General features: G+C 34.8%; 1 long non-coding RNA gene across 1 annotated transcript; it reads right to left on the bottom strand.

The window, feature by feature from the left end:
* Positions 1-8,347: 8,347 nt before the first annotated feature.
* On the bottom strand, positions 8,348-117,576 carry LOC128313013 (uncharacterized). The gene is made up of 5 exons (XR_008293110.1): positions 117,315-117,576; positions 46,324-46,377; positions 12,044-12,265; positions 9,591-9,669; positions 8,348-8,756 (listed from the first exon to the last, which is right to left on the bottom strand). It is a non-coding gene; the product is annotated as an uncharacterized LOC128313013 (long non-coding RNA).
* Positions 117,577-144,179: the final 26,603 nt, after the last annotated feature.

Consider the following 144,179-nt stretch of genomic DNA (forward strand, 5'->3'; position numbering starts at 1 on the left):
TATTTTTGTTTAAACCAAATTTGGAAATATTTTATAAGTTTCCACACTTCCTTCCATCACCAATGTTAACAGAAAGATTATATATACAGACAACCCACAAATTTATCCTTTCAGCCCAAATCCCTTTATTCTCATTAATCAACTGTCTAACATTTCCCAAAAGTTATCCTGCACAATCAGAAAATCCCCATGAATAACAGTAATTCATCTCATTTCCTAACACAACTTTAGCTTGTCCTATGATCCACAGAGGAAATGGCAAATGCTAAAGCTGGATACTTGAGAGCCACTGGCCTTCCTTTCATTCAGCCTCCATATTTAAAAGGTTATTTTTTTAGCCTGCTTAAACTGTCATAACAAAATACCATAAACTAGATGACTTAAACAACAGAAATTTTGTTTTTTCATGTTGTTGAATTTGGGAAGTCAAGAATCAAGGTATAGACTAGTTTGGTTTCTGAGAGCTTTCTTCCTGGCTTGTAGATGGCTGCCTTCTCCCTATATCCTCCAATGGTGGAGTGAGAGAGCTAGGATATCTCTTCCTCTTCTCATAAGAGCACCAGATGTATTGGATTAAGGTTCCACCTCAATTAACCTTTATAATTTCCTCACAGGCCCTATTTATAAATACAGTCACATTGAAGGTTAGGACTTTAGCATATGAATTTTGGGAGGACACCAACATTCAGTCCATAATAGTTAAGTAGTTTTCTAAATTTTACAAATATATTATCTCTTACAGTGGTCATTCCTCATTTCAAGACCTTATTATTTCTCATCTGCATTATAACAACCTATTAACTGTCTATCTCTGACATCTGGTATCATTATATTAATTTGCCCTTCATGAATACATGTTTTATACTGCCCCCAAAGTAACATTTCTAATATGTTGTTTCTCTACTTTTGAAGCATTTGAGGGGATTAATCCTGTGGAATCTCCAGAATAAGAGCTTCTGATCTTGGCTCTACCACTTATTAGTTCTGTGGCTTTGACCAATTAATTACTTAATGTCTCCAAGTCCTCTTTCACTTCTTTAAAAAGGTGAGAATAATCAAAGCATCTACCTCATAAGGTTTACTGTAAGCATTAAATGTGACAACGCATGAAAGACACATAGCTCAGTGTTGTTCATACAGTAAGTTTTCAATAAAGGCTGACTGTTATTATTTTACCCAATTAATGTCTCATCTGGCTCTCTTCAGCCTTTAAGATAAACCACAGTGTGCTTTCGATAATATATGATTAATGCTCTTGGATTAAACCCTCAACTTATTTACTTTTATTTTTCCAAGGATTCCCTACTTCTTCCCTGGGTTAATCATACTGATGCATCTATAGCTCTTTATACTCCCCTACCTGACCTCTAGGCCTCAAGACATAACCTCTCTCTGCATTTAGCACTCTTCCTGCCCTTCTCCGGTAGGTGGCACCTGCCTAATCATCATTCAAGACTCAACTCAGGAGTTTTCCAACTAAACTTCCATGAGCCCCCCTTAGAATCTAAGGTATGTTCTCCTCTCCCCTCCCAGGACTCTGGCAGCAGTCATGCTTATCTCTTTCAGACCATGAATTATAGTATATGGTAATTTCCTCTTTATCACTCTCCTCTTCTAAAGTCTACCTTTCATCAAGATAATGCTCACACATGTGGTTCTTATTATTTGTTTCTATTTTCTTTTCTTAGTTTTGAATTTAAACATAGGGACTTAGAAAAATAAGAGGTATTAAATAAATATCCCAAATGGATAAATATGCCATACCCCTTTTAAAATATCCAGATTCTTATCTGCATAAACAAATAGACACCATGGTCTTTTTAGCCTTCTATTAAATTCAAACCTAAACTAATATTTCTGTACCCTGATCTGGATGCCATAACTGATGGCATTGTGTACATAATTTTATTGTTTTTTTTCTTTTTCAATGCAAATCTAGAAGATGGAATTTTTTAGACTCTTTTAATGAGCTGAAGTGGATATTCAAAATAATTCTGTTAAAGCAGAGAAGACTATTTCAGCACTTCGAAATATTTTAATTCTTTTCTGCCCCTCCAACCTATATTACACTCATTTTATAGTAAAGCACTAACCTTAGTTGGGTTTCCTATTATTTTAGTACAAAGAATGCAAGATTATACAGAAACAGACTTCTCTCATTTCTTTTCACTGTAAAGTAAGGATCATAATTATGTGATTTAATGCTATGCAAATATCGGAGTAGAAGTTTGTTTTTATCATCATGAACTTAAGTAGTTTGTATTTTCCCGCATACTCATGTTTTTGCTTTCCTTGGGTTGCTGATTGGGCTGCAGTTGTATTTTGTTATTCACTGGTAGGTGTTAGATGAAGTTATAGGTAAAACTGCAAGTCCCTATAGATAGCTGGTATACACTTAGTCAGCTAAAAATAACTGAACATTCTTAGGGTGTTCAATACAGGATCAAAGCGTAGAGTGCAGAGAAGTGACCTCAAATCGAACACATCTTTCACTGCTGTTTGTCAACAGTAAATTACATCTGATTTTAAACAAGAAAAGGAAAAACTACTGGCGACCTGTGAGTGCGCTTCATATAAGGATCAATACAAAGGAGAATAGCCTTTTTAGCTTTTTCCAAGTTCTCTGACTTCCTGGAGCAAATTGGCAGTACTTTTTGATCATTCTCAATTAATAGCACTCTCTCCCTAAGCCAGAGAGTCTATAGTCCTGGGGGCCACAGAAGGGCTGGGGGCTTCACAAGGAACATAATGGGAGTGTTACAGGCCAAAGACTGCTTTGCTTTAAAAAAAAAAAAAAAGAAAGAAAGAAAAGAAAAAGAAATTGATTTTCAACTTCTGTAAATAGAATTAGGAACTCAGAACTATGTGCTGGGAAATGGAGCCAGGGAGAATTTTGTGTTTTTGCAAGCCTTATTTTGAAGTGTACAAATTAGTGATTTCTGGAGCAATTTCAAATCAAAACAGCACTAAACTCAAACCTTTTTAACCAAACCTTTGAAGATACTCATACAGATTTTTTTTTCTTTTTATGATGGTGAAAACAAACCACAATCTTACTCTTTACCTGAATGCAAATGTTTTGTTCTTATATATTTTTCAGCAATTCTTTGGAGTTACAAAGAAACACTGACACATAAACACCTTGAGTATGTCTCAATATTTGATTTGGACAATGACTTGTAATTAATTTTCAGTGAATTTTAAAACCCTTGGCAAAACAAATAAACATAAATGGATGATACGTTCCAAATCACTTTCATTATTACCATTCCTGTGGCTAAAGTGAACCAGTTTATTACACTCAGGGGGAAAAAAAAGTAAGAGAAGAGGGGAGAGAAAAATCATAATAAAATGAAAAGTAGAGCTGAAGAGAAAAGCAAAAAGAAAAAGGAAGAAATGCATGTATTAAAAAGTAATAGTAAAATGTGCTGGTTAGGAAGGTGGGCTTTGGAATAAGATAGGTCTATATTTGGTTCCAAATTATGACAACATTTAATTACTTTTGGTGTTATATTTTGAGAATAACAATAAAGGACATAGTAAACACTCAACAAATATTAGCTTTTAATTATAAAATATTCAGAATTGTAAGTTCACTATGAATTCCACAGGTTCCTAAGTTTTTTTTTTTTTTTTTTTTTTTTTTTTTTTAGGTAATGGCATTTACATGTAGATTTTGAATTTGCATGGTGACTACTCATAAAATTGGGTGCTACTCGGTTTGCAGAATTGTTTGCTGCAAATCAGTTGCCGAGGAATTGGACATACTGAATCTTCCTTATGAAATTTAGCTGCATCTTGACGTTTTAATAATGCTTCCTTAATGAATTGAATGGAATTAATCAAATAAGATTAATCAATCAAATAAGATTGAACAAATGCAGAGAAATAAATGCATCAAAGTGGTAGATTTGAATATTTTCAACTCTAGACTAGAAGAATAAAGTAAAATTAAATAATTTCATAAAGTTTGTGTTTAGATTAGTGGATAGATTATTGAAGAAAATCTTAAAATCCTAATAGAAATTCAAATATGTATGTTTTTTTTAAATGCTATTAAATGCTCCTCTCTGCCAGGTTTTGCATGTGTCCCCATGTATAAACAGGTCTATAAAATAGACACCGTTCCTATTCTTACGGAACTTATTACTTAGTGGGGGCTACAGTTCAACAATCAAGTAAATAAGCAAATACAGAATTCCAAAATGAATTTATTCTATGTTTATAGAATACACAAGAGAGAATAGTGGGAAGTGAGAAGTACTTCCAGGGGGGTTTCAGGGAATAATATCTGAATTAGTAAAATTTAAGCCAAAAATTTAGGGACAACAAAGAACCAGTTATTAATAGAAATGGGGAGCAGAATCATCTGTAGGGGATACTACGTCTAACCACTGAACAGCATGCGAGAAGGTACCTACCTGATTGAGGAATTGAGATGAGTGTGGCTAGAACGTGTGACGGTAACCGTGATATATACATTTAAAATGAATGATACTTGGGTTAGACTTCTCTTAAAAAAAAAAAAAAGACTCCTCTAACAGATGCCCATCTGTTTGCCTTAAGAGGTAGGGGATAAGAGTGGAAACTGGCTGTGTCCGTGGCTATTCACAGTGTGGTACATAAATCAGCAGGGTCAACATTACCTGGGAGCTGGTTAAAAATGCAGAGTCCCAGGACCCACCCCAGGCTCCGGGGAAAAGAATGCACTTTCACAAGATCTCAAAGTGATTTACATGTATAGTTTGGGATCCCTGGTGTAGGAAAGTACGAAGGATGACCTGAAGTTGTTGGAGAGATGGTCTGGATAGAAAGAACTGGATTGATTCAAGGTATATTTTGTACATAGTGTAATGAGGTAATTTAATAAGGTGGGCATTTTTTTTAACTCTTCCATCAACATATTTCTGAATAACTGTGAGAAATAAACATGCCCTGTGTTGCCAGGTTTGCCTGAGTTTTTCATCCAAACTGTAAAATGTATTTAGTTTCCTGGTTTATTTAAACAAACAAGCAAAAACAACAATAACAAGAAAAAACCCACAAAAAAACAAACACCCTATATAACACTTCAATTTTACTCCATAGCAGACTGGATTTCATTATAAAATTAGACTGTTAATTAAAACTATGATTAAAAGTTTGATATATTTACTGTGTTACTTTATATAACCTTATGGACCTTGAACAAACCAAGCACACAGATCTAACAAATTACAAAATCACAGAATGTACTTAATGTAATGACAAAGATTAAAACTTTGAAGGCATTGGGATTTGGACATCTATTAAAAATAAATACGCCAATATCCCTTCAGTCAACATGAAACAAACATTACTCTGTGCTGATTACATGCCATACTACGTCCTATGTAGTTAGATATGTGAATAAGAGACTGGCATCTAAATGAAAAAAATATTTGCACCAGCATTGAGCAATAGGAGAAAAATAGGGTAAAGACATTCATGTTTTCCTAATTTGAATTGTCCACCTTTTAGGTAAATGTGCATTCACTTAATATATCCAAACGGCTCAGTAATTCAGAATGTGATTAACTCAAATGCAACACTAATCTACTTGCAAATCTAGTTCTCTGGGAAATGAGGAAAGATGGAAAGGCTGTTTGAAAATGGTAACATCTGACCTATTACAAGCCTGGGTGAAAAAAAAAAAAAAAGAAATAGTAAGACCGCTGCGACAAAACAAACCCATAAAAGCACAAAACGGGAGTGCAAGCCATTTACCTTTACAACAGCTGCACGGTGCAGATGAATCAAAGCACTGCCAGCAATAAACGGATCTGGTCAATGTCAATTTTCCCCAGGCATCTGGTATTGTCACTAGTGATTTTACTGAAGATTACCCATCAGTTAGTGCAGATTTGTTTTTTAATTGGCCCTCACTGCACCTGCCACATTTTTCTTGTTCTTGGTCCCAGAAGCTTTTGCAGAGAAGAAGAAGGTGGCTATCTGGAGAATATATTCTTAAGGCACACCATGAAGGACATTCATGAGAACAATTAAGTTTTAATACTAGAGAAAAAAAAGCACCCTTGCTTAATATAAGGAAAAGGAAAAGGCAATCATTAGTGAATTAGGAAGAAGGAGCAAATGCATCTGCATTATTATAAGTTCAGCCTTGGAAGGTGATCATTTTCACAGTATTTTTTTAAATTTCCTATAATAGTCAAGTATGACATGCTGGAAGTAAATTATGAACAGGTGGGCAGGGTGTCTAGAGGGCAACGCCACTCATCAGGTTGACAAAGCAGCAAGACAGATCACAGGATAATCAGCAGGTGGGTAGGGAAGCAGCAGGCAAAATGATTTGCTACATAGTACTTGGCATTAATTACAACTGTTGAAATGCTCGGGATGATTTTATTTTAAGGTGAAGAAAACAAAAATATGGTTTGGAATTTCATGTTACCTTACTGATCTATGTGTTTTGGAATCATTTCATATGATGATTCTATTATACTCTGATATACAAATATTACACATTGGTGTAATGTAATAAGCAAATATGGTCAATGTCAGTTTTTCCTAGTTTGAATTGTCACTTATAAATCATTTACGAGCACTTGTTTGACTTTCTCATAACCATCCACTATATGTTCCAGAAATGAATATAGAATTATAGAAATGAAGATGTGAAAAAGTATCAGGATTGTTTCTACATTATTAGTTTATATAAGCCAATAAAAACATATCACTAAAATGGAAATATTGTGTAAACATTGGAAGTTCAAACTTTGGACCAATATACAATGCTAAACAAACTTATTAAAAACAGCAACAGATTCAAAGGCCAGTTTTCTGGAGAATCTATATATTCCTACAAAGAAAAAATATCTATTACTAGTGAGATTAACCCACTTTAGGACCTAAACCCTTTGGGAGGGGGCTATTAAGCTAGGAGGAAAAAAAAAGCCTTGGTGGAAGAATTTAGCTTATTTTTTAGAGGTAAATTTCAGCAAGAAAATTATTAGACAAAAAGATTTGCCTGAAAAAAGGACTGTAAAAGGCAAGGAAGAGGAAGGTTATAGAAATAAACATTAAGAACACTGGACTCTAAATGAAAGTAGAACAGGAGTAGGTTGAGAGAAAATGCTAGAAACCTCAACATTTTGCCACACAGGAGTGTTGGCTTTGGTTTTTTATTTGATGAAATAAGGGAATGCATTTATGCATGGATACTAAATGCTATGGAATGAATGTGTCCCACCAAAGTTCGTATTTTGAAATCTCAACCCTGGTGTGATGGTATTAGGAGGTGGGGATCTTTAAGAACTACGTAGGGCATGAGGGCATAGCCCTCACAACGGGATCAGTACCCTTACAAGAAGTACCCCTCCACTCTGCACCATGTGAGGACACAGGGAGACTGCCACCTGCAAACCAAGAAGTGGGCTCTCACCAGACAGTGTATCTGCCAGTACCTTGATCTTTGACCTCCTAGTTTCCAGAACTGCTGGAAATAAACATTGTTTAAGCCACATAGTCTATGTTAACTTGTTTTAGCAGCCTGAACTTCAAGTGTTGAGAGATGAGAGAGAGATAAAGGAAATATAACAATAATTGGTTGCAAAATTTTAATATATTTCATAATGAATCAGCGACCTATGCTGAGAAGTTTGTCATGTTTTTCAAATGTTATTTAAGTCTCAATAGGAGCACTCTTCAAAAGTTCAGTCATTTCCCATTAAGCTAGAGAGTTTAGCACACTTAATTGAAAGAAGGAAAGTGGCTGGTTTTACTGGCATTAAAATGTAAACAATCATAAAAAAGCATTAGTAATCTCTTCATTAACTGATTTGCAAAAAAAAATTCTGTATTTAAGAATTGCATTTTTTATGCTTTAGGTCTTATTTAAATTAGCAAAATTGTATTTATATCTTACATTCTTGAAAATGACTCTATTCTCCATAGCCAAAGCTATGGGTGCCTAATGGAAGTGACATTGTTGATGAATAAACGAAAATAACACCATTCCATGGTACTTTTCAGTTTGTAGATGGAGCTTTATCTACCGTGGTTGAGAAGTAGATGGAAAATATCCAGAATTAAAAGTGAATTTTTGTATCTCCTGTATCTAGGGGGCAATGGGTTTAATTTAAAAGTCTGACAACAACTATGCACCAGTAGAGGGAAACTGACCTCATTCTTACATTCAAAGATAGTTTTGGAAGGAGATTTCCTCTACAGTGTGTTAGTAAATGTTAAGTACTTAGAACAGAGCCTGGTTCCTAGCCATATATACGTGCTAATTGTACTTGTTGTTATTATTGATTGATTGATTGATTGAAGTAGTAATTGTGCCTTGATGAATATCTTAAAGGTGGCTAGAAAGTCAATAGGACTTTTATTTTTGTACTAGCAAAACTTTTTAGCAGAAACTTGGATACTTGCTAAATGCCTACTGTGGCCAACAGAACAAATTAACCCCTAAAATATACACATGTCCTAATCCCTAGAACCTGTGAATGTTCCCTTATTTGCCCAAAAAGTAAAACAAAACAAAGCAAAAATATCTAGGCTTTTTGTAGTTTTGACTGCAAGAGTGATCTTGACATGGGGAGTTTATCTTGGAATAACTGGCTGAGCTCTAAATGCAATACATGTATACTTACAAGAGTGAGATTCTAATCAAAGAGGAGGTGATATGAAGATTCAACAGAGACATTTGAAGAGGCTTGTCTTGGTGATTGGAGTGATACAGGCACAAGTCAAGGGAAGTTGGCAGCCACCAAAAGCTGGAAGAGGGAAGGAACAGGTTCTCCTCTAGAGACTCCAAAGGAGTGTGGACCTGCTGACACCTTGTTTATGGCCCAGTGATACTGACTTCAGGTCTGTAGCCTCAGGAACTTTGAAAGAGCATATTTCTGTTCTTTAAAGCCACCATGTCTGTGATAATTTGTTACAGCAGTGTTGGAAGTGGATATTGAGAAGATGTGACTTTGAGCTGACCCTTGAGCTGGAGCTCAGGCTCCTCTCCCTCTCCTCTGTCTTTGGAACATATGTTCTTGTGCTATGAGACACTTCAAGATCACAGCATTGAAAGAGCAAGATGTGACGGAGACCACGTAGACTGAATACTTGACTGAACACTATTAAGGTCTCTATATATAAACTGAAGATTCTGGTGGGCAGGTGCAGAGATCTGCTTGTCTTGCAGCCTCCTGAAACAAGCCTGACATGTAAGTTCCTTTGCTTATTAAAACTGAAACCTACCCATCAGGAGTGGTCTGCCTCTTTCTTCAGCCTTTCCTTCCATGTATGGGGGGGGGGGCAGTTTTGAATTTCACCCAGAGAACTCCCAATGTTGCAAACCAATAAGCACCCACAGAAAACTACTGTTGGCCAAAACAATAAAGTGAAGTCCATCCATCTATAAGCACAGCTTAAAATGACCACCAGCTTCCTGTGTTAAATCACTAGATACAACTGTCATCAGGAAAATCCAGGTCCTTTGACACCTGTTGATTTATGCTGGAATGAGTTAATTTATGCTAAAATGCACTTATATGGCTTAGAAATACTTATATATCCAAACACAGATTCTGCTTCTTACAGGCACTGTTACTTACTGGTTTCTGCAAGATTGCTGCTACTTTTCCTTGTTTAGTGAGAGAAGAAAATTATCCGTTGCCACCTTCCTACCATATCCTAGGCCAGAGGAAAAGAAAATGTCAGGCAGTGTCTTTGACCTCCAAAGCAACTTTCCTTACTTTCCAGGTGACTAAATTAAATAAACTGCTATTAATATCACAAAAGTATATAATACCTAAGGTGAAACCACCTTTAGGAGATTATTGGTATCTCTCTCTCCATCCAGATTCCTGGGAGATGGTATGAGAGATGTTTGTTCTCTTAACTGTAGGAATTTAAAAGAATAGATTTTTCTCATAAAATAATTATCCAATATATTGATGAATACTGACAGTGACCAGAACTGTAACTGAGATAAAAATCCTAGTCTCCATAAGCAAGTAGCTGGTGTTATGAGTTAAAACCCTTTAATTCAACAAGGCTAAACTCCCCAACTAGGTGTATTTGTTTTAAAAAGTTTTATCATTTACCTAAGCTGTATGTAGAATATGCATATTTTCCAGTTACTTGTATATGATCTATGCATTTTTGAACTTCACAAAGAAGAAAAAGGTCAAAGGGAAACACTACATGGCCATAAAAGAGTGACCTGAAATGATGTGACAGTACATTTAATAAATATGTCTGAATTTTTATCAAAGGCAACAATGAAATTTCCATCTCCTGGAACAGAAGTTAATTTACTGCTAGGAAAATGCTACAGCCATAAAAAAGTAGGAATAGAGAACATTTATTTGTTGTTGCTTGTTTTTCTAATTGCACAGACTCCATTTCAAGTGGAAATAAAATGTCCTTTTGGAAGTAGGGTGGAACACATTTACTTCCCTTCTATGTCCAATCAGATATCACAGTATCAAAAACTATATGAGCCAAATGTTGACTTATTTGTTTTTCTATTGTTACCTTTTTTTCTCTTGTTTTTCTTTTTGTTACCCTAAGATGTAAAGAGTCATGATTCCAGAAATGAGACCTAGGACAGAATTAGTTTCTATGGAATAATAATTATAATGACAACAATACTTTATTAGCTTATGATGTGTTTAAATTACATTATGAATATATATATACATATATGTACATATATATATACACATACACACCCATATATCAAATTTTAAGGGTAATAAACATGGCAAGCAGTGGTATTGGTGAGAGAACATACAGTATTTGAGACTGGGTTTGGGAAACAGAATGCCTAGTGTGTAATTTATTAACTGTCACTTTGCAGATGTCTCTCAACCTCTCTGCACGCCAGAGTCCCCACCTGTAAAATGGTGAGGACAAGAGTATCCTCCCCACTGCTTTGTTGTGAGAATGGAAAGAGCTGGTACATGCAAAGCACTTGGAACAGCTCTTGTTCATGTTCTTAACAAATTATAATTAGCTTCTACCAATCTTCATCACAACCTTCCAAGGTTCATATTTTTAATCCCCATTTTCTATACCGGGAAACTGATCGCAGATGTTTCCATAAATTTACCAAATTTACAGAATTAGCAAGTGGAGATAATGAATTGTGAGCCCAAATTTCTCTCTCCAGCTTAATACACAATTACATTTCCACACTATTAGTACAGCTAATACTACTTATCAGGTGTTACATATTCCTGCTTAATTTTTCTTATTTGAAAAATAAGGAAAATTGTAGCACCTGGAAAATGATAAGTGCTCATTAAATAGTAGCTCTTATTACTGTTCTTAGGATCATTAAATTTATTTGCCCTTCATTGTCAAAGTCTTTATCTTCTTGTTCACTTTTTCACAGCATTTATTATCATAGTTAAATCACAAAGAATTTATATATAACAATTTTGTAACAGGGAGAAAATGTTATTAAACAGACTTCATAAACTTTCAGGCAGTCTGTTTACAACTTGGAAAGGTAAATATCATTTACATTTATGCACATTTCCATTCAAATATAGGCACCTTTCCTAATTGTAATAATTATCAATCATTTTTGTTTTTGTTTTTGATCCCTGTTTTGTTTTTGTTTTGAGTCCCAGATTTTAATTACCATTCTTTTTCAACCTACTCTGAATTTTACCTTAGAAACAGATTTCTGCTGGGGTCTTACTGCCTCTATACATCTCAGACAACTTGACATAAGAAGTGTGTCTGCATATCCGTGTTGTCCCCAGATTGTCTACTTCTCTCATTTCCTTGTCTGTCAGCAGAGCAACATTTAAAAATGTTCCTCTCCTAACTCTCCTCCCATTTCTTGACTTCAGGTTATCTAATGTTTCTATCCTAATGAATTAACTTTTAAATTCCTCTCAACAAGAAGAACCAACTTGCCTATACATTTCTATTATAGCTAATTCTAACTAAATAATTTCTAGCTACATCATAAATTGCTTAAGTAACACAAGGATGTAGTAAGTTAAGAAAAACTGGTCCAGAACAAGTCTATTAAAAATAGAAAGCATACCTTACACAAAATATGAGATATTTTTAACAAAAATTCTGTCTTTTTGAATCTTAGCAATCTTGGATATTCTCAGCTGAAGATCAGGAACTTGCACATTTGTAGTTAGAGAACTTGCACATTTGTAGAGATTCTACAAAGCCTGGAGATCTTATTTTCTGATCGACTAATATAAAATTTGCCAAAGTGTTGATAAAGCCAGTCACTTCAAATCTCAAGTCAGACCTAGAAAATATGAATTACATTACTGGAAAGTAGAAGTCTAACAACTGATACAAACTATTAGTTAAGAATTATAATAGCACCCATAGTAGTTAAAATTTTTAAGTACGTGTACTCCACGTTTTACTCCATATTTTATGCACAATAATTTATCTATAATAAAGAATAATCTGCCTCTGAAATAAGTATGCCCATTTTGATACATAACCTCATCTGTTCAGACATTAAATTATTTGCTGAGTTCATACAAGGTGTACGTAGCAGAGCTGAGGTTTAAACCCAGATCTGTTGTATTCTAAGATCTGTGCTTGTGAACACTTATCTAGATCCTGCGTTTCTTTGAGCTAGCACCCCATCTTCTTTCCTTCATGAGCAATGAGTTTGAAAGAACATCCCTCTACTTCATTACCTGACAATAATTCAATGAAGTGGCCCAAATTCAGCCACAACTCTCCTGGAGCAAAACCTGTTTAAATGATTTTTTTTTTCAACGTTTATTTATTTTTGGGACAGAGAGAGACAGAGCATGAACGGGGGAGGGGCAGAGAGAGAGGGAGACACAGAATCGGAAACAGGCTCCAGGCTCTGAGCCATCAGCCCAGAGCCTGACGCGGGGCTCGAACTCCCGGACCGCGAGATCGTGACCTGGCCGAAGTCGGACGCTTAACCGACTGCGCCACCCAGGCGCCCCAGCAAAACCTGTTTAAGATACGACTCTTTCTTTGTCACTTGGGAGCATTTATATAGAGAGAATATCCTATAAATTCCTGGCCCTTATGCCCTCACTCCTCCTCCATACCCACACACTTAATCTAATCTATGTCCATGGCCTTATTTCTCCTGAAAAAGCTTTCAGGGGCCTTCAACAAATGGCTAAATGAGGTTGTGGTTTGGATCTTTAAAAATACAATGCACATATGAATCTTAAACCTATAAACTTGGTCTCATTTTGTGTCATCTATTACCCAAACGTTTTCTAAAAGAAATCTCACTCCAACTATTTCATACTGTAAATATTAAAAAATGTCTAGTTCAAAAGTTCTTCTGGAAGGGTAATGGTTTGGCAATCTCTTCTCCAATATTTAAAAGTCTGCACATTCATATTCTGAGCAGAGTGCTAAATAAATCTGCAAAGCCCTTTTAATAATTTCTCCCTGCGGATTGCACACAGTGTTTGAATCAGGAGGTTTTGATTACACGAAACCACTGAGAATAGGATTGTTAATTCCTCAGACACATGAACAGAATGAAAGGGAAAATCTTCACTGAAAAGATGATTAAAGACTTAAAGGGAAATGGATTAAAAAGTGAAAATTAAAGGAAGTAAAATGCCAAGGAGCATGTGTATTTGGATATGTTTTCATTTCCCCAAATACACAACTAAAATTAATATGCACTGAATCTTGCAGTGACTCAGTGACCCTGTCCAGCCAAAGAATGAGATCATCTTGACAAACAAGGTCTCTGATTAACTGATTAAGATTTTATCTATTCATATTTTAAAAATATTTAAAATGACTTGAATTTTTAATTCCATTAACACATAACACTAATGTAAAACAGGTATTTCTGTATGATTCCAAGTTGGTGTTTAAAAAATGAATGAGCACTCAATATCCTTATGTTAAGGTTTTATCCAGGGGTGCTTGGGTAGCTGAGTCAGTTAAGCATCTGACTCTTGGTTTTGGCATAATCTCAAAGTTCGTGGGTACCAGAGCGTGGAGCCTGCTTGGGATTGTCTCTTTCCCTTTCCCTCTGCCCTTCCCTTGCTTGTGCTCTCCTTCTCTCCTTCTCTCAAAATAAATAAAGAAAGAAAAAAAAGAGTTTTATCCAAATATGTACTTTTACGCATTGTATATTAACATTCCCAACACTTGCCTTTTCTACAACTAAATGAGACTTCTGAATATCAGCTCCCAAATAAGTATGTTGTCACAAAAAATCCTTTTGATGCTCCCCAGACAACAGTTCCACAGTTTCTCATCTCCCTCTCTCCAGCCCCTGGCCACCACAATCTGTGTTTTGTCACTATGGATTCACCTATTCTGAATGTTTCATATAAATGGAATCACATAATATGTGACATTTTATTACCGGTTTCTTTGACTGTGAGATTCATCCATGTTGTAGTATGTGTCACTATCTAATTCCTCTTTAAAGCTAACTAATATTCCATTGCCTGTATATACCACAATCTATTATTTGTTTATGGGCATTTGGGATGTTTCCACCATTTGGTTATTGTGAATTGTGCTGCTATGAACATGCATGTATAAAGTGTTTGTTTCAGTACCTGTTTCAGTTCTTTTGGGCATGTATCTTAGGAGTGAATCTGCAGGGTTATATAGTAATTCTCTATTTAGCTTTTTGAGGAACTACTAAATTGTTTTCCACAGCAGCTGAAACATTTTATATTTCTGCTAGCAATGTACCAGGGTTCCAATTTCTTGATATTTCTGACAACACTTTTTTTCTTTTAAATTATAGCCAGCCCAGCAGGAGTGACCTTATACCCCTTGTAGTTTTAATTTGCATTTCCCTTTTTTTTTTAATTTGAATTTCCTTAATGACTAGTAATGTTGAACATTTTTTCATATGCTTGTTGGCTATTTGGATATATTATTTGGAGAAATATATATTCAAGTCCTTTGGCTGTAATTTAATTATTAGTTTGTCATTTGTTGCTGAATTGTGAAAGTTCTTTACCAGTGCCTGATAAATATCACCTATTTAATAAATGTATTGATTCTGAATCTGAAAGTGTTCTAGATTCCCCTTCACCTTTATTTTCCCTTAAATGACAGGTAATTCCAGAATTTTTTTATCCCCTTAGACCCATCTCTAATATTTCTGCATATGCTTCTGATTTATACATTCAGATATCATAAAATCATGATTTTTTCCAGGACTGTGTACCTCTTCCCCTTTGTAGCCTCTCTGCTCACCATCAACTCATACTTAAGGAAAGAAAATGTGCAACATTCTTATGAGTAATACAGATTCTTCCCCCAATGTAACTTAAAAGAAGCTATCCCTCAATCATAAGAATCATTTTTATTATCATTTCCAAAATCACGAGAGTTGTTGTTTTATGTTTGTTTAATGTAAGTCAAATTCATGATCTCCTACCTGCATTTTACTTTTAGAAACAAATAAAATAAAATGACTTCAAATTTCTATTATTGAAAAAATGCATATTATTTAGTAAAGACCATTAACATGATGTCTTAGAAAAAAGCTTTTCAGTTTCTCCTTTACTTTTTCCTATATGCAAATTCATCATTTGTAACTGTAAATGTTTCCTTACTAAAACTTTTCCTTAGCTATATTCTCTCTGTTCCAAAGCTTCGAGTTTTGGAACACAATTATGCCACTGACTAAGCAATGTGGGATTTTAGTTTTATTAAAAGGGATCTAACTACTTACTTTATATGTCAACAAAATCATTTTTGCATGCAAAGAGGAGTTCAATAAACTGCAAAAGCCACTTTCAAAAATATGTCCCCTAAGAATGTAAGTGAATATTCTGATATTGGTTAATTAAATGGGAAGTACTTGATTTTAGGAAGATGATTATTCCTTATTACTTTATCACAATGAAAGCATGTATGATGACCATATACAATTTAATATACTTGGCTCCTGTGGATGATTCTACATTGTTTTTGTCTCCTTGATGAATTAGTTAACTTGAGGAACTGTTAGTATTTTTCTGTTGAAGCCAAGCTTATTACCCGTGCCCATATGTCTGTAGTAAGACCAATTGGGAATATAGAAACCTTGCATCTGGAAGGAGTTAGCTTTGCTTCCTCTGTAATGGCTTCCAATCATTCTTTCTAAAAAACCCAGTCTTACAGAAAAAGACTAGACTTTCATGCAAAACTCTGTTAAATTAACAGTTCATCATTTTATAGTACACTATAATGGAACTCTATGTTCAGTCATGTGCTCTTGTTCACACTCCTGAAATCTCATTACAAAGTCAGTCTTAGACATATGGCTGAGTCTGTAGCTACTTACTTCTTAAAAGAGGACTGAAGTTAGTCTCTCCTTACCTCATTTATCAAATATGCATGCAAAATGTGATCTTATATGTCAATTTCACTTCTTTTTTCTTTTCCTTTATTTCCTTACTTCCTGCTTTCTTTTCTTTTTCTTTTGAAACATTAGATTCAGTTTATTTCAAAAATATCTAGCTTCTTTCTTGAACATTAGTTCTCATACCCAAGAAATGTAAAACTATAACGCCAGGTGAGAGGTATCATGTTGTATGTACTAAAATCAGATAGTTAGTAACAACATGCCCAACATGCAGGCTTTTGTTGAAATGTTAAATTTGCCATTTATGTATTGCTATGACTAAAGCTATATTCAGCTTTGATTTGGTGGGCAATTGTATGTTCCTTCTTGCTTGGATTGGTATACATTGGTTCTTGAGTTTCTTGTTGATTTCCAATAGTAAATAACACTGGTGTATTTCCATGAGTGTAGAATGCTCTTGTGGTTTGAAAAAAAAGAGTTGTTAATTTGGCTGTACATCAAATTAGATCCTGAAATACAGGGCACTTGCACACAGGATGCTCATAGGTGGGTCAAGTTATTTCAAAAAGAGACATTAATTGTGTTACACATTTAGCCCATTTCTTTCTCTGTGTATCATCATATTGCTGTATTGCAGTGGGGTACCACTTAGCCCATTGCTTCCATTGTAGGGGAAACTTTTCTAAAGCAGCCATTTGTATTGCTTTTATAGTTTTGGGATGGCCCCTTGTGAGGGGCCAGAGTAACTACACCAATAAATTTCTTCTCAGGTTGGCTTTGCCACAGACTTTCTCATTATTGTTTCTATTTCCAGTAAGGTGGGTTGTGTGTATATGTTTTTAAAGGATCTTCTAGAAGAGTAACAGTGGGAGGTTATTTCCCTCAAATATTTTCCATATGCTTATTAGTGGTGGTCTTGGTAGGTCTGGCAAATTTTCTTAAGTAAGTAGTTGTTATTTTGGATGGAGAATTACCATCCTGAAAGCAGTCAGGTTTCTCCATGGGATTTAATGCCTTTTACAAGAGTTATTGTTGCTGAAACACCCAGGAGCTGTGTTGCTTATGGTGCACAGCCAAGAGGGCAATCGTTCTAAGACTCAATTCCATTGAGTGTTATGTAAAACTGGCAGTTGGTATTGTGAGGTAAGGTTAGGGAATGATGCACAGCTGGTTGTTATTTTGACTTTTCATACACACCTTGGCTAAGGTGCTTATATGTTTTTACACATTGCTTGTTTTTGTTTATATTGATTAGCAGTCATTGAGGGAATCCATGGTGCACTAAGGTGAGCAGAGTGGGAGCCAATGTGGCAATTTCCCCCATCTCTTTATCCCAAATGTCTCCATTGGGCCCTGTGTTTTCTAGCCCTGATTTTCTGAGGTTCTAAATAGTTAGCTCATTGGCCTCTTAGCCAAGAGTCAGTAAGAATATGAACTTCAGGAAAACATTTGTCAAGGGCAACCTCTAGTGCTACGAATATTGCATGCAGATCAGCTCATGTGACACTTTGGTCTTTCAGTCATACAGAAATTGGAGTGTTTGAATAGAGGTGATAGGTTTCAGCTGTGCATTATCTGGCTCCTTATACTTCATGCGTATAGCATCAATGAAGAAAAGCCATTGCTTTTCTTGGTTTGAGAATGCTGACCAACCTCCATGTAGTCCCTACTGAAGGTTTTGGCGAGTTAACCTCAATGGCAGAATATGGTTATTTCTTCATTTCTTCCAGTAGAGCCAGAATTATTTCAATCATGTAGGTGTAATTTCCATTTTAACAAAAAGGCCTCTGTTGTGATCCAATTTCACAGGGAGATTTTTCCATTACTCAGAGCATAATAAGAATCTCAGTCCATAGAATAATTGGCTTTGTCCCTATAAGGGCTTCAGTTAAGATAAATGTCTAGTATGCCAGCCAGGATTGCCTCTTTAGTAGTTAACATCTTTTGGTTGAGTCTGAAAACCACTTATACCAAATGCCTGTGGGTAGGCATTTACCTGTCCATTTGGTCCAGAAACTTCTAGAAATAAACTTGGGGGTGGCTCAAACTTAAAATTGTAAGTCCCGTTTCCAAGGCTGCAGTGAGAAAGCCAAACTGACAACTTCCTTTAGTTTATCCAGTGCCTGTCATTTCTCAGGTCCCAAGTGAAAAGTAGAGGACAGGTGGTGACTTAATAATGAAGGCCAACAAATATTGGAAGTGAGTAATATGTTGGACCAGAATCCAAACATTTCTCTTCAGTATTGGGTCCAATGTAGGAGATTGGAGCACTAAGAGTTTACCTTTTAAGCTACAAATTGGGAACAGTAGCACTTCTAAGCTCTAGATGTAGCTCCCTAATTTAACACTGGGAGGTCCCTCATACTTTATGTGAGGAAATTGTTCATCCCTTTATGATGACCTGTGAGATAGTATCTTGGTCAGATCCTGTGAGGAGGATGTCATTTATATAATGGCAAAGCTGAGTTTCTGGTGGGAGTGAGAAGCAAATATCTAGGTCCAAAGGGCAAAGCCTGTATGTGATCAGGGAAAGGTATACTATTGACCCTCAAAGATGAAGATAAATTGTGGTTGAGTCTCCTGTGATATATTTACGGAACAGAACATATTAGCCAAGCCTACAATAGCAACGATTTACCCATGTCATTTTGAATGTCATCCTTTAAAATATAGATATCTGGTAGAGGTAGGTGCTTACACAGAGACAAATTTATTTAACTTTCTATAGTCAATAGTTAGTGTCCACTTATCAGCAGTTACTTTCAGTACAGGTCATAATGGGGGATTGAAAGAATGGCTGGAATCAGTACTCCTTCTTTAACTTAGCTATAACAGGTCATAATCCTTCAGTGCTATGCCCAGCCCTACCTAAATCAGTATTTTATCATATTTACCATCCACACTGGTAGGGAAAGTTGACTGTTTCTTTCCAGGTCATGCCCATCAATCAAGAGTCTAACAGCCTTAGATATGTTCCATTAAGTTACCTGCTGACTGAGGATGTCTAAACAATGGGAAAAGGGATAGTCTCCTGGAAGGGGGTGTGCCAAAGGTGACAATCAGGTAGAGCATCTTTTACCAAAAAGATGGGCCAGTTTAACAAAAACTGAGCCAGTTGTAAGATTTAAATTAATTAACTTTAATTAATCTTCCTTTCAAGCCAGTAATCTCCTGGGGCTGGTGGGTAGGGAAGAAACCCTTTAAAACATGAGTACTTTCATGGATTAGGAATATTTGAGCATCTTTGTCTAACCAATTGGAGCCAGCCAATGTTTGTCCATTCACTCATCATGCATCCTTTCATTCATGGAGCCCAGACTTCATTCATCATTCATTCATCCATCATTAATTCATTCATTCATTCATTCATTCATGGAGTCCAAACTACAGTTAATGTGGTAAAAGACTAATTGTCTACTTAAAGGGGCCAACTTTCAAGAAATACAGATCCCTATGTGGAGACAGGTTCCTGTCACCAGCTGAGATCACAGGTAGATGAAAAAGGTGAGGCTGCTTCCAAAGAAGATACCTGTCACAGATTATAATGTAAGTATAGTGAGTATTGTAATTGTTCCACTGATTTACTATATATCATGCAATTTAGAACCCTTTATCTCTTAGAGTCCAAAATAACCTCTCTTGTACATCTCAGATTAATACTTAAGCAGGGGCCTGGCTGTATGTGACTTGTTTGGCCTAGGAAGGGGTGGCCTCCCCATCGATAGTAATTTAGATTAGGCCTAGAAGTGGATTGTAGAATTAACAAGCAACACTTGGCTCAGAGTTTGTCTCCCATGAGTTTCTATTAAATCCTGGGCAGCTATGCTTTCTTTAATATTTTTGCATCAGCCATTATTGTCTGTAAAGGGGATTTATATTTGTTGGGAGCCCCCCTGAGAAACATCTGGATGGACTCAGTACTCAATTCAGCATCCTCAGGACATTCCAAGTCACCATGCTGAACTCTACTCATTGTCTGGTAAACCCAGTCTGACATGCCTAGCTGAAGATCTTTGGTCTCAGCTAATGTTTTCTATTCATAGTTGGCCTGTCCATGTGGGCCTAATGTAAGGTGGGCTGCCCTCCATGCCATGGAAATTCATATCAAGGTTTATATAGACAGGGATCCAAAGCCTCTTCTGGGGGTCATTTCCAACTTCTGCACTAATTGTGGGGTTCCTTTGGTAGGGACACCATTTTCTCATCCTTATTATGTCACCCAATTGTTTAATTTCAACCTCCAGTAGATGGAGCTCCAACCCTGCCAGATACACCATACAGGCAGGTAGCCCCTTTTTGGTTAGTTTCTGGATAGATCCTTAAAGAGACTCTGGGCCTCAGGGTGAGAGAAAAGACATGTTATCTCCTCCAAAGGACAACCAACTTGACCCTTCCCCATTTTTTTTTTCTGTCTTTATTATTTTGAGGGTGGTTACCAGCAGAGAAGAGTAAATTATCCTTGCCACTATCACAGTGGTATCATCCTACCTTATCCACTAGAGGACACCAGGCCTCTTCCCCAGGATTCTCCCCCCAGCCTTAACCTAGAGTTTAAGCCTCCTCTCCAGGTGGCAACCTGATGAGAAGCAGTGGCAAGAAACACTCAACATGCATCTGTGCTTTGAAGTACCTGTTTTTTTTTTTAATGTTCATTTATTTTTGAAAGAGAGAGAGAGAGACAGAGTGCAAGTGGGGGAGGGGCAGAAAGAGAGGGAGGCACAGAATCTGAAGCAGGCTCCAGGCTCTGAGCTGTCAGCACAGAGCCCGATGCTGGGCTGGAACCCATGTACCTTGAGATCATGACATGAGCCAAAGTCGGATGCTGAACTGACTGAGCCACCCAGGCACCCCTGAAGTACCTGTTTAGTAGGCTATCCACCACCTTCCAAGTCCCGAGAGGGGTAGGAATAGAAATCTTCTTGCCCTTAGTCACTTTAAGTAATACTTTAGCAGGTTCAGCCCAAGGGTTGGTTTGGATGTCACTCTGGGGATGGGCTAGAATGAGACCATCTGCCATAACAAATCCTAGAGTGACAGCTGCAGAGTCATGCCAACTGTTTACAAAGGTACCTCCCCCAACTGCACTCAGGAGGCTGGCTTTGGCCTGACATTTCTGACTTATTGGCTCATTTGTCTGCCATAGGAGTCTCCAGAGAGGAGGATATCCTCTTGCCTCAGAGTACCCCAAATCATCAGCTATAGGGACCTCACTCACTAGGGCCCATTCTGAGTGATGGTACAGTGGTCTGCTCTCCTCCCCTTTGTCTGTTTAGGCCCACAGGTATTATAATGTCCAGAATAGCCCAGTGGGGACCCAGGTGTGTGTGCTGACCTCTCTTCTCAGCAGCTGGCACCTCTGATACCCAAAATCAGTTCCAATGGTGTGAGTTCACTCAAATATTAATATTGCTTGGCCAATCCAATGAGGCACAGGGAGACAACAAGAAATATAGAGTGTAATACAACACAGAGCAATGCCACACCAGAGTTCAGGTGTTCCAAAGTTTGAGTGCCAATCACTTAAGGCCATCCTGGATCATTTTGCCGACTGATTGTCTTATTGATTGGGTAGGTCCCATCACTCATTTCCTGATCAACTCCAAAATTTCTCCCCTTTTTCTCATCACTACTTTTAAGTGGTTTGAGGGATTTTGAGGCTGATCAAGGAAAATATGACATAATGTAGAGTTGTAAGATATTTGAAGAGGTTATGAGCATAGATTTCAAAAACTGTAGAAAGACATCAAGGAGCCTAACACATTTAAGGAGTCTACACATACCTAAGCAAGATAAATACAGACAAACACCACACCTATACACAACACAGCTAAATCTCCTGAAAACAAATAACAAAAACATTTCTAGGAGTGGCCAGAGGAGGAAGGGTAACATACTGTCACCCTCATGGAAACAAAAATAAGGCCAATAGTTGATTGCCTGTTTTAGTTTCCTATGACTACTATAACAAATTGCCACAGACTTGGTTGCTTAAAACAAAAGAAATTATTTTCATCTTATCATTCAAGAGCCCAAAGTTCCAAAATCAAGATGTCGGCAGGACCACGCACCCCTCTGAATGCTCTATAGGAAAATCCTTCCTTACCTTTTCCAGCTCCTGGTGGCTTCTGGTATTCCTCGACTTATGTAAGCATAACTCCAATGCCTGCATCTGTCTTCTCATGACACTCTCTCTGTGACTTCATACCTCAGTCTTATAAGGACATCAGTCATACTAGAGTGGATTACAGGCCCGTATCACTCCCATATGACTCCCATATGCTAAATAATTACATCTGCAACAACCCTATTTCCAAACAGAATCATGTTCTAAGCCATTAGGGGTTAGGACATTAATACATCTTTCTTGGGGAACATAATTCAACCAATGACAAATAACGAGATATAATTTTGTACCTAATACTTAGACTGAAAACTGGAAAATGTCAAATATTTACATGTATTTGAGTCTCTTGGAAAGGAATCAGAGGTAGTCAGAGGCTCCATCTCAGAAGCAGGTAAGTAATATGGTGTGAATGAGAACATGGAACATTACAGATCACTTAGAAAGAAGAAAGTAGATGTACACATGGAAAAATGAATATGTCTTTCAAAAAATAGTATTTAGGGGAAAGGTAAAATAAAGAACAAAATGATTCTTAACATAAACACTGTTTACATACATTAAACTCCAACAAAATATAAAATAAATTTCATATGAACACAAAAAAACAGCATATCAATTGAATTAAACTAATAGTAATGTTGTGGAGACAAGAGGGAGCAGATAACCAAAGATTAATAGATAAAATAGGAGGAAGGCATTGCAGACAGTGTGCCAAACTGAATATACAGGGGCATATCAAGGAGCATGATTAAGTTACAATTTGGCTCCTAGGATGAGATAGGCAGCATTATAGAATGAACCTGAATAATCCATATATCTATATAATTTATTCCACTTCTGTGTGGGCAGGATCCATAAATATGATGAGAGATCGCTCTTTTGATTATGTTATGCTATAGGCAAAAGGAAGTCTGCAGATGCAGTTAGGTTCCTTAATCAGTTGTTTCTGAGTTAATTAAAAGACAGCTTAGATTAGCCTCACTTAATCAGACAAATCTTTGAGGTCAGAAAGATTCCTATGCTGTCCTTAAACAGGGAAGATCTCATGTTGTGAATGGCTCTAGGGAGGGAGACACATGGCGAGAACCTGGGGTCAGCCTCTAGGATGTTAAAATGATCCTCAGTTTATAGCTTCCAGGAAAACAAGTACTTTAGTCTTACATTCATAAACTAATGGATTATGCCAACATCCATGGGAGCCTGAGAGAGGATTCAGGGTTCTAGGGATCAATGAATATAGCCCAGCCACCATCACTGACTGCTACCTTCTGAGACATGAGCAGAGGACCCAGGCAGGCTATGCCAGACTCCTAACCTATGCAAACTGAGATAGTAAATGTAGTACATTGTAAGCTCTAAGTTTGAGATAATTTGTTACACATTAATAGATAACTAATATAAAGAGCAAAAGAAAAACAGCAAAAATACTTCTACCCTTGAGGTCAAAAGGGGAAAGGAAAGTGAAAGAAAGATGGAAGGAAAGTGAAGCTGCTCTGCTTTATTAATGTTATCTTTTAGCAGTCTGTTAGCAGCAGACTAACTTTTTGCCTCCTTTCATGTTAGTTCATCCTGTATTGGTTAGTTCATCTATTTGGTTAGTTCCAGTTGCTGCACTAGAAGTGTTGGATACCAAGAAAATAATGAAAAAGCACACTGGAAAAAAAAAAAAGACATGGTCACTGCCCTCAAAAAGCTTATCATAAAACAAGAAATTACAATAGATCTTTGTATGTGTGATGTAAATGCCTGATTTTACGTTTTCGATTGCTGAGGCATCGAATTCAAAAGACACTCATCTTAAATAAACATATTGCTAGCCCTATGACACTGATACTAGCAAAACAACCAAATAAGGACCCAGGCCATCCGAGTCCCCACACCCCCCATGAAGTTCCTTCTTCTGGAAAGGTCCAGGTAACCTGAATTACTAACCCTTTGAGTGACCCTGCTTCTTTCTTCCCAACCTCTAATTCCCATTCTTATGCTTAAATTAGCCAATAAAGGAGCCCGGCTCAGTTGGTTAAGTGTCTGACCTTGGCTCAGGTCATGATCTTGTGGTTCCTGGGTTTGAGCCCCGCCATCAGACTCTGTGCTGACAGCTCAGAGCCTGGAACCTGCTTTAGATTCTGTGTCTCCCTTTCTCTCTGCCCCTCCCCTGCTTGCGCTCTGTTTCTCTCTCAAAAATAAATAAACATTAAAACAATTATATTAGCCAATCAAGAGTGAACCCAGGAAACCCTAGACACCCTACCCTCAACCCTAGTAAGGACAGAGCTCTAGGTCCACAGTCAGTCTGTCTCTGTTTCTCAAATTTTCCATGCAACCTTTCTGTATGGCCTTCAGGATTTGTGAGGAATACATTTTCTTATGTTAAGTTCCTTGATGGTTTTAGCTGAAGTGCTTCCTGCAATCATCATAAGACCACAAGTGCTGGTCCAGCAACAACATTGGCCCTAGTAGGGGAAATATCTGTGGAGACTCCCTATACTAATATGGGTGATTGAGTGCCTCAGGAATTCCAGGCATGGCTACTTATAGGCTGGGACAGACACAATAGTATGTTAATATTAGGCCAAAGAGCAACAAGAATAATATGTAATAGTATCCTTTGAAACCTGTGTTTATAGTGAATTCTCACTCCCCTGATACGATTTTTAGAGATCTCATTCTCTCTTGCACTCTCTGGTTATATTAGTCTATTTTCATCTTGATAAACTGAAAATGTGTTAAAAGTTCTGGCAGATGAATTCCATTTTTAATCTTTTGGAATGCAAAGAAAACTTTTACTTAAATCCCGCCCTCTAGTAGGGAGCACAGGGTGAGTTTAAAGGACCTCATTAGGAACACAAAGCTAAACATTCCTGAAGATTGTTGAAAAAATTTCCTAGAGGATTTATTTACTCACAGAGGCTGAATCACAGCTTTATGACAGCTTCTGAAAGATCTCCTTTATACCCTCCCTGCACCCCCCTCCTTATTTATTTATTTTTTTAAACAAATCCAGGGGTAGTTTGTACTGAAGCATATTAGGAGGCCAGATTAATTAAAATTATATGTATGTATTAAATAAATAAATATAGTTATTCTGGAAATGCCAGAATAAAATACAATCATTCAATTTGTAATTAGTATTTGAACAATAATGTACATCAATTGTGTTTTCACCTTATTGATCATATTACTCATTTAATATGTGTCACGTTTAATACATAATGTAAAATACTCTCTATTAAAAGGAAATTACATTGTTTTTATGCAAACCTACTTTAGACAATGGCAAAGATTTTTATGAGAATCCATTTTATTTTCTTTCTGTGTTCTCAGGAAGAATTTTATTTCCTAGGTCAGGTTGTACGACTGATTTTTGGCCAGTGGAATATGGGTAAGAATGATATACATGACTTCCAGACATGACCATAAATCCTGTTGGGAGAACTTTCACTGTATTTATTCCCCTTTTTCAGTGACCAAGAAAGTCATTTTAAAGCTGATAACCTCAAAATATGGAAGAAGTTTGAGTATTTAAAAGAATGTATATAACAGAGCTTTCACTGACATTAGTAACACAAGCAGCAATAAAATGCTATTGCATCAGGTCATTGCTATTTTGGGGTTATTTCACAGCAACATAGCGTATCTTCCTCTAATACAATAATCAATATTGCTTTATTTGCCTTCCAAAGTAGCATTTTCAAATTTAAGTTGGGATTATGTTATGTTTGGTCAGCAGAATTGTTTCTTAATTAATTTTAGGGGCACCTGGGTGGCTCAGTCAGTTAAACGTCCAACTTCAGCTCAGGTCATGATCTTGTGGTTCGTGGGTTCAAGACCCACGTCGGTCTCTGTGCTGACATTTCAGAACCTGGAGCCTGCTTCAGGTTCTGTGTCTCCCTCTCTCTTTGCCCCTCCTCTGCTCATGTTCTGTCTCCCTCTTTCTCAAAAATAAATAAACATTAAAAAAATTAAATTAATTGTATATGCCTTTAGATGCTGAATACACTATTTAATTACTATTTCCTTGTTACTACATCCCTTCTTCATTACATTTTTTATATGACAGGCCCTGGAATCCATTTGGTTTTGCAGGCCACTGCTATATAATGAGTCTTATTTAATATCATCTAATGCTGAGCAAGCAAATGGTAGGTTTTGTATACTTTTCTATATATATGAGTTATGTGCTTCTCAAAGATACACATAACAGTAACAGTTGGATAAATTTTAAAGCCTGGTATTTTCAAAAAATACTGCACATGGATAAGAAAAAATGTGGTAATATAAGCTAAAATATGGAACTATTCCATCTAGGTAGGAAGCTAGGTTTAAAAATCAGTATTAAATATGCAATGCACCTTGCAAAAATTTATGTGACTATTAACAAAAATGATAAATAGATAACTGCAGACCATCTTGCAATATTTATAAGTATGGGATTAAAGCCTCTCAAAATCAAAACTATGTGTCCTGAGCATATAAACTAAAGTTTATGGGATTTAATTAAAGTGGGCTATGGTTCCAGGCAGGAATATGCTACGAGATTCAAACTCCTCCTGATGCTATGCAAATATTAGATTTGCCCAAGCAGTGCCAAAAGTCTATCACAAAACCTTTTTGACGTACTTATAATTTTATTTTCATAGCAAGATTTTATAAATGGGGGATGGACCAGAGGCAGGATATCATATGAAACCAGTCTTAATATATAGGTTTTAGACATCTTTTCTTAATCCTAGGCCAATATCTGATTCTTTCTTTCCCATCAGTTCCCCAGAATTGTTTTGAAGATATATTTCCCATCATTTTATTGACTAGTCCTTTTATTTTAAAGACTTTAATAGTAACTGTTGCAGTGAAATGGACAAGGAGGATCTAACATCAACACTGAAAGATCTTAGAAAGTCATTGTCACAGAACAATGGTATTAACACTTTTTCTTAAATGGGCCTAGAGAAACTCTCTTATCTACTGCTGAGAATTACCTGTTGGGATGATCCTACTGAATAAAATGTAATAAGCAAATACTGCTAAGTTTCCTAAGATTCTAATTTTCTGATGTGAGACTAAGATTGTAATTCTCTGACATGAGCCACTTCCTTAAATATGCCTCACGTGTACACTATTTGTTGGCACTTTCACCCTTGTTCTGTCAAGATGTCTCTTTCATATACAACACAAGCAATTCCTCTGTAGTGCTTATGACTTTCTTATACTATTTTTTAGGTGATTTGTTCCTCATTTCTGGAGGTCTGTCTGAATCTGTATTCTAGAAACAAAAATATAAAGATTGTATAGTTGTATTAGAATAAACACATGAACATGAGCTATCTAGCTAGCCAGCTCAACATTATTCCAGTGTGCTTTCAAACTTTCCTATAGTCCTGGCAGTAATTTGTTTTTATTCATTTATGTATATATTTTGCACATATTTATTAAGCAAGCCAGGATCCTAATCAGGAAATGACCACCAGGAGGGTGAGTCTGACCATTAGCCTGCTTTTCTCCTATGTCAGAATATGTAATGATGCAAATGTCTTGTAATATTTTAGATACAATAGGGGAAAAACAGATCATAATGATATAAATAGGTGAATAAATAATGTAAAAGTTCCATGAGGAACAGAATATTTATATAGTTTTAAAATCTTTCCCCATCAATTAATTATTAATTACAACTGAAATAAATTACAAACGCTTCCATTAACTCCCACTGCACCAAATGTCTGATACTATAAAACAAAACAACTGCTAGAGGAGTTTGCATGTAGAAGAAAGGAATGGCATTATTTCCCATTTTTGTTCCCCCCCCCCTTTTTTTTAAACCTGATTGCAGATGTAACTCTGACAATTTAGGGGGCATAAAACTTGGAGAAAAATTCTTCAGTCTTAACTGGCTTGAAGAAACAGAGATCAGAGTTTGAAGCCATCACACCTAGAAAATGAAAAGTTCCATTTAGCAGGTAATTATGTGAATAAACTCTGCTCAAGTTTCTGACTAATCTCCAAACTCACATGGTAAAGGCAGACTCAAGAAGTCTACCTAAATTTAAAAAAAACAAAACAATTTTCACATGGTATCCACCCCAGGGGAGACATAAATTAGATTGTGAGTCAGGCCAAATTAACTGAATGCTAAAGCAAACAAACAAAAATACTCTTCTGAGGAACATAACAGAATCTAGAGTCTCTACAATGTATCATCAGGATACAATACATATATTAAGACATTAAAAAACCCCCACAAAAGTGTGACCCAAACTCAAGAAAACACAACAGAGAATGTCCCAAGATAATACAGTTACTGAAATTAGCAGACAGGGATACTATAGTAGCTACTATAAGTTCTCAAGGTTATAAAATTAAATACTCATGATGAATCAACAAATAGGAAATCTCAGAAGTGAAATGGAAACAATTTTGTCTGCTGAAAGTTTATTGCATTTACCTTTATTTTTGTATAATCTTTTCCCCCAGTGGATAGAGACTTCCAAATTGACTGTTATAGTGGACTGAATACTGTTCTGCTACAAAGGCAAAATATCCTAATCCCCATAACCAGTGAATGTTACCTTTTATGTTAAAGTTTTTGTGGATGTAATATGGTAACTATCTTGAGATGATGGGATGATTCTGGAATATCTGGGTGGCTCCTAAATGCCATCAAAGTATCCAGAGGGATAATGAAAGAATAGACACACAAAAAGGAGAAGGTGGTATAAAGACACAGGCAAAGATTAGGGTGATATGTCCATAAAACAAGAAATAGCAGCACACCAGAAACTGGAAGAGGCAATAATTGAATTCTCCCTAGAGTCTCTGGTGAAGTGTGATCCTCTAACACATTGATTCCAGACTTCTTGTCTTCAGAACTGGGAGACAATAAACTTCTGTTGTTTTAAGCCACCAAATCTGTAGCAATTTATTACAGTAGCCCTGGTAATATACAGATTTTTATACTAGATGTGGAATGCTACTGTAACAAACATCTAAAACTGAGGAAGTTACTCTGGAATTGGACAGTGAGTATTTGCTGAACGAATTTAGAAGACCATGATAGAATAAATCTAAGATTGCTTTAAACCATGGATATATATACATGGATGTTACAAGTATTTCTGGTGAGAGTTCAGTAGGAAGTGAGAAGCATGGTAGATAAAATGTATTTTATCATAGAGAATATCTGTATCAGAATAAACATAATGTTGGTAGAAATATCAGCGTTAAAGATGTTTCTGATAATGCTGTGCCCTACACTTGCGTGGAAACTAGAATCTGTTGGTGATGTATATTCAGCTGAGGAGAATTCTAAAGAAAGTACTGAATATGTGATCTGACATCTCTTTGCTGACAACAGTAAAACGCAAGAGGAAAGACAAACCGAGGAAGGAACTGTTAAGAGTAAGGAACTGTTAAGTGTAAAGGAACTAGAATTTGATAATTTTTGGAGGTTCTTGACCTATCCAAGGGGCAGAGGATGCTATTATTGGGAAACTCACTGTTGGAAGGTGTGCTCTGGAAAGAAGGTAAAGAATGTTGGACAACTTTTGGCTGAAAAGATTAGGTATGTGACTCATGAGTTTGCTCAACCATATCAGCAAAAGTCAGTAACAGACATGGTATTATCTACAAAAGGTCTTGGAGTACATTCTTGTCCAACTGTATGGATCCTTGTTACATCCATGAAAGAACCCAAAGGTGTCTGAGAACTTTATATCCACAGAAACACTACCACCTTGGTCTGGTATGGACAGAGACAGGATGAAATAAAAGAAGGTTGTTGCACTCCCAAATTCTACATACAGGTAACAGACTGATAAAGTTCCTCATCTGCAAACATATGCAACCCTTTAAGAAAAAGAGAAGATGACTCCAAGAGGGCAGCCTTGGGCTCAAAGGGCAGATCTTTGGGCAAAAAAAAGGCCTATCTATGGCTTCAGAGGCCAGATCTATGGCCACAAAGAAAATACTGGTGGTCACAAAGCCTAGAACCTCATGTTACAGATTACTGTTATGTCCTGAATCTAATGGAATTTGCCCTGTTGGATTTTGAAATTTCTTCAGAATGGTGACCCCTTTCTTCTTTCCATTTCCATCTTTTGAAATGGGCTGTTTATAACTATTATCCTATGCCTGTCCCACCAATGTATTTTAGAAACAAGTAAATTGTTTTATAGATTTACAAGTCCATAGATGGAGAACAATTTTCTCAGATGAATTATATCTAGTTTCATCTATATACGGTTTAAATAATTTAGATAATGAGATCTGAGACTTTTAAACTGCTAATATTTACATGGAATGTTGGACTTGGGTTGATGCTACACTGGGTAGAATTCGCTAGTAAATCCTCTTGCTTGGGACTTTCATTTTGGAAAGTTTTTTGACCAATAACTCAATATTTCTACTTGTTACACATCTATTCAGATTTTGCCTTTCTTTTTGAGTCATTTTTGGTAGTCTGTATCTCTCTGGGAATATTTCCATTTCACCTAGCTTAATCTGATCTGTTGGTATAAAAGTGTTCATAGTATTCCATTATTCACTACAAGGTTGGTAGTAACATACACTCTATTATTTCTGCTTTTTAAAATCTGTATCTTATTTTTCTTTCTTAGAAATATAGCTAAAGTTTATCGATATTGTCAACTTTGTTTTGTTGATTTTATCTACTGTTTTTCTATACCCTATTTTGTTCATTTATTTTTTTAACGTTTTTTTATTTATTTTTGAGAGACAGAGAGAGAGCACAGGGAGGGGAGGGGCCAAGAGAGAGGGGACAGAGAATCTGAAGCAGACTCTGCGCCGTTGATAGCAATGAGGTGGATGTGGGCCTCCAACTCATGAAGTGTGAGATCATGACCTGAGCTCAAGTTGGGCACTCAACCAATTGAGCCACCCAGGTGGCCCTACCCTACGTTGTTAATTTCTGATGTAATTTTTTCTTGTGATTGTATTGGGCTTATTTTGCTTTTTTAAAATTTATTTCCTTAAAATGTAGGATTCAGTTATTGATATGATAACCTTTTTATTTTTTGTAACTTGTGTGTTTACAGCTATAAATTTCTCTTTTAGTACTATTTGCACTGCAAGTTTTGTCATATTGTGTTTTGTTTTCATTTATCTAAAAATATTTTCTAAATTTTCTTTTAATTTCTTCTTTGAGCCAATGGATATTTAGGAGTATATTTGTGTTTTTTCCCCAAATTTCTTGCTGTAAATGACTTCTAATTTTATTCCATTATGGTTGGGTAATATACTTTGTGTGATTCCAAACTTTATAATTTTATTTAGACTCGTTCTGTGCACACTTGTGAGGAATATGTATTTTCCTATTGTTGCATAGGTTGTTCTACAGATATCTGCTAGGTATGTTTGATAGTGGTATTCAAGTCTTCTATTCCTCATTGCTATTCTGTTCAGTTGTTGTATCCATTATTGAAAGTGAGATACTGGAGTCTTCCAAATATTACTGTTGAATTATATATTTCTCTCTTTATGTTAGGTGCATAAAAGTCTGTATTTTATTTTCACTGATTATTTATCATTATAAAATAACCTTCTCTGTCTCTAGTTGTAATTTATATATTAAAGTCCATTTCATCTGATATCATTAGGGCCATCCCACCACTTTTTTGGTTAAGATTTGAATGATGTATATTTCTATCCTTTGCTGTAAATCTAATTAAAGTCTACTTGGTCCAAAGTCTGGTTATCTTCAGGGCCAGTTTCAATTGATAGCATTTTATTTTTTTCTTATGGATTGGCCATAGTTTTTTAATTTTTTGCATGTCTCATTTTTGTTGTTGTTGAAAAATGGACACTTGAAATTCTAAAACGTGACAAAACTTCTAATCAGAATGACATTCTATCTCCAATGTTTGTTGTTTTTCCTGCTTGTGAGTTGCAAATGTTTGCTTATTTACTGATTTTTTTTTTTTTTTGTGAACTGATTTTGTAAAATCTGTATTCTTTTTCATGTGGCCACTTAAGTCTCTACGTGGTTAACTCAATGGTTAACTAATTATGGCGTACTTTTCTTTAAATGACCAGTATCAATCCCCCAGGTTTTGCAAAGGGGTTTGGAGACATGCCTTCAACATTCAGCCAGGAAGTTTACAACTTTGTCTTAGACTTCACTTCCTGCTTTTGCAGGGCCTCAGTGTTAGCCAGAGGTGACAGGAGAGCGTGTTCTCAGATCCTTCATCATGCATACAACTCTATGCATGTGAGTGGCCTTCTAGATTCCCAGAAAAATGTCAAAGCTCTTCAAATCCTCTATAGACAATTTACTCATTAGCTTTTAAGTTCTTGGTTAGTCTATTGTTTCTTTTTTTGAAAAGTTTATTTTGAGAGAGAAATAGAGAGAGGGAGAGATAGGGAGAGAAAGAATCTTAAACAGGCTCTGCACTGTCAGCAGGGAGCCTGATATGGGGCTCCAGCTCACGAGCCTCTTCATGTTAGGTACATAAAAGTGTGTATTTTTATATTTTCATTGATCATTTGTCATCATAAAATATCTTTCTCTTTCTCTAGTTGTAATTTATATATTAAAATCTATCTCATCTGATATCATTATGGCCACCCCAGCACTTTTTTGGTTAAGATTTGGATGGCATATTTTTCCATTCTTTACTGTCAATCTAATTAAAGTCTGTGTCTACTTGGTCCAAAGTCTGATCATCTTCAGGGCCAGTTTCAATTGATAGCTTGACCTGAGATCATGACCTGAGCGGAAATCAAGAATCAGATGTTTAACTGACTAAGCCACCCAGGCGTACCTTGGTTAGTCTATTGTTTATCCCAACTCTTATCCATTACCTCAGACAACTACGATGGTAAAATATATACCTATAAATGTCTTTTAAAACTTTCCCTAGCTAGACATTTTTAGCACAGAGTGCAGGTCAAATAAAGATAAGGGATTCCATTTGAATGGGATCTTTCAGGGAACAATCAAACAGATCAAATAGTGACAATTTATTGGCCATGACAATTTTAAAGAACTTCAGCTTCTTTCTGCGCCTTTCAATCTGATTCCAGCAATGTGGACTATTATTTTTCGAGATTACTGCTTAGTTGAGGAACAGGAAATGTGGTTAGGGCACATCAAACTGTCACAGACTCGCTGCTCTTACTAAACTTCAACTATTTTCTTAAACATTCTCCAGGTGGCTAAGGTCTTGATTAATTTCCATAGTTCTAAAAAATTCGATTCTTCCAATTTTTGCCAACTTTTTTTATTGCTTTTATGGAAGGGTGAAATTTTGGAAGTCGTTACTCTGCCAATATCACTGATATCACCAAATTATACTTTTAAATATTAGTTATATTACAATGTTTGCTTTTCTTCTTCAGGTATTCCTGTTACCCATGTGTTCAATATTTTTAAAATATCTTTCACAGCTATTCCCTTCACTCTTCTTTTTCTCTTCATTTCTGTTTTTCTTTAGGTTTATTTTTTTATCCTCTCTCTCACTTACTCATCTTTCACTTGTGTCTCTTCTTTCTTGAGACACAATGTATTCTTTCTTCTTTATTTTTGAGATGATACTGTCTTTTTCTTCAACTTCTTTCTCAAGTTCTAGAAATTCTCATTTCATATCTTCTTCCTGTTTGTCTATTACTATTCTGAATATGTGAATTTCAATTTAAGGTATTTCTTTACAATATGAAAATATTTAAGTCAGGTATTATGTTATAAATTTCCTCAAAATTTTGTCTGTAATATTTCAGCATGCTTTTGAATGGTAAAAGGTTTATATTAAATTCTGTTAGAATTTCTTTTTACTAGTGTTTTTGCTTTACATTTATCTTCTTGTTTGTTCACATTTTATTTTCCTGAACCAATATTACAAGATCAAAAGTTGTACTATGGGTGGGTACAAAGGATTTGAGGTAGCTTTTATGGTGTCTGTGTTTAAGCAACCACCCCTTCTGTATATGTCATCTCCTATTATCCCCTGACTTGCTCACCGTGTTCCAGCCTATATTTATCATGTTCTGGAAACATGCCAAATATGATCCTGTCTCAATCACTTTTTCTCCATATATGTACATTGCTTGCTTCCACATTTCTTTCATTTCCATATGTCTATGACCAAATATCACCACACGGAAAGGATCTTGTGAGCTAACAGGAAACCCTTACTATTTTCACTATATATACCACCTATAACACATGACAGAAAATGATGAAATCATACATATTTTTTTGACTCCCTAAATATAAGTTTCATTACAGCAGTGACTTTATTTTGTACATTATTATATCACCAACCGGTGAGGCACATAGTGGGGACTGAATAAAAATTTACTGATTAAATGATGAATGCATCTTTTATGTTTTATACATTTATTTTAATTAAATATTGGTTTAAAATTCAGAAATAGTCTTTTATACATTATATTTATTCTTAAACCTTTTGTCAAAAAATTACAGTGAGCTAGTAAACACATACATGATTGATATGATAGCAATTTAAAAATGTGAACTATATTACATTGACACCATGAAATCTAAAAATACATACAGTATTAAAATAGTCAATAATATGACAAATTAAATCTCTCTTACATTTTGTTTCTTTTGGTCTTATTGTTAGGATAAAATACTAACCACAAATGTAAGTCTGTGTATAAAAGTTAAGGGAAAATTCTATTCTCAAATATCGTATTAAATATTTATATCCACTTGGTCACACTGAATAGACCTTTCAGTTATAAATTTCTGACTTTGCTCACATTAAATGATCTACTTTGTATTATAATTCACAAATTTAGTTCTCAGATTCATAAAAATAGCTAACTCTTATTCAATGTATCCATTTCAAACTGGTTTGAAATGCTATGCTCAACAAGGTGTGCTTAATAAGTGTTTTTGTGTAGGTAGTAGGAAACAAAGTGCAGCATAGTGAATTTACTTCTTCAGCTAGAAAGACCATTCAGCTAGAAGATCACTCAGGCAATCTGCAGTCTAGTAACTGTGCACCAACCACCGACTTATAATGCTTTCTCTCATAGGACTGTGGCACAGGGAGTCATATTTTGCATATCATGAAATAAGTATTATCAATTATTATACCAAGCAAATGCAGTCTATTTTTATTATACATTTATGTATGCTAAAGTTAAACCACTTCCAAAACAAATATTGGCTGTGTTTAGCTGGTGTATTTAAGCTACTAAATCACTGATAATTAATACTTAAGTTCAAGGCTCAGAAAAAAGAAAAGTCTTAGAATATTTAACCAATAATAACATTCCCATTTATTTTATCTACAAAAGGAATTGTTACATTGTATGGTAGTTATTATTTTGATCTTTTTAAGAACATCTATACTGTTTTCCATAGTGACTGTACCAATTTACATTCCTACCAACTGTGTATAAGGGTTCCCTTTTCTCCACATCTTTAACAATACTTACTATAATTCATCTTTTTGATAATAGCAATTCTTACGGGTATGAGGTGATATTTCATTGTGTTTTTTTTAATTTAAATTTTAGTTAGTTAACATACAGTGCAATATTGGAGTTTCAGGAGTAGAAGTCAATAATTCGTCACTTACATACAACACCCAGCCCTCATCACCACAGTGCCCTCCTTAGTAAACATCAGCCACCTAGCCCACCTCCCACCCTTCTCTCTCCATTAGCCCATAGTTTGTTCTTTATCATTAAGAGTCTCTTGTGGTTTGTTTCCCTCTCTTCTCTCCCCCACCATTCCCATATTTTCATCTGTTTTGTTTCTTAAATTCCACATGTGAGTGAAATCATATGGTATTTGTCTGTCTCTGACTTATTTTGCTTAGCGTAATACATTCTAGCTCTATCCACGTCATTGTAAATGGCAAGATTTCATCCTTTTTGATGGTTGAGTAATATTCCATTGTGGACACACACACACACACACATATATGTGTGTGTATACACACACACACACACACACACACACACACACACACTGGATCATAAGGTAGTTTGTTCATTGTGGTTTTGGTTTGTATTTCTCTGATGATCAGTTATGCTGATTATCTTTACATGTGTCTGTTGGCCATCTGTATGTCTTCTTTGGAAATGTCTATTCAAGCCTTCTGCCCATTTTTTAATCAGGTTATTTGTTTTTTCTTTTTTTTTTAATTTTTTTTTCAATGTTTATTTATTTTTGGGACAGAGAGAGACAGAGCATGAACGGGGGAGGGGCAGAGAGAGAGGGAGACACAGAATCGGAAACAGGCTCCAGGCTCTGAGCCATCAGCCCAGAGCCTGACGCGGGGCTCGAACTCCCGGACCGCGAGATCGTGACCTGGCTGAAGTCGGACGCTTAACCGACTGCCTACCCAGGTGCCCCAGGTTATTTGTTTTTTCAATATTAAGTTGTGCACATTCTCTATATATTTTGAATATTAACTTCTTATCAAATGGATTATTTTCCAATAATCTCTCCCATTAAGTAAATTTCTTTTTGTTTTGTATGGTTTCCTTCACTGGAAAAGATGCTTTTTATTTTGCTGTAATCCCATTTGTTCATTTCAGGTTTTGTTGCCCTTGCCTGAGACTGGTCCAAAACAACAACAACAACAACAACAAAAATTGCTAAGACCAATGTCGAAGAGAGCATTGCTTATATTTCCTCTAGGAGTTTTATGGTTTTACATCTTACATTCAAGTCTTTAATCCATTTTGAATTTATTTCTGTATATAGTGTAAAAGATTGGTCCAGTTTCATTCTTTTGCATGTAACTATTTTTCCCAACACCACTTATTGAAGAGACTGTCTTTTCTGTATTGTATATCGTTGCCTCCTTTGTCATAGATTAATGATCAGATATGTGTAGGTTTATTTCTGGGCTACAACTCTACTCTATTCCATTGCCCTATGTGTCTATTTTCACACCAGTAGCATACTGTCTTGATTATTACAGCTTTTGTAGTATAGTTTGAAATCAGGGAGTGTGATGCTTCCAGCTTTGTTCTTTCTCCAGATTGCTTTGGTTATTTGGGGTCTTTTAAGGTTCCACAAAAATTTTAGGGTACTTCATTGTATTTCTGTGAAAAATGCCATTGGTATTTGGATGGGTATTGCATTGAATCCATAGATTACTTCGGGTAGTATGGACATTTTAACAATATTAATTCTTCCAATCCATGAGCGCAGACTATCTTTCCATTTATTGGTGTCATTGAATAACTTTTTAAATAATACCTATGAGGCAATAGAAACTGTCCTGCCAGCCACATCTTCTTTAAGATCTCTTTCATTAAGACACTGAGCCTTCCACATCTCACCACAGAAATCCAAAATCTGCCTAATTTTGTTTTCCTCATGTTCCCCATCAACTCCTCCCTGCTGTAAATAGGTATGTCTTGTCTCATGTTCTCAACAACATTCCTGTTTACTGTTAAGAAGAGCAAAACATTATAAGCTATTTGATGTTCAAATTTAATAATACACCATAAAATTAATATTTAATATTAATCTAACCTTTTGGGGGGTATGGATCCTTTAAGATCTCTGCCAATATTACGTATGTATCAGCAAGCTAATATACATAAAACAATGCAACTGTCTCATAGTCTCATGTCAGTTCCTTTGTTCCTTGCCTCACCCTCCCACTTTGCCCTTTAGCAACACCAAATAATTGTAATTCCCTGAAAGCACTAAGGTATCTTCATCCTTCTTGCACTTCGATATATTACCCCCTGTGCCTGGAGTACTCTTGCATTTCTTTTCTGCTAGGTTAATTTACTCATTTTCAGATTCTGTCTGGAAAAGTCATTCACCTAGAAAGACTTCCATAGCCTCCTTCCATCCCTCCACTAAGTTACTTGCACTATATTGCAGCATCCTGTTTACATGCCTGTCTCTCCCATTAGGGCCATTATGTGGCTCTGTTACTTTTTTTATTTTTTCTCTTTTAGTCACAAGACTAGCAATGTCACAGGTAGTGGCAATTCCCTCAGCCAAGTCACAAAGTGAAGATATGCAAAGAATAGTGATGGGCATGCCAATTGAGTGACAAATCAATCTTTGTTTTTATAAGGAATTGAAATTTTGGAATAGGCTCTTGTTATAATTTATGTTAGCCTACGATGACTGATACAGCAAAACATATTTTGAATTAGTTTACTCACTTAGAAAATAACTTCATAATTTATTGTTATTTAAACAAAATTGTATATACTCAAAGATGTTAACATTATCATAAAATGATTTGCCACTTCACCTCAAAAACTGTGTAAATCAAACTCCACATTTAATATTTACAATGTTATTGAAGGCTTCTATAGACTCAGTAGAGAAAGAGAGAGAAACACAGAGAAAAAGAAAAGATATTGAGAGAGAGAGTTTGAGAACACTTAAGACAATTTCTAGGAATAAAATTCTAATAAAAAAAAAGAATCATATACTATAATAGTCAAGAGGAGCATAGGTAACAGGGTGACTGAAAATAATATGGTTTTCTGGATGGAATTCTGGAACAGAAAAAGCACATTTGAGAATAAACTATAGAAAATCTGAGTAAGCTGGGCGCCTGGGTGGTTTAGTCGGGTAAGCATCCTACTTTTCATTCAGCTCTGGTCATGATGTCACAGTTCCTGAAATGGGGTCCTGCTTTGGGCTTCAAGCTGACAGTGTGTTTGGGTTTCTCTCTCTCCTCTCTCTCTGCCCCTCCCCACGCTTGTAGTCTCTCTCTCTCTCTCTCAAAATAAATAAACATTAAAAAAAATCTGGATAAGCAAATTTGAATAAAATGTGTATTTCAGTTAATAATAACATATGAATAGTGATTCATTAATTGTGGCAAATGTGCTATCCTAGTATAAGATATCATTAATAGGCAAAAATGAATGTGAGGTATATGGAGGCCCTTTATCTGCACAATTTTTATATAATTCTAAAATTGTTTTAAAGTTTAAAATGGAGGCACTAAACAAAGATAAAAAATTAGAAGAGAATGTTTAAGTACTTTATATAATAAATATTTTGATGAATTACATAATAATGTAATAGAGTTAAATATGTGTTTGAAAGACATTTGTTGACATCTAAGTTTTTACATTTTTTAAATCCATGATTATAGAAGTTCTTTTCAGGCATTATCTAAAATATGAACTCATGGGAAAATATTTTCAAAGTTAAAATAACTTATGAACATATACTGTACAAAAAATAAGAGAATATTTAATGTTACATGTATCTTTCTATAATTAATTTATAAATTTTTCTACTGGGAAAATATTTTGTAGTTTTTTTAAACAATTCTAATTATAATTTTCGATATTTTCACATGAGGTCACAAATCACTTTCCTTTTTAAAACTTTACATCTCCACTGATAATTTTCCAGCCCATAATATCCCCAAAAGACTAATTAAATGAAAAGTCAAATAACATTTTCTCTAATATATTCAAAAGTACATATAAATATTTCAGGTAGAGGGAACAATTTTATAATAAAATGATGAATTTTTAAATGGATTAATCTTTCTTTTAATTATAATTTTACTTTATAATTATAATTTTACATTATAATTATAAAATTATAATGATAATTGGTTGAATTATCTCTTGAGTCTGAACTGAAAAATGTACTACCATAGATTATATCTTCATTAGTTACTTTTTCTTTTTTGTCTTTTCAATTGTAATCTTTTACATGAATTAAAATATTTTCCTTCAAAATGCATTTTAAATTGAGCCAAAATTTTCCTTATAAAATGATTTATATATAAACCAAAACACTATTTTTCAGAAGTTCTATCTTTTAAATATTTATGTCTTCTACTTGTTTCTCTCTGTCCATTTGGCAGTGCTGTCTAAAACAGTTACACCATACTAATTAATAAATATACTAACATAATGAAATATAAAAGTCCTTTACAGTGGCTTACAGTTTAAATGTCAACTTAAGAACCTTTAAGCATAGTGAAAAATAAGCCATTTTGTGGAGGGGTGGACACCTGATGCAGGTGTGGTAAGATGAAAGGAATATAGCAACTTTCTTAGTAAAAGTGTTATTAACATTTAAAAGAAAATAGACCCTTATTAAACTTTCTGAAGTAAAATATATTTTCATTTTTGATGATAACATTTTGACCCAAACCAGTGCAAAGCAGAGTTTGTAAGCTTTATATGGAATAAAGCAATACTGTTCTGAATAACAAATATCTAATCTTAACCCCTGAATTACATTGCCATGTGTTACTGAGTAAGTTACACTCTCAAGTCATCTCTTTCTATCATGAAATTAAAATATTGGCATATTTAATTTATAAGTTGTCTATTAACTCTACAGAGTTTAACATGTCTTTTATTTTCGATTAACCTCTCTGTTTGTTTAAATATTAATTTTATTTTCCAATATAAATCATCTTTATATTCCTAAAGAAATTTTACTTGCCACTTGTAGCTTATAAATTCAATTGAATTGTTGAGTTTTGTTTTCTAGGAATTTGTGCCTTTGTTTATGAGTGAAATTTGTAAGAATAACTTTCAACATTTATACTATCTCACTATACCTCAAAAGCATAATCTCATCAGAATCAATAGCTTGTTATGGTAGTGCTTCTTAGGAAAACAAATCTTATTTTTGATTCCTAGATAACTTGGATTAGCTCTGAGAACCGGGCTGAATACTTTAATTGGACGAACCAGTTTATTAGTTTTTGTGTTATGGTTTACTGAACTTTGTTACAAGCCAATTGAATTCATTCAACATTTAGCACTCCTTGCTAATTGTATTCTGATATTTTTATGAGTCTATAATTGTTATCTTGGTCAGAATCTGGCACGTGGCAGCACCTAATCCGAGAGGGCACTGGAAAATAACATCTCTCAGATGCAATTGGCCTACCCTAAATTAAGAGTTCCATTAATTTGAGGGAGAAGGGGGTAATACTTTGTTAAGAGTTAACATTCTCTGAAATGCTTATTTAAGTAAATATTTGAGATTATGCCCTTCTTTAAGAAATTATAAAGACAAATCACAGCATGGCTCATACTTTTTTTACTTTAATTACCTCCTAAACTAGAAGTCTATATTTTATTATATATTTATTTTATTATACATTATTTTATTATATATTATTATTATATATCATATATGTTTCAGACTAACACCAAAATAAGTTAAAGTTACTATGTTAATATCAGACTACAGAGATTTCATAGCAACAATATTACCAAGGAAAAACATCATTTCATAATAATAGAGTCAATTAAAAAGCACACAGCAATCCTCATTTTTATGTGCCTGCTAACAGAATTTCATAATGAGTAAAGCAATAAAAAGTTAGAACTGAAAAAATGTATACAAATTCACAAGTTCAAAATTATGCAAAGTGGCACAATATTGCTAGTAAGTTGAATGTGATAAGTAAAGAAACAATTATAACTAATAAATCAGTAATAACAATAAAGTAATAAAAAGTAATCCTAAAGAAGTAAAAAAAAAAAAAAAGGAAAACATGGGGCACATTAAAAAAACATAGCAAGATGTTAATTTAAACCTAACTCTGTCAATAATAATATTAACTATAGTTTAAATGCCCCAAATTTAAAGAGCTTATCCAGCTGCATGAAAAACAAGACCTAAATATATGCTACATATAAGAAAGCCACTTTATGTGTAGAGATACCACCGGATGAAAGGTAAAGGATAGGAAAAGTTGTAATTGGATAGCACTGGTCAAAAGGAAGGGGGACTAACTACATTGAAAATAAAGACTTTAGAGCAGAAATATTGTGAAAGACAAGGGCACCTAGGAGACTCAATTGGTTAAGTGTCATACTCTTGATTTCAGCTCAGGTCATGATCCCATGGTTCATGGATTCCAGTGCTGACAGGGTGGAGCCTGCTTAGGATTCTCTCTCCCTCTCTCTGCCCCTACCCCATACCTGTGTAACCTCTCTCTCTTAAAATAAACATTTGAAAAATATATTGTGAAAACAAAAAAATTCTGTTTCCTATTGGCAAAGGGGAAATTCATCAAGAGGAATTAGCAATCTTCAAAATAATGTACCTAATAAGAAACAGAATTTAGAAATACATGAAGAAAAACTTGACATGACTTACAGGAGAAATAAACAAACATAATTATAGTTGAAGATTTTGATAACTCTCTTTCAACAATTTATAAATCTAGTAGACAGAAAATCAGTAAAAATATATAAAAATTCATCAGTGCTATTAGCCAACTTGAACTAATTGACATTTATGGAATAATCCACTTAACAACAACATAAAATATATTATTTTCAAGTTGCACATGAAACATTTACCTAATAAACTTTTTGTGGGCCATAAAACAAGTCTCAATAAATGTAAAAAGAATCAATATATACAAAGTATATCCTTTGACCTTAATGAAATTAAATTAGAAATCAATAATAAAAAGATGTATGAATATTCTCATAATGTATGTATTGGGTTTTTAAATTAATTTTTCTAATTTTATCCTGAAGGCACACAGAAGTATTCTGTATCAGAGACAGATTTTTTATTAATTACCTATAGTAAAAACCTATAGTTCTTCATTTTCCCTACCCTAATATGACTTAAGCAACTTAATGAAAACCAGGTCAAATGTCCTACATGACTAGCCAGGTAGTCTATAGGTATAGGATAAAAAAATAAGTAAATCCTTTCCATTAATATGCAGGAGAGAGGCATCTGACATGCCCTCCATAAAGGAAAGAAAAAAATAGTTTTTCTTTATTGATATGGGATGGAAATATGTCTTTCCAAGGGCCAGATAAACCTTCAGTGTCTGTAGCTTTTATGACTTAGACATGTCTTTAAATTCCTGGGCCTCATTCCTCCTTGAAATATAAATATCTAGGAAGGCAATATTCTGATATAAGGAGCTAACTCTGATGTCTATCAAAAATGTAACCATTTATCTTTTGAATAGCTTAAATGAGTCTTATTATTCTTTTGGATCAGAGCATTAACTAGATAAATGGCTATAAATATAATTCCCAATGTATGTGAAGAGTCTCAAAAGGCTAGAGCTTTTTACAGGAGCATTAAAAAATCCAAAGAGGTTTTATTTTCCCTATATAATGGAAATTAAACAACAACCTTTTAAATACCTCTTGAGTCAAAGATGAATTGAAAAGAAATTTACAAACATATTAATTGATGACAAAAATCCCTCACAACATATCAATATTTATTTGAAACTGGTAAAGCAAGATCTAAAGAGAAATTTACAGCACCAAACACCTGTTAGAGAAGAATAAAGGACCCAAACTATGAGCACAGCTCTATATTCCAATGCTATACCCAATAAGAACAAATTAAATCCAACAAAAGTAGATGAAAGGAAATAATGAAAATCAGAATAGATATCAATAAAATGTAAAGCATACAACAAAATTTTAAAAAAATCAATGAAACCAAAACTGTTTTTTTGGAATCAGTAACATGAATAAAACTCTAGCCAGACTGGTCAGGAAAACAAGGGAAAAACACACAAACTGCCAATATCAGCAACAGAGGAGATGATATCATTAAGATTCTACAGAAATTAAAAGATAAAAAAGTGGTTACTATGAACAAACTTATGACAATAAATTTAAAAACTTAGATGTGTCCTTTATAAGACACAGACTACCAAAATTCACTCAAGAAGGCAGAAATAATATAAATAACCCTACAACTATTACAGAAATTGAAAAGAAAATTTCAGCCCCAGATGGCTTCACTATTGAATTCTACTGAAGATTTAAAGGAGAAATAAGGGCAATTATATCAAAATGTTCCCAGAATATTGGAGAGGAGAGAATAATACCCAACATATTCTATTATGTCAGCATTATCCTGATGCCAAACAAGATAAAAATATTGCAAGAAAAGAAAACTACAGAGTAATATCCTGTGTGAATACAGATGCAAAAAATTCTTAACAAAATTTTAACTATCCAAATTCAACAATATATAAAGAGGATAATATATCATGGTCAAGTAGTGTTTATTCCAGGAAATGAAACACCTATATCCCTACAAAGACATGTGTATGAATGTTCATAGCAACTTTACTTTTAATTACCCCAAACTGAAAATGGTCCAAATGTCCATCTACTCACAAATAGATACATATAATATTGTGTAAACATACAATAGAATGCTAGTCAATATAAAAAGTAAGGGATTACTACTAAATATAAAACATTGAAGAATCTCAAAATAATTATGCTGATTGAAAGAATCTTTACAACAGCAACAAAATGAGTGCATAGTACATGATTCAACTTCTATAAAATCTAGAAAATATAATCTAGTCTATAATGAGAGACTAAATATATGGTTGCCTGAGAAGAAGTTAGACAAGAAGGGTAAAATGTGAGGGATAAAATAGTTGGTGAGAAAACTTTCAGGGTGATGTATTTCCTCATTATCTTGATTGTGGTGATGGTTTCAAGGGTGTTTATACATTTCAAACATATAAAATTTGTACTTTTGGTAGATGCATTATATTATATTATACAACATGACTGTTTATAAAAATATTGACATAGGTTAGAAATGTATCTGGATTAGTTTCTATGAAATTTAACCAAAATTGATGGAAAGTAGTCAGTAGATTAAACAGAATATAAGTGAGAAGTATGTATGGATGTATGTATTTGGATGAATGAAATGTGTATACCAATAGAAACAATTTATTAAGAATGTTAAATGAAACATATAGGAATAAAATTAATAAAAAGAGAAGCAATACCAGGAGAGATGAAACCCAGAGCAATATTGAAATTTACTTTGAACAGGAAGATGGAAACCACTTCTTGAAAATGCTAGAATGGTAGGAATGGTAGGATAACAGTGTTTCTAAATAAATAAATAAATAAATAAATAAATAAATAAATAAATAAATAAATAGTCAGTCTTTGGGGAATGATCAGGATGACAAAACAAAAAAACAAAAATTAATGTCTGATATACACTTTTTTCTGACATCTATTTTTCTTATGGCCCCTCTTAGATTGCTTATTGGATTGCGCACAAACACATAAATAAAAAGCATGTAACAGTACAAATAAAGTCTTATTTATCTTTTGCTTTCCACATTCAGTCTATCATGTCTTAAGATGACATTAAAAATAATTTTTGCAGTTAATTATTTGGGCTCAAGTATAGTTACTATTTGTATGAATGATCACCAGGAAAAAAAATGACTACTTTCTAGGAAAACATGACCTAGAATTATTTGTAACATTTATCTCTAGCTTTATATCTGTTTTAAAAATCACATAAAAGGAATATTTGGGCTATTGTTTGGCTCTCATCAACAATTTGAAAAGACAAATTTATTTTTTAGAAATAATTTTCTATTTTCTATCTAAGATGAAACTGAGGTTACATGTAGCGAAAACTTTTTAAATTCATTTTCTAAAATACAATTTAATTCAATCCACCAGGATTCCTAACAGGTAGAGGAGGACAGGATTGTGCCCTCTTAGAAATATCAATTAGGTGCCATGTGAAAACATACTTAAGTTACTTCTATAGAGGGAGATCTTTAAAAGCTGTAAATATCTGAAGATCAGAAAGAAATGCATTGCAAAGTTTACGGATTAATAACTCCAGAAGTTTACGCAAAGATGATCCAGATGTTGGAAATATATTTGAATTCAGTATTTCAAAAATAAGTAATTTCACAGTCATCAAAACCTCTGTAAGAATACGAATACAAGCAAACACATTTACATAATAAAAAATCTATTTTCCATTACATTTCATGTCAGGAAATATTCAACAACAAAATAATAAAAGAAAAAGATGTCCTCCTGTCTTTTATGATAGTTAAGTTCCTTTTTATGTTTACCGTATCATATTATTCTAGCACAAATAAATACTCTCTTTTTGGAAATATCAAAGAAGTTATCCACTTACTTTTTCAAGCTTTGCTTCATGAGAATATGTTGGTTGCTTTGCTTTGTTCTGGATCTAGGGATACAGAAAATAAAGTGAGATATGATCCCTGACTGGAGGAGTATAATGTGACTGAACATTCATATCAGTTACTTGACCCATATACACATTCTTGTAGTATTGTTGTTTTCTATTATCTGACATACTTATGCCCTTGTATTATTGTTATTTTTATATATAAATATTTGCATACTTATATAATGTAGAAGTATATATGTGAATACACACACACACACACATCTATCTATCTATCTATCTATCTATCTATCTATCTATCTATCTATCTAACTATATATACATGAAGTGTATTTTAGGGTACCTAAAGATAAAGACTGTTCATTAAAGTTTCTTCTTCTTTACCTATCCTATTCTGGTAGATATATAAATATTTTCTAAATGATGCGATTTGTAAATCCATATAGTGAAACTGCCTTTCTATAACATGGTAATTTAATATATAAAAGCTTGCATATTTTAATCACTATGGCCAGAAGTGTGGCCTGATGATTTTCCTTTTGACCTAGGTTAGTGACGCTAAGCACCCTGGATAAAAGGTGAACTGAGCTGTTGACAGTGCCAATGTTGGGGACATTGGTGGTAGGAAAGGGTGAGTACTATATTATCCCCAGCAGTTTAATGGAGATTAGAGATGCATGGCTGAAGTTTAGCAAAAGCAGTTCCCTCCCACAAAATCAATATTATCTAAATTCAGATAAGTTACACTTTTTCCCAGAAATATAAAGTTTAGTCCGTGAGTTGATGGTTTATTTTAACTTAGTGTTTTACAAGTCATACTATTGATTGGTTTTACAAGTCTTGTGTTTTCAAATCTGTTATATATATAGTGTCTAGTAGATAGTTTACAAATCTGTTATATATATACATATATGTGTGTATATATACACATATATATGTGTGTGTTATATATACATATATATGTGTATATAGTGTGTAGTAGGATTTAATCATTACATATAGAAATTTATACCAATTAAAAAGTCCTATTTACAAGACTATCCAAGTTCCTAGCATTTATTTATCTCTTTCCTGGCACAGATGGTTGTAAATATTTTGGCAGTCCTTCAAATATTTATTGAGTATTTACTATGTTCTGGGTACAGTGGTAGGCACTGGGAATAAGTATAAAGTTAAACAAGCAGATATGGCCTTCTAATCTTCAAGTTTATAATGTAATAAAGAAGAAATATTATAGAAATGAGTAAATGGATAAATAAATGATATGATGTGAACCCTCAAGGACTATATTGCTAGCTTATTTATAAGAAAACAGGTTTAACAGATTAAGCAACTTAGGATCGTGAGTCAGAAAGTGGGAGAGCCGAAGTGTGATTTGCACCAAAGTTACAATCACGGCAAAAATAATATTACAGTTGAAATAGCAGAGGAATCTCACAAATATACTGATTTTTCTGTATCTCTGAGGGGTAATGCTTAATAAATCACTGCTTTACCTCTTCCTCCTCACCACCTCAATACTGATTGCCTTTAAGCATGAACATCAGAGGAACGAGTGGGATTAACCCACACAGCACATAGTGGGGGAAAATAGATGCTGTGTAAATAAGAAATAGAAGGAAGAAGACAGAGATATAAGGAAAGCATGTGTTTATTTTTTTCTTTCTAATCAAGCAACTTTAATCCACTCCTCTCCTTATTCAAACCTGAACGCAGTGCACTAAAATTCATTTGAGCGCAAAGTTCTTAATTAGGACCAAGCCATGAGAAATGGCAGATGATAGTGTGCTGGTCAACAGAGAGAATGGTCATGCTGATTTAGGTGACAAAGCTGCTATTGCAGTGTCATCTTGTGAATGGAGTGACACTGGCATCAATTAGGGGGGGAATCACCAGCAGGAAATGAACACCAGCAGGAAGACATAACATGAAATTAATTAAAAGGGGGGCAAAAGACAGCTAGTAAATTGTGGTTTCAGAATAGTTTCTAGGAAAAATAAGCAAACTATTTTACCTAAAATTAGCATTGATCTTTACTGTTTGGCTTAATGGACTCCACTAACAATGATAGTTTAAAGGATGATAAAGTATCACGTTGCTTCAATTAAATAGATAATTATGAGGGGAAGTTTTTGAATCTGGTGTTTGATGGTTTTATCTTTCAATCACATCAGTAGCATATTCACAGTCCCAGTGATACTCTTAAACTGTTCAGAATTCTGTACAAGATGATGACACACAGGCGGGATTTTTCTCTATGGCTTTCTTCAACCACAGGACGTCAGTGCCTGCACTGAATTTTCATTCTGCCATTGCTTTTCATTTTTGTCAGTTTAAAAACACATTTCATGTTTACTCTCAATAGTAATCCCATTTTATGTCTTTTATTTATTTTCTTCACTTCAACATATTATTGCATACTATCTCATGTAGGCCTAACATATTTTGGTGACAAATACAGCCAGATACAAAAATAGAAGCAAAAAAAAAAAAAAAACAACTTTATATTTGTTGAGGTATTTTCAATTACTATCACTTCTTGACACAAAACCATGAAGAACATTAGGCAGGAATTATTGTCCCTGTTTTATAAACGAATATGCAGATGCTGAAAGAAGTGATATATCCTACACAAAGAGACACTGTTAAATTTTGCTACATTTTAACACAAAATGTTAGTGGAATCCATACAACTTAGAGCCTAAATTTTATCAAAGGCCACTCACAGAACTTTACTGGTCTTCTATCTAGTTATGACCTGCTTTTGTGTCTCAGATGTACACATGAAAAGCCCAAACTTCCCTTTACATTACTTTGTATTAGTAACTACATTGATTTAATATGGGCAACCAGGTCAAGTGAATATTTGGTTTCATGGACAAACTCTTATTTGCAGAAGACAGAATTGCTGACCCCTAAACAAATGTGTGTGTATGTGTGTGTGTGTGTGTGTATGTGTGTGTGTGAATATACACACACACTCATATTAAAAATATATGAATATGCATTTTAACACAAACATGCACATACATACACGAAATATTTGTTGCTGGATTTTTTCAAAATGTACCTGCAGAGAAAACTTTAAGAATTTGTTTCATTAGTGCAGGACAGTTTTATGCTGTAACAACATAACAACTCTGATTATCTTCCTCTCTCTCTCTATCTCTCTCTTTCTCTCTCTTGGTATCTTGGCATAATTAAAGTTTAATTGTGAGAAATTTCCCTGATAATTTCTGACTTATCAAAATTCATCCAAAATATAATTCTCACACATTAATACTGTCAGTACTCTCTGATTGGAGAAGCCATTTCTAATAGACCAAAGGAAATATGTTTCCTTGGAGAATTTGAAAAGGCCATGGTAAAATTTGGAAAGAAATGTAATACATGAAATTTTCATCATACTATTTATATTTCCTTTCCTGTAACATGTCCTTTTTAGAAGTAGTATATGTATTCTAGATGCACCATAAAATTCCTAGCATCCATTGCTGAATTAAATCAAAGCCAAATGACCATATGGTTAAATTATTCACCATGGAATACTGCTTTTTAAAATTCTTTTTACTTCGGCTACAACAGTCCCCAGCTAATCCTGATGCATTAAGAATGTCTGACACATTAGCATATTTTATAATTGAGCTGAGAAATGATGTTACTATTAATTTATTTTTGAAATATTAACTTGCTTTTAAAGTAACTATAATGAATAAATGTCAGAAATATTTATGACAACACATTGTTATATCAGGTATGCCCTTGAAATTCCAAGCTACATTAACATGAAGATTACTGTGCCTTTGAAGAAAGTTCTCATTGTATCCAGGGGAAATATGGTTTGAATTATGCTATGGATAAGTCCAATATGAGTAAATGAAGAATGACACAGACTCAAAATAATTATCTACTATTATATTAGTAAGAATAAGTTAGAAGAATGGGTAAATATTGAAGTTTATATTGATATTGATTTTCTAAGAAAATTAGTACCCTTCTATTATATAGAATGATGCTTAGGATTTAATTTGCACTGCAACTTTCGTGCTGTCATAATTTCATATCATCTTGTTTTTCTAGAAAATTTCAAATTATTCATGGTAAGAACATGAGCTACATTCTACACATTCCCCATAGCATCTCTGTTTATTAAATACTTAACACAAAATTCTCTTTTAGATCAATCACTTAAGTAAATTTTGAGGTAGCTTAGATAATAGTAGTTGATTATCTGACTATGACCACAGAAATACTGATATATTGAATGCATTCTAAAATAATAAAAATTGGTCAATTAATATGTTTTTATATATAGGCAAGCATGTGGACTTAATATATAATTGTCATGCTTGATTTATAGGATTACATACAAGGAACATACAGAAGAATGATATTTGAGATAGTAAGACTTATGTCATTAATGAGATTTGCTTGAATCCCAATATTTGAGTACTAACAGCAGCACTTTCTAAAGTCTAGAGAACTTATTATACATTTTTACACATACACACTCATTTATAAATCCTTGATAAAGTAAGTTGGAAGAATACAGAAAACATTTAAGAAATAAAAATATGAAAGTTTATTAAAACAGATTTTCAAATTTGCATTGTGAATACTTGAGCAAGAATTGGGATAAGTGATGTGAGGGGAAATACCGCATCTTTTACAGTCTTTTACTTTACTCAGTTTTAAGAGCTGTACAAAGACTAGTGTTTCCACAGAGCATAATTTAGGAAATAATGACCAAGAGGGTCTCAAGTGCTTCTCAGTCATTTGGAAAAATCCATACTTCTCTTTCCTCTGCTCCTTCAGTTATATATTTAATGCTTTCCATGAAGAAAATAGGGGAGGGAATTATTACTTTACAATTGCGATGGTCACTAGATAGAAGATAAATGGAGAGGTGGGTAGATAGATAGATAGGCCTTGGAAAGTTATGTGTCAATCAGGGGGCCTTACCTTGTTTTAGGTATAGTATGTTTTATACATTTTATTGTTTCCATTTACCAGATATTCTTCTTTTTTTAAGTTTATTTATTTCTGAGAGAGAGAGAGAGACAGAGAGACAGAGAGAGACAGAGAATGCAGAAGTGGGGGGAGGGGCAGAGAGAAAAGGAGAGAGAGAATTCCAAGCAGGCTTTGTGCTGTCAGCCGTGGAACCCAACACAGGGCTCAATCCCATGAATTGTGAGATCATCATCTGAGCCAAAATCAAGAGTTTGATGCTTAACCAGCTGAGCAACCCAGGTGCCTTTCCCAGAGATTATTCAAATGATCTGTCAAATGATTTTTAAAAAGGTAATAGCAATTCATGATAATGTACAATTGAATATAAAATGTATTCACTTTATTTCACTTTGCTTTTTAAATCATAAGAACAGCATTTAAGGACCATGGCATTTTTTTTCTCCTTTTCAGAGGCTTACAATACTTTAAAAAAGTACTGAAGGTCAGTCACAGCTTTATTTAGGAGGGTGTATGATGTGCTATAAAGTGTCTTGGTTTGGGTCATTGGAGAAGCCATCCCTAAGACAAGAATTTTGGGGGCACCTGGGTGGCTCAGTTGGTTAAGTGTTTGACTTTGGCTCAGGTCATGGTCTTGTAGTCTGTGAGTTCGAGCCCCATGTTGGGCTCTGTGCTAACAGCTCAGAGCCTGGAGCTTGCTTTGGATTCTGTGTCTCCCTCTGTCTCTGCTCCTCCCCCACTCATCCTCTCTCTCTCTCTCTCTCTCTCTCTCTCTCTCTCTCAAAAATAAGAATAAACATAAAAAATTAAAAAAAAATAATTCTGGTGAAAATATTTTATTTGGGAAAGCTCAAGAAACCCTGGTAATGGCTGAGCATTTGAAAGAAGGGAGGCAGTCATCAAAGGATGTCTGATTCAGTCAACATCCATAGTGACTGACTGGAATTTAAACTCCTAGGGAAACTTCAGGAAATGAAATTATATTTTGTCAGAATTATTCTGTTGGATGGATGAAGAAGCTAACTTGCATAAACCAATCCCTTTCAGTCAACAGTTGAGAAATGATCCAAGGGCTGTTCATTTCCAGGCACTTAAGGTTTCTCATGAGCTGACAGCAGTCCTCCATAGTGACGAAAACCCTGAGGCACAGAGGAAAAAGACGCAAGCAGCTGGAAATCTACTGAAGCATGTTGAAATTTATTAAGGATTTGAGTCTGGCACTATCAGCCTCAAGTATGGTATCCCTTTTTCATCACCCTGATCCATTTGTGCGCCATATTAAATCCCTCCATATTAATTATCCAGCCAGGAGAGTAACTCCTCCCTTTTCCTATTTGTTCATTGATATGAGGACTCACTACATTCCTAGACAGCAGCCACACTTTTACTGTACTCATTGTAGAACTGTTTCTCCCATTGAAAACAAGACTTCAAGACCAGTTTTGACTAAAGTTGAGGTGACAGGAAGGATAAATTCCCCAGGTGAGCCACTAGAGATGAGCCATTTCCAATTTCCACTTCTTGGTTCCCAGACACATGTATTCTGTTGTTGAGAATACATATGATGGCTCAAGTATTTATTGTATGTTATAGGATGTCAGTCCTACAGTAGGCCATTTTAACCTTTATCCTTAGGGAGCTGTATTAGTCAGCTCAGGCTGCTATAACAAAATACCATAGATTGGGTGACCTAAACAACAGACATTTACTTCTCATGGTTCTAGAGGCTGGGAAGTCTGACTTCTAGAGGTAAGATCCCAAGATGATAAATCAGACACTAGGGTGAGCCTTCAGATAATTTCCTGGTTGAGGCATTACAAGTAAGAGAAGCACACTTATACTTGGAATATGTTTCAATTCTAATAAATATGTATGCCTTCACTTTCTCTGGTGGAGGGGCTTGATATAATCAGGCTGTTACCACCTAATGGGCTGGTACAGTATCACAGGTTTAGTCTCTATATTTCCTAGGGTTTGAGCATTCAGTAGCACTTGTAGCTAGATAGGCTTTTGTGAGAGGAAACTCAATGTTGTTAGATCCACGAATAGCCTCTTTTCCCACCAATATGGCTACTCCATTCATGAGTCATTGTGACATCTTATTGTGTTAGATCAGGCCATGTATCCAGAAGCTTTAGAAATAGTTGGGAATTCTATTTTTTCCAGTGAATTGTTCCCTGATAAATGACTAAAGTTTCCTGTGGGTGAAATACCGGGGAAATTTCTGTACCTTACTCTTCCTTTGATGTTACGGGGTCCTTCTTCAAGATGACCTTCACTCTACTTAATTTGGAGAGCTCAGGGTTTGAAACTAGTTCAGATCTGGGAACTGGCTAAGGTGCCCTAATTTCCTATTTAGTTGACATGGGTTTTAGATTATATAGGTTAATACATAACCTTGTTGGCTACCCATCTATTTTGCCACTAGTAACGCCATGATATATTAGCCACAGGTACAAACTCCTGGGAGTCTTTGTGCCTGGCAAAGACTTCTTACAATAATATGTCCACCTTATTTCTGAATATAAAATGTTACCACTTGCCCTCTGCTATTGCAGAATCCTATTATCCCCATTATTTCAGTGAAATAAGTTCTAAAACATTACTCTTACCATCAACCTTGGCTTCTCAGTGATTCTCATGTCCGTATAACAGACATTAGTATTTGTTTTATAGAAAAGAATGTCTCTACTGCTTCCTGGGAAACATAGCTATCTGTTCTCTGGTCTTAAGTAATAAACTTATACTGGCATGTTTACCTCCTTGGGCCTTTTGATCCCTTTTTAATACTCTGCCAGGCTAATATTATCACTTTACCTCATTAATTGTAAGTCATTGATTTGTCCATGCTTCCAGTAGCAATTCCAGCTCTGAATTAGTACTAGGCCCAGGTGTATTTGTCAGTGTATAAAATCCTGAGAATATGCCTCATCAAGAAATTCACTTTTACCTCTCTTAAAGCCTTAGATGAGTAACTCCTAAAGAGTTGTGTATTTTCAAGTATCCAATCCTGTATAATTGGTGCAAAAGAATACCATTAAAGTGAAATGATAAGTTCCAGAAGGAAAGAAATTGTAATGCATATATCCAATAAAAGATTCATATTCAGCATATATAAATTAATAAGGAAGAAAGTAGACCAAAAATAGGCAAAGGACTTAAACAAGAATTTCACATTGTTGATTTTATAATAGCTAATATTCATGGAATGGTGATTATATTCATTGCACATTAGAGAAATTAAAAATAAAAGCAAAATAACATTACTATTTATAAATCATCAAAATTGTTTAAATAAAAGTTTCAGGTAAGAACAAATGTATGTCAAGGATGGGGAACAGTTTTTAAGAGTCTCTTATGGTTTGGCTCCCTCCCTCTCTAACTTTTTTTCCTTTCCCTCCCCCATGGTCTTCTGTTAAGTTTCTCAGGATCCACATAAGAGTGAAAACATATGGTATCTGTCTTTCTCTGTATGACTGATGCGGGGTGGGAGGGAGGGGAAAGGGATGGGCATTGAGGAGGGCGCCTGTTGGGATGAGCACTGGGTGTTGTATGGAAACCAATTTGACAATAAATTTCATGTTAAAAAAATAAAAAATAAAGGTTAAATAAAAGAGAAGTTTGAAGCCAAAAAAAAAAAATAGGATGGGGAACAACCAGCACTACCATGCTCCACTGGTGGGAATAACCCACCAGTTAAAAAAAAAAAACACATTGGTTAGAAAAACCAAAGGAGAAATAGCTTCTTATCTATTCCTCCCTATCTCATCCTCCATCTTATCTAGCTCCCTCAAAATCCACTCCTAGACATGTTCTGTTGGCTCTGGAGGCTTACCTGAGATTGTGAATTAAAGCTTCTGTTCTATTGCTGTCACACTGTAAAATAACAAAAATTCAACCAAGTAAATGTTAAAGATCTAATTGACTTTATTAATTGATTCATGATTTGGGAAGCATCTTGTCTAGCAAGATGAAGGGAGCTCCAAAGGGCTACGGAAAAGGAAAGGTTTTTAAAGGTTAGGGAGGGAGTGTAAAAAAGAAAACTGTTAGCAACCGATCCATTGTTTTGGACAAGGTTGCCCTTCTAAGGAGAAAGGAAAAGGTTCTATCAGTAAATTTTCTAGTGCTGACCAGAAAAATCCCCACGTTGCCCGGTAAAAGTTTACATTTCTGGTGGACTGAAATTGCAGTTAGGTTAGGTATTAAGTCTTGGTTTACTGATGCCATTTTGGATCTGTTGTTTTCTTTTTTAACAATAGTCAGTTTCTGGAACTGGTTTTTCAGGCCAGTCTGCTTTCCAGTTGTAGAAGATAGAGTCATTATATGCTATTACAAAGGCCTTGTGATGTTTATACCACACTCAGATATGACCATGGGAGTGACTTAGACCTTAATTTTGTTTTTTCAGGGCATTAATGATATTTAACCACAACCAGCTACATAGTCTTATAATTACTATTGTCAGCTTAACTTTTAAATATGAGAGATATTACTTTTATCTGTTACATCTCAAAAGTTTTTATGTAGATATTCACCATGTCCCCATACTACAGAACATTTGAGATTCTTAGTAATTATAAAATTATAGCATGCTAGAGGTCCCATGATCCTGGAATATTCATCAACAACACTATCCTTTTTATCATTAGGCTGGTAAATTCTTTGACATTACACAATGACATGCATAAACAATTTGGCAGATGCAAGGAACATAAGTTATGGAGCAGGGAACTGATAAAGGAAGGAAAAAAAAACCAGACAATAGAGACAAAGTATTCATTATTAAGCTAATTGACTATAAGTGACTGAAGTTTATTCCTTTAGGGAGACACTGGGAAACAGTTTAAAATAGATGGTTTACAATTCTTCCTCCTAAAGAAAATGGAGGTATAGTATATGTATATACATATACATACACACACATACACACAAATATTTATGTGTGTGTGATGTGTGTGTGTGTGTGTGTGTGTGTGTGTGTGTATTTTTTCTTCTCAGTCTTTGAAAGCCCCCAGGAGTTGTGGATTGTTAATACCTAGTATTTTAAGCTTGCTGTACTCACAAAAGCAAAGTGGCTTTCTAACAGTGTTGGAAAATAACTCAGGCACAACGATACACATTCTGACAACTGGATGCTGTTATATCTAATTCTAAATAACTTCTTGTAAATATGGCCCACTGCTACTTATAAATTATTTGAATGGAAAATGTTTTTCTTTATAAAGTATCATATAGGATATATTTTCTCTCTAAAATCTAACATGGGGCTCCTGGCTGGCTCAGCTGGTAGAGCATGCACCTGTTGATCTCAAGGTTGTAAGTTTGAGCCCCACATGGGGTGTAGAGATTACTTAAAACTAAAATCTTTATTAAAAGAAAGATATTTATTCTTGAAATGTATTTCTTGTTGAATTCAAGTGGTAGGTAGGTAGATTGATCAACAGACGTATCTTTCTTACAATTTTCATAAAGAATATATACATATGTAATGTCAGAAAACAATACTATTTTCAACAATCATCATTCTTATAAGGAGATACAGATATTTACCTATAAGTAATTATCACACATAACTACAAAATAAAAATTGAACACAACTTCTGAGATTTCTTTTACAAAGCTTTTCAATACACCTACAAATACATATGTATTTATGGATATTTTGCTCTAATCTTTATTTTATTTGTGATGAAGTAAAATTGGAATAAAATTTCATTCTCATTTTAAAAAAACAGATATATTTAAAAAGGAGCATTTATTATATCTGCACTTTTAATTAGATCAAGATTTCTCATAGCTAACAGAAAAGAAAGAAGAAATGAAAACTTTTCTAACCCTTGCATGAGTCAGAATTCTTCCAATACGTTACGCACTTAAAAACACAATTTCTAAACGCTAGGCACTTTCTTTTGTTTCAAATTTCAGTTCTTTAAGATATAATATCTGGGAACATTTAGAAGATAAACACACAGGCAATTGAATGATTGCGACTCCTTTTCACACAGTGGAACCATCCTTCAAAGATTTTATTCTAAAATGCCTTCTTTATTGATGTCCTTAAGCATTTCAGTTCTTGTAAGGTTTAGATTCATATTTAAAAAAAATGAAGAAATGCGGTTATTTGACCTTGAACTTATTCTGCTGCTGCAATAGACAAATATCATTTTTAGGAGCTTTAATACTTTTTAAGGCAAAATGACCTTGGGACAAATCTTATGAATGTTCACATTTCTACTGTCATGCTCATCTACCAGGCAATGTTGGCTTCCAAGGAATTCATACAAAAACTCGTAAATGTGATATGTTACTCTGGTATCTTCTACTACACAGGATTTGTATTGCAATTTAATAAAGAAAAATAATTTCTTAGATTCCATTTCTGTATATTACTCATTGTTATATATTTTGGTCCTCCCCAAAGATATATATATGTTTCCTGAATATACAATTATTAGCTTTCTATATAAAATTTTCAGAGACAAGAGAATAATGGGTTATAGGAAATTTTAAAAATATACATATGTATTATATATTATATTATATAATATATATGTATATACAAGTTAATATTTTTAAAATCGAGATTTCTATAGAAAAGAAAAATATTGAGAGAAGCATACCCTTTCTATATATTCAAGAGTTAAAATAATATTGGAGAATTTGTTGCTAAATTTTTCCTGATATAAGTCAATTTCATAATTTTTTGTTGAATTTCCTTGGATAATTTCTACATATATAATTCACATATACATACAGCAAATGACTATTACCATCTTGGTATAGCATCTTGGTATACCATCAGAGGTCTGTGTTCACATCCATGTCTTTCATGACATCTAACATTCTTTGATGATTGAGTCTAAGATCTGACCAGGAAGCATTCATAAGAGGTTTGAAAGCAAAAGGGAAAGAAAATCCTTCTGGCTGTGTGCAATTCCAGCAGTGTCAATGATACTGGCCCCAGTATCATTTTTCATAAGGCCACAGCAATGTTACCAACAATGGCAGGGCTCAAACAGCAGTAATTTTAATTTCATGAGTCTGGCCTAGGGGAAGTAGTAACTTCTTACATTCTAGATAACATCATGTTCCCATTTTTGCCCCTTCGTGACCATTTTTTTAAAATTAAATTTCCCTCTTTTCTCTTGATATTGACTGAACAGGGAGTTTGAGAAAAAATTTAATGGTTGCTTTAAAAAAAATAAAGTTTTCTTTGTTTTTTCCTTCCTTTCTCCCTTCCTTCTAAATTGGCTGAATAAAACACATATATTATATTCAGCCAATTTAGAAGGAAGGAAGGAAAATACAAAGAACACACACACATATATAACTTATTATATATATATATATATAACTTTATTTTTATATATACATATATATGCATACATAAACATACTAGCTTTCAAAGAAACAAAATAAACAAGATGTGGTCCATTTTTCTAAGAAATGCATAATGCATGTTGAGAAACAGTTCCTTATCCAAATAATTTTCACACAGTTATGTAGCAAATATCATAGTGAGTATAGAAGTAAAATGCCAAATGAAGAAATAATTTTAAAGATTTATAGGTGGAGTGCTCAGAAATAAATCTGGAAGAATAAGTTCAATTAACAATTAATTGGGCAGTATACTATTTTTAAATTGTTTTTCAGATCTCTGTTCTGCCTAGGAATACTGAAGGACAGCATAAAAGAAATATCTGTAAAATAAACATGAGTCACTCAATTCTACCTTTATGACAGCTAGTTATTGATCTTGGTCATTCTCCACTTATTTTTTTTTTTTACTGCGTATTCCCTTATGTTTGTTGCAAGTCATTTAAATAAAATTTTTATATGGATATATTTTTATAACAGTATTATAAATAAATACACATTATATGTATGTACATTCTATATACATATATATATATACATATGTAATGTGATATATGTGTTTGTGTGGATATATATAATGATAATATCACATTTTCTTCTCTTTAAAGGTATGTCATTGTTTGCACATATTATTGTGATGAAACTTAAAAAATATATATTTTAATATATCTTCTTCAGGGTTATTTTATTCAAAAAACTATTTTTTTTTCTTATGTATTAGTTTTAAACAAAATTCTTTTTGAAAATCTGTCATCTTAGTTTCTTTTTTAATAAAAGTAATATTTAATTTTTAGATCAGTTTTAGTTAACAAAAAAATTGAACAGAAAATGCAGTGTTTATGTAAGAATGTTATATTAAGTTTGGGGCCACCTATCAAACTAAAGCTGGTTTCAAGTATGCTATACAATTTAGAGCCGGGGTTTTGATTTTGAAACTGTTGATGTTTTGGACCAGATAATTCTTTGTTGCAGGAGGTCGTCCTTTACATTGTCAAATCTGTAATAGCATTTCTGGCCTCTACCAAGGAGAATACCACCCCACCCCAAGCTGTAACAACATAATATGTTCAGACATTGCCAAATAGCCCCTGAGAAGCAAAACCATCTCTGGTTAAGAACGACTGATTTCGACTGCCACAAATTTCATTAATTTTTAATAAATTCCTAAACTACAGCTTATATACCAAGAGATTCTGATTTAAACAAATATAAATACATATATTATTTCCTTAACATATTACCCTCAAGTGAAGTATTATTAGTACAAATTACATTTAATGTATAAACAAAGAAGTTTGCCTTTGAATAATACATTGTTGCTTCCAGAAAAAATGTTCATTCTAGTGTATGCAAGTCAATTCATTTCAAATTCATTAAGATATTCTCCTTTCACAACAGAAATGAAATGCCTGGGACTTCTAATTTCATATCCAGAATTACTTTTAAGTGTTTGTCTATAATTGGAACCTATAAACCTCCATCAACAATTTTAATAACTGACTGGTAAACTCACATTGAGTTTAAATACACACGGAATTCTAATGATTCTCTGGCTTTACCTAATTTGGTCAACCAAAATGAGACAGCAGGCAATTTAACAAGGCTTCCAATAAGGTAATACACTGGCTTGCTCTGTTTTCTCAAATCTTCTTTACTGTCTCTAACATTTCCGCAGCAATAAGTTCCTCCTGCCACAAGCAAGCACGTGTCAATGAATTAACAAACAGGCCAAAACATTTGAAAATACTGATGCAGGTACATAATAGATTCAATAATCGAAATAAATGGATGTAAATTAAGAAATGGCAAGAGTTCTATACCTTAAAACTGGAACAACCACTCCTACAATCCCTACCAGAGGAAATCCCAGGAGTAATGTGTACACTGAGATAAAAGCTAAGCAAGCATACTAGAAAGCCGTATTTTCAAACTTTAGTGGTGAACCTTAATAAGCAGGGCTGAATGAACGAAAAACCACTGCCTGGGCTAGCCGTCAGCCTTGCACCTGGTATAGAAGCAAATTCTACCCATGCCTGTCCTTACTTCTTGCTTGCCTTGTTCTGCTACTCCATCAGCCAGAAAGATCGGAAAGCAAACAAAAAGGTACAGAAAAGAAGCGTAATAATAATATACAAAAATTCACTCAATTATAAGCTGCCTTCCTAACACACTAAAGAATGACTCCTTAAGACATGTGTCATTGTCATTTAAACATTTCCCTATTTATATCTAGAAACATTTTTTTACTTAAAGTCTATGCAGTGTCATATTAGTAGATCCACCCCAAGTTTGTTATGGTTGCTACTTGCAGGATATATCTTTTCCCATCCTGGTAACATAAAATCCGTTTGATTCAATTTTGGCTAAGGAGTTAAAGAAAAAGTTTAAAAGAGAGAAGCATGGAGCTGAGGAAAAAATAATGCTCTTAGAGATTTAGAACAGACTAAGTTGCAAAAGATTCTGGAGATTACAGGTAAAAGGATTACTTTGTAAACCCATTAGGAATAAAAAAGGAAGGATTAAAAAAATTTTTTTTTAAGTTTATTCATTTTTGAGAGAGAGAAAGAGACAGAGCATGAGCAAGGGAGGGGCAGAGAAAAGGAGACACAGAATCCGAAGCAGACTCTAGGCCCGGAGCTGTCAGCACAGACCCCCATGCAGTGCTCCAACCCACGAACCATGAGATCATGACCTGAGCCAAAGTTGAATGCCTAATTGATTGAACCACCCAGGTGCCCCAAGGAAGGATTTTTTATTCAGTAGCATAGGAAGTGGTCCCTCAGTCAGGCATAAGCACAATTTCCTAGATTACTTAAGAGGTGCCAAAAATATTTATCATGACATGACCAAAGAAGGGGTCATCCTGATGTGTGGAGTGTTAAATGAACACAGAAGAGGGAACAATATGGGAATGATACACTTTTCAAGTAGTTTCAGGAACGGAAGTCATTGCCTTGCATATTAATAACTGGCTTACATCTCTGACAGCTGTAGTGGCATAAAGTACATTCATTAAGAGGAGTTTGTGTCCTACACATCTTACTTTCAACAGCCAGTATGGTCAGTGCTTACCACAGCTGAGGATGTGACTAAAATTGAGATTATAGAAAAAGAACGGAAGAGGACAGCAAAGTATAATAGAGAAGGCATATTAAATATAAAATTATATACTTGTATAAACATTTCTGAGGGGAAAAAGTACGAGCTTTTTAAGCATTTTATACAGGTGACCCATAAATATGACTCACTATATGGCAAAAAAATATTTCTGGGCTTAAGTTTCTTTATCAGTACAATGAAAAGGCCAGACTAGATGGTCTTTATATCTCTTCACCTCTAAGGTATTGTGTCTCCATGATTCATTTTCAACATCTCACTTCAATTATTCTGAAATCTAATCATGTTTAGTGAAGCTTTTCTTCCATGAAAGGCAAATTTCTGTATTCATGCTTAATCTTAAAAGTTGTGTGAATAAATGAGCAATCTGAATAAGTTCTGGAGACCTACGTACTATATGGTGTTGGGATTATAGTCAGCAATACTGTATTATATACTTCAAAGTTGCTAAGAGATTAGATCTCAAATGTTCTCAATACAAATGAAATAATAATTATGTGATATGACAGAAGTATTAGCTAATGCTATGGTGGTGATCATATTGCAATATATAAATGTATCAAATCAACACTATGTACACCTTAAGCTTACACAGTGTTATATGTCAACTATATTTCAATAAACAATTGCATTAATAATAGCATCAAATAAGAATAGCATCAAATAGAATAAGTACTTAGGAATAAATTTACCAAGAAGGCCAAAAACTTGTACACTGAACATTACAAAACATTGCCGAAAGTAATTAAAGAAGACACTAATAAATGAAAAGGCATTCTGTGTTCATGAATTGGAAGACTGATTATGTTAAGATATAGATACTACGCACAGTGATCGACGCATTTAATGCAATCCTTGTCAAAATCCCAATGACATTTTTCTTGCAGAAATAGGAAGACTCACTCAAATTCATATGGAATCTCCAGGGACTCTGACTAGGCAAAACAATTTTGAAAAAAAAAGTTGATATCTCATATTTGTGATTTCAAAACTTATTGAAAAACTACAGTAATCAAACACTGTGGCATGAACACAGACATCTAGACCAACAGAATAGAATAGAGAGCCCAGAAATAAACCCTTGCATATATGGTCAAATAATTTTTGACAAGGGCACCAAGACCGTTTAGGGGGGAAAGAATGGTCTATTGAACAAATGGTGTTGGGGAACTGGATATGTACATGCAAAAGAATGAAGTTGGACCCTTACCTTATACCACATACACCCAACACCAGTTATTAGGGAAATGCAAATCAAAACCACAAGATAACACCTTGTAGAGCAACTATAAAACAAACAAACAAAACAAAACAAAAACAATGCCCCTAACAAGTGGAAGATGTGGAGAAATTGGAACCCTTGTGCATTATTGGTGGGAATGTAAAATGGTCTAGCCACTGTGGAAAACAGTATAATCCTTCCTTAGCAATGTACATATAGAATTACCACACAGTCTAGCAATTCCACTTCTGAATATATACCCAAAAGAATGAAAAGCAGGGTCTCAAAGAGGTATTTGTACACCCATGTACATGGCAACACTATTCAAAATAGCCAAAAGGTGAAAGCAATCCAAGTGTCCACTAATGGTTGAATAGACAAAATGTAGTGTATATACACCATAGAGCAGTATTCAGTCTTAAAAAGGAAGGAAATTCTGACACATGTTATAACATAGATGAACCTTGATTTATAGTGAAATAAATCAGTAACAAAAAGATAAATACCAACCACTAAGGATTCGACTAATAGGTTATGAACCCGCTGTATGAACTCACCCTTCAAATGGGGGAAGATTTTGAACAAATCAGCATAAGAGTAAAAAGGAGAAGAATAGTTGCCAGGCACTAGCTGGAGGGAAGAAAGGGGGAAAGTTTAATAGACATTGAGTTTCAGTTTTGCATTATAAAAAAGAGTTCTTGAGATCGGTTGCACAATAACGTGAAAGAATTTAATGCTATTGAACTGTGCTCTTAAAAATGGTTCGGGTGTTAAATTTTATGTTCTGTGTATTTTACCACAATTAAAAACATTTTAAAGCCATTGTTTGAAAAAGAAAGTTGTGTGAACATTTTTTCTACCTTTTCCCATTAGTTTCACACATTTCTGTCAATTCCAAACAATTCAAAATGAGTGAGATAGTTTCTCTCTACTGATAACGTTTGTGCAAATGACAATCTGCTTACTGTTCTTCTGCCCTTTTTCTAATTTATGCCTTGAACAGTATGTGCTAGTTCAGCTGAGGGTAAAATTTGCTGATCTGTTCCATATTCTTGTTGGAAGCATGAGTTCATATCGTAGGGAGAGGCACAAACACTGGGATATATGTTTGCTCATTTATTCTGGTGAGCATGGTGAAAACACAGGTAGCTCTTCTAAAAGTATAGAACTGAGACTGGACAATCAGGTTCTGCGGGGGTTCAAAGAGCTTCAAGAACAAGGCATTCTCTTATGCCTTAGATTGACAGTTGAAACAGGTGACTAAGACTCCCTGGAGAAGCTGTGATTCCAGCTGAAACTCCTCCAGGCTGCTTGGGATTCTCTCTCTCCCTTGCTCTGCCTCTCTCCTGCTTTTGCTCTTTCTCCAAATAAGTAAATTAAATAAATAAATAAATAAATAAATAAATAAATAATAAATAAATAAATAAATAACTTAAAAAATAGGCTAAAAAAAAAGTAGATGGCTTGGGGCAAGGTTGCAGGACTGCTGATGGGGCTTTCCCCTCTATAAACACCTGCCTGTGCACGATTAAGGGCTCCAGGAGTCAATGGAAAGACCCAAAGAAATAATTTTTAACATTAACTCTCTAGTAATGCTTACTGTCTCCACTTATCAGTTAATAGATTTTTTTTTTCATGGCCAACTGTAAAAAACTTTCCCTCTGAGGTTTTCAAAGGAAAGAGCTGCTAACAAGTAGTCCCTGTAGGGGACATGTTTTCTAGTAGGGTCTTCCTTCTTCTCATCTACCTCCCAGAGCCACCTTAGCATCTTTAAATGAGTAATTAGCACTCTCCCTGCTGACTTGGAATAATGAAAATCTCAAGTAAAGAAGGTCAAAATTTCAGAAGAGATCATATTAGCTTCTAATCTTTTTTTGAAAAGCTTTATTCTTTCATTTACACTAGCCTATGAAGGAATTAATCACTCTTATTTTCAGTGTACACACATCAGTATATAACAGGACTAAAACAAATATTAAATTCACAATTAATTTTCTTTGAATGGTGGCATTTGTTGCAAGATTAGGCATACTCCAATTTTCATACCTTAACGTAAATATTTGTGTAAGCAATAGTTAAATAAAATGTACCTATTCTCTTATTATGCAAAATCTGTGTCCCATTTTTATGAAAAAGTATTTTTGCATACATTTAAGAACATTACATTTATTTTATGTATTACATATAAATTCAGAAAAATATAAGATTGTCTTTTATTATGAAAACAAAGATGATACAAAAACTACTTATTTGAAATGTATTAACATGTTACCATACTTTCATCAACCAGATATAAAAGTACTGAGCAACTCATTTACTTCTTCACTTAAATTTTTTTTCTAAATATTGATCGTATATAGAAATGTATGCTGGGAAAAAAACTGAATTGATCTTTTGATGGTCAGCCAGGATTCCTCCCAGTATCTTTCACTGATATATCACAGCATATGTTTGTATTTCTTTCATTTTTCTAACATTAAATTGATGATTACTATTTACTAACTTATTTCTTGTACTTAATATACATGTAACATCTTTATAAAACATATACCAAAGTATACGTTAGGATTTTAGACATGTAATGATAGTTTTTTTTATTGAGTCTTTTCTTGTACAGTATAAATGCTAATTTTGTTTTAGTAATATCTTAAAACATGTAGTAGTAGAACAACCAGTGAGGCACATATTACTTTCTTCATCTACAGATGTGGAAACCTATACACTGAATGGTGAAGTAACTTAACCAAGATTATAACATGATAGAACTCAGCTTTTTCAGGTCCAGAAACTGTGCTTTCCTTCTCTGTGCTTTCTTCTATAAGTAAGAGCCAGCAAGGTTAAGGATGTAGACAATAGTCTTCTAGATAAAACAAAAAGCAAACTAGAAGTTCTCATTGTGGGAAAATCATTATTCCTTAAGTCAATTTAGTATGTAATGTGAAAAGAAACAGTAAATTTAACCCAGGTTCCAAACACAGACATTGTAAAGTACTTTAAGGTGATTTGATTTTAGCTTTACAGCAACGGAGGTTGGAGGGAGGAGATATTTTCTGCCCTTTGCAGGAGGAAGAGAAATTTGACATTAATTACATTTAATTAAAAAACAAAAAGACTACAAAGAAGGGGCATGTTTGGTAAAATATAATTTAAGTATCTAGGTGTGAAAGGGTGCTGGCTTTGACTCTGGGAATTGCAGTGGAAAGGGAGGAAGTAAATATATGTAAAATCTTGATAAGGTGGACTTTAGGGACCTGGCAAGTTGGATTTAAGGATGGAGGGGGAGCAGAAAAAGGTGATCCAACTTTACTACTTAGTGAGGGGTAGTGCAGGGATGCAGGAGGAGAAACAAGTTGGAATAGTTAGGGAAACAGTCTACTGAATAGTTTCATTTTATATTGAATGAGTATCTAGCTTATATTTACTGAAGAGTTTAAGTATGTACTTTGGTGCATGAGTCTCTCTCTCTCTCTCTTCCCCTCTTGCCATACACACATACTACAGGTTAAGTATTGCTGTTTTATGTCCAGTATTTCTATGGTAAAAGTCTAAAGCAGACATTAATAACTCATTCTCTCATCCATTCAGATCTGAGTTCTAATCACAGGTAAGTTACTTTGGCAAATTCCTCAAATTCTAATCTGTATGTTAAGTTCCTGACGATGTTATAATGTTAAAGTGAGAATTGAAATAGATGCTCTGTGTAAGGCGTTTTATATAAGATTTGGTATGATTTATAAACTGAATGATAGTAGTATTAGTATGATTATTTTATAGAAAAAAATTAAGGCTTGGCAAGTTACCAGATTCATGCAAAAATTAGTTGAAAAGCAAACACTTAAATCCATTTCTGTCTGAAATCAGTGCATGGATTCTATTGTTCTGCTTGACAAATGCTAGTTTAAGATCAAATATGATACAAACCCTTGGAGCTAATGTGATTGTTCAAAAATTCACTATAAAGTAAAAACTGAATGAATGAGGGTCCAGGGTAGAAACCTGAAGATAAACAAAATTGGGGCAATGAGAAGAAGAAAATAAAATACACAGCAAATAAATGTGCATCCAGCTACGTATAAGGAAATCTAGAATCGTCACAGATTCTGAAACACAAAGTGTTTCATGAGGAAGGGAGGAGTCTTCAGTGTCAAAGGTGACTGAGATGACAAGAAAGATAAGGTATGAGAAATGTCCATTGGGGTTAAGAAAGGGCACTGATAATTTGGGGGAAAATACTGAAAGATATCAGAAATGGGTACAAAATGCTTTCTGAATAATAATGTAGTACTTAAAAGCAACAGTCTCTATTATTTCAGAGACCAGGGTTTTTGTCAAGTAGACAATCTTTAATTATAATGGAGAAAGAGCACTTGAGAAATGATTGTGCTCATGTCCAAGAGCAAGTGCAACAACAATTTTATTCACAAAAGCATTAAAATGCTAATGATTCATCCTTATTATAAAGCTTATAATGAAAAACTGAAAATGAAATAACAAGACTTCATTCCAATTATAATGACTGAAGCTAGAATGAGACAGTGATATCACATTTCCAATTCAAGTTTCTACAAATTAATATTACACTTTTGCAGCCTTCTGCAGGAGTTGAGTGGCTTAACTTAATAGACTTCATTGTAATGTGTTGTACATATTCAGAACTTCAGCTAACCATTTCACTACATTTAAACACTATTGTCAAAATACAGAACATTTTTAGAAAGTCCATTTTTTAAATTAATTTTCCAAGACTTACATATGGTTAGAGATTGGCGTTCTTGGAGACAATCCTAATTGATTAACCGAATTTTCACAGCTTTGTTAGTCTTCGTATGTTTCTCTTTGTTTCCTCCTCAAAATTTATTTGCTCCTTACTCAAGGCTGTCACTCTAGCAGGGTATTATTGATTCTTTCCACTAGACATTTAAATTCTAGATGAAATACTGTTCCTGTGTTATAGTCTTCTAGCTGACTGTGTTTCAGATATTTCTGTGCAGCAGAGTCTGGGACTCTTCTTGTGAAGATAAGTCAGTACAAAGTTTTTTAAAAACTACTTGGCTGACTTACTTCTGAGCAACTATGATTAGACCAATGAAGACTAGTATGATGTAGATGTTAAATATTAAGTCAGATTGCCATTAGAAAAATAAATGTTACCTTTGGAACAGTTTTAGATTTGCAGAAATACTGAAAAGATAGTACAGAGAATTTCCTTCTTCCCCTTGCCCAGTTACTCCTATTACTGTCTTACATTAACATGGTACATTTGTTATACTTAGACAATGTTGATACATTATTATTAACAAAACTACATACTTCATTCAGATGTATTTGGTTTTAACCTGTTGTTCATTTTCTGTTTGAGGATGTCTTCCAGGAAACCATTACATTACATTGATCATCATGTTTCCTTAACTTCTTGACTGTGACAGTTTCTGACTTTTCTTGTCATGGATACACTTGGAAACTTTTCAGAATAGTGGTCAGGTTTCTTACAGAATGTCCTAACATTTTTCTCATAATTATACTAGGGTTACAGGTTTTGGGGAGGAAGACCACAGAGATGAAATGCCATTTTCATCACATGTCACAGGTATATGCCAACATGACATCACTGTTGATGCTGACCATAAGATAATGTTACCATATTTCTCCATTGTAAATTTACTCTTTTCTACCCCTTTTCCATGCTGTGCTCTCTGAAAGGAAATTACTATGAGCAGTCCAAACTTAAGTAGCAAGAATTTATGTCTGACCTCCTTGAGTACTGAATATTTACATCAGTTATTTGGAATTCTTCTACAGTAGAAATCTGTTTTGTTTTTTACATGTATTTATTGACTCATTATTATATCAGTATAGACTCATATGTATTTATTTAATATTTTGGGTTATAATCCAATACTACTTATTACATGATTCAAGTTGTTCTAGCTTTGGCCACTGGAGCACTTTGAGTTGGTCCCTTGGTCCCATTGGCATATATCACTATGATTTTTTAAAAATATTTTCCCACATTCTGGCTTATGCTTGTATTTTCTATCCTGGTCAGCCATTTCTCCAGAAACCATTGGCTCCTTTTGTTGGAAAATGCTCTTGGAAACCAACATCTGGCTGCCAGGTGTTTTCATTGCTCTGGGCTTTTGTTGCTCCTATGCCTTTTCAGTTGACAGAAGTTAATACATGTGGGTATACTAACTTATTTATAGACACATTTCTGTACATACTTCTAGATGTTACCATTTGTATCTATAATAATCTAAAACATGATTTTATACAGATATCCATTTGGTTAACCAAATGATAATCCATTATTATATGGATCATTCTAGCTTTCCACCTTTGTCTATTGATACCTATTCCAACAGTGAGAAGCCTGTTTGCAACCATTCATTATCCATTTACTTAATTTTTAATTCAAATAAATAGATAGAGAATTATCATAATTAATAGCCCATGGTCCCATGGAAAGCTATTTCATCAACTAGAGTACAGTGCTTCTGTAGGGTTTCTTTTTACTTTTGTCTTGCATACTTCACTAATTTCCAGATTCAATTAGGTCAGCATTTCTTTCTCCCATTCCCTTGCTGAGGTTTTGTTTTGCATGTGCATTTGTAATACAGTTTTCTTTCCTCACATTCTGCATTCTATCTTGGGATCCCTTGACCTCCTAAATTTTTTTAAAATAATTTTTCATGCATTAAGAGTCACTCTACATTCAGTAAAGTTCTATGGGCTTTGACAAATGCCTTGTTATGTATCCACTATTGTAATATCATGGGACTAGTGTCCCCATGCTAAAATGTTTCTGTGTTTCATTTATTTAAACTTTCCCTTGCCCCTAAGTCTCTGTCAAACTCTGATATTTTCTATATTTCTTTTGTCTTTTGCAAAATGTCATACAATTGGAATTGCACAATAAGTATAACACAGACTTGCTTCTTGCACTTAGTTATACGTATTCATTTCACCTGTGTATTTTTGCACCCTGTTGGCCTATTTTCCTGTTGTATGGATGTGCACAGTTTATCTATTCCTCTATCAAAGAACATCTTGTTATTTTTCCAGTTTAGGGTGATTGTAAATAAAACTACTTTAAACACTGATATGCATATTTATGTGAGGACATATGCTTTCAAATCAGTGGATAAAGCTGACATTTTTCCCTCAGAGATGTTTTAAAATAATGGAAACTTCAAAAGAAACCAACTAATAATATACTTGTGCTTGAAAACAGCTCTTGGTATAGGTTTTTTAGCCAAGCCTCATAGACTGGTTATGGGTGGTTATGGGTGGTTATGGTTATGGTTAATGTACCTCAGGCAAGGGCATTTGAGATCCAAGGAACAAATAGAAAAACACAGGAGCAAGCCAGGGAAAAGCCATCTGGTAATTCTTTAAGCAATTTTGTATGAAACCACTGGATCTGACACTTCTCTCTCTCTCCATTGTTAAATAAAACAAAGCAAAACAAACATAAAAGCAAAGAGGAAAAAAAAGTCTAGAGATTTTGAATGGTAGCCAAAATTTGTGAATTACTTTCTAAAATAGTACATGATCTTAATGGAAGGCAGGTAGATATCCAGAAAAAGGACATTTTATGATGTAAAATATACTACACTACTTCCAGAGGAAACCTATCCTTTCATGAAAATTTTGTCCTTAGCAATGTTTCAATTTTCCGAATAAAGCTTTTAGAAATGTTTGCCTTCAAAGCACATCCAGATAACTACCACTAAAGTGAGGTGCCCTCTGGGAAAAGATCTACACAAAGACAGAAAATAAACCATAGCTGGCTATACTTAACAAGAAATCTCTTTCATGTAGAAGTTTAGAACAATTGCATCTATGGGGAAAAAAGAGACTTTATATGTCCGCAGTGTAAGCTCAGACTGTTGGCTTTCTTTTTGTAATGCAAGTGCCTTGTTTAAGCTTTGATAGTGGAGGCACCCACTTCAAAGACTTACCCATTTCAAAGAGGCCTCCACTTCAACAAAGACTATCTAAAATATTTTGTCAACCACACTACTAGATAAAGATTCAGGCCACTTTCTCCCATGAGCCTCCTTTGTTGTAGAGATTTTGGTTGATTTCTATAATTGATCATTTGGTCCACTCAGTTTTTCTCTTCCCGTCTCATTTTTTATTTATATATGTATTTATTTAATATTTTTAAATTTTTATTTCTGCTTTTATGTTTTAAAATCACCAATAGTGTATATTATATTATCTATTAGCACTCACTCCCCATTCCTTCCCACCTCTTACTCAGCCCTCGGTAATCTAGCCTACTTTATAGTTTTGCCCATTCTACACATTTCCTATCAATGGAATGGTAGAAAATGTGTTATTTTTTATTGTTTCTTCCATTTGAGTTAGTACTTTCAAGGTTCATCTATATATGTGGGCATTTACCATACCTAAATACTATTTCATTGTATGATATACCATATCTTATTTTTCCTTCCATCAGTTGTTAGAAATTTGGGTTGTTTCCATTTTGGGGCTCTTATAAATAAAGCTGCTATAATCTTTATGTGAGTACATTTTTAATTTCCCTTGATTATATAACTAGGAAGTGAACTGCTGTGTCTTACAGAAACTCTGCTTAATGAGTTTGCCATTCTGTTTTCCAGAATCACTGTTATCATTTTATATTCCTACAAGCAGTACATATGGGTTCTAATTTCTCTACTTTCTCACCAACACTTATCACTATCTTTTTGATGATAGCCACCCAATAATCAAATGCCTGTAATTCTAGGCATTTATATTATAGATTAGATATCATAGATTACAGGCACCTGGGTGGCTCAGTCTGTTGAGCATCAGGTCAGGTCATGATCCCACAGTTTGTGGGTTTCAGTCCTGCATCAGTCTCTGTGCTGACAGCTCAGAGCCTGGAGCCTGCTTCAGAACTGTCTATCTCTCTCTCTCTGCCCCTTCCCTGCTCGTGCTCTATCTCTCTCTGTCTCTCAAAATATAAATAAACATTAAAAATTTTTTAACTCTTTCAAAAATAAAAAAATAAAGATATAATAGATTATAGATTAGATATAATATAGATTAGATTATAGATTAGATATAATTAAAGGCATCTTATAATTGGGTGCTGAACAATTGCTTGAGTGCTTGAGTGAGGTTTTTGGTTTGTATTTCCTTAATGACTAATGATATTGTACATTTGATTTTGGCCAATTGTGTATCTTTTTGGAGAAATATTTCCTTAGGTCCTTTGCTTGTTTTTTAAAAATTAGTTTGTCTTTTGAATACTGAATTATAAGAATTCTTTATACATTCATGATACAAATCCTTCAACGTTATATAATTTGCAAGTATTTTCTTCCATTCTATGTGTTAGCGTTTCACTTTCTTGACTGTATTATTGTACGAAACTTAATTTTGATGATGCCTAAGGAATCATTGCTTAATCCAAGATCAGGAAGATTTTCTCCCCTATTCACTTCTAAGGCTTACATAATTTTAGCATACATTTTAGCTTCATAAGTTGTTTCTTGTTTATTTTTGTGTATAGTGCAAGATAGGGGTACAACTTAATTCTCTTGCATAAAGAATCCACTTATACCAGATTCATTTGTTAAAAAGACTATTTCCCCATTGACTTGTATGAATCACTTGTCAAATAGAAATTGGAAATAAATATGAGTTTATTTTGGACTCTTAATTAATCTACATACCTATCTTTATGTCAGTACTATATAGTGTTGATTACTGTATCTTAAAAGTAAATCTTAATGTTTTAAAAAAATTATAGTAAATTTCAAAATTAGGAAAGTTCTATTTTTTTCCTCTTTCAAGATAGTTTTGGCTAATTAGAGTCTTGTATCTTTCCATATAAATTTTAAGATTTGATTAATTTCTACAAAAAAAGCTAGCTATGATTTTGATAGTAGTTTAACTTTTGAAGTATCTTTGCAGAATTCTAACTCATTTCTAAAGTAACTTTACAGAAACAAAACCTTTATTAATAACCATGTCATTAAAATTAAATATGCTTATATTATGCAGGAAGTCATGGTTATAAAGCATTAGTTCCAAAGGGTGCCTAGGTTGCTCAGTCAGTTAATCATCTGATTTCATCTCAAGTCATGATCTCATGCTTAATGGGTTCAAGCTCCACATTAGGCTCTGTGCTGACACCTTAGAGCCTGGAGCCTGCTTTGGATTCTGTGTCTCCCTTGTGCTCTGTCTCTTACTCTCTCAAAAATAAATAAAATTTTTTAAAAATTAAAAAAAAACACATTAGTTCCAAAATCCCCAAAACATTAGTTCCATTTAAAACATATCAACAAATCTAGTAGCCAGGAACTAAAATTTAGTATTTTCAAAAAAAAAATGACTATTTTCAGGTCTTTAGGCAGGACAAGTCCTAAGTTGCTTAAATGTAAATGAATATGGATGTTAACCAATCTTTAGAGCAGTAAGAATAGAGCTTCCACCCATTTTTAAATAAGAAATTGTCATAAAGCTCCACATCATTGTTACAGAAGGCTGGTATTCTACTCGTGAAATCAGTTATTTTCTATCTTTTGTGAGAGATCTGAGAATAGAAATAATCCACAGAACTGAGGTGAGCTTACTCGTAAAATATAGGAGCCCCCAAGTCTGTGGATATGTAATAATATAATATAATATAATATAATATAATATAATATATGCATATTAATATAATATGCATATTAATATAATATGATATAAAATATTCAATATAAAGTATAAAATTTATAGTATAAAATATAAATATATATCGTATATATAACTTTACACACACACATACACACAATTTTATTTTGGAGAGAGAGTGAACGGGGGAGAGGGTCAGAGGGAAAGAGAGAGAAAATCTTAAACAGGTTCCATCAGCACAGAGCCCAACGCAGGACTCCATCCCAAGACTCTGGGGTCACGACCTGAGATGAAATCAAGGGTGAGACGTTCAACCAGCTGAACCCCCCAGGTGTCCCTGTAGCTATTTAAAACATATTTGAATCAGTGTGCTTCTCCCATTTGTTTCTTATGATATTCCTTGTGGAATCTATGTTTTCAGCTGTGGTGGGAGCCATGATTCTCCTGTTATGTTCCCTGGTTAGGACCAGCAGCATTAGACCCAAATGTGAAACAGAAATGCAGCCTACACATACTAAATTAGAATCTCTGGTGGGGTGGATCCTTCAATCTGTGTATTAACAAGTCTTCCAAATGACTCTGATGGAGGCTTAAGTTTGGTAACTTCTGATAAATGGTTTAAGGAGAGAATATTCTAAATTTACTATATCTAATTGAACACATTTTGCCTTCTTTTCTCATTTCCTCTCTTGGATTCTGTGTTTATAATGTTATTTTAAAATTCTGGTTAGCATCTATTCTAACATCCTGCATGCCTTTATCTATGATTATTGTTTTGCTATTTAAGAGCTTAGTTACATGTTGCATTTAGAGTATAGTTAATTTTTTCACCTTTTAAAAAATTTACCTGTTATTACTTACTTTTTGTCTATGGTAAGATTTATATAGTATTTATTACTTTCAAGGAATTACAAACAAGAACTTAATGTACATATACCCACATGGACACACATATGTACAAACATACACACATAACAGAACATTATATATGTGTATGTTTATTAGACATGCATATACTTACACATATACACACATACATATATATGTATTAGGCATTTAATATACACAGATATATATATTATTTTAATCCTAATAGTCAACTAAGGAAATAAAATTATTAATATCCCCATTATACAAAAGAAGATACTGAACAACAGAGACATTAAAGAACTTGCCTCAAATTTGGATCCATTAAGGGGCATAGGGATTTAAAAAGAGGCAGTCTGGCTCCAATTGATGAGGCATGCTGGCTAAAATACACTGAATATGCAGCACATGTTTGCTTTCCCTATTAGGCATGATATAAAATATTGGCACAGAACAATATCTGTGGCAAATGAATTTGGATTCATAAATTATCCTGCAACTATGTGGGAATGATTTCCTCCTACACAATGGCTCCTTTTAAGCCAATGAAGTTGGCCCTTGTAAAGAAAACAATCCTAGATATTCAGTGAATACACTTTTAGCAAAATATAGCCATGGTTACAATTCTTACGGAATAGGGTCAAAGTCAGATTAATAGTGAGAGTATACCCTTCGGCCAAGATATACTGTGAGATCTTAAGAAAAAAAAAATCCAAACTCAATATGATGAAATGTTTTTTTCCTTGCATGCTATAGGAGAAATGATAGTTAGCTATCCCTGGTGGGGAGAGCACTGCCTGAGCTGCTGGACACTCCTCCCCATTCAGAGCACAGAGAAACCTGGACAAAGAAAATCCTTCATCTGACTTAAGCCTGAGATGGCAGAGCAATCAGACACAAGGGGGAATACAGCACACATGCATCTTTAGCGCAGTAGAGACAGATTGTGTCAACAAAGAGTACAGACGGATTTATGAACTGGTACATAATGAGTACTAAGTAAAGATTGCTGCAAATAAACAAAATTGCATCACAGGCAAAGTTTCTTTGAAAAACGTCAGAAGAGTCCGATTATAACTATCTGAAGGAGAACTATGGGAAGGTAGAGTTGGAGAAGCAAATCACAGGATCCATTCAACACTATATGTGACAAAGAATGAACAGGCCACAGGTTTTCACAATTGTCTTCCTCTTCTGGTAACAGAAGCACTTCAATGTGTGTTCATTCCTGGTCTTAGGAAATGATGCAATGAGTTCTTTGTATCTTCTGCAAGTACAGCATGTCCCTCTCTTCTATGAATACTATGAACGTGGAAAGTACCACATTCTTCAACATGTAAAACACTTCCCAACACATTTTATGAGGCCAGCATTACACAAATGACATGAGATACGTAAAACAGATATTACGACAAAGCAAAACCAAAGACCAATATTTCTCATGAATATAAATACAAAAATCTTCAACAAAATATTAGTAAACTGAATACAACAATTTATAGAAAAATGACTATACACCATGAACAAGTGGGATTCATTCTAGTTATGTAAAAATGTTTCAAAACATAAGAATCTAACAATGTATTCTTCTACATAAAAAAGATAAAGCAGAAAATCACATAATGATATTAAATGAAATGGAAAAGTACTTGGCAAAAGACAATAGCCATCGTGATAAAAAGTTTCAGCAATTTAGAAATAAAGAGGAACTTACTCAACTTGATAGAGAACATCTACAAAACAAAAAAAAACACACAAACAAACAAAAAACCTAGAACTAACATTATACTTAATGGTGAGACTGGATGCTTTCCACCTAAGATAGGGAAAAAAGTAAGGAAGTTCTTTTTCACTATACCTCTTCAATATTGCACTGGAATTCTTTTTTTTATATAATGTTTATTTCATTTATTTTTGAGATAGAGAGAGAGAACGAGCAGGGGAGGGGCAGAGAGAGAGGAAGAGACAATCCTAAGCCCCAAGCATGCTCAGTGTAGAGCTTGATGCTGGCCTTGACCCCATGACCATGAGATCATGACCTGAGCTAAAATCAAGAGTTGGACACTTAACTGACTGAGCCACCCAGGAGCCCCAGTACTGGAATTCTTAACTAGTGCAATGAAATAAGAAAAGAAAAAAAGTATACATACTAGAGAGAAAGAACTGTCTTTATCCATGGGTGACATGGTTGTCTATGTAGGAAAGCCCAAAGATTCAAATAAAAAAAATCCTGGGAAAATAAATGAATATAACAAGAACAGAGGGTACAAGATAAGTATACAAAATCAATTCCATTCACACATACCACCAGCAGCAAACATTTGGAATCTGAAATGAAAATTTACCATTTAAAATAGCGCCAATAAAATGATATACTTAGGTATATATCTAACATATAAATCTGTGTAGAGCATCTATATGCAGATAACTAGAAAACAATGATGACAGAAGTCCAAGAAAATTAGAATAAATGGAGGGATATTCCATGTTCAGGGATCAAAAAATTCAGTGCTGTTACAAAGTCAATTCTTCCCAATTATATGGAAAGGCAAATTATCTAGCATAGCCAACAAAACACTGAAACAGGAATTAGAGAGTCGACATATTTTTATAGTAAGCAAAGGTAATCATGGAGGAAAGATAATCTTTTCAACAAATGGTGCTAGAACAATTGGGTGTCCATATGCAAAAAGAAAGTGAAAGAAAGAAAAAAAGAAAGAAAGAAAGAAAGAAAGAAAGAAAGGAAAGAAAGAAAGAAAGAAAAAGAACCAAGACAAAGGTCTAGACTGAATCTAGACAGCTAATTTCATAAAATTGCTCCCAACTGATCACACTCCTAAAAGTAAAATGCATAATTATAAAACTTCTGGAGAGAAATGTAGGATTAAACGAACATTTACTTGGGTTTGGTGATAAGTTTTTCCATATAAGAAAACACGACACATGAATGACAAAAGTGATAAATTGGACTTTAATGAATTAAAAACTTCTGCTGTATAAGAGAACCTATTAAAACACTGAAAACACAGGCCACAGATTAGAAGAAAATACTTGCAAAATACGTATCTTCTATAGGACTTGCTTACAAAATATACAAATAACTACTAAATCTGAACAATAGAAAATATCAACCCAATCAAAAAATGGGCAAAGGATCTTGCAGCAGGATTCATGCAGAGAGAGTCGTGACTCCAAGTCTTTTCTTTCCAGGAAGCAACTTTTTTTACTGCTCAGTTGGGTTCATACCGAAGAACTGAGCCACGAATGCCACGTGGTGTAGTTTTTTATACATTTTCTATTTATTTGTCTCCCATATATGGTAACACACAAACATGCAGTCTGATAAAGTGGTCTCATGTTACAAGGTCATGAGGGACATTGTCACATGTATAGCCAGGTTGCTTTGAGGTTTTTTTTTTTTTTTCGTCTCTTTAGGGAGGGGACCCTACCACAATCTTAACAGGTACCTTGCCAAAGAAGTTATGTGGACAATAAATAATTTTATGAAAAGATAAGAAACATCATTTGACATTAGGGAATTGCAAATTAAAACAGTAATATGATACCACTACCTACATATAATAATGGCTAAAACCCAAAAGGAGTCAAGACCAATTGCTGACTATTCAGTGGAGCAGGAGGAATATTCATTCTCTGATGATGGGATTGCAAAATGGTACAACCACTTTGGAAGACAATTTGATATTTCCTGACAAAACTAGATGTAATCTTGCTGCACAACTCAGCAACAGTGCTCCTGGGTATTTACCGAATGATTTGAAACTTATGTCCAAATAAGATTCTGTGTGCAAATAGTTATAGGTGCCTTATCTTTGATAGCCAAAGGTGCTATTACCAAGATGTTCCTCAATAGAGGACTGGAAAAACAAGCCCCAATAAATCATATGATGGAATATTATTCAGTGATAAAAAAAATGAGTGATAAAGTCACAAGAGATATGGAGGAAACTTGAATGCATATCTCCAAGTAAAAGAAAGGAGTCTGAAAAGGCTCCATACCACACAATTCACTTATACAACATTTTGGAAAAGGCAAAACTATAGAGACATTACAAAGATCAGTGCTTGCCATGGGTATGGGGGTGAGGAGAAGAAAGATTTAAATAAGTAAAGCACGGGAAGTATTTTAGGGCTCTGAAACCATTCCAATGATACCATAATAATGGATACATGACACTATGTATGGGTCAAAACCCAAACAGCTTTACCTAACAGAGTGACTGTTAGTATATAAAAATTAAATAGGAGTTCATGTGATCCCTGGTAGAAATATAAAATGTGGAAAAAGAAACTAATTATTACAAATGTATGAAACAATCTCATGGAAAGGAATGGAGCAAAAGTTGCTATGTAAGTAATTCTGGAAACAAATGGATTAAAACTAAAGGTAAAACCAAACCAAACAAAGCCAAACCAAAAAACAACCTAACAACAACAACAACAACAACAACAACAACAACAACAACAAAAACACCCAACTCTATGCTTAAGCATTGTGCTCTCATTCACAAAGCTATTTTCTGTGGAGTTACATGTTAACAATTCTGATACTGCTACACATTTATACTGGAAATGAACAAAAAAGTAAATTAATAGCGTTAATAGAAGCCAGGTTTGTCTCTGATGGAAATGACGACAGAGAAGCAAGATTATGTGGCTAAAATGATCCAAGTGTTAATGGATTATAGCTAGACATATTAGCACAAACTCATATTTACTTTGTTACAAATTCAGATGGTTACAGAAACATGTATAGATGTATGTATATACACAGGTGTGTGTGTGTGTGTGTGTGTGTGTGCGCGCATGCGCATGCGCGTATGTAGCTGAGAAAATCTAGAATACAGCCCGCTGGCAATGATCATGCGATGCACTGAGGTTTTGGTTTCTAGTATTATTCTTAATTAAAGAAAGAAAACCTCCTTGGACAAGTATCTGATTCTAGGCTTGGACTGGAATTGTACAAAATGAGACTAGATTTTCCACAAATTAAGAAAGTGACCACACACACACACACACACACACACACACAGATTGAGGTATATCAAAGGGACAGAGGAGCTAACTGAAAGAGCTCCCAATGACCCAAGGTGAAAAAATTTGAACAAAATAAATAAAATCATATTAAATGATAACTGAAAGTTTGAAATAAATATAAGACATAGTATAAGTTCCTGAATAAATAAAGAATAGACAAATCTCTTCTGAAAAAGAACTGCAAGTGATTTATGTTGATAATTCATCCTCAAGGATGAGAAACACAACTCCTACTCCTTAAGTGTGGACTTCACATAGTGACTTCCTTTCAGATAGATAGGTATACACATAGACTTGTAAATATAGCTGTGTGTGTGTGTGTGTGTGTGTGTGTGTGTGTGTGTGTGTGTGTATGGGAAGGGGAGCATAACTGCATTTGAGAAACCTTTCAAACACAATTTCAGCCCAGTAATCAAGGTTAGCATCAACAGTGATAAGTCATGTTGATATTATGTGCCATTAATATGATATAATACAATGTCACTTTATCTGTGTTCTTCCTCCTGCAAATACGTAATGCCATCCCAACGAGAAGGAAAAATTTAGATAAACCCAGATTAATTCAAAATACCGGTGCTCCTCAAAAATCTCTCAAGGTCATCAAAAACAAGGAAAGTCTGATAAACTGTCAAAGCTAAGAGAAGCACGAGAAGATAAAACTACAAAATACCATGTGGTATTTTGGATGGTATTCTGTAACAGAACAATATTAGGTAAGAATGAAGGGAATCTTGATAACATATAGACTTTAGTTAAGAGTAATGTATAAGTATTTGTTCCTTAATAGTGCCAAATATACTATATTAATGTAAGATATTAAAAATAGGGGATATTGTGTGGGGGATATATGGGGTATCTCTATACTATCTTGACAATTTTACTGTAAATCTAAAACTATTCTAAAATAAAATGTGTTTTTCGTACTGAAATTTTCAAACATGTCTTGTATTATACTGACAGCTCTTTAATTTTTAACATGAACTTCCTTGGCATTTTAGCTTTGAGATATTCAACAGTTATTACATTCCTCTTGAAACCTTTCATTCTCCCAAAGCAATTTTTTTACAGTGACAATTTATTCTTATACTAGTTTGATCTTTTAATGGGGATTATTTTAAAAAAGATTGTTTTGATGTTTTGATAATGTTGGTAAACATTCACTACTAAGTAGTTTGAATATATTTTGTACATAATCAAAATGTATATCTATGAGTATTTTAGAACTAAAGTACTGTTGACTAATTTTTAAGTGAATAAGTCACTTAAACATTAATTAAATCAATTGATTTAATTTAAATTTGAATTTAAAATAAAAAAAATAAGTTTAAATCATTAAAAATTAGTATGTCACAAATTACAGGATTGCTCAATCAGGATTTCTAATATTTTTCAATTCAATATCTATTATGAAGTTCGTTTAATAATTATACTACAGAATATATCAAACTGCAATAAACAGAATTAGAGAGTATTTTATGTGAGCCAGACTAAAATAGGATTCATCTGAAACTTCTTGAAAATCTTTCAGTCTGAGTTTAAAACAAAGGAAGGTAAAACGTTCTACCTTTTTAAAGTTATGCTTATTGAGTTTTTTATTTGCTTATTTTTAATATATGCTGTTAGAGCACTCAGGAAAGCAATTTACATGGAAAATAAACAACTGGCTGACTGTAAGGTGTAGTGCTCAACAAAATGGCAAGTACTCTTTGAATCACAGTTCTAGTGGTGTGGTTTATTTAATTGTAAATCGTACAATAATCACTCTAATTTATTCCTTTCTGTGGTTGCTTTTATGTGCTACCATACATACACACAATTTGCGTAATGCAAGCCATTGGAACTTTGACATTTATGACAAATGAGGCTTTTTGGGGGGCTATTTTCAAGCCGCTGTTAAACATATTTGAGCTGTGTATAATAAGGGGCATTAAAAACAATCAAAACTATCCAATAATGTATTTTTTTCAATATTACTCAGTTAAACATTCCATAGTTTCTAAAATAATTTCTTATTTGACACATGGGTTAAGTAGAAGTGTATTTTGAAGCTTGTATATATGAAAATATTCTAGTTTTGGTTTTTACTAATTGTATTACTATCAGCATGATTTTTAGATCATGAAACTTTATTCTGTTGCTCACACCATCAATTTCCATAAAGGTGTCATATAAAAACACAAATGACCTTTTATTGGCCAAGATGAAAAAAAAGTTAGAACTTGAGAAATAAATATTGTTACAACTTCCATTTGTTCCTATCAATACCCCGTGAACAAACATTAATAGCTAGTCCGGTGCATGTTAATTGTGCTAGATGCAGGCAAAAGAAGACACGGAAGGGAGCTTGTACTTTAAATACAACTAATAAAAGAGAAAAATGAGCCAAAATAATGTCCCAGCCATCTCAATAAGTGATGAAGCAGTGTGCTTAAGTTGGACATAGATGGACTGGACTCCCCAAGCACTGGGATCCCAGAGACGGATTTTCTCCCTAATGTTCAGCACATTTGTAGAGAAGGGGAGCAGAGAAACATCTAGTTTTTGACAACAAAAAGGGGGGATTAACCGCTGAAGAAATGGTCCCCCCACTCCAAACAAAACAAAACAAAACAAAACAAAACAAAACAAAACAGGAAATGCCTTCACAGCATTAATCTCTTCTTCAGGAGAGCTAGATCAGACCGGCTGAGCTAACTTTTTAATAAGCTACTCAGAAGGAAATGAATCTCCTATACTTGTGTTTTCTCATGAGGATGATATACCTCAACAAAAAATCATATTTATTTTTATCTCTTACTGATAAAACTTTATCGAAAAAAGAAATTTTTTATTCCTCCTTTGGTAAAACATTTTTTTTAAAGCAATTGCATATGAATGTAATGAGTGTTACTGGTATTGTGAGTTTTCTCTTTTTCTTTTTTCAAAGTTTGTTTGTTTAATTTATTCACTTTTGAGATAGAGAGAGAGAGAGAGAGAGGGACTGTGGTAGAGGGAAGAAAGAGAGGGAGAGAGAATCCAAGCAGGCTCTGCTTTGTCAGTGTGGGGCTTGATCACAAACCATGAGATGATGACCTAAGTAGAAATCAAGATTCAGACACTTAACCAACTGAGCCACTCAGGTGCCCCAGGTATTGTGAGTTTGGAAATCTTCCTTGTCTAAATTTTCTCTTGTTATTTTTTCTGATATCTCATTTGATAATTAGATTGCATTAAAAATCCCAAGTAAAAGGATTTTATGTGAAGAACTTTGCATTTATTTACTCTTTTTAGTCAGTATTCATTTTGTGCTAAAAGTCAGCATTCTGAAAGTTAACAATTAACTTTCTTTTCTCAAATCTGGATTCTTTTGTTTTTAAAGGTTTTTTTTTTTTTGATCTGTTTTAGTTTTACATAAAATTGAGAGAAATATACAGAAATTTTCCAGATATAGCCTGTACTCAGACATGCATAGTCTCTTCCATTATCAGTATCAGACACCAGATCTTACATTGGAACACTATGATCACCCAAAGTTCATTTTTTATTTTACTTCATGGGTTTGGACAAATGTATATTGACATATACCTATCATTATAATATCACCTAAAGGATTTTCACTGTATATCTGGATTTGTGGTTATATTTATATCTCAGTATTTAACATTTTTTGTTACTAATATTAATGGTATTGTGGTTTTAATTTCATGTTCCTCTTCTTCATTGTTGGTATCTAGAAAAGCAACGGAATTTTCTATATTAACCTTGTATTCTTCAAACTTGCTAAAATTGCTTATTTGTTCCAGGAATTTTTATGTTGATTCTTTTGAATCATATGGAATAATATGAAATCCTCAGTTTAAACCACAAAATGCAGAAAAAGAGTGGAAGATAAAAATAATAATGAAGAAAGGCAACATAAGCAGTAATGAATATGGTAGACATTAATCTAACTGTTTCAAAAATCAATTTGAATGTCAGTGAGGTTGTCATAGTAGATCAAAGCCAAAACCCAACTATATATTGCATATAAATATAAAGACACATATAGATTTTAAAAAGTAAATGGGCATAGAAAATATACCATTTTAACACTAAGCAGAGGAAAATAGGAGTGGCTGTTTTAATTTCAGAATGAGCAGTCTTTCAAATAAGGAAAGTTATCAGGAAAAAAGAAAGGAAATTAATGATGATAAAGGGGCAATCCCCCAAGAAGACCAAATATTTTTAACATGTATGTGCTTAGTGCATATGTCAAACAACATGAACCAACAAATGATAGAACTGCAATGAGAAAGAAATACACTACCATAGTTGAAGACCTTAGCACTCTTCTCCCAGAAATGGGACAGATTTTAGCAGACCAAAAATCAGTAAGGAAGTAGTTGAACTCAACAACACCATCAATCAACTGGGTATAATTGACATCTGTAGACTCTTCTATCCAACAAAAGCAGAACACACATTTTTTTCCCCAAGCACACACGGATATATTAACATTCTTGGCCATAAAACACACCTGAACAAATTTAAAAGAACAGAAATTATATAGTGTCTGCCCTCAGGTCACAATGGAGTTAAACTGGAAATCAAGAACAGGAAATAACTGAAAAATCCCCCAAATAAGTGGAGATGAAACAACATACTTGTATATAACATATCAGTTGAAGAAGTAGCCCTCAGAGAAATTTCAAAATATCTTGAACTAAATGAAAATGAAAACACATTTGTGTTTGCTTTAGTGAAATAAAATCAGTGCTTGAAGGGAAGTTTATAGCATTAAATACTTAGAAAAGAAGAAAGATTGAAAATCAGTAACCTACAATTTCACCTTGGGAACCAAGAAAAAGAAGAGCTAGTTAAACCTAACTAGCAGAAGGAAAGAAATAAGAAACAGAGCAGAAATTAGTAAAATTGAAAACAAGAAATTAGTAAAGAAAATCAATGAAACCAAAAGCTTATTCTTTGAATGATTAATAAAATTGATAACCCTCTAGCTGGGCTAAGTAAGAAAAAAAGAGATTGAATCCAAATTACTCACATCAGAGATGAAATAGGGACATCAAAATCTATGGAAATTAAAAGGATAATAAAGGAATACTATGAAAAATTCTACTCACAAATTTTATAACCTAGGTGAAATGGACCAATTTCTTGAAAGACACAATTTTCTCTAAACCACTCAAGAAGAAATAGAGAATCTGAATAGGTCTATATCTATTAGAGAAATTGAATCCCTTGGGTGCAGCAACTTGTTACTTGATATGTCTCCAAAGGCAAGGGAAATAAAAGCAAAGATGAACTATTGGGACCTCATCAAGATAAAAATATTCTTCACAGCAAAGGAAACAATCAATAAAACTAAAAGGCAACTGATGGAATGGGAGAAGATATTTGCAAATGATATATCAGATAAAGGGTTAGTATCAAAAATCTATAAAGAACTTACCAAATTCAATACCCAAAAAACCAAACAATCCAGTGAAGAAATGAGAAGACATGAATCATAGACACTTTTTCAAAGAAGGCATCCAGATGGCCAACAGACACATGAAAAGATGCTCAACATCACTCATCATCAGGGAAATACAAATCAAAACCACAATGAGATACCACCCCACGCTGGTCAGTGTGGCTAAAATTAACAACTCTGGAAACAACAGACATTGGCAAGGACGCAAAGAAAGGGGAACCCTCTTGCACTGTTGGCGGGAATGCAAACTGGTACAGCCACTCTGAAAAACAGTGAAGAGGTTCCTCAAAAAATTAAAAATAGAATTACCCTATGACCCAACACTTGCACTACTAGGAATTTATCTAAAGGATACAACAATGCTGCTTCAAAAGGGCACATGCATCCCAATATTTATAGCAGTGCTATCAACAAGCCCAAATGTCCACTGACTGATGAATGCATAAAATGTGGCATATATATATATATATATGTATATATATGTATACATATATGTATATATAGAGAGATATATATATAATACTATTTGGTGATGAAAAAGGATGAAATCTTGACATTTGCAACAACATGGATAGAACTGGAAGGTAGTATGCTAAGAGAAATAAGTCAGAGAAAGATATCATGTGATTTCACTCATATCTGGAATTTGAAACACTTAACAGATGATCATAGGGGAAGGGAAGGAAAAATAAGATAAAAACAGAGAGGGAGGCAAACCATAAGGGTCTCTTAAATACAGAGAACAGAGGGTTGATGGGGGTGGGGAGTGGGGGAAATGAGTGATGAGCATTAAGGAGGGCACTTTTTGGAATGAGCACTGGGTGTTGTATGTAAGTGATGAATCACTGTATTCTAGTCCTGAAGCCAAGACTACACCGTATGTTATCTAAAGTGAAAATTTAAAAAAAAATTATCAATAATCTAAAATAGTAAGCAGTGGATCGCTGTTCACTGGTGAATTCTTTCAAATATTTAAGGAAGAAATTATGCCAATAACTTACACTATCTTTTTTAATTTTTTTCTTTTTTTGAGAGACAGCACAAGTGGAGGAGGGGCATAGAGAGAGGGAGGCATAGACAGAGGATCCGAAGCAGGCTCTGCACTGATAGTAGTGAGCCTGATGTGGGGTCCAAACTCACCGACCATGAGACCATGACCTGAGCTGAAGTCAGATGCTCAACTGACTGAGCCACCTAGTGCCCCTACAATCTCTTTCAGAGAATAGAAGCAGAGGGAATATCTCCTAACTCATTGGATGAAGTTAACATGACCTTAACACCAAAACTAAGATGTTACAAGAAAACTACAGACCAACATTTCATGGACATAGATGCAAAAATTCTCATATAAATGATAGCAAATCAAATCTAAAAAAGTATAAAAAAATTATACACCACAACCAAGTAGGATTTGTCCCAGGTATGCAAAAGTGGTTCAGCATTTGAAAATGAATTAATGTAATCCATCACATGAACAGACTAATAAAGAAAAATAAATCACATGATCAGGTTAATAGATGCAAAAAAAAAAAAAAAGCATTTGACAAGATTCACTCCCATTCATGCTAAAATTTGTCAGTAAACTAGAAGAGAATATTTAATTTTATAAAGACTACAGAGTATCTACAGCAAAATCATACTTTGTGTATGGAAACTCAAAACTTTCCTGTTAAGGTCAGATACAAGACAAGGTTATCCCCTCTCATCACTCCTTTTCACCATCATACTGCAAGTCCTTGCTAAAGCAGTAAGTCAAGAAAAGGAAATAAAAGATACAGGATTGCAAAAGAAGACATAAAACTGTGTTTTCAGATGACATGGTCATCTGTCAAGAATGAAAAGAATTCATATTATTCCATATTTTCACCTTTCTTAGCCTATCAGTTATGCTTTTCTTCCTCACTTTTTTTCAGTGTTTGCCCTAGAATTTGAAGTATACAACTACAAATAATCCAAGTCCAGTTTCAAATAGCACTGTACCACTTCTCTGGCAACATGAGTACCTTATAATAACAAAATATTCCCAATTTTCCCTCCCTTCCATTCTATCATTGCTCTCATACATTTCTCATATACATAAGTATACATCCATATGGATGTATGTACATGCATAAGCATACAAAACCAAATATACATACACACAAACACACACATATACGTATACACACACACACACATATATACATATATATGTATACATAGGGACATGTATATATATATATATATATATATATATATATATATATACATATATAGGTATATATATAAAAAGATTTATATATACATATGAAGACATATGAAGAGATATGAAAGTATAAATACATTAGATTTATAGTACAATATTTTGCATACATTGCATATGTAAATACATATATACTACATCTGTGGACATGCTTATCATTTCGAAAGCCTATAGACATTTCTAGTGTTTATGGAGAGTATCTTTGGTTATTGTTTCAAAATGCCAAAAATTATTTCTTCCTCCTCATAAATGTGACTCTCAGGAATCATTTACCATTTCCATAATTTTTTTGCTTTTGAAGCACCCATAATTACTTTAAATAACTTTAAATGTAAGTGTTTTAATTAAGACTTTCAAATTGAGATGTCATCAGCACAGTTAGCTTCTGAACTAAATTATCAAAAACATTGGGAAATGAATACTTTTTGCAAACATTAAATAAAACTAAACAAATCTTCATATTTATATATATGGCATCATGTTGAATTGCATGTTATTCTCTTTTTTAATCATTTTATGTCATTATTTTGGATTTTATAATACTTATTTTATCTTATTATAACCCATTTTAAAGTTCTTTCACCAAAATTAGTTATCAGATACTCTTACAATTACTTTAAATGGGTGTTATTGGGATTCATTTCCATTTTGAGGAAATTAAAAACTGGAGGTTAAGTGAAAAAAAAACAGGATTAGAAACTGTATATTTTTATGCTTAATTTGAATCTCTTTAACAATGACACAAACATCCATGTAGGAGACATTCCATTGAAATGAACTTTTAGTTCATGAACATTTTGAAAAGTAAGTGGTTAGAAATCTTCTTTGTAACCATTTCTTGATTCAGTTATGACAAGAAACTAAATTTAGTATCAGCTGATAGTTCTGTACTCTAAAAGATGCCTGAGAAGTGACCTGATATTGCAGAGTAATGTTGAATGCTAAATTCAATAACAAGGTTAGAATAAAGATTTTTCTAATATAAATTATTCAAATCAAAAGATTTACTATCCTAAAATTGCAATCTTTCAGGTTAGCAATCTATTTCAAACTAATGCTTTCTTCAAGATGTTATAGAGAAATAGTTTTTATGTGTATGTAATTTTTAGTTTTATAAAAGTTACTATGTGTTTATTAAGTACAAACAATATATTATTCCTTAATTCAATATATTTTTATTAAGCATCTTCTATTTCTAATTTCATTGTCTGGCTCACCAAAATGCTTAAATCTAGAGTTTAAAGTTATATATGCATGTGACTAAGTATTTATACCTTTTTCTTTTTTCTTTTATCCTAGACAAGCTTTAACATAGATGAAGATTATTCTGGAAGACAGAAAACTACAAAATACTTGCAATAAAAGTGATAGGAAAGATATTTAATTGTACAATCTAAATAAATAAAAACTAAAATAAAAGATATAGGAAAGCACTATGCAATGTCAAAATTCAAAGAATTTTCCTTATTTCAAGTGATATATAAACCACTGTCTCCTAAAGATCCACATTCCCTACCATCTATTCTTTGCAAAAGTGATTACCAAAAAGAAGTTAGAAATTATATATCAACTATATGAAACACAGTTGATATTTGCCCACCTGTTCACAATACATCGGGACATGCTTCTACTTGCTAAATGGGCTGGAAAAGAAAGAGTATTATGCAAATATGCAAGAAGATACAGTTGTGACTGATGTTTCTGCATGTAAACTGTGCCTATAATAAAGAATATCAAGTAAAAACTCCAGTTGAGTCTGTAATTGTACTTTTGTCAGTCTTCAGAATGCTGAAGTTTGAATCAGTGTTATAGATAAGGGAAAGTACAGCATATGGTCCTTAACAGCCTATTTTCTATTATCAGAAGCATTCTACGTCTCACAATATTTTGAATTACTTGCTATATAAGTGATCTATAAAGAATAAACCTGATTTTTCACTCATATAATCCTATCCAGTTTTAATACAAAAAAGAATATAAAACATTTTTATTTACACTGAAGTAAAAAAAAAAACTATTAAAAGTGTAGCCTAACTCAAGGTTTGCAAACTGTATTACTAGCTGTCTAAAAATCACTTTGAAAATACTTTCAGATAACCAAGTTGATGATGAGAACATCCCACAATTACTTAATATGATGCCATTTAACATGGAAAACAGTTCACATTTAAGATCTTTAACCCAACTGTCACAATTAAATGTTCCTCAACTTTGAAATTCTTAACCTTTACTTTTCTAAAAGTTTTTGGAATTCATTTTCTTAACAACTCATTAATATATGGATTTCTTAAAGGCTTACATTTGGAAGGTCACTTGAAAGCATTTTCTAACTAAATAAATGTTTTTCACTAACATCAAGAAATAAAAAAAAAGATTTTTTTTCTGTAAATACATTACACTTCTATAGTATTATAGTTAAACAATTTCTTTATGACTTTCAACTGCAAAGTAGAATCTCTACAACATCCTTTTGGAAAAGCACACCAGTTTACTGACAATAAAGTCTCCATGTAGCACTGTTGTAAAGATCCACAAAAAATGACACAAAAGGCTTTTAAAATTTTTTTTCAACGTTTTTTATTTATTTTTGGGACAGAGAGAGACACAGCATGAACGGGGGAGGGGCAGAGAGAGAGAGGGAGACACAGAATCGGAAACAGGCTCCAGGATCTGAGCCATCAGCCCAGAGCCCGACGCGGGGCTCGAACTCACAGACCGCGAGATCGTGACCCAGCTGAAGTCGGATGCTTAACCGACTGCGCCACCCAGGCGCCCCATACAAAAGCCTTTTAAAAGTATGCCTCTGAATGGTAAAAATACATATTTCACTAAGACAAAATATTTGTCAATCAAAAATAATTTTATCAGATTCTCTCAGTTGAATGATCTCTGTCCTTGGGAATTCAAACTCTCTTACAGTTCCTTCCCACTACTAATACCAGTCTGAAAACAGTGACTGTGTCAAGAAATCCTAGAGACAGCTTTGTATACTCTCAAGGAATTTTTTAAAATGAAAGACAAGATTTATGCCTATTAAATAAGCTAGACTTTTCAGATTTTCAATCTGCTCTTCCATTATAATGCTGTATTTTTCTACTTTTAATATAATATTTTAGTCTTTTGCTCTACTTTAAAGTGGAAATAAAAAGAAAAAAAAATTAACTAACACTCTGAAACTCTGAACATAAGTATCCAGAGAGACCATTTAAAACATGAAACTATCTCTTGGACTGTAATTGTCTAAGATTAATTGGGAGGCAATTGTTAGTGGTTTCTTAACCTCTAATACAACACTGCAGATTAGAATTCTCCACAGGCAAAACATCTTCAAACATACTTTACATAATTTAAGGAATGATTACAAAAGGGAAGAAATTCATTAGCTGGACTTTCTAAGTAAATTTTGAAAATTTATAATTTTAGGCCAGCAGGCATACCATGAACATAGAACCAAATGTGCTAAAGTAACTTTTCTGCTCTCCTCCAAAACTGGGAGTTGTTTTGTATTTTCTTTCCACAGGAATAATCAATATTATAGATTTTTTTTGTGTGAACAAGAGACACTAACCTTTGATCAAGACACATAAGCAACCTTTCACATGGTCTCAAGTAAAAATAAAAGTATTCTTTTGGCTTCTGCTATTTATTTTAAGAGAGGAAAATCACAAAATCCAACTGATTAAAAAGGGGTTATTTGCAGATTATGTGTGTGGACTCCAACGAGCAGTGATACAGAATTTTTACTGATGGATTTATTGTCACTGACTGGCTCTTTTCCACTGCTAGGTCATGGTCCTTCTTTTTCTACTGGATCATTCTTCCTTCTATTATCTCTTCCCAATATTCCTTGCAGCCCAAGTTCTTGTTTGTTCAAGTAACTGAGTTACTCAAGCTTTAATTTTTACAGTGAAATACATATTTTCAGCATGTAACCTCAAATAAAGAATTTCCATACTGTCTTATATATTTTTTAGATCCATAATGACTTTCACCCCTTTTAAATAGTGCTTATATATATTTTTTATTCAGAAAAACTTTCCAACACGCAATTAGAGCTCATATTCTTCAGGAATATTTCTTGAATTTTGTTATTGCCCCAGAAGAAGCAGAAGACCCAATTCTAATACCAACTGGTTACATTGTACTGAGTATTGAGCACCCCTGGAAAATTTACTGAGGACATACTCTGGACAGTAGCATAAGAACAACCACATGTTTATAGCTTATACCTTATGTGAAGGATGTCTCCCCTGAATTGTTGGTTGGGATGCAATTCCTCAAAAAGTGAAGTTTTATGTTCTAAAGTTACAAATATACTTAACTGTTCATTAGGCTACTGCGATATTAATAAATTTTTAAGTTGTTTTGATGGGGTTATGACTATTTCCTATAAGAGAAAAGCACCTGCTAGTGTTTAAGGTATAAAAGGTAACATCTATTGTGTTCATCTTTGTTGACTACAACTCTGAAGGCAGTAATAAGAATGATGTGACCCTAGACTCAGAGAATGTAAGTCATGTCTAAAACACTCAGTCAGCACAAAAGTGTAGTTTGCCTCACCAGCATCAAAAACCACAATATTAGTCTCTCTGTTTCTCTGGAGTGCACTAAGCTGGCTGTGGGCCATTTCACATATGTCAAAAGGTGACTCTAACCCCATTACTCTCTTTGGGATAAAGAACGTTCATGAACAAAGTATCATTTTGATGCACAGACTAGGAATAAAGATCAGTCAAAGGCATTAGTTAGAGTATAAAACCATGGGGGAAAGGCAGTGCCTGCTTTTCCTCTGTTGGTTTGTAAAGTCGCTGCTTGGTGATGAAGTTAGTTATGCAGCTGTACTAATTAAGTGAATGTCCCAGTGACCACTTGATTGAAGAGATTATTTGAAAAGCATTTTGAATAGATATATATATATATATCTATACATATATATATGTATAGATATATATATATATACATATATATATGTATAGATATATATATATGTATATATATAGTAAGTAGTAAATGATTTGTAGTTTTCTTGGTTGCTTCTTTCAATGGCACCTTGAATTTTCATCTTTTTTCTATCTTGAACCAAAGCCAACATTCAGTTTTCATACAAATATAATAATTTCCAGTTGGCTAAAATAAAACATAATACTGGATTTTCTCCGATAGCAATGACAAAGGAACTGAAAACCTCCCATTGCCACTTCCTCTTTCTTCTCCATGTTTTAATCTTAATAGACCGTTTGCAGTGAACTCAAATTTAGGCACCTGACTGAAATGTTGCTTTGCCTTCCAATTTGAAGTAATCAACAAACTCTAGGTTTTCTTCTTGTTATCTAACATAGGAGCTAAAACAACCCTTAACAGGCTTCGAGGAAGAAAAAAAAAACATGCGTTTTTCTCTTGTATCTTGGAATAATGAGCCTTGCTGAAGGGAAGGAGAATTGCTAAGGATAAACTTGGTTGCTCAAACTGCATAAGATCAGCGGTGCATATTATAGAATGCAAATCATTCTGTAATCTTCACATCGTGAAGAAAACATAATATGTACTTTGAAAAATCTGTATGTTGCATATTAAGTAACCTGAAATCTTTAAAGGAATGAGAATTGTAATCACAAGTGCTTTACATAGTTTTTTACATTTTGATGACTTTTTCACTACTGCATTTTACTTTCATGTCTACCTTTTCAGAAATATACTCTCCTTATATGCACTAGTAAGTTAGAGGTGGATATTATCCTAGAACTTTACATATTTGAGATTGAACCATAGGAAATTAGCATTGTTGAGGGACAGAAATGGTTCACTACTGGCAATTTCATATTGCTCAACTTCTTTGGGTTTGGATATTGAAATCATGGTCATACACTCACGTGTTACCCTTTTATTCCAGCTTTGCTGCCAAGAATATATGTAATTCTAGAAATAAAGTAACACATTTTTTTCCACTCTTTCTCTAAACACTAAAATGTATGTAGTTGCATGGCTCTGGTGTCATTGTGAAAAAGCAGAATTTATGTTATGCTGTCTACTTTTGTCCTTTTCAAGATATTTAGCAGTGCTGATCTATTGAAACAGCCTGGCCAACTTCTAAATAGCCAGATTTTATCTCAGCATATGAACCATAGAGTTAGCAGCCAAAATCTGTCTTTGAATATGAAATCTAGTTGCTGAAAATTTGCTGTGATCTATAATCTAAAACGTGCCAGTGGCTTCAGGTCTTGATTTGTCGGACTGAATTTAAACACGCGTGTGTGCACACGCACACACACACACACACACACATACCAGTTTGTCTAATCAGATCCTGGCTGGAATAATTTCTAAAACAAACAAAAGTAAATGAGTTACAGTCATGCCTACAGTAAGAGTGACACGGCAACTTTCCCTATCAGGAAGGAAACAAACAACAGTAATGAGTATAACACTGCCTTGTACAAGGCAGCTCTTAAAAGTATTTTGCAAGTATAAATTTTATATGCCAAATTATGTCCATAAAAATGAGCTTCATTGAAAAGACATTTAAACCCTTGTATTCATGTGACCATATTAATCAAGCATTATATCACTGAGGGGAAGAAAAATATTCCATACATTAGTGAGAGCTAGACTGAAGCCACTTTTAGTTTACGATTTATTTATTTATTTATTAGAGAGAGAACAGGCAAGAGGGGCAGAGGGAAGGAGAGAGACAATCTTAAGCAGGCTCCATGCTCTGCGTGGAGCCTGACACAGGGCTTGATCCTATGACCTTGGATCATGACTTGACTCAAAATCAAGGGTCGGACGCTCAACTGACTGAGCCACCCAGGTGTCCCAAAGTGATTTGAATATACTTTAATACCAAATCCTTAGAAATAGAAATATATTTACATGAGAACTTTCTGAAATCGTATGCTAATTAAGACGTAGGAATGATTTTTGTAACACTCTTAAAGTATACCAGTGTAACAACTGATTAATTATATTTATAAAGATCAATTCATCATATATAAATTTTAGTATGATCAATTGTCATATTAATATCATTCACTTTTATAAAGTAAGTAACATTACACAAATTTGAGCTTACAAAAGATAGAGTAACATAGTGATAGAGGCATTACTAGTGTCTGCTTGTTGGGAAAGATGTGGCCAAAGCAAAAAATCATATGACTTAGCCCAGTGAATTAGATGTGCACACATTTCCAGGTATTTTATTTGGGACACTCAGGAAAGTGAAGGGTCATTCAAACTGAAACTTGACAGGGGTGCCTGGGTGGCTCTGTTGGTTAAGTGTCTGACTTCAGCTAAGGTCATGATCTCACTGCTCGTGGGTTCGAGCCTCATGTCAGGCTCTGCGCTGACAGCTTGGAGCCTGGAGCCTGCTTCAGATTCTGTGTCTCCTCTCCCTGCCCCTCCCCTGTGTGCGTGTGTTCTCTTTCTCTCTCTCTCTCTCTCTCTCTCTCTGTGTGTGTCTCTCAAAAATAAACATAAAAAAATTAAAAAACCAAACAAAAAACAAACAAAAAACAAAACGAAACTTGACAAAGAAGAGGGTATTTTTGTCTCTGAACCTTTATATGTATATGGTTAATTTATCCATCATTAATAGCACAGAACAATAAAAAAGTCAGATAAAGGCAAATATTTCTATCTCATTACACTTTATTTGTCTTGTTTTCTGTTTGCATTATCCTGTCTTTCTGAGTCCTGTTTTAAACTCTGTTTCTCAAGATCACTCAAATCCACCTTCACTTCTTTATTTAGGAGACTTATGGTATGTGAAATGCCATTAGCTAGAAATTCAATATACAAACACAATGAATTATAATCATTTGGGAATGAGATGAGAGACTGGATATAATAAACTGCTGAATACAATTATATATATCATAAATCCCCACAACAAAACTGTGAGGTATTTTATTAACTAAGGAAGTTACAGCACAGAAGTTATTTTCACGGTGTACATCAAATCTGTCATCAGATTCTCTGTGTTTCCGTTTTAGGGCATACCTAGAGCCAGAACACTTCTCTAACATCACCATCTTGGTCAAAGCCACCATTGTTGCTCAACCGGAATACTTGTGTTTTGCTGCTTCTGCCTCTGTCCCATACGGTCTGTTAGAATCATAGCACAATATTACATAATAAATTCAGATATGTCACAACTCATTTAAAAATCCTCAAATGGGCTTCCCATCCATTTCACTCAGAGGAAAATACAAAAATCTTACAGTCTACAAGGCTCTCCATGATTCTTAACCTGCACTGTTTTCCACTACTCCATTCTTAGATCATTCTGATCCAGGTTCACTGGCTTTTTTACTTTTTCTCAAACAACCCTCTTCAAAGCTCGATCCTTACAAGTCCTTTTCCCTCTGCATTGGAAGTGTTTCCCTCAGATATCTATGTGACATGTTATCTCATTTCTCAAAGTCTCTGAGCAAAGGTGAACCGGACAATCAGGCCTTGCCTAATTCTTCTATACAAGACAGAAACTCCACTCCCATTCTCTGGCTCTCTGTATCCTCTTTATCCTTTTTTTTTTTTTTTTTTCTCAGTAGCTTTTATTATCAATTGTATTATATACTTATTTTTTATTGTTTAATGTTTATTTATTTTTGAGAGAGAGAGAGAGAGACAGAGTGAAAGCAGACAGAGAGAGAGGGAGACACAAAATCTGAAGCAGGCTCCAGCCTCTGAGCTGTCAGCACAGTCTGACAAGGGGCTTGAACTCACAGACTGCGAGATCAACACCTGAGCTGAAGTTGGACACTTAACTGATTGAAGCACCCAGGCGCCCTATACTTATTTGTTTATTATATGCTCTCTGACTAGACTCTAAAAACTTCATGAAGGGTAGGAGTATTTCATTCACTGCTATGTCCCCAGTGCCTGGTTTAATGTATGTATATAGTAGGTATATGATAAAAATCTGTTGAATTAATCCATGATCCACTCCTTACCAGGTGTTCAGTCTAAGGTCGTCATGGTAATATCATCTCTGAGGAAAGGTTTGTTTAAGGAATGGTTTTGTGGCATCAGTATAGCCAAAGTTACACAAAAGGAGGTCACTGGAGCATTTTGGGAATTTCGTCTGTTCCTTGGATAGTGAGACCTCAGAAAGACTATTTCCCTTCTGCCTTTGCTTTTTCTTTATGGAAAGTGATGTCTGGAAATGCTGTGGCCTTTGTGTTGTAGGCCTTTACATGCCACAAACACTGTGGATGTCAGAGAGGAGACGCAGAAGGACCTAAAGAAACTTGATGCCATTTTTGAGCCTCCAAATCAATCACCTAGGAGAATACTCTATCTCTGGGATTCTTGATACCCAAGATAATATATTTCCTTACTGCTTAAACTTGAGTTAGAGATCTTTTATTTGTGGCCAAAGAACTGTTCCCTATCTGGAATTCCCAGATTCCAGACTGAATCTGGAATTCAGTCCCTGAATCAGAGCTTGCCATATGACTTAGGACTTCTCTTGGCCAATGAGACATTATAATTATGATCAAAGCAGGAATGTACAAAGCATTGGGAATGGGGGGTTTCAGGCCTGCTACTTTTGGAACTCTCTAGCAGACAGTATGTAAACAAATCCAGGCCAGCCTACTCAATGATGAGAGACACTGGATGCATGAAATGCGCAATTGCTACCACTGAATCAGCTGACAGCCAACTACCAAACACGTAAGTAGAGCCATCTGACTGCTCGATGATTCCCAATGCATGAATGACTCAGATCAAGCCCAGCAGATATGCTGCTTAGCTGAACTAAACCAAATGTCTGGCCCCCAAAATTGTGAGTTAAGCAAGTGGGTGTTATTCATACCACTAAAATATTGGGAAGATTATAACATACCAAATCTAAAGGAAATAGCATTTAAATGGATATATACAGTGATAAAGAATTTTTTTTTGCTTATACAACTATCCTTTCCACTTTTTCAATTGTAAGAGTAGTCAATACTTTCATATTCTAAACATATATATCTAGACAGAGGTGAAATAAAAAAAAAACAGGTAGATGGGGGTAATAAAAAAGATTTAAGGAAGCATGTTCTTGTTGGTGATCTACAGACCAGGTTTTAATGCCACACTGAGGTAATTCTGCCATAACTGCCACAAATAAAAATAGGCCAAAAATTTAGAAATAATAAAAAAAAACCTTAGAATAGTTATATTCCCAATTTTTATTTCTTAGGCACCTTTCTTTCATTAGAGACAATTGTTATGTCACATTATTAATCCCAATGGGTTCTGACCCACTGCTTTCCATTTTCACTGGTGCATAAGAAGTCATTCTTACAGATGAGATGGCATCCTGGAAAGGAAGCTGTCTATCTCCTAAGCATTTTGCTATTTGGTAAATATCTGATGTGTAACACAGTTACAAAAATAAATCTTGGATATCTGGAATAATGGCTGAGTTGTTCAGCATGCTGGTCCTGTTTCTTCAGAACAGGCTGACATGACAATGATGAAGGTGAGACACAGCCTGACTTGCTTTAGGCAACCCGGTTTTTCAATCTGACTAAACATTTTTTTTTACATGGCTTTATAATTGCTTCAATCAGATTAAATCTCTGTTTTGTCTTAGATGTAAAGGAAACTTTTTATTTCTGATCTCAGAATATCATATAGAGTATCTGAGTTGAGTCAGAACCTATCAATGGCCAAGTTTTTTAGATATTCACTCTGGGGAATCTGGGTACTGTAACATTAAACTGAATGCCACAAATTCTGGACTTTCCAATAAGTATGTCATAGCAATAGGTTCTCTAGTATCAGTGGAAAATATATGAGTAAAAGAACAAATTTATATACATGTTTGGAGTGGATAGAAATAACATCATTATAGGAAAAATGGGATCATTGACTCAGTTTTAGTTCTTGATAATTTTTATAGTTTTTCCTGTCATTTTATGGAAGTTAAGCCTCAATAGTCTCAATTATAAAATGGGAATAATAACAGGTATGAGTAGAATCTTCAACCTAGTGGTGTGAGTGAGTGCTGGAGAATGAATGTGCTCCAAGGAAGAGAAGAAACTCCTACTTAGAGTCAGCTGTCTTGCACTTTGGCATAGAGAGAGAGCAGGGTAAAGAATCAGTCATTCAAGCAGTATATTCTTTCTGTGGAAGAATTCTAACTCGAAAAATAAATTGTGGGGGGAAAGTCATTTTGCTGCTGAGAACAAGACATAAACAAAAAGACTTACTTATACACACACACACACACACACACACACACACACACACACACACAGAGATATCCATAAAAGAGCCCACAAGCATCTCCACAATTTTTCCTAATTTCAATGATTAAAAACAATATGAAATTTGTGAAATAAGAAATGAAACAATGGGACCACATGAAAAGGGAAATAGAAGGCCTATTAAAATACGAAGTGATGACACAAAAAATTAACCATAATTATAAAGAGGTCATATTAACACTGCATTCAAAAAAATAAACAAAAAATCCTGAAATAAAGGAAGCCAAAATTTACAAAACAAAAGATCCTTTAGTTCTATGTTCTGTTATAAAGGAATGAAGGGAGGAAGTAACTACAAAATTAAAATGTTGTGGTGAACTTATTGGACTGTATAATTAAAGAAAGAATCCTAAAGTATCCTGGACCGTGAACCAAGGCATCAAATCACACATTAAACAATGCAAAGCAAAACAAAACAAAACCTCTATGCCTACTGTCAAATTATCATTCTAAAAGCCTATGTACCCGAAACAAAACCAAACCAAAAACTTTATGAGAAAATAAATATAATATAAATATAATCTTATAATTTGCCAAATGTATTTATGTATTAGAATATCTAAAGGCACTTGAAAATATCCAATACCAAGACTCAGGTCCATGTGCCAATAGCCAAACTTATCCACACTCATTCCTCCCTCTACATTGTTGTTTGATTTATTTTGTGTATGTGTTACTTTCTCTCTCTCCCCTAACCTGACCCCTACTACATTTGTTTTAAAATAGAAGTAGCATTTTCTAAGTTCATCTTTCTCTTAATAATTTGACAAATATAGCCAATAAAAATTAACACACTATGGGTTTATAAAGTTCACAAATTGCCTTCCATACTATCACAACTGATAGTTTTACTAAATGTTTTAAAAATATGTAATATAAATAAACTTTCTTCATTTCTGTAATTTCCTTCCCACCTCAAGACCTGACCGCTAAACCAGTTATCTGCTTATTTTATGTTTGTGTTATGACCACACTCAACTTCTTGGTCTCAACGTGTGTGTTACTCAGAATAGGCCCAGGGCCATATTAAGAAGTTTGTGGGCCCTAGGACTTCTGTGGTCCCTTCCTCCATTAAAGAAAATAGATACATTGGGGTGCCTGGGTGGCTTAATCGATTAAACATCCAACTCTTTTTTTCTTTTTAATGTTTATTTGTTTTTGAGAGAGAGAGAGAGAGAGAGAGAGAGAGAGAGAAAAGAAGAAGAAGAAGAAGAAGAAGAAGAAGAAGGAGGAGGAGGAGGAGGAGGAGGAGGAGAGAGACACAGAGAGAGAGAGAGAGAGAGAGAGAGAGAGAGAGAGAGAGAGAGAATCTGAAGAAGGGTTCAGGCTCTGAGCTGTCAGCCCAGAGCCCAACACAGGGCTCCAAATCACCAACTGTGAGATCATGAGCTGAGCTGAAGTTGGAAGCTTGACCAAGTGAGCCACCCAGCTGCCCAGCATCCAACTCTTGATTTCTGCTCAGGTCATGATCTCATGGTTTGGTGAGTTTGAACCTCACATCAGGATTGCGATTCTCTGTCTCCCAAACCCTCTGCACCTTTCTCTCTCAAAAACAATCAATAAAAGCTTTAAAAAATAGATATAAAGATGAGTATAGTCCAGATTTTATTATATTTTTTCTTCTGATTTAAAAAATAAGGTATTTTTTCTGTGTCCCCAAACCACAATGAGCCTTAGGTACTGTGTCTACCATGCTTAGTGGATGAGTCAGTTTTGAATAAACTGGATTATAATACGATAACAAAAGAAATCCCCAATTATTAGGAATTTAAAATAAGAAAAGTGTACTTCTTGCTGATGTTACATGTCTGTGCGCAGTGGGCTAGGTCTGTGACACGTAATGTTCTTACTTTGAAACTCAGGTTGGGGGTTGCCTCTATGTAAAATATTGCTTGTCAGTGTGGCAGAGAAAGGATAAGAACATCAAAAGTGCATGCTGACCCCAAATTTTAGATAAGAAGCAGGCTGAGAAATCCACTATAGAAATTATTTCTTTGTGTTGAAAATCACTATCTTTGTCCCTCTACCCATTTCTTTCTCCTACAATGAATGACCTTCTTTCTATTAGTGACACTGGAAATTAGTAACTTGGTATACCTTAGAGGCAGTCTTAATGAATTTCATCATTTCTTGGGTTACATTTGAGATATGAGTTTTCTATACCCAAACTAGTTAAAAACAACTTGCTATTTGGTTTATTTGAGGTTATAAATAACCAGGAAATCAAAATCTAAGTATCATAGCATCATTGCCATCCACTTTTGTAACTAGGAATACTCCTTGATCTCCAATATCTCAAATTTTGTATCTTTTTTAAACAGCGATAATTTTTTATGCATAAGCATATTTTCCTTCTTTAATTTTCTCTTCCTTCTTTATTTACATACATTAACTCTTCTTATTTTTAGAAGTCTTTAAGTTTTATTTATTTTGATAGAGAGAGAATGGGGGGAAGGGGCAAAGCGAAAGTGAGAGTGAGAACTGCAAGCAGGCTCTGAGCTTAGCACAGTGCCTGATTCGGGGCTCAATCCCACGAACCATGAAATCATGACCTGAGCTGAGATCCAGAGTTGGTTGCTCAGCCCAGGCACCCCAACTTTTCTGATTTTTATACTTATTCACACGCATTTTTCTGTTTCTCTAAGTTTTTGTTTTTTAATTTCTTTAGTCTAACTTCCCAATAATTTGTGGTGAAACAAATGTTATGTTGTATTATGATTAGTTGTTTTCTTGTTTATCTCTCTTACTAAACCGTGAAGGGTTTTGATTAATTTATATTCTTAGGTTCTATTACAACATTACAATATACTGTTTTTACTTAAATTTGATCAAACGTCCGGAGATCATCTTTTATTTAAAAGGCTAATTTTATATCTGTGTATCCTGTGGCAAGTCACACTACACTGGAATGACATACTTTTCAGGGTACAGTGAAAATAAATGAATACCTTGCTTCTAGCCCTTTATAGCCCCAAGACTTACAAAATTCATACTCTTCTATGGTTCCAAACTCATCCTGTGCTCCTACCTTCTACTTCAGCCCATGCGCCATTATGTAATGCGGTTCAGTGCTCTGCAAACATGCCATGGTTTTACATGTCGTTGTGCCTTTAACACAACTTGTTATTCTGCCTGGGTTAGCTTTCTTCTCATCTTCCTGATGAGGACAATCACCATTTCAAATATTATCTCAGTATGATGACCTTTCAGCACAGTTCTCTATGTTCTTATATAACTTTATGCATAATTTAACATACTAAATTGCGATTAGTTAATATGATTTTGTACTTTATTAGGATAACATATAAAACAAGACTGGGAATGCAGAGAGTTCACTTTTGTATTCCAAGGACTGTGTTCAGTGCTTTAAAATTGTAAGTGTACAATCATACATATTGATGGAATTGATCTATGCATGTATAGATGACGTTATGAAAGGACAGGACAAGGCAAAGAAGAATTGTGTGTGCATGTGCTTTTTAAAAAATTTTCTAAATATTTGGAAATATTCTTTTTCAAAAGTGCCTTGTTGAAACAACTTATCTGAGCACATCAAACCCAAAGAAGAGAATGTGAGGGGTCACCAGTTGATAAAAGGGTAAATATCAAATGAGCTTAGAGGAAAGAATAACACACTCCAAGCCAAAAGTAACAACTATCACCCTGCCAAGGGTAACCATTATCCTCACTCCTAAAACTATAGTTTAGTTTTGTCTTTTTTTGAACTTTACATAAATGTAACCATATAGAGTTAATTTTTCTCAAAGTTCCAAATAAATGGTCTTCATTGTTGTCTTACTTTCCTAATTGCTTATTTTTGTTCTATAGTATTCAGTATTCTATTATCTTTTTTTTAATAAAAATTTTTTAAGTATTTATTTATTTTTGAGAGAGAGACAGAGAGACAGAGTGCAAGCTGGGGAGGGACAGAGAGAGAGGAAGACACAGAATCTGAAGCAGGTTCCAGGCTCTGAGCTGTCAGCACAAAGCCTGATGCGGGACTCAAACTCACAAACCGTGAGATCACGACCTGAGGCAAAGTTGGACACTTAACCAATGGAGCCACCCAGGCACCACTCAGTATTCTATTATCTTAATATGGTATGATGTATCTATCCTATAGTTGATAAGTCTTCAGGTCATTTCCAGATTAGGGCAATTAGAAATACTGTTTTTAATTAACATGTCATAAAAGATATGTTGTTGACTGAAGAAGCAGATATGGGAAACTGGCTGTCTTCTATTATACCAGAAATTAAAGCAATTTAGAAAAATGTAAAAAGAATACTATTTTTAAATTTGCCTTGTGGTGAACATATATACACATGCTATCATGTGACATTGCTAGTCATAGGTCACAATCACAGAATTGCCATGCATACACAGCAGCAATACCTAAGACCCATATGTCTTATAAGGCTTGCTTTTAAAATATAACATTTGGCAAGAATATTTTTTCAGTAATTGATTAATTAAACATAATGATGGATGTTTATTCTTACCTGTTCTTTTTAATTTTTTTAATTAAAATTTTTTTTGACATTTTAATTCATTTTTGAGACAGAGTGCTGGTGGGGGAGGGGCAGAGAGAGAGGGAGACACGAATGTGAAGCAGTCACAGGATCTGAGCTGTCAGCACAGAGCCCGACGTGGGGCTCAAACTCAGGAACTGTGAGATTATGACCTGAGCTGAAGTTGGATGCTTAACCAACTCAGCCATCCAAGTGCCCCCAAATTTTTTATTTTAATTCCAGTATAGTTAACATATAGTTTCAGGTGTGCAATATAGTGATTCAATGATTCTATGCATTACTCAGCACTCATCATGATAGGTGTACTATTAATCCCCTTCATCTATTTCACCCATCCTCCCTCCAACCTTCCCTCTGATAATCATCAGTTTTTTTCTCCATACTTAAGAGTCTGTTTTTTGCTTTGTCTTTTTTCCCTTGTGTTCGTTTGTTTTCTTAAATTCCACATATGAGTGAGATCATATGGTATGCCTTTCTCTGACATATTTCACTTAGCATTATACTCTCTAGATCCATCCATGTTGTTGCAAATGGAAAGTTTCATACTTTTTTATGGCTGAGTAATATTCCATTATGTCTACATATCTATATATCACTTCTTATCTATACTTTCATCTATGAATGAAAGTCCTGTGGACACTTAGGCTGCTTCTATAATTTGGCTATTGTAAATAATGCTGCAATAAACATATGGGTGTATGTATCTTTTCAAATTAGTGTTTTAATATTCTTTGGATAAATACCCAGTGGTAAAATATTTTTTAAATCCTTTGCTTTTATTTACACTATTTTTTATGAAGTTTATTGTCAAATTGGTTTCCATACAACACCCAGTGCTCATCCCAAAAGGTGCCCTCCTCAATACTCATCACCCACCCTCCCCTCCCTCCCACCCCCCATCAACCCTCAGTTTGTTCTCAGTTTTTAAGAGTCTCTTATGCTTTGGCTCTCTTCCACTCTAACCTCTTTTTTTTTTCCTTCCCCTCCCCCATGGGTTTCTGTTAAGTTTCTCAGGATCCACATAAGAGTGAAACCATATGGTATCTGTCTTTCTCTGTATGGCTTATTTCACTCAGCATCACACTCTCCAGTTCCATCCATGTTGCTACAAAGGGCCATATTTCATTCTTTCTCATTGCCACGTAGTACTCCATTGTGTATATAAACCACACTTTTTTTTAATCCATTCATCAGTTGATGGACATTTAGGCTCTTTCCCTAATTTGGCTATTGTTGAGAGTGCTGCTATAAACATTGGGGTACAAGTGCCCCTATGCATCAGTACTCCTGTATCCCTTGGGTAAATCCATAGCAGTGCTATTGCTGGGTCATAGGGTAGGTCTATTTTTAATTTTTTAAGGAACCTCCACACTGTTTTCCAGAGTGGCTGTACCAGTTTGGTACACCAATTGTACCAATTGGAATACCAATTATGTGTAGATTATTTCTCTTTAGTGCATCACTTAGTTCTCTAATTTTCCCCTCATACTCCCGGATTTTTTTATCTTTTTCACAGCTTCTTCTTTTTCCATAATTTTATCTTCTAGTTCACCTATTCTCTCCTCTGCCTCTTCAATCCGAGCCATAGTTGTCTCCATTTTATTTTGCCACTCGTTGATAGCATTTTTTAGCTCCTCCTGGTTGTTCCTTAGTCCCTTGATCTCTGTAGCAAGAGATTCTCTGCCTTCCTTTATACTGTTTTCAAGCCCAGCGATCAATTTTATGACTATTATTCTAAATTCACTTTCTGTTATGTTGTTTAAATCCTTTTTGATCAGTTCGTTAGCTGTTATTTCCTGGACGTTTTTCTGAGGGGAATTCTTCCGTTTCATCATTTTGGATAGTCCCTGGGGTGGTGCTGGACTGTGGGGCACTTCCCCTGTGCTGTCTTGAATAACTTGCATTGGTGGGCGGGGCCACAGTCAGACCTGATGTCTGCCCCAGCCCACCTCTGGGGCCACAGTCAGACTGGTGTGTGCCTTCTCTTCCCCTCTACTAGGGGCGGGATTCACTGTGGGGTGGCGTGGCACATCTGAGCTACTTGCACACTGCCAGGCTTGTGGTGCTGGGGACCTGGCGTATTAGCTGGGGTGGATCAGCAAGGTGCACGGGGGCGGGAGGGGCAGGCTCAGCTTGCTTTCCTTCAGAGATCTGCTTCAGGAGGGGCCCTGCGGCACAGGGAGAGAGTCAGACCCACCGGAGGGATGGATCCGCAGAATCACAGTGTGGGGTGTTTGTGCGGTGCAAGTTCCCTGGCAGGAACCGGTTCCCTTTGGGATTTTGGCTGGGGGGTGGGTGAGGGGGATGGCGCTGGTGAGCGCCTTTGTTCCCCACCAAGCTGAGCTCTGTCGTCCTGGGCTCAACAACTCTCCCTCCCGTTGTCCTCCAGCCCTCCCATTCTCCGAGCAGAGCTGTTAGCTTATAACCTTCCAGATGTCAAGTCCCGCTTGCTGTCCGAACACACTCCGTCCTGCCCCTCCGCTTTTGCCTGCCAGACTCAGGGGCTCTGCTTGGCCGTCGGTCCACCCCTCCGCCCCGGCTCCCTCCCGCCAGTCCGTGGAGCATGCACCGCCTCTCTGCCCTTCCTACCCTCTTCCATGAGCCTCTCGTCTGTGCTTGGCTCCAGAGACTCCATTCTGCTAGTCTTCTGGTGGTTTTCTGGGTTATTTAGGCAGGTGTAGGTGGAATGTAAGTGATCAGCAGGACGGGCGGTGAGCCCAGTGTCCTCCTATGCTGCCATCTTACCAGGATCCCCCGCTTTGGTAAAATTACTGGATCATATGGTAGTTCTATAATTAACTTTCTGAGGAAACTCCATACTGTTTTCCACAGTGGTTGTACCAGTTCTCATTCACATCAACAGTGTGTGAGGGTTCTTTTTTCTCCACATCCTCACTAACACTTATTTCTTGTGTTTTTGATTTTAGCCATTCTGACAGGTGTGGTTTGATATCTCATTGTGGTTTTGATTTGCATTTCCCTAATGATGAGTGATGTTGAGCATTTTTTCATGTGTCTGTTGGCCATCTGTATGTCTTCTTTGGAGAAATGCCTGTTCATAACTTCTGACCATGTTTTAGTTGGATTATTTGTTTTTGGGGTGCTGAAGTATATTCATTTATATATATATATATATTTTAGAATAGTAACCCTTTATTGTATATGTCATTTGCCAGTATATTCTCCCATTCAGTAGGTTGCCTTTTAGCTTTGCTGATTCTTTCCTTCACTGTTAAGAAGATTTTTATTTTGATGTAATCCTGGTAGTTTAATTTAGCTTTTATTTCCCTTGCCTCAGAGACATATATAGAAAGATGTTGCTATGGCAGATGTTGGAGAAATTACTGCCTGTGCTCTCTTCTATGATTTTTTTTTAAGGTTTCAGGTCTCACATTTAGGTCTTTAATCCATTTTGAGTTGATTTTTGTGTATGGTGTGAGAAAGTGGTCCAGTTTCATTCGTGTACATGTAGCTGTCTACTTTTCCCAATACCACTTGTTAAAGAGAACTCTTTTTCCTATTTGGAAGGATATTCTTATGATAACAGGATAGTAACTGCTTTCCTAAGTTGTATGTGAGAAGCATGTGTTTTCTTGTCTGTATCTTGTTAAGATTTCTTTTAGTAGTCATTAGTAAGGTTCACAGTTTCCAAAACCAAATGTTGAAATTACATTCATGACCACTCCAGTTAAAAAGCCAATTTAAAGCTAAAAATTTGCAATATGAGATAAAATGGGACTAAATAGATATACAGAGTACAAAAATATACATTAGGAATGAGGCTGGGATCATACTCTAAAATGGCCAATGTTAAGTTAAACCAATACCAATGCTTTGGTTTGAGTACAAAAATAACATGAAGAAAATCTTACCTTATCAGATTAATTTGATAGTTACATGTAAGATAAATTATAGGGGAGAGCTAGAGGCAGTTAGAAAGCCTCTAAACCATTTAAAATTAATGGTTTCTCAGAGCAGAAGAATGGGAATTGTGTGTGTGTGTGTTGTTTGGGTGTGTGTTTTTATGTGTGTATTGTGAACAGAGCTAACAGATTGAACAGACAATGTGAGGGAAGAAAATAGCAAGACATCACAACTGATTGTAGGTTGCAATGTAGAAGAATACAATAAAAATTATATTTGATACTGAGTAAGGGTAAAGCACATAAATTGGACATTCAAGAGCGGTGTTCTATTTCACAGGGAGAGTAAACTGGTTTTAGATGCACTGAATTTTGTCTGATCCTGACATCACAAGATGAAATGAACAACCAAAAAAGAACTGTGGCCTTCACATGCAGACAGATAGCAATAGGAATAAGTAACAAGGATAATGTGGATTCTCAAGACACCTTATTTAATTTTAAATAAAATTTAAAATGATTGAAAAATAATTTCACAGATGTTCAAAGTATGTTCTTCCCTTGAGACTGATTTGTAGACTCACTGGTTTAATCACATTACATGTCAAACTAGTTAATATATAAACAGCATCCCAGCAAGATTTCAAAGCTCTCTTGCTTAAACTCCTGGCAAATAATTGCCAAAATGCAACTAGAGTTTATACCATTGAACTTTGAAGGCTGAAGCCAGAAATGTATAAATGTGTATAGTTTAAATTAGCTATAGGATGTCAGGACTAGGCAGATTATTTAATTCTTTTTAAACTAGATTAATGTTGCATTCATTTTTCTATATCCTCTATTTATGCCAAAGGCCAATTTTACATAAATATGTGTATAAACTGAAACACTTATTTTTATAGTTTTCTGTTCATCTTTAATCCTAAATTTCTTACTAGTTCACATAATTATCTTTCTATAGGCTCTAACATAGTATACTTAAAATTCAAATTTCATTGCCATGAGTTATTTGTATTGTTTTTGTATATGAAATAGACACTTCATATTAGCATCCTAACCAAAATAATAATTATAGAGACATATTACTTTGCTTATGCATGACTTTTAAGTTATTAAATTCTTAAGTATTAAGATCTTAAATTTTTACATATGAACTTTATATTCCGCCACGAAGAGGAATTTCAATTTGACTACTAATTAAATTTCAAAATGACCCATTAATATGCAAATGAAGTAGACTTAAAAGATTTCCAAAAGCTCATATGGAACCCATTTTTATAATATTTAACTTATATTAACAAAAAGTATATCACATCAATATAAATAAAAATGTTGCTACACACAAAATATCTAAATTAATACAGTAGTTAAAAATTTTCTGGTCAAAATTTTAAAAAAACAGAATGGAATTCTAAAGTTCAAACTAAATAAGATAGGACATAATAAACTTAATATAAAACTATATAAAATATATTATTAAACAAGGGCACCTGGGTGGCTCAGTTGATTAAGCATCCAACTCTTGATCTCAGCTCAGGTCATGATCTCATGGTTTGTGAGTTCAAGCTCCACATCAGGCTCTGTGCTGATAGTGTGGAGCCTGCTTGGGATTCTCTCTCTCTCCCTTCCTCTTTCTCTCTCAAAATAAATAAATAAATATTTTAAAAAAGAAATATATTATTAAGTAAATTTTTTGAGAAAATATAAATGAAGAGGTTATGAGACATTTCAGAAAAGGGTATCATTTTACTTTATTTAAATTAATTAGCATTACAAAATTGTCAATTAACTACCTTGTTTTATTTAACATTTTTATATTTACATGATTATGAAAAGTACAGTCAACTGAGCTCTTTTTCTTTTTTTTGTTTCAATAATCAACAAATATTTATTGAATACTATGAACTTAGCCAAATGATATGTGATCTTGGATACAAATAATGGTAAACACTCTGGATGTTTATAATTTAGTCTGTAGAAAAGTTATAGATGTGAGAGAAAACTAAGAATGAAATATGTTTTTCTGTTCATCTACACTTCACCTAATTTAATGTCTCTTAAGAAAGAGGGAAAGCAAACAAGATTTAGACTAGATAAAAAAGCCTATGTACAAAAGTGTAAGTATAACTATTCCTGCATAGCACTAAAAGGTTGTATTAGTTTTCTAAGCTACATAAGAAAGAACCACAAATTAGGTGGCTTAACACAACCTGCATTTATTATCTCTTTGGGTCACAAATCCAGGCACAGCTTAACTGGTTCCTCTGCTCAGAGTTTCACAAGACTGAAATCAAGATATTGTCTGAGTTGGGTTCTCATCTGAGCTTGGGGATCCTTTTCTTAACTCAGGTAAGCAGAGATCAGTTCTTTTTGGTGACAAAACTGAGGTCTTCAGTATCCAGAGATCCTCCTCCATGGGTGGTTCACCAGAGTGATGTTTACTTCTTCACGGCCAACAGGAAAGCATATTTCCAGTTTTGATACTTCTTTCAGATAGTGCCTGGACCCCATACCCAAAAATATCCCTTCTCCTGAACATTAGCTAAGTAGGGATTTTAATAACAGTTTCCCTTCATCTGTGGTCTCACTTTCCAGAGTTTCAGCTACCCAAAGTCAAAGGTGATCTGGAAGCAGATGATCCTCTTCTGATCAACCATGAAAACGTCACTGTAGCCTAATGCAATGTCAAAATACTTACATCATTCACCTCACTTCATCTCATCATGTAAGCATTTTATCATCTCACATAATCACACAAAGAAGGGGAGCGCAGTACAATAAGAAATTTTGACAGAGACAGACCACATTCCCGTAACTTTTATTACATGATATTGTTATAATTGTTCTATTTTATTATTATCTACTACTACTAATCTCTTACTGTGCCAATTTATAAATTAAACTTTATCACAGGCATGTGTTTACAGGAAAAAAAACCATAGTATATGTTATAGTATATACAGGGTTCGGTACTATCTATGGTTTCAGGCATCCACTGAGAATCCTGGAATGTATACCCTGTAGATAAGTGGGACCACTCTTCCTCTGCAAAATTCTTTGACTTTTTCCACATCCTATTGGTTAGACAGAAATCACATCTGTTCACACTCAAGGTGAAGGCATTACACAACAATGTGGATAACTGAGAGCAGGAAATCAATGATTCATTTTAGGATTCTCTTAAGCATTAAGGCAATAGGAGTAAGTGTGAAATTTAGTACTGTTCCAATCAGAGATCTGAAATAAAACATTTAAACCATGAGTTTTATATTAAATTTCATCCTGAATGATTCACAACTTCACTATTGGTAATTATACAATGAAGATTAAGAAGAAAACTGGAGGCTATATCAGAAAAACTCAAGCTGTGTCATAATTTTCAATTTTTAAATTGTATTGTTCAAATCTTTTTATTTTATTTTACTATTATTTTTTTAAGGGTATTTATTTTTGACACAGAGAGAGAGAGAGAGAGAGAGAGACATAGCATGAGTGGGGGAGGGGCAGAGAGAGGGAGACACAGAATCCGAAGCAGGCTCCAGGCTCTGAGCTGTCAGCACAGAGCCCGATGCGGGGCTCGAGCTCACGGACCGCGAGATCATGACCTGAGCCGAAGTTGGATGCTCAACAGACTGAGCCACCCAGGCGCCCCCAAATATTTTGATTTTAATTTCCTATTTGTCATGTAAGCAAAATTTACCTTACATTTTTTTGTATTTTCTAAGGGTATTATTTATAGATTCATTTACTTAGGCAACAGAGAGTTGAAGTATGCCTGTAAATGTGTCAGATGCTTAAAAGTAAATATTCCAAGATGAAAAGGCTAGAGTCCTAGCCCTTAGGGATTCATAATCTAGTAGGTATATACTGTACATAAACACACAATCATATTCATGTGGAGTTAGCATTAGTGGGTTACTGAAGTCTGGTATATAAGGGATGGGATGGAAAAGTAAAGTTTCACACTTAAAACAGAAGCAGTATCTTGAGGAAACACTCTTTGAATATTGTAAATATACATAAATTAATACATACACATACAGAAACATACATGTATGTATATTCTGTAGAAAAAAAATGAACTTATTGTCGAGTTAAGTCCCTAAGAACACCCTCACTTCTGACAGTGACTGCAAGTCTGGGAGTCTTCAAGACTACCTTTAGTTTTGATAATTCACTTGAAGGACTTACACACTCCTGAAAGCTGTCATACCCACAGTTATGGCTTAGTACAGTGAAAGCATGAAGATTAAAATCAGACAGGGCAGAGTGCAGGAAGGTTCCCCACACAGAGCTTCCAGTTGTTCTCTCCCAGTAGAGTGATAGTACTAAATTTCCTGGCAACAATGAGTGACAATATGCAGAATACTGCCAACCAGGGAAGAATTTTTATTAGGGCTTTGTCATGAGCTATGGTTGATCCTGCATGTTGCAGACCTCAGCCTCCAGTCCTTCCAGAGACTGGACTAATACTGTGTGACAATAAGTCACAATGCTAGACTACCTATTGTAGCCCAAGATCCCAATGTAAATAAAGACATTCTTTTTTTTTTTTTAATTAAAAAAAATTTTTTTTAATTTATTTTTGAGAGAGGGAGAGCATGAGCCAGGGACAGGAAGAGAGGGGAGGGAAGAGGGAGACAGAGGATCCCAAGCAGGCTCCCCGCTGACAGCAGTGAGCTCAATGTGGAGTTTGAACTCATGAACCGCAAGATGATGACCTGAGCCGAAGTCACTTAACTGGCTGAGCCACCCAGGCGCCCCTAACAAAGATATTCTTATTAGACATTCTCATTATGATATTCCAAGTGCTTAAAGGTCACTTCCCATGATCCAAGAACAAAGGCCAGATTTCTTGTTGAATAAAGTTAATTATAATTGTAAAATGAGAGTAAATATGTTTAAAAGTTGGGAGAAGTAGTATCCATGAAGGTTAATCTATGAGCTTGCTCATTACTGACCTGAAATTGGTTTTAATTATTCACAAAATGTAACTTGTTTCTATTTTACTTAATTTCTATAAATCAAAGATATGACATATTGGACAACATGAAAAGAAAAAGGAAGAATAGTTGGAGGAAAGACTTTGTGGTAAAATAATAAATAAGTCTGCAGAAGAAAACAAAGAAAAAAATTATGAAGGTTTTAGAAGCCAGGATCTAGAATGTGCAATTTATCTTGAACGTATTGAAGAAGCACAAAAGAGGGGTAGGCAGGGGGACTTACAGGATCAGATTTTATTTAAAAAAAAAAAATCATTATGGCGTTCATGTGGAGAATGGTTAGGAAAAGTGTAAGTCTGGAATTAGGACTAAAAGTCAGGTAGAAAATAAGAAAGGTTTAACTAACTTATTGTAGTGGGGGTGAGAGAACCACAAATTTCAGATATGTATATTTGGTAAAGTCAATTTAAAAGAATCATAATAGTAAAGTATGAGGAAACAGGAAGAATCACAAATGAGGACAAGATTATGGTGTTGGCATGTGTGAAGGGGAATGTGCAGAAAGGATTGTGGCAGTTGATAACTGATTATCTGGAAACTATTTCCAGCTCCTCTTTTTCCATTTCTCATTCTAGAGGCTGAAAAAGTCAAATGCTTGTTTTTACAGTCTATGATACACTACATTTAGTTCTCCATCATACACACACACACACACACACACACACACACACACACACACACACACGCCGGACTTGAGGGCAACATAATAAGATGAAATCAGTAGTTTACTAGATGTGTGACCTACACTGAATAATAATTATTTTAAATTTGTGGGTTACACAATGATATATGCTAATAGTTCAATGAATTTACATGGAATAGAGATTAAAAACTAACCTAGAACATTGGGTCTTCATAGTTTTGATAAAGTTATTTTATCCAAATGGCTAAAATTATTTATAAGTATTAAGTATGGTAAACATTATGAATATTACACAGTTTTGCATGGAATGTTATGATGGAAAGGGAAACTTCAATATCTTAATAGAGAAGTAATATGTTGAGAAAACAATCTTTGAATATTGGAAAGATATATATATATGTATTCTCTTAAGTGTCTTTGAATGAAAAATAACTTACATTTTTCGAGGGCTTACTATTTGTGAGGTCTTGGCATTGTTATGGAGTCACTTTCTTTAAATCTTTTAATCATTTCAATAAGCAATTAAACAGATACTACAATTATCCCCTTCTAAAGTTGAAGAAATTAATCATAGCCAACAAAGGTTAATTTCTCTAGGCCTACAGTTTTAACTTCCAGGCCGCTGCCTTCCAAACCAGCATGCATTTATCCAATAGGTATGTTTACTAGATTTAGCAAATAAAATTATAGAACATCCAGTGAATTTGAACTTCAGATAAACAGTGAATAATGAATAATTTATAGTATAATTATTATGCTATAATAATGTATATACTACATTACTCCCATGTAATATTTAGGACACATTTATACCATTCCTCCAAAGGTTATTTAACTAAAATAATTTAACCAGAATGTTGTATTTTTTCTGATAACCCTACAAACAGAGTGTCAGTTTGTAGACAAGGCCTAAAGGTCTGGTCATGAACACCTTCACCTGAAAGAGAGTTCAGAGAAACTAAAGTCTGTGGGAGATCACAGATCATTTCTCAGCAAGCAGAATTTCAAACAACTTGGCAATTTACTGTGTCTCATAAATAAGAAAATACTACACGAAGGGGTTATTGGAAAGGGGAATGTTTTGTATTCTACTAGACAATGTGCTGTTTCTACTGTGTACAATGTCTGGTGAGATCAGTAGTGGCCTTATAGTGTTTAGTGGACTATACATGTTTAGTCTTAAGAATCTTCTGGTTGCCTTCCTTTAGTAGTTTTGTTCCACTTAGTGCTACCTTTTTCTGAACCTCAGTGTGCTAGTCTTTTACTTTTAAAATTATAGTATTATGTATTAACAAGCTAAGGGTCAAATTAAATTAAATAGCTATTTAATTAATTTCTTAATGCTATATTTTTACCATTTAGTGAATAAATGAGAGGGATCAGTTTTCCTCTGATATCTTGGGTTATAACATATGTCTACGAATTGTGGAGGAAGCATACTGGTTAATATGCTAAATTGCTTTCTCCCTTGCTTTGTCTCTCTTGAGACTTTTTAATCTACTTTTATGTACCTACACACCAACTTCCTACTCTACCAATTAACCATTCATTACCTAATTATCTCCTCCAGCTGAGAATTCCACTTCTTTAGAATAATTTCCCCCTTGTTATCATTCTTGTAACAGTATTATTTGTACTCTTTACTAAGTGATTTCTAGTAATTTGAATTGCATTCAAATAATTCAGCTAATTTACAGCAGGCAGTTTTCAGTTTTCCTTGGATTTTTGCTATTGAAACAGGTATGCTGTAATTTTTACGGTCATTTCAGAATTATCATCCTCTCTTACAATTTTACAAAATGTACTAAGTCTCTTTTCAATGCAGAATTATAAAAATTTCCAGGATACTAAACATGGTAGAGGATTTCGTCATGTATCACTAATGACTCATGGAATGAATACTATGGATAAGTAATATTATTTTGTGATTCTGAGTATTTAGAGAAATGAAACAAATATATTCCCATTGTAAAGAAGCTTTTTTTTAAACGTATCCATCATATGCTGGAGTAACTGGTGTCCAGATTAACTCTCCCACTATAAAGAATGGTAAGAGAAGACAATTGTTTTCAGGCAATGGGAACAGGCAGAATTTGGTGCTGGTATGTCTGTAAGGGAAACTCTACAGTTTGAGTTTCACATAAATTCTCAGCTACATACCTATGGGTAACTTCCCACTCAACCATAGAGTTGGGATCCTAAAAAAGAGTGAAATCCCACAAAACTGAGGAGAGAGTAATTAGAGTTTGAGGTGAGTGAAGTGGCTGGAATCTGTGGGGTGAAGCATCAGAGACAGCAGCACTCTGTACAGTGGGAGCTCCACAGGTCAGGGTGAAGACTCATGCTGGTGTACAAGGGCTGGGAAATATATACACAGTTTTACCAGATACCAGCCTTGGAAGGGCTGAGTGGCAATGAAGCAGTGCTGGTCACGGGGAAGTTGCAAAAAGCTGCTTCTGTGGACATCTGGCCCCACCATTAGAGAGATCTCCTTAACATGTAGCTGAGATGTCAGAAAGGCCTCAGAATAAGAATCACATCCTAACAAAGCTGAAACCGAAGTCCTGAAAAAAATCCTTAGGAAAGGTTGTGAAATTTGAGTGCTCAAATAGTGAGACTTAGGAAAACACTTTGGGCCTACATCAACAAAGTATGAAAACAAGTCTAATAACTAAACTAACTAAATAAAAATAACTAAACAATAACTAAACTGCCACCTTAAATAAAAAATACTTAGAAAAAGATAACAGAATTCTGCATTTCTACAAGATAGTATTCACAATGTCCACTATTTAATTTAAAACAATATGATAAGGAAAGATGGGGTTAAAAAGGTAGGGTGGGAAAGGTTAAGACTTGAGGTCCCTGAATGAAGGAAAGCACACATATTTTATAACAGTGCTGGGAATATCTGACCATGAAAACAACTTCCTCAGGTCTGATCATGAGAAAAGGTCCCTCAGCCTTAAAGCTTTTCTTAAGAATGTAATAGACACTACCTCCTCTCCCCTCATGTTTCCTACAAAAATGAACAACTCAGCACCTACAGTTATCACCCCAAGAAAGTGGGGTGGGGGGGGGAGGAACAGACCCAAATCCTATAAAATAAAATCCCTTGTCCATAGTCAGGGTATTCACTTTCCAATGTCCCCTCTCTTCAAAGAAAGCTTTAATACTATTCTTACTTTTTAAACGTAAACTCTAATAAACTTTTTCCTGCTGCTCATTTTATTTTGTGTCCACCTCTTCATTCTTCGAAGCTGCGAAACAAGGAACCCTGATATTGAGGTAAAGAATCCTGCAACAACTACAGCCAAAACAAAAACAACTATCATCAGCCAAGGCACCAAAATGATAAGTGAGGGAAAGAATTGTCTTTTGAACAAACACTGCTGGGACAACTGGATAGCTACATGGAAAACAATGAAGTGGACTCCTGCCACACATCGTATACAAAATATAGATCAAAATGGATCAAAGAATGTTACATAATATTATCTAAAATTATATAACACTTTTCATTAATTTTGTTTTGAAAAAAATTAAATTTATTTTGAGAGAGAGAGAGAGAGTGAGCATTTGTGCAAGTGGGGAAGGGGCAGAGAGAGAGAGAGGGAGGGAGAGAGAGAAGGAGGGAGAGAGACAGAATCGCAAGCAGGCTCTGCACCGTTATTGCAGAACCCGATGCAGGGCTTGAATGCACAAAGTGTGAAATCATGACCTGAGCCAAAGCTGGACACCTAACTTACTGAACCACCCAGGTGCCCCTAAAAGTATATAATATTTAATAGAAAACAAGTGCAGATATTCATAACCTTGGAGTAGGCGATGGTTTCTTAGATATGACACCAAAAGCACAAGTATCAGAAAAAAAAAAAAAAGAAAATCTGTTGGACTTCATCAAAATTAAACACTTCTGTGCTTCTAAAAACCAAAAAGACAAGCCACTGAATGGGAGAACATGTTTATAAATCATATTTCTGATAAGAAGCTTGTATTCAGGGGGTGCCTGGTTGGGTCCGACTTCTGCTTATGTCATGATTTTCTGGTCCGTAAATTCAAGCACCCTATCCTCCTTGGGTTCTGTGCTGACAGCTCAGAGCCTGGAGCCTACTTCAGATTTTGTGTCTCCCTCTCTCTTGCTGCCCCTCCCCCTGCCTCCTCGCTCTCTCTCTCTCTCTCTCTCTCAAAAATAAATAAATATTAAAAAAAAGAAACTGGGTATTCAGAATATATAAAGAACTCTTACAACTTAATAAAAAAACAAAACACTCCTTTGAAAAATGAACAAAGGTTCTGAATAGTTATTTCTCAAAAATAGATATACAAAAAGCCAATGAGAACAAGAAAAGATGCTCAAATTCATTAGCCAGCAAATGCAAACCAAAACCACAATGAGATACAACTTCACACCCACTAGGATGGCTATGATACAAAAAAAAAAAAAAAGGCAGATAACAAGTGAAGATGTGGAGAAACTGAAACCCTCATACATTGCTGATGGGAATGTACAATATGCAGTCCCTTTGACAAAGAAATAGGCAGTCCCTCAAAAATTAAACATGGAGTTAACATGACCTAGCAATACTACTCCTAGGAATCTACCCAAGGAAATAAAAACATAAGTTCACAGAAACTTCCATACGAAGGCTCGTAAATATAATAATCACGATTAACCATCAGCAAGTGGAAACAATCCAACTGTCCATAAACCGATGAATAAAGAAAATATCCAGTACCTGTGAAATGAAGCCTCATTCACGAAAAGGAAACGACCGCCAAGTTTTGCGCTTGCGCATTTCGTGCCTAAGGAACAGAGCGGAGAGATCTCGCGGGATCTCAGGCGAGCGTCTGTTTGCAAACGCAGTTGTGCTGGCGGGAAAGGTCTTCTCAGACCCAGTTTTGAGCTACGGTGATGCTCCCTGCCCTGAGCGGGTGAGGCAGAGGAGGTGTGACGGCCAGAGTGGCGGTGAGGAGAGGCGTCACAGCTCCAAGGAAAGGAAGTCAGTTATTCCATGGAGTCTGTGGGGCGTTAAGGGTGCCTTTTGCAAATATTTCTGCCTCAAAACAGCCTGCAGTCCGGCTCCTCCCTGCGGTGGAGCACCCTTCAGCTGAGACTTTTGCTGAAGTCTCCTCTCGGGGCTGGCCTCCCTGATCTTCCACGCGACCAGGTGGGGCTCTCTTCGGTTCTCTCCGGAAACGCCCAGACAGCAGCTCATCTCAGAGGTAAAATCCCCCACCCTGAGCCCATGACCCCTGCAGCTGCCTGGTCTGAGGGTTAGCCTTGCCCCCCACTTGCCCTGCCAGGCCGACCCCTCGCAAATGCCACCTCTTTTTGTGAAGCCAGACCCTAAAACACAAAGACCAGTCCCTCTCACACCCACGGGCCCTCCACCTCCATACAGCCTTTGGTCTTGAACTTTCTTTTGCAACCCTAGCCTCGTCCACTGTCTGGGATTAATACAACTAGTAGATAGGAATTTACTGATAATGGACTATAAAATGAGAGATTTGTTCAGAGCCATAATGCTGTGCGTGTGTGTGTATAATTTTTATTTTATTTTTTGAATGGAAAAATGGCTGAGTTTTATTTTATTTTATTTATTTATTATTTTTGAATAGAGAAATGGATGAATTATCTAGTCCAACTTGCCTTTTACAGATGAGGAAAGGGGGACCCCACGGGGTCTGAATGACCACGTGTCACGGGAATTTTGTAATGGCCCACAGTAAAAAATGCTGTTTTTCATGGAACCTAATTTAAGAAAATTTTAGAAACCCTTTATTACGGATTATGTCCTAACTTTGTGTGTGTGTGTGTGTGTCTGTTACAATGTCTTTATAAAATTAAGATTTATATAGTAGGGGTTTGGGCATATTTAATAACGTCAGTTGGCAAAATAAGTAATATCTCCTTTTTTTGAGCACCAAAAAAAAAAAAAAAGAAAAATTGAAGTATTGATATATATTACAACATGGATGAACCTTAAAAACATTAGGCTGAATGACAAAAGCCAGTCATAAGAGGTCATGTATGGCTTTATTTTTATTAAATGTGTAGAATAGGAAAATCTATAGAGAATAAAAGTGAAGTAGTGAAGGAAAACAGACTGACTGCTAAAGGGTCCACGGTTTCTTTTGGGGGTGATGAAAATAAAGTTATTACAGTGATGGCATGACTCTGTGGGTATAATAAAAACAATTTGTGTTGTTAACTTTATTTATTTTTTTAATTTATTTATTTTTGAGACACAGAGCACATGTGGGGGAGGGGCAGAGAGAATGAGACAGAATCCAAGCAGGCTCCAGGCTCTGGTCAGCACAGGGCCGGACGTGGGGCTCAAACTTACAAACTGAAATCATGACCTGAGCTGAAGTCAGACACTTAGCCAGCTGAGCCAGCCAGGTGCCCCTGTGTTGTTAACTTTAAATAAATGGTTTAATTATATGGTATGTTAATTAACCCAATAAAGCTGTTGCTTACCCCACCCCCATCAATGATCATACAAAGGAACAGAAATATATGTGTAATCCATAGTTGTGGGAAAGCAGTCAATAAAAAACAAACCTGAAATGGTATAGAAGTTAGACTAAGCAAATACAGATTTAAAGCATCCATTATAAATAATTAAAGGAAAAAGATCTGAATTAATTATAAATGCTAATCTCATCACATGAGCAGAGACAATAATAATGAACAGACAATAAATTCTGGAATGAACTAAAATTATAGATGGCAGAAAACAGAGCAGTAGATTGAAGACAGATCTGTAGCAATTATCAATTTGAGGAACATAAGGATAATGATTGAAGAAAAATGAACAGTTTGAGGGACCTGAGTGAGACAATACGAAATAACACATTGGGACAGAGAAAACTTTTTGGAAAATAAAAAGCTAAAACCTTACATTTAGATTACAGTAGCTGAGCAAACCACAAATGGTATAAATATAATCATAAGAATATTGAGGAAAGTAGTCAAAACTGTAGAAAATTAATTAAAATCTTGAAAACCACCAGAAGGGGGGGGGGGACAAAACAACAGCTAAAAATGTTTTGTACAGGTGAACAATGGTAAGAATTATTGTTGACTTCTCATCAATAACAGAAAAGCCGAAATAATGATATATGCCACACACTGATGAATTCATAATTTATGTAGAGATAAAAGATATGGCAACAATCATAAAAGAATGTGAGGTATTAAATAGAGTTGTAATGTTAAAGTTAATTATATTTGCAAAGATGGAAGTGGGAATTTGGACATGAAGTGAGAAAAGGGATATAAATTATTTGCATGAAGATGACTTAGTGTCTCAGAGATTTAATTCTTGGACAGAATTCTTACTATTATGCTGGGCATTGTGTAGTAGGGTACAGACTACGTCAATGAGCAAAATACACTTTGTCCCTATTTTTTTTTTTTTTAATTTATTTATTTAACTTGAGAGAAAGAGAGAGAGAGAGAGGGAGGCAGAGAGAAGAGGAGAGAGAGAATCCCAAGCAGGCTCTTGGACTGTCAGCTCAGAGCCCAATGTGGGGCTCAAACTCATTGTGAGATCATGACCTGAGCTGAAATCAAGTGAGATGCTCAACTGACTGAGCCATCCAGGCGCCCCTTTGTCCTTATTTTAAGTAGTGGCAGTGCAAAAGGCCATAATGAAGAGTCTTGCAAGGAAGACAATTATACTGATGTTAATTTAGAGTTGAAATAAGTAGTAAGGAATATTACAGTATAGAATTTGATAAAGACTATGTGGAGAGTTATTTTTGATAGTGATACAGAGCAAAAGGATGTTATATATAATTAAGTAAATATTTCCATAATGTTGTTTATATATTGTTTTACCCCCAATTTATGATGAGCTTCTTTGAGGCAATAACGATATTGTTCACCTTTGGATCTGTTGACTATACCTAACTGTGTGTCTGACACAGCACAAAATTAACCTTCAAAGATCATGACATTTCAACAAGAGAAGTGAATTACACAATATAGTAATTCCTAGACAGATTATTGCCCTATGTAAGGTCTCAAAAAAAATTGATAGGTAAGTTAAAATTTCCTGGATGGAGAATAATGTCCAGATATATTTTCAGGATACCAGATACCCAGTTTTGGGATAACACTTAGAAACAACACACATTCTATAGTCCTGATGCTTAAATGTCATTTTATATTAATAACTTTAAGTATTAGGAGAAAATTGTTGTCCTAGTATTCAGGAAACTTTCTAATGTGTCCCTTGTGAATATTTTTGATTTGGGAACCTAGTATCATTTGTTTTCCTTATGTAGCTCAATTTTAATTATTATGTAATAGTGAGTATTTTAATTAAAAAATAAGAACTAGATGCCTGATTATTGCATTTTATAATATCTAAAATCTAAAAGTCTAAATTTTTATTTAACTATATTCTATTTTGTTTTGTAATGTAGCATAGAGAATTATATAAAGTATATATTACCGTGTTAATAACACATTCCTTAAATTACCATTGTTTTATAAGATTCTTTGTCTCCTTTGGACATTTGAAACTAGATGTTTGAAAGAAAAATTCAATTTTCATTTCAAAGTTTTCTTTTTTGGAGGATTGGCTATTTCCTTAGTATAGATGTCAGTGAATTTTTCTGATTCCAGTAATTCATTTTAACATGTTTTTATTATGTTAACGTAGTTAATTTTTGTTTTTTTGGAACTGTCAGTGGAAAAAAAGGAAAGGAATTTATTCAGATGTTTTTAAATGTTTAATTTGAATCTATTAACACAACTAGCAAACATATGGCAAAGCAAAATGTTTACATTTCAGCAAAATTCTCTCATCTTTTCAAATTTTAGCAGTGACTTACAGTTTTTAGATACATAATGCAAAAGTGATTGCCATACATTTGACTGAAAAGTAAATGAATGGCTGAGGGCATTAATATAATATCAAATCTTTCACATCTAGATTATTTAAATTTATACCAACCAAGTTAATAGTTTTAGTTACTAATCCATAGCTAATGAATCTGTCACAAATCCATTAATTTATCTAAAAGTGTTCATGGAGTCTTTATGATTATACTACACAATAAAAATTCAAAAATAAAACACAGTCCTTGCTCTAAATATTTTCATAATTTAGTCTGGGGAATATGCTTTTAAAGAAGAAAAAGGGGTGTTTGGGTGGCTCACTTGGTCGAGCATTGGACTCTATTTCTGCTCAGGTCATAATCCCATGGTTGTGGGATCAAGCTCTGTATTGGGTTCCATGCTGAGTGTGGAACCTGATTGGGATTCTCTCCCTCCCTTCTTCCTCTCCCTCTCTCCCCTTCTGTCCTTCCCCTGCTCTCACTCATACACACTCTTTCTCCATAAATACATACATAAATAAATAAAATAAAATATTTAAAGAAAAATGTAACAGCAGCAGTAGGGTTGGGTGGTATGGGCCCAAAGTAGATATGGTTTTAAGGTCGTATATTTTATTCATTAATATTACACAGCTTGAAATCTAAGAATGATTGAGAGATAACAGATGTGGCATTAGCGTTTTGATTTGGAACTGTCCAAAGGAGTTTAGAAATATCTGTTGATACATTAAAAATACACACCTCCAGGTGTATATCAGCCTGAGTGTACATCAACATGAATCATGAATGAGAAATACGTATCTATAACTATCTATGATGCAATTTCTAACTAAAAATCTATGTATCTATCATCTATCTATTCGCAAATCTCAAAATTATGAAAAGCCACCTCTCAGGGTTTATTAGAGAAAACTCATTAGATGTTAACCATCCTGAAGATAGAAGCCATGCCTAAATATTCACGATCTGGTATCAACAGACTTTTTTCTAAAGGGTTTGGTAGTAAATATTTTTGACTTTGTGGGCCATACAGTGTCTATTGCAACTACTCAGTCCTACTGTTGAGCAACTGAAGACAAAGTGAACAAATTGGTGTGACTGGATTTGGTTCATTGACTAGGTTTCTCACCGGTATTTATATATTCCCACAGCTAGCACTGTGGTTGCATTGTGTAGTATCTCAACTAATATGAAAAACTAAGATGAAAAACTATGTTTTTACTTAAAGAACATGGATGCTATAGATGATTGGATTGGATTCCTGGTTATATTTTCTGGTACTGATTATGTGTTTTAAATAGAAATTACTAGGGGATAGAAAACAGTAAACAAAGTAAAATTGTTTTAGAATAACCTATCCCAAAAGTATCCCATGATCACTGATTCTGAAGAATATTTAATTAGACATTTTGTCAAAAAATGTTCCATGTTAAATTCAGTTTAAATAATGTCTTGTAAACAAAGGTTAAAGGTTCAAGCAAGTGTCAAAATATGCACTGTGAGATGTAAGAGATGCCTGGACTACTTTAAATGATTCCTCGTATTTATTTTACTGCCAACTTCTAATTTCCAAAATCTTCTATTCAGAACAAACATCAGGGATGATATGAATAGTTTGGGGCTGCCGTATGTCCACTTAGTCTACAAAACTCATTGATTCATTTATGTACAATCATAAGTAATCACTTGAAATACGGTAAGAGAGCACAATCAATTGTGTACAAAAGTGTGGTTATTCCTAAAATTGTATGCGCCCACACTAAATGATTTGATACAGAAACAAATTAGTCACTATATTACTTGTTATCACAGCAATTAAGGTATTTTAACTGGTATTTGGCTTTGGGGCATAGACTAATATGCCATCTTTTTTTATTGGAAAATAAAATGTATAAATTCTTAATGTTTCATTAAAACATAGATAGCTACCTTTAAAATATTCTCAAAAGGATTCAGAAGAAGAACCTTGGGATATATTTTAGAAAAGGCATTAAAATTTCTGGTAATTAAGGGAAAAAATGAACCCTCTTTTTAAGCCATGCATGCATTGTGTTCAAGAGATAAGTTTGTGGTTCGCTACTCTACTGTAATTAAAAGAGATGTTAATTCAATGTGCAAAGAGGAGATGGTCCTTTATTTAGACAGCTAAAATATGTAAAGACACAAGTTAAAGGTTAGTGGAGGAAATTAGAAAACTAAAGGATTAGGATCTGAGAAAATGTACCTATTGGAAGATGAAATTTCCACATTGTCTGTGCCCCCAGAGAAATCTGTAGATTCCTCTACTTTAGTATTTCAGTTCAATTATTTGTGTACTCTAAACTTCTCAACTGCACTGAAGAATCCTCCAGGGCAGAAACTATATTTCTTAGTCTGTATATCCATGGTTTCTAGTATAGTAGCTGACCCATAGTTGCTTCTCAGTAAATCTTGGTTGAGTGGATATATTGCCTGATTACAGAAGGGATGACAGACTGAATGTGGCTTTCTCTCCTCCCCTTGTAAAGGCTTTTCGTTTCCCTCCCAAATAATGCCATCAGTAGCGTGCCATTGTCCCTGTCCTACCGCTACATTGCTTGTGGGCTAATGGTTTGCAACTTTGCCCTTCTCTAGAGACTTGCCCTTAGCTTGAAGGTGGTTCAGAGGATGGTGTTATATTTTTACTCTGGACATGAATTTCACCAATAAAAAATTGAGGTAACATTGATTAATTTACAGTGCTGACAGGATAATTAAAATTAAATTTATAAAATTTATATGCATGCCTAGTGTAATTATGCACAGTACAGTTTCTACAAGTATGCACAGCATCCCCAAAATAAGTGTTACATATTATTTCTAGGGAAGGAAATGTTCCTAAATTCATGTTGCCTTACTAATGAGTCATGCATTTAATGAGAAAAAAAAAATCTTGTAATTTTTTCTAAAATTGATTCTCTACTAAGATAAATCTTCAACTTCTGAAAATGTTGGAATTATATTGACTTGCAAATTTGTTTTATTAGAGAAGGAGTATATATTATTTCCTACACAAAGTTTATGAGACCAGTTAATATTTAAAATGTTGGGAAAGTAACATGACAAACTGCAATTTCTTTACTGCTCACCACTCAAAGCAATTTATGTATTCAAATAAGTTAGAAACAACTTTCTGTTATCAGTTAAAATATTTTATGTCACCTTCCTACCATTATAGTTCAAGATGCTGAGACTTACTCTAATATCACCCTGAGTTGATGAGAGTTCAGTTAATTGTTTTATTTGGATGTCAGTATGCAACTCATATTTCAATTTCTAAATAGAAAACAAAAACCCTATAAGTGATAAAGTTTGTAGGATGCAGTAATGACATTGCTTTCAGGTCAGTCATTATTAACTTGGGGGTGGTGATAAGTAAAAAACAAAACAAAACAAAACTTATTTTTTAATTTATTTTTTTAATTTAGAAGTCAGGAAACAGAAGTTACACTTCATTCAGAAGTGATGTTGGGGACACCATGCCCCAAAGCTACTAAGTATTTTTCACTTTGAGCCTTCAAATGAAGCCAATCCATTTCAGGGTTGCAAATGTTTCTTTCTTCCTTCCCTCCTTCCTTCCTTCCTTCCTTCCTTCCTTCCTTCCTTCCTTCCTTGCTGCTTCTTTCAATAGTTTTTTGATGAGTGATTCTTAATAAAGAGGAAATCATAGACTCTAGAAAGAACAAGTTGAAAAGTTCAGACCAACTGAAGTACTCAAGTTGGATTTGCTATTAAATTAATATTTTCTTATATTGAGAGTGGTATTAAGAGGAAGACTCAATGTTGACTTAGCAGCATTAAAAAATAATTGAAGGGTCACCTGGGTGACTCAGTCGGTTGAGCATCTGACTTCGACTCAGGTCATCGTCTTGCATTTGTGGGTTCAAGCCCCACATCAGGCCCTGTGCTGACAGCTCAGAGCCTGGAGCCTGCTTCTGATTCAGTGTCTCTCTCTGCCCCTCCCCTGCTCATGCTCTGTCTCTCTCTGTCTCTCAAAAAATAAAATAAAACGTTAAAAAGTTTAAAAAAATGATTGAAAATCGAAATTTAGTATGTTACTTAAAAATGAATACATGCAACTTACAATTATAAAATCAGGCACATTTTTGTTATATTATTTTAACAGTATAGAAATCATAGTGTAGTATTATAGTATTTCAAAATAATGTTCAAGAAGAACATAAAGACAATGAAATTCAGTTAAAAATGTTAGTTCCTGGGTAGGAGGGAAGATGGCGGCGTAGGAGGACACTGGGCTCACCTCCCGTCCTGCTGATCACTTAGATGCCACCTACACCTGCCTAAATAACCCAGAAAACTGCCAGAGGATTAGCAGAACGGAGTCTCTGGAGCCAAGCGCAGACGAGAGGCCCACAGAAGAGGGTAGGAAGGGCGGCGAGGCGGTGCACGCTCCACGGACTGGCGGGAGGGAGCCGGGGCGGAGGGGCAGCTCGCTGGCCAAGCAGAGCCCCGGAGTCTGGCTGGCAAAAGCGGAGGGGCCGGATGGACGGAGTGTGTTCCGACAGCAAGCGCAACTTAGCGTCTGGGAGATCATAAGTTAACAGCTCTGCTCTGGAAAGTGGGAAGGCTGGAGGACAAAGGGAGGGAGAGTTGTTGAGCCCCCCGGACAACAGAGCTCAGTTTGGTGGGGAACAAAGGCGCTCGCCAGCGCCATCTCCCTCACCCATCCCCCAGCCAAAATCCCAAAGGGAACCAGTTCCTGCCAGGGAACTTGCTCATCCTCGCAAACACCCAACTCTGTGCCTCTGTGGAGCCAACCCTCCGACAGCGGATCTGACTCCCTCCCGCTGCCACAGGGCCCCTCCTGAAGTGGATCACCTAAGGAGAAGCGAGCTAAGCCTGCCCCTCCTGCCCCCGGACACCTTGCCTACCCACCCCAGCTAATACACCAGATCCCCAGCATCACAAGCCTGGCAGTGTGCAAGTAGCCCAGACGGGCCACGCCACCCCACAGTGAATCCCGCCCCTAGGAGAGGGGAAGAGAAGGCACACACCAGTCTGACTGTGGCCCCAGCGGTGGGCTGGGGGCAGACATCAGGTTGGACTGCAGCCCCGCCCACCAACTCCAGTTATACACCACAGCACAGGGGAAGTGCCCTGCAAGTCCTCACCACTCCAGGGACTATCCAAAATGACCAAGCGGAAGAACTGCCCTCAGAAGAATCTCCAGGAAATAACAACAGCTAATGAACTGATCAAAAAGGATTTCAATAATATAACAGAAAGTGAATTTAGAATAATAGTCATAAAATTAATCGCTGGGCTTGAAAACAGTATAGAGGACAGCAGAGAATCTCTTGCTACAGAGATCAAGGGACTAAGGAACAGTCACGTGGAGCTGAAAAGCGCTTTAAACGAAATGCAAAACAAAATGGAAACGACGGCAGCTCGGATTGAAGAGGCAGAGGAGAGAATAGGTGAACTAGAAGATAAAGTGATGGAAAAAGAGGAAGCTGAGAGAAAGAGAGATAAAAAAATCCAGGAGTATGAGGGGAAAATTAGAGAACTAAGTGATACACTAAAAAGAAATAATATACGCATAATTGGTATCCCAGAGGAGGAAGAGAGAGGGAAAGGTGCTGAAGGGGTACTTGAAGAAATTATAGCTGAGAACTTCCCTGAACTGGGAAAGGAAAAAGGCATTGAAATCCAAGAGGCACAGAGAACTCCCGTCAGACGTAACTTGAATCGATCTTCTGCACGACGTATCATAGTGAAACTGGCAAAATACAAGGATAAAGAGAAAATTCTGAAAGCAGCAAGGGATAAACGTGCCCTCACATATAAAGGGAGACCTATAAGACTCGTGACTGATCTCTCTTTTGAAACTTGGCAGGCCAGAAAGAATTGGCACGATATCTTCAGTGTGCTAAACAGAAAAAAATATGCAGCCGAGAATCCTTTATCCAGCAAGTCTGTCATTTAGAATAGAAGGACAGATAAAGGTCTTCCCAAACAAACAAAAACTGAAGGAATTTGTCACCACTAAACCAGCCCGACAAGAGATCCTAAGGGGGACCCTGTGAGACAAAGTACCAGAGACATCACTACAAGCATAAAACATACAGACATTACAATGACTCTAAACCCGTATCTTTCTATAATAACACTGAATGTAAATGGATTAAATGCGCCAACCAAAAGACATAGGGTATCAGAATGGATAAAAAAACAAGACCCATCTATTTGCTGTCTACAAGAGACTCATTTTAGACCTGAGGACACCTTCAGATTGAGAGTGAGGGGATGGAGAACTATTTATCATGCTACTGGAAGCCAAAAGAAAGTTGGAGTAGCCATACTTATATCAGACAACCTAGACTTTAAATTAAAGGCTGTAACAAGAGATGAAGAAGGGCATTATATAATAATTACAGGGTCTATCCATCAGGAAGAGCTGACAATTATAAATGTCTATGCGCCGAATACCGGAGTCCCCAAATATATAAAACAATTACTCATAAACATAAGCAACCTTATTGATAAGAATGTGGTAATTGCAGGGGACTTTAACACCCCACTTACAGAAATGGATAGATCATCTAGACACACGGTCAGTAAAGAAACAAGGGCCCTGAATGATACATTGGATCAGATGGACTTGACAGATACATTTAGAACTCTGCATCGCAAAGCCACAGAATATACTTTCTTCTCGAGTGCACATGGAACATTCTCCAAGATAGATCACATACTGGGTCACAAAACAGCCCGTCATAAGTTTACAAGAATTGAAATTATACCATGCATACTTTCAGACCACAATGCTATGAAGCTTGAAATCAACCACAGGAAAAAGTCTGGAAAACCTCCAAAAGCATGGAGGTTAAAGAACACCCTACTAACGAATGAGTGGGTCAACCAGGCTATTAGAGAAGAAATTAAAAAATATATGGAAACAAACGAAAATGAAAATACAACAATCCAAACGCTTTGGGATGCAGCGAAGGCAGTCCTGAGAGGAAAATACATCGCAATCCAGGCCTATCTCAAGAAACAAGAAAAATCCCAAATACAAAATCTAACAGCACACCTAAAGGAAATAGAAGCAGAACAGCAAAGGCAGCCTAAACCCAGCAGAAGAAGAGAAATAATAAAGATCAGAGCAGAAATAAACAATATAGAATCTAAAAAAACTGTAGAGCAGATCAACGAAACCAAGAGTTGGTTTTTTGAAAAAATAAACAAAATTGACAAACCTCTAGCCAGGCTTCTCAAAAAGAAAAGGGAGATGACCCAAATAGATAAAATCATGAATGAAAATGGAATTATTACAACCAATCCCTCAGAGATACAAACAATTATCAGGGAATACTATGAAAAATTATATGCCAACAAATTGGACAACCTGGAAGAAATGGACAATTCCTAAACACCCACACGCTTCCAAAACTCAATCAGGAGGAAATAGAAAGCTTGAACAGACCCATAACCAGCGAAGAAATTGAATCAGTCATCAAAAATCTCCCAACAAATAAGAGTCCAGGACCAGATGGCTTCCCAGGGGAGTTCTACCAGACATTTAAAGCAGAGATAATACCTATCCTTCTCAAGCTATTCCAATAAATAGAAAGGGAAGGAAAACTTCCAGACTCATTCTATGAAGCCAGTATTACTTTGATTCCTAAACCAGACAGAGGCCCATTAAAAAAAGAGAACTATAGGGCAATATCCCTGATGAATATGGATGCAAAAATTCTCAATAAGATACTAGCAAATAGAATTCAACGGCATATAAAAAGAATTATTCACCATGATCAAGTGGGATTCATTCCTGGGTTGCAGGGCTGGTTCAACATTCGCAAATGAATCAACGTGATACATCACATTAACAAAAAAAAAGAGAAGAACCATATGATCCTGTCAATCGATGCAGAAAAGGCCTTTGACAAAATCTAGCACCCTTTCTTAATAAAAACCCTTGAGAAAGTCGGGATAGAAGGAACATACTTAAAGATCATAAAAGCCATTTGTGAAAAGCCCACAGCTAACATCATCCTCAACGGGGAAAAACTGAGAGCTTTTTCCCTGAGATCAGGAACACGACAGGGATGCCCACTCTCACCGCTGTTGTTTAACACAGTGCTGGAAGTTCTAGCATCAGCAATCAGACAACAAAAGGAAATCAAAGGCATCAAAATTGGCAAAGATGAAGTCAAGCTCTCGCTTTTTGCAGATGACATGATATTATACATGGAAAATCCGATAGACTCCACCAAAAGTCTGCTAGAACTGATACATGAATTCAGCAAAGTTGCAGGATACAAAATCAATGTACAGAAATCAGTTGCATTCTTATACACTAACAATGAGGCAACAGAAAGACAAATAAAGAAACTGATCCCATTCACAATTGCACCAAAAAGCATAAAATACCTAGGAATAAATCTAACCAAAGATGTAAAAGATCTGTATGCTGAAAACTATAGAAAGCTTATGAAGGTAATTGAAGAAGATTTAAAGAAATGGAAAGACATTCCCTGCTCATGGATTGGAAGAATAAATACTGTCAAAATGTCAATACTATCCAAAGCTATCTACACATTCAATGCAATCCCAATCAAAATTGCACCAGCATTCTTCTCAAACTAGAACAAGCAATCCTAAAATTCATATGGAACCACAAAAGGCCCCAAATAGCCAAAGTAATTTTGAAGAAGAAGACCAAAGCAGGAGGCATCACAATCCCAGACTTTAGCCTCTACTACAAAGCTGTCATCATCAAGACAGCATGGTATTGGCACAAAAACAGACACATAGACCAATGGAATAGATAGAAACCCCAGAACTAGACCCACAAACGTATGGCCAACTCATCTTTGACAAAGCAGGAAAGAACATCCAATGGAAAAAAGACAGTCTCTTTAACAAATGGTGCTGGGAGAACTGGACAGCAACATGCAGAAGGTTGAAACTAGACCACTTTCTCACACCATTCACAAAAATAAACTCAAAATGGATAAAGGACCTGAATGTGAGACAGGAAACCATCAAAACCTTAGAGGAGAAAGCAGGAAAAGACCTCTCTGACCTCAGCCGTAGCAATCTCTTACTCGACACATCCCCAAAGGCAAGGGAATTAAAAGCAAAAGTGAATTACTGGGACCTTATGAAGATAAAAAGCTTCTGCACAGCAAAGGAAACAACCAACAAAACTAAAAGGCAACCAACGGAATGGGAAAAGATATTTGCAAGTGACATATCGGACAAAGGGCTAGTATCCAAAATGTATAAAGAGCTCACCAAACTCCACACCCGAAAAACAAATAACCCAGTGAAGAAATGGGCAGAAAACATGAATAGACACTTCTCTAAAGAAGACATCCAGATGGTCAACAGGCACATGAAAAGATGTTCAACGTTGCTCCTTATCAGGGAAATACAAATCAAAACCACACTCAGATATCACCTCACGCCATTCAGAATGGCCAAAATGAACAAATCAGGAGACTATAGATGCTGGCGAGGATGTGGAGAAACGGGAACCCTCTTGCACTGTTGGTGGGAATGCAAATTGGTGCAGCCGCTCTGGAAAGCAGTGCGGAGGTTCCTCAGAAAATTAAAAATAGACCTACCCTATGACCCAGCAATAGCACTGCTAGGAATTTACCCAAGGGATACAGGAGTACTGATGCATAGGGGCACTTGTACCCCAATGTTTATAGCAGCACTCTCAACAATAGCCAAATTATGGAAAGAGCCTAAATGTCCATCAACTGATGAATGGATAAAGAAATTGTGGTTTATATACACAATGGAGTACTACGTGGCAATGAGAAAAAATGAAATATGGCCTTTTATAGCAACATGGATGGAAGTGGAGAGTGTGATGCTAAGTGAAATAAGCCATACAGAGAAAGACAGATACCATATGGTTTCACTCTTATGTAGATCCTGAGAAACTTAACAGGAACCCATGGGGGAGGGGAAGGAAAAAAAAAAAAAGAGGTTAGAGTGGGAGAGAGCCAAAGCATAAGAGACTGTTAAAAACTGAGAACAAACTGAGGGTTGATGGGGGGTGGGAGGGAGGAGAGGGTGGGTGATGGGTATTGAGGAGGGCAACTTATGGGATGAGCACTGGGTGTTGTATGGAAACCAATTTGACAATAAATTTCATATATTAAAAAAAAAATGTTAGTTCCTGAGATAGACTAATACTACAAAATATTTAAGGTATTTAAATTAAGGAAAGCTGGAGATAACAAATAAATGAAAAAAAGCATTCAGCTTTACCCTTTATCTAACATGCCGCTTTCCTAGTAGTTACGTTTTATGAACAGTGCCTTAGGGTGTTTCCTCATATATGGCACCTTTCTGGAAGAAAGAAAAATGTGAAAGATTCAAATGATTATAATTATTTCCTCACATTTCCAAGGTAAATTATCACATTTCCAAGGGAAATGCAGATGATTAAACTTAAAAACTGAGGAGCAACTTAATGTGACAAAGGACGTGAAAAACTTGCTGTAAACCAAACAGGGCAGATGTGACTGCTCAAGCCCTGGTAGTGCAAATTCATTTAATGTCAGCAGAATTAATTCCAGCAGAACTGAGGCTAGGATGATGCAGACCTTAATCCCTTTGTGTGGTCAACCTGGAGGGTCAAAGCCTTTGTCATATGTAGAAATTTTGTATTTCTTAGACATAGCATTGTCTCAATTTTGAGGGAAGTATATATATCAAAGTATATCTGTGAAGTTTCTGTGAAATTTTGTTAGATCTGTTTTGTGTTTATTTGTTTTCTATTTAAAAATAGAAAATTAAAAAATGCTAAAGTGTGTTATTATTCTACTGTTTAAAATTATTTTTGAAGGGTAGCAACAGCGGTGCCTGGGTGGCTCAGTCGATTAAGCATCCGACTTCGGCTCCGGTCATGATCTCACGATTCGTGAATTTGAGCCCCACATCAGTCTCTGTGCTGACAGCCAGGAGCCTGAAACCTGCTTCTGTTTCCCTCTCTTTCTGCCCCTCCCCAGAAAGAGCTCAGCTCTCTCTCTCTCTCTTTAAAGTAAATAAACATTAAAAAAAAAAAATTGAAAAACAAGGTAACAACATTGTAGTTCCAAAAAAACCCTGAGCAGTCAGTGAAAGATACATGTAAGTTTATTCTCCAGATAAAGTATTATAAAATATTAAGTAACTTTTTCTGAGTGCATTGTGTCATCAAACATATTCTATCATTTTCATAGAAAGGTTTTCATTCATTACTTTCCTAAGAGTTTAAGATTAAGACCTAGTTTAAGATTAAGTTGTATGTTAGAATGAATATGTATGTAATATACTTATAAAAATGGGCATCCTACATTATCTCCCATCTTTTTCTTGTCCTCAGTCAGGGAATTCAGAAATAAATACTATTAGTGCCAGAAACCATTAGAAGAAATAATGTAATCTAGGAAAATTTGGCCCAAATTGCATAGCATGTGAATATGTATCTGAATATATGTGAAAATATATGTGTGATGGTTTTGAAATGGCCAGAGATACCTTAAAATTCCTGTTATCAAGAGGTGGAGTTTTAGCTGTTGAGTTGTAGGAGTTCCTTTTATATTTTGTACATTGAATTTTTATCAGATATATTGTTTGCATATATATTCTCTGATTTTGTAAGTTGCTTTTCACTCTGTTGATTATTTCCTTTGACCACTTGTTTATTTTTGCTCTTGTTGCTTGTACTTTTGGTATCGTATCCAAGATATCATCATCGGGACCATGGTCTTGAAAGTTTTTTCCTGTTTCTTCCAGGAATTTTATAGTTTCAGGACTAATGTTTAAATCTTTAAACCATTTGTGGGTATTTTATAAGATAAGGGTCCACTTTAATTTCTTTGTATGTAGATAATCTAGTTTTCCCACAATCAGTTGTTGAAGAGACCATCCTTTTTGACTTTGTGTATTTTTGAAAACCTTGTTGAGGATCAGTTGACTGTGTGTGAGTGGGTGTGTTTCTGAGCTATCTGTTCTGTTCCATAGATCTATTTTTATGTCAGAATAATGCTGTTTTAATTATTGCAGTATTGCAATATATTTTGAAATCATAAATATGATCCTTCCAGCTTTGTTTTTTCTCAAGATTGCTTTGAAATGGGCAAAGGACTTGAATAAATATTTCTCCAGAGAAAAACAAATAGCCAAAGATATATGAAAAGATAGTCAACATCACTAATCATCAGGGAAATTCAAACCAAAAGCACAATGAGATATTATTTCATACTTGTGAGACTGGCGATGATCAAAAAATAAACAAACAAACAAAAAATCACAACAACAAAACAACGAGATAATAAGTTTTGGCAAGGATGGGGAGAAATTGGAAACCCACTGTTAGGAATGTAAAATAGCGCAGCCTCTATGGAAACCAGTTTGGAAGTTTCTCAAAGAATTAAAGATACAACTAGCATATGATGTAGCAATCCCACTTCTGGGCATATATCCAAAATAATTGAAATCAAGGCCTTGAAGAGATATCTACACTCCCATATTTATTACAGCATTATTCATAATAGCCAAAATATGGGAACTAAATAAATGTCCCCTGATGAGTAAATGGATAAAAACAATGTGATACATAGAATAAGAGCCAACCTTAAAAAATAAAAGAATCTTCCCATGTGTGACAAAATGGAGGAACCTAGAGGAAATTATTCTGTGTGAAATAAGCCAGTTACAGAAGGACAAATACTGTGTGAGTTCACTTACATGAAGAACTAAAGTAGTCAAATTCATAGAAGTAGAGAGTAGAATAGTGGTTGTCAAGGCCGAAGGGAAGGTGAAATTGGGAATGTCTTTTGGTGACTTTTCTGAGAGTAGAACTGAATTTCCATTGAGTTATAGATAATTCTAATTCAGGTTTGGTTCCAAGTTAAACCAGGGCACACTTTGAAATGAAGTCTTTATGGAGTAGTTGGTTATGTTTAGTTTGTAATCTACTCTAGGAGCAGAAAAATTAAGGCAAAACCCACTGCGCCAAAGAGGGGAAACAAATCAATGCATTAGAAATTTTACATTAAAATAGGAACATATGGGATTTTTTATTGTAAGTGAAAGTGATATTTCACTTAAATATGACCAAAGTAGAAATACTAAATTGCTGTGAAATTCAGTATTACTCACATATTTGGCTTTCAGTAACAATATTTAAATACCTTGGAGGTAGAGCCTAAGATAATGGGTTAATGGGTTGAGCATTTGTGTATGTGTGCCTTCAAGGGGAAAAATGTTTTACTAATGAAGAAAAATAATAAGAATGGGAATATAAACACATATAAATATATATTATAATTCATTTTATAAAATATCTGAATGTGTGATTTGATAACACATGTGAGTTTGAGAAGTTTAAATAGTGTGGATGATTGTGACCTCTCTAGGGATGTGACATTTAACCTGGAACACTGAAAGGAACGGGTCATGCCAAGTTCCTTAGAGAAGATAGTTTTAGGTTGAGGAGCCATGAAGCACAAAAGGTATTGTATAAGAAGAAACTTAATCTGTGCCCTGATGTATGGGAAATTAAATAATAGATTAGTAAACACTAGTGAAATAATGCATTTTACATATTTAGCACATTATGTAAGCATCCTTATCTCAAAAGCAACACTCATATTTTTACTGAAGATACGTTCTCAGAAACTGTCAGACTGTCAGGTGTGTATAATGCCATTAACATTGAAAGGAAATTCATTCTGGTTATTTTAGATATTGACTGGGAATTGTTTGTATTGGCTGATTTTATATTCTAAATAAAACACACAGTTTAAAAAATAAGTGATATCTTTAATATTTTGGTTTGTTACTTATTAGAAAACATGTCTCAAAAGGATAAGAAGCTATGTTACTTGATTTGTATGGACAATGATGGCTCCCTAGGACTCTTTTTAATCACTAATTGAGAAGGAGGCTTACAGCTGAGAAAAGGGCATCTTTTACATGAAAGAAAGCAACTCTAGGTATTCTATTCACTAGGAAACAGAAATATACCAAATTTTCACTTAAACTTTTTCCTTTAAAAGACATTTAAATTTCTAAATGTCTTATTAAAATTTGATCAGATATGGAAATGTAATCAATACATTTGGGAATGATCTTGAAGAATTCTGTTCTCTTTCAGAGAAACTACAAAATTCAAGCACATATGTATCATTAGATAAAATTGTTATTTCTTTAAAAATTCTATTGGAAACACATTGGAGCATGGAACTAATTAAATCAAGGGAATATTTTGAGATAAAAATGTAATGTGTATGTGAATGTGATTTGCATATAATCTCATTTTTAACATTGTTACTATTAATAGTGTCTTTAACAAGACAAAGCAAAGTATCTTGTGTTTTGATAAGTTACTTAGAATTAAAGTTACCTGTAACTACTAGCTCTTTTTGTCCCATAATGAACTAATTACTAAGCCAAATTGATTCCTCCCTCTCCCTGTCCCTCAGTCCATTTTCTGTGTTTCACACTATAGTCAGTATGCATTTCCCCATGTCTCATGTGTTGATGACCACATTTTCTGCTTTTCCTATCTCCAGTCTTTCTTCACTTAATGGTTCTTGTTAAATCAATCTTCATCAAATAGTTTTATCCAAGGAATTCTCCTGTTGCATAAACCAAAAGTATACTACTGCTATTGAATCAAGTCTTAAGAGTCCCGCCATCCAGGGACTCTTTATAATATATACTAAGTAATTTTCTATGTTCCAAAGTGAATTCTATTTTAAGTAAAACTATTCTCTCTTCATTGTCAACATGTGTGATAAGGAAAGATCAAGAAGTAAATTTTCATTTCTCTCTTTAGAGGAAGACTATATCCCTCATTACTTATTTCTCCCCTGCATACATTTAAATGTCTTTTATATATACAGAATGAACTTTCCATTTGCATGTGTGTGACTCTTCTCCTTAATCAAATATTTAATTGAATGTGAAAAAAAAGTTCTAGTTATTAAAAGACTAAAATAAACATATTCCTCTAATAAGGATGTAAGGATTCCTCTGTTCCATGCGGTATATAATTTCCCTTATGATTTAACCAGGCCAACTCTAGGAAACATGACCTACTTGGAAAATAAAAATATTAATGCATTTAAGAGATAATTTCATGCAACCATATACTTTCTACTTTCCCACCATACTTTTCTGTGTTTATCTCTTTAGCTCAGAAATTCTATCTATAATTTTACTGGCCCAGTGGATTCTCTCCTGGATTTTCAGATGTTGGTATCTCTGTAGAATGTTCAGTGATGTCTATTGTTTGATTTTGATGTTGGTTATTGCCCCAGTGATTCATCATCCAAGCTTCAAGAACATAAAACACCAATTCGTAAAGGTTTTATATTTGTTATACATTTATATTTCTCAACATCCACATAACCCTTCCAGAGTACATCTGTTACCAACTTCTCTAACAAACCTGAGATATAAGTTCTGGGGCTAATATTATAGAATAATTAATGTAAAGTAGAGTGGAATTAATGCAGGAAACAGCCATTTATTCACTCAAACTGAATTGCATATTCACTATGTGTCTAGCACTGTTTCCACAGTTCAGGAAACAGTTGTAAACAAAACAGGAAAAAAGTCTATGTTCTTCTGCATTGTTATTCTAGATGGTAAAGTCAGATACAGGAAAAATAGGAATCATATACACTACATATATTACTATATTATTGACAAGGGATAAAGATAAAGGAAGCATGAAGGAATAATTCTATAAGTTAGGGATATGTGTGGAAATTTTTGATAGAGTAACAGTGGGAAATGTAACCGAGAATATGAATTTTTGAATAAAGATCTGTAAGACATGCCGCTTAAGATGGAGCATACCCAGTGTTCTCAAGAAACAGTGAGAAGGAGGCTGGGATCGTGGAAGTAGAATGAACAAGGATAGAAATATAGGAGAGGAGATTGTTGTGGTGATGAGGACCTGGGCCAAGTAGGGTCTCATAACTACTTTTTTTTTTTTTTTACTACGAGGGTTATATAAGGTCATGAGAGTGTGTAAAGAAAATAAAAACATGATTCCATTTTTGAGTTACACATTAAAATTCTGGCAGCTATGTCAAGAAGGATCAGGAAGCTAAGAAGTCTGGGTAAAAGCCTACTGCAATAATGTAGTCAGAGATTCAAGTTTGGGGTGCCTGGGTGGCCCAGTTGGTTAAGCGCTTGACTTCGGCTCAGGTCATAATCTCATGGCTCCTGAGTTCGAGCCTGGCATTGGGCTCTGTCCTGTCTGGTCAGAGCCTGGAGCCCACTTCAGATTCTCTGTCTCACTCTCTCTCTGCCCCTCCCCCTGCTCACTCTCTCTCTTTCTTCTTCAAAATAAATAAACATTAAAAAAATTTAAAAAGAGAGATTCAAGTTTTTTAGAGGAGGATGAAGACAGTGTGCAGAATAAAAATGGTGAAATTCCAGATATATTTTATAGGATATTGTCATCTGGATTTACTAGATTTACACTAGATGTAGAGAATGAAAGAGAGGATGAAAGATGACCTTTGTTTTGGTCTAAACAACTGGAACCATGTGGTTGGCATTAACTCAGATGCAATGACTCTAGGAGGAGTTAGATTGGGAGATTGGAATACTAAGAGCTCAGTGTTTATATGTGGTGTGTATTAGGCATTGAAGTAGTCAAATATAATACCTAGAGTTTAGGAGAGGGGTCTGGCCTGAAGGTATGCATATGTGAGTCGTTAACATGCGAATTGTTTCATTCCATAATGCTGATTAAAATCACCTATGGAATAAGTATATATAGAAAAGAGACTGGGTAAAACATTAACGTTTAGGTCATTTGACATTTAAAAAGTGGGATAATCTAAAAACTGAAAAATACACTGAGAAAGAGTTTCCAAAAGTGAAGGAGAAAAGTCAGTTGACTAGGATCCTGGAAGCTGTGATAAAAAAAAAAAAAAAATATATATATATATATATATATATAAAGCAAAAAAGTAATTCCTGCGACATTGTGAAATTACTGAATTTAGCAACTTGAGGATCATCGGCAGCTTTGGCAAGAGTGATTTAAAAATAGTCGTGAGGAAGAAACTCGACTGGGGTAAGAGAATTGGGAAAGAAAAATCAGAGTTAGCAACTATAGATTGGAGATAGCAAGTAAAGAATTTTACTGTATTGCCAGGAAGAGAAATTGGGCAATGAGGAAGAAACTCGACTGGGGTAAGAGAATTGGGAAAGAAAAATCAGAGTTAGCAACTATAGATTGGAGATAGCAAGTAAAGAATTTTACTGTATTGCCAGGAAGAGAAATTGGGCAATGTAGTGGTGGTTGTTTTGGTTGTTTTTTTTTCATCGTTTGCTTTTTGTAGAGAAAGGAGGGAGCAAATCAAATTGTAGGAGCAAGGCCCTTGAGTAGGGAAGAGGAGAAGGAATCTAGTTTAAAGGTAGAGTTTAAACAGTAAGGTCCCAGTAATTGCAGAAAAGATGGGTACATGGCTACTGATGATTTAAAGTATTGATGTGGTAGAAGCTTGTGGAACAACTTTTCTGATTGCTTCAATTTTCCAGATGAAGGGAGCACTCTGCTGTTTTAGCTATAGATGGCAAGAGGAGTTTTTTACGGTTTAAGGAGAAAAAAGTGAAAGTTGCCTATGAGAAGAGGAAAGAAAATAGACTAAGAGTAATATCAGACATTATGATGAATCTGTTTATGGTTTCTATCATGATTATCGACTGAAACAGGTGAGAATGGGTTTGTGTCTTCCTCCAGCCATGTTCAGCTTCATGCATGGAGGCTTGGAAAAGCAAGAGAGTTGGATTAAACCAGCATAGTGGATTTACCAAGGAAGTATAAGTACATAAGGAAGCAGAGTCAAATGCAGGCCACTGTTTCCATGCTGATTGCTCGTAGAATTAAAACACACGAAGGAGGTAATACCTGGGGTGGAACACCATAAGAAGGTAGATCAATGGGTTTTAAATCATGGTGGGGATAAAATACTGTGGCCAGAATTCTGAAGAACATTTGCTAGAAACATATAACATGGTGGACAGTGAGTGTGATGTTTGAAATTGAAATTTTGGAAAGCTCGTTGTTATTTGTCATGACAAGGTTAAAAGCATGACCATAGAAGTCAGTCATGAGGTCAAAGTCAAATCCTTAGTAAATATTAAATAATTGTTTTATTTTAAGGTATTTTTAATAGCAAAACTGGGGAAAATGCATTGCTCATCAGTAGGATATTGCTAAGAAAAAAACATAAACATATCCTTTTGAATGTCACTGAAACAATATAAATAATGATGCAGGAAAATATCTGTTGGAAAATGACCATGGAAAATTTGATGAATTGTAAAGAAAGTTTACAAAATATCATGTATCATTTTTTGGCAGATTAATTACATCAATATATATATGTTTATTGATTTTTATGAAAACAAGGAATAATAATGTTTAGTGGGATGTTCAAAAATGAGTCATCTCTGGTTATATATTTAATTTTTTTTTCAACGTTTATTTATTTTTGGGACAGAGAGAGACAGAGCATGAACAGGGGAGGGGCAGAGAGAGAGGGAGACACAGAATCGGAAACAGGCTCCAGGCTCTGAGCCATCAGCCCAGAGCCTGACGTGGGGCTCGAACTCACGGACCGCGAGATTGACCTGGCTGAAGTCGGACGCTTAACCGACTGCGCCACCCAGGCGCCCCTATATATTTAATTTTTATGAGCATATACATTTTTGAAAAAAAGTAAAATATCTTTGAAAGCATTTGATATTCAGATGAATACTGAACACATTTTAAAAATAACAAAATAGCTGTTCTATTTTTTTCATTCTATTTTTTCACTCCTTATATATTCATACTCTTTTCTTTCCTTTAAATGGAGGAAACTTTTTATGTAGAAATTATTCATCATTCTGCCTTTTTTAATATTGCTACATATCTAAATATCTAATGACTTTTTTCGACTTGGACATGGGCAACTTTACTTCATGGTACCTCTCTAATTTTTTATCTTCAAAATGCAGATTTTGACAACTTTATTATATCATTTACTCTGACATATAGATTTTCTCTCTAGTGCCCCACTGTTTTGTGAACTATGAAAATTAATATAACAATGTTGTAAACCATTAATGATGGACAATGGATTTTATTTTTATTTCTCCTGCTGGAGCTGGTCCTTTCTTCCACTGTTTTGGAAACAGCTTTGTTTTATTCTGTTATTTGTTCAAAAGAAAAAAATTAGGTTCATGATTTTGTTATGCTGTAAATGTAATTTTTTTATACTTAGAGCTAAACTGATCCTATGCTAGTGACAAAACTTTAAATAAAAGCATATAATTAAAGTAATGCTGAAATATGAAGAGAGATATATTTGCATATCTCCCCCACGTGATTAAATGCTACTGCTTAATCATGATTAATAAACATGTGATAGAGCAAGAAAATGTAAATTTTTTCCTCAGCTCATAACTGAGAGAATTAGATTTGGAAGCATGATTTATTGATGATTCATGGAAATCAATTTCTTTAAAAGGCATTTTAAGGACATAAACAAGCATTGTGGTTACCCAGGGCAAAATTAAGCATAAAAACATATTGCCTCTGAGGCAGAACAAAATCGGTTCTTGCAGGGAACAATATTGCATAGTCTCAGCATGAGCCTTGAATTCTGTCTCATGGACAAGACTGAGAAAAGGAAAAACATATTAATAATAAGCTTCTGTCCATGATCATGGAAAACTAAAATTTCTGCTTTGGTATGTGTGCCTGAGTAAGAAAATTATGCTTAAAAGTGTGTTATTTGAAAGTTAATTAGCATCATATTTCCATTACTAAATTGCCTTTTATGCATTCATTTTACTTAAAAATAATAGGTTTACTAAAAATAATAGGTTATATTATTATTAAACACTTGGACCATTTTTTTTAATCTCCCCTTGTTAAATTGGCTTAGAGAAAATTCTGTCATTTTACTTTTATAAGTCATGCAGGAAACAAATATTTAGTTTTAAATATTTTCATAATGCTATTTGGGGCAGTTGAAGGATTCATAGCCAGCCAGTATCATCATATTTTCGTCATACCAAGTAATTCTTTGGTATTCATTTTTCCTTAAATGTATATACCTGTAATACCTTACTTCCCTTTCCTGCTGATATATCTGTATTACTTTAACTCAGAGTAAGGGTTTGGGTTAGTAGGTTGTCTTAAATCAGGCAGAAATGATATCATATGGCTGAACTGGCGCATGAGCGATTTGGACTGCACCCCCGCTGCTGGAGTGAACTACCCTGGAGTATTTAGTCATCCGACAACATAATCAGTCCTGGGTCTGAAAAGCAGCCCGCTTTCCAATATGGGATTTTTACTTTGCTGCACATTTCATTATGGTGTCACCTGGATTGCTTTACTTTTTTTTTTTTTTTTTTTTGCTAGTTCCTAAAAACAGCCTTTCATGCTCTCAGATAATGAAAAAAGCAAAGGCATAGCAATATCCAGAAAAAAAAAAAACAGCTGAATACACATAATCATCTTGAAACTTCACACTGTGATATATTATCTCTGATGCACTAGAGCACACGTACTATATTTAGTTTTAATATCTAGGAAACAGCATGGATTCAAAATTGTGCATTCGTCAGTCCCCGTAGGAAACTATTTCATTTTCCATAATTTTCTCTTTTCATGGCTACCAAGGATGTATTCTCTCCTTTTATTTCACTTTTTTTTTTAATTTTTGGCTATGATTTTCTATAGACGCTGGAAAGATTCCATTGTAACCTTTCTGAAATTCTGGATTCATCTGTCATTTTTCTTTCCATAAAATTATTCTGTTTAAAGCTTTAGAAATGTTGTTCTGCCTCAAAGTTAGTTTATATATTTAAAATCTTTCTGGATAAAATTTTTACTTTGGTCTTATGTGGAATTACCATTTAGATTTTAAGCTTTCATTTATGCTGGTGCATTTGATCAGCTGGATAAGTAATTCCTCTTAATATCCCTGAAGATTTCTGTGCTCATTATGGTTAGCTGCCTCAGCAGCAACTTTTTGGGAGAACCAATCTTCTATAGCTTTCCTAATGTTGAACTTATTTAGAAAAGTACATGGCATGACCCAGCAGGTGTTTTGAATGTTAGACCACTCTGATCTTGTGTACCTCTCCCACCCCTTTTTATTCATGAACAAATGAATGTATTCATGAACTGAGGTTATTAGTACCTGTATAATATCACTTTCTCCCACATAATAATAAGATCATATTGCTAGATATGCAGATAAAGTTGGTGCTAGATTTCCTTTTCCTTTTTAAGTTTCAAATTATTCAATAGTCAATTATTATAATTAACAATGTGATATATGCATGCAAGGGATCTCTAATAATAACCAACTTTAATCTGAAAGAATAGTTTTGATTTTGAAACCCTTAAATTCCCATAGGGTGCCTGGGTGGCTCAGTCGATTAATGCATCCAACTTTGGCTCAGGAGATGATCTCACAGTCGTGGGTTCAAGTCCCACTTTGGAATCTCAACTCTCAGCTAGGAGCCTGCTTCAGATCCTCTGTCTCCCTCTCTCTCTGCCCCTCCCTTGTTTGCTTTCTCTCTCTCTGTCTCTCCCTCTCAAAACCCAACTTTAAAATTTTTTTTTTAAAAAAGAAACCCTTAAATTCCAATACTGATAATGGGTATAAAATTCAAGCAGACATTTCATCATGCAAAACTTAATATTTTAGCACTGGACTAAACTGTAATTTGGTTTTAATCTATCCATTAATCAGAAGCATATCAAAACCATAGAAAACATAGGGAAATATGCAAATACTTAACTGTTGAAAAAATGTAAAATGGTTTGAATTCTTGAGAGTCTCATTAAAGGTTCATATTTGTGAAACTTTGTCATTCCCCATTTTATATACTTGCACAATGGGCAGCACGAAATAGACACTGTTGAAGCAATGAAAACTTAAGCACCATAGTCTAAATCTCTATAATGTAAAAGCATTAACTGCTAAATTTGGAAGGTGGAAAGAAGATTTTGTGATGAAAAAGTAGAGATACTAATGATCTCATTTTACTAAGTGGGCCTTATAGCGATATAGAATGTTATTGGTGAACATAAATGAAAATACGAGTATATTATGTAATTTCATAAAAATTATATAAATAACAAAGAAAAAGACTATTAGATTTTTATCTTAATATTGTGAAGTTTTCTTTTTTCTTAATGTTTTATTAAATATATTAGCTCTTGTATATCTTCTATCGTATCTCATCAAATCTGAATTCCTATGTATGTATGTTATTTTTATTTGCATTTGCAATTTCTACATTGGAATTAATGTCAATTAACAAAATATTATGTTTAGAAAATCTCATTGCTCTTATCAGAATGTAAATCGGTTCAGCCATTATAGAGGTTCCTCAAAAAAAATAGAACCACCACATGACCCAGCAATCCTGTCTGTGGCTATACACCCAAAGAAAATGACAACAGGATATCAAATAAATATCTGTAGTCCATATTTGTTGCAGCAGTAGCCAAGATATGGAAACAACCTAAGTATTGGTTAACAGATGAATACTTGTAGAAATAGATAATAGAGTGGTAGTTACCAGGGGCTGTGAGGCAATATGGGAGATGCTGGTCAGAGGCTACAAACCTGGAGTTAGAAAATGAGTAAGTTGTGGAGGCCTCATGCATAGCATTGAGATTAAACTTAACAGTGCTGTACTGCATATTTCAA

This window comes from Acinonyx jubatus, chromosome E4 (genome assembly GCF_027475565.1).
Source record: "Acinonyx jubatus isolate Ajub_Pintada_27869175 chromosome E4, VMU_Ajub_asm_v1.0, whole genome shotgun sequence".
NCBI classification, from domain to species: Eukaryota; Metazoa; Chordata; class Mammalia; order Carnivora; family Felidae; genus Acinonyx; species Acinonyx jubatus.